Source organism: Juglans microcarpa x Juglans regia, chromosome 5D (assembly GCF_004785595.1).
Source record: "Juglans microcarpa x Juglans regia isolate MS1-56 chromosome 5D, Jm3101_v1.0, whole genome shotgun sequence".
Taxonomy (NCBI): Eukaryota; Viridiplantae; Streptophyta; class Magnoliopsida; order Fagales; family Juglandaceae; genus Juglans; species Juglans microcarpa x Juglans regia.
The window spans coordinates 28,168,642-28,312,820 of NC_054602.1; the positions used below are offsets into that span (position 1 = coordinate 28,168,642).

The window sequence follows — 144,179 nt, forward strand, 5'->3', positions numbered from 1 at the left end:
CCTATTCTCCACTATCAATGTTGTAATCCACTCAATTAAACTTCATCTCAACATATTGGAGGTACATTGAGCAAAATCTCAAGCATTCAATGTGAATATATGCTTTTGCTATTGAACCTTCTGGGCGTGTTTTATTCTTGACATACCGCTTGAGTTTGCTGAGATATCTCTCAAATGGGTAGATCCATCTATATTGTACTGGACCCCCAAGTATCGCCTCACAGGATAAATGAACAACTAGGTGGACCATGACACAAAATATATGGAGGTAATATCATCTCCAATTCACATAGAATGAGGACAATATCACTTTGAAGTTGGGATAGGCAATTTATATCAAGTGTTCATGCACACAACTCTTTGAAAAAACTATTGAGTTCTGTCAAAGCCAAGGCAATGTCAGTTCGTAAGAACCCCTCAACTGCGATAGGAAGTAGTCGTTGCAGAAAAACATGACAATCATGAGTTTTTAACCCTGATATTTTGCAATAAAGTACGGAAACACAGTGGGCGAGACTGGAAGCAAACCCATCGGGGAACTTCACCTCAGCCAGCCATTAACAAAATTTTTTCTGTTCTTCTCTGTGTGATGTGTACATTGCATGTGGCATCGTAAACCATTCACCTGCATGCCTCAAATGTAATTCCTTCTGCATACCCAAAATCTCCAGGTCATGCCGCGCATTGATGTTATCTTTGGTTTTGCCAGAAATGTTCACTAAATTACTAAAGATGTTATCAAAAATGTTCTTTTCAATATGCATAGCATCTAGATTATGCCTCAGCATAAGAGTTGACCAATAAGGTAACTTGAAGAATATGCTATTCTTCGTCCAGTTCAACTCTTCTGCAGTGCATTTTCTCTTCCTATGGGTTTTACCAAATTGCACATCCCCAAGCATCTGTAGTTGACTTACAATGTCTGATCCAGATAACACCCTTGGTGGAATGCAGTGATGTTCTTTACCATTGAACAACCGTTTTCTCAATCGCCAAATGTGGTCTGGTAGTAAGAATCGACGGTGTCCCATATAATATTGTTTATGGCCAAACTCCAACCAATTTGACTCTGTACCGACATTACAAGATGGACATGCCAATTTTCCTTCAGTGACCAGCCAATGTCATTCCCTGGTGATTTAGGACTTAGAATAATTAGGGATGTCAAGAAGAATTGGTCTTTCATGCATGACCAATGTGGCAAGCTATACGGCACGAGGATCACTGGCCAAATGCTATAAGGTTTTGCCAAATTGTTGAAGTGATTGAAACCGTCATTTGTCAGGCCAAGCCTAACATTGCGAGTGTCACTAGCAAACCAACTATGGTCTTGATCAAATGTCTTCCAAGACTCAGAATCTGCAGGATGCCTTATAATGGTATCAGCTATGGGTCGTTGGTCTTTACGCCATTGCATATTAGCAGATATCTTTACAGACATATATAACCATTGCATTCTTGGCACCAACGGGAAATGATGCAACACCTTTTGAGGTATAACTCATCTCCCATTTGTATTTGACATCCACCTTAAAGCATTGCAAACAAGGCAGTTAGTCTTATCAGCATTTTCCTTCCAGAATGATATACAATCGTTTGGGCATGCATAAATTTTGTGGTACTCAAACCCCAACCCTCACTCCAATATTCGTACCTCTTCATATGAAAGTGGCAAAGTAGCATCAGGAAAGGCAACCCGCAACAAGTTAAGCAACATATCAAATGACTTAATTAACCAACCATCAACGGATTTAATGTGTAGCAGCTTGACAACGAAGGAGAGTTCGCTAAATTTTGTACACTTGGTAAAAAGTGGACGTCGAGCATCCTCTAGTAGCTGATCAAAAGAAGGTAAACATGAAGTTTTAGGTACGGATGGGGGTGAAGGCATTGGAATAGTGTCGTGCTAGTGTTAGGAATTAGTTAACCCCCTTCGGCATATGCAGGTTCTCGAAATCTATGAGGCAAGTTCATCCAACTTTTGTCCATCTAAGAAAGGGTTATACGGCTAATTAGTTAATCGAAAACTTTCAACTTAAATAGAGAGGGGAAAGTGCAAAGCTGAGAACGTAGGCCATGCATAGACTAAACATAATGGTCGAAGTTAGTTGCAGGAGGATATATAATGAGTGAGTGGAAAGCATTGTTGGACCGGTGTTGGCATGCTATTTGTTTCCATGGAATCTAAAAAAAAATGTCAATCAAGACTGTAGTTCAGACAAGGCACAGAAACCAAGATTTTAAATCTGTGATCTCCATTAACATTGTGAAATATAAGATGAACCTTAGTACCCTCAATAAGGGGTAGTAAATTGATGCAGCAAAATACTTATCAAAGAGACATTAGTGTCTAAATTACAGTTCATATGTTGTAGTCGAATTGAAATTTTATACAGCTAGCCTGGAGTGCGCAAGACCATCTTTTGAATATGAGCATCACATCACCTACAGTCAAAAGTGTATAGTATGCAAACAGACTAAAACTTTATCTAAGGGGGAAGGCAATTGGATAACAGTGTTAGTTATTATGCTCTTGTACATAGAATAATTAGGGAGAAAGAACACAATATTAGACCATTCAAAGAAAAGAATAACAATGCAACTGCAAGAATAAAGGATTTCTATAGGGTTCCTCCTATCGTACCTAGATTGATAATATACACCAGTTTGAGGGGGTTAAAGATTTTCCCCTATTGTGTGTTCAGTGAGTGGGTGTGTGTTTCTTCACAATCTGGCATAAGTATTTAGAATTTTTTACAAAGCAAACAACAAAGACATGGAGTACATATAACCTTGTGCTTGATGGTAGCTAGTCCATGGGTAAATAGATGGTTTAGGTTCATAAGGCCAGGTAGATAATTTTGGATTCTCTATGATGGACTAGTAAACTATAAGCAATCTGAAGGGTAATCTATATGCTTATACAACTCAACATCCAATGCGTGTGGACTATATTGTACTGATATTGAGATACAATATTTTATAATATTGTACTATCCAATTGGCTACAGTGGGTATTATAAGTAATATACTTATCTAAAGAACACATTAACCTTAGTCGCAAAATACTTTTGTTTAAAAGAAAGTGTATCTTGGTTTGTAACAAACCAACGAACATAAACAAAGGGTTCTTATGGTGACGTTTTTATTACTTAACATATTTCACAAGTATGGCCTTTTAGACTTACAAAAACAAAAAACTTAAAATGGACAATGTTGCCTTGATGTCACTATGGAAAAAAAAAATAGATCAAATGGAGATATATCAGATTTGCATAAGTCGGATGGATGCTCACAGTGTTCATGTTTCATCCACAGGTCTGAATTGAAACCATTGTGTGTGCTTTAAGCATTATCATGCTCGAGATAAAATACCCACATCTTAGATCACCACACAAAGGGCAGATATATAAAAAACAAAAATAAATAATTATACAAGTTAAACACAAATTATGTTGAAAACAATTATTAAACTATCATACTGGCAGGAAAAAGTAAACAAAATAAATACCCCTTGGGATATATACCCATAAAGGACATGCCAAAGATTCACAATTCGAATAGACATGTACAATATAAGCCTAACTATTATTGGTAAACAACGGCAAGGGTGAAAGGGGAGATTTGTAACAGAAATGCAGAGGTAACTGTGTGCACAAAAGTGAGTCAATGTGAGGTCGATTGAGGATCTGTTCTGGACTGCCTGCTTGAGAATTAGAGTCCGGATTAGGTTAGGAAACCCCACTGGATTTCTTTCAAATCGGAAATGGAGAGTTTCGCAATAAGGGGGAGGAGGCATGTTGTGTAACTATGTAGTTTTGGGAACTGCCTGCTCTGTCAATAGAGTAAAACATACTCAAACGATGCGTCTATAGTTTTGAAAGTGGTAGAAGATGAATAGGAAATTGAAGGGAAAATGAGGAGACTGACCTGTTTAGAGTCGACAATGGCACGTCTAGTGTAGGACTATTTGATTCAGGGAGTTCTGTGGAGGAGGGAACATAGTAATTATCAAGCTCAAACATATATATAATGGCAGGAGTACTTGCGATTATTCGGATGGGGATTTTGTGCTTAAAACAAAAAAAAATGCAGAGGTGATTAATGGCAAATTATATTTTATTTTTTGAGTAGTGTTAATGATTTGTGAATCGTTTTGGGGCATTTTTGAAATATCGCCATAAAATGCATGTTTTGTTGTAGAGTAACTTGGATAACCTAGATATATTTTACAATATAAGTAGCTTTATAATCAACAAAATACCACATTAAGGCATCTCAGTTTATGAGCTGCACTTTTGTAAAATCTTTTTATGGTTAAATCATTTTTGTTTTTTAAATATATTGTGGGCAACATTAAGCCTACTTATACTATAGTAAACTAAACTTGCGTGATGTCTTATTATTCTAGATGGATCGACATCTTACGATAAATTTAACGTTAAAATGCAAGGAGAAATATGTTATAAATTAAACTAAGAAGAAACATACAAAGCAATGGAAAGTTATATTATTACTTATAAATCAATTAAAACACTAAATTAAGGTACACTAGGTCTTCCTTTTGTTTTTGTTTGCTCCACAGTTGCTTTAAATGTTATTCTCAACCATATTGTTTTATTCTGGCAAATTGGAACTCACACACGAGTACTCTTAATTACTTATGAAACTCTATAACATGAACCAACCAATAAGGCATTGGGAAGATCTCCATTGTAGTAGACCCTACAGCTTTTCCTAAATCCTTGAACTAGTTAATGTTGTCGTTGTTGTTAATATTACCATTAATTAGGGTTTATTATTATTTGTGAATAGACCAAATAAATTAGGTCGTGATGAAAAGTATGATTAGATCATCTATATCCTTAATACAATTTGCCAAATTATAAATTGATTTAAGATGGTAATATTTTGTTCAATCCCTAGTACTTCCCTGAACATATATCTTCACAATCTCCTAATCTTAAAAATCTTATTCATATTCATAAAATATATTGGTTATGCACATAGAAATATGTTCTATCATTAAATTTATATTAGTTTTTCTGAGTAGTGTTAATAATTTGTGAACGTGGAGGGCTAGGGTCATGTGAATTACTCAAATGTTTGTTTTCCCACTAATTAAGACTAGGTCACTTTGTTAGACCTGTCTGTTTGTGATCTGCTAATCACAAACCCAACTATACGGCAACCCAACTCTACAAACCTAGGCCTACCTCATTACATCACAATAATTTCACAACAGGTCTAATGACGTTATAGTTTGATGATTAACTCCACACAGGAAACAATTCATGGATGCAAGGTGAGTGTCGGCAATATATAGGATCTAAATATTCAATATTGAATTTCGAGACAAAAATACCTTAATGCAGGATCTAACTATCATATTCAGCTTTCTTTCTCCTCTCACAAATTGAGCTATTGGCTAATGGTGGGATCTTTCCTCCAAGTCAGGATTCTCACAATATTTGAAGGATAGTTGTGTCGAATAGAGTGTAATTAAGATAACAAAAACAATTTCGAGAAAATAACCCATAAACCCTAAGATTTTTTTACAGATTGAAGACAATGGAAGGAATGAGATAGGGCTCAAGATTTTCTTATGCCTACCTAATGATTCAAGGAACAAACCATCAGGATCTTGCTTGGTAGAAGGCTTCAATTTGGGAAGGGAACATCGAAAGGAAAATAACAGAGGGAGGAGGATGATGGTGGGAAGCAACAGGAGAATGAGCAGTACGGGAAACCGTGAGGAAATATATATATATATATATATTTATATATATATGTAAGATTTTTTGTGGCATTTTATCAAAAATCACTATAAAAAATCCTCTTTCATGAAGAAAATGGCCGACGGTATAAATGTTTATCTCTTATGACGAAAAAATCACCGTAATAACTACAAATGTCATCGCAACAAATGTATATCACTATTCACTCTCGCTATGTTCATGTCTGCGAGCTATTATTCAATGGCGACTTTGAATCTATAGTAAAAATGAACTTTTTGTGTCGCTTTTTTTTTTTCAACAAATGTAAAAATGCTGGAAAAGGCCAGTTTTGTTGTAGTGGTAGCCGGACACTCCACACCACTTGCTTCGCGTCTCTCCAAACCTTGCCACACCATTCACCCACAATGTTACACCACACCAAGTCTCATCGCACCTCATTGCTCCAGTAAGTATGTCTCTGCTCCTCTCTCTCTCTCTCTCTCTCTCTCTCTCTCTCTCTCACTCGATAGCACCACTGTGACCCGACATTGTCACTACTGGACCATAGCTAAGAGCGCACTAAACCATTGTCCCTTCCAAGCCCTATCCATTGTCTCTCTTCCTACTTAACCAAAAACTTATAAACAAGCACCCAAGGACCAGAATTAGGCTGATGTTATGCGTGCTGAATTTAATGCATTGTTGTCAAACAAAACTTGGACTTTATGTCCACATCCTTGTCATAAGAAGGTAGTGAGGAACAAATGGGTCTTCAAGGTTAAACAAACATTTGATGGGTCTTCAAGGTTAAACAAAAATTTGATGGTTCTCTTGATAGGTACAAAGCTAGACTTGTCGCCAAAGGATTTGATCAAACTAAGGGTTTTGAATTTACTAAGACCTTTAGCCCGGTCATCAAACCTGCCACCATTAGACTTGTTCTTGCTTTGGCAATTCATCAAGGTTGGTTTACACATCATCTGGATGTTTCTAATGCATTTCTTCATTGCTATCTTGAAGAAGAATGTTTATGGAACAACCTTAAGGCACAAGTACATCTATGTATTTAAAGAAGCCCCTCGGGCATGAGTTTTTAGACTCTCCCAAGCTCTCCTTGAACTTGGTCTTGTTGGCTCTACTGGGGACAATTCTCTCTTCATATTTCTTCATAACACAACTAGTATTTATGTGTTGATTTATATGGATGACAATATTGTTGCAAGTAGTTCCTCTATAGCTATCACGTCTCTTATTGATAATCTGAGTTACAACTTCACTATCAAGACCTAGGTCTTCTCTCCTTTTTCTTGGGCATCCAAGTTATTTGTACTAAAGTTGGATCCACCTCAATCAAGATATTCTACTGATCTGCTTCATCACACCAAAATGGTTGGTGCCAAACCTGCCCGAACTCCTTGCTCTTTAGGTGGGAAGCTATCCAGACACAGTGGTGATCCTCTTTTAGACCCCATAGAATATAGGGCTATAGTTGGCACCTTACAATATTTGACTCTCAGATGCCCAAACATTTCCTATAGTGTGAATCAACTTTGTCAATTCCTTCATAGTCCTACTTCTGTCCAATTTTTTGCTACCAAACTAGTGCTTTATTATATCAAAGGCACCTTCATTTTGGCTTAGATTACACAGGGGGTACCCTTACTCTCAATGGTCTCTGTGACTCAAATTGGGCAAGTTGTCCTGATGACAACAAATCTACCTCGAGCCATTGCATCTATCTTGGTTCATATCTCATATCAATGCACCAAATAAGCAAGTTGTTGTAGTTAGGTCTAGTATAGAAGTAGAGTACAGATCCATGGCACATACAATTGCGGAATTATAATGGCTAAGGATGCTTCTTAAGGAGCCTCAAATTCCTCTTTATTCTGCTCCATGCATATGGGTTGATAACCTTGGTGCTTTATCTTTATCTTCCAATCCAGTATCCCATGGAAGAACCAAATATATTGAAGTTGATTATCACTTCCTTCGTGAGAAAGATCTTTAATAGGAATATATATATAAGCTTGATACATCTCCACTGCTACTCAACCTTCTGACATCTTCACCAAGGGTCTATCATCTTCCCACTTCTTCTTGTTGCGTGACAAGTTGTTGGTTCGTGACCTCCCTATCAACTTGAAGAGGGTTGTTAGAGATAAAGCTAAAGTTGTCCAAACTTCACTTCAATATCAGAGTCTTTTTCACCACCACCTTTATAGTTGCAGATCATGATAAAGTCTCTGATAGATAAGTCTAAAGTCCAAATAACATTTGAATCTAAGATGCACACTACTCTTGTTTGTATTTATATAATTTTGTGGATATGTAACTTATCATTATCTCATTGTAACTTATACAATTATCTTCATCTTATCATCGTTTGTAATTCAAAACAACTAAATAACTGCTGCAATTTTAAATATAAATACACGATGAACACAAACAAACTAGTATCGACTGAATCATTATTCAGTCTCATTTTTTAACTAATAGATCATTAGCCATGTCAAAGTAAATAACTCACCATTCTCCCTATATTTATCAAACAACTCAATGAGAGAATGATGAATTCATTATGCGAAGGAACAAAAGCTCTCTTTATGGCATAGATAAATACTACTTATTATCCTCACACCACATATTAATATGTGATTTGTTATTCTATTTAAACACACAAATTCTACACATGAATATGTGTGTGTTAAAATAGAAGACAAAAAATGATAAACCACATGTTAGTGTATGGTATAGGAAATGATAATGGAAGGGATGTTTAGGTCTCATGGCAATAAGCTCACGCCTAGAGGACAGATTCAGCCTATGGGCTTAAGAATGGGACACTCATGGCCCAAGAGCTCATGGCACACACTGCATGATATGATAATGCTGATAGATTATGGTGGTTATCTTGTCCACTTATTAAAGGATTATTCATGATAAACTCTTGGATTTAATGGTTATCTACATACTCCAGCACCTTTATAAATAACACCTAAAGGTAACAGATAATTTATGATTACTTGCATGCTTATATTGAGACTACATCTCTCTGACTTAGGCATCAGAGCTCCTCTGGGCTCCCAGTGTCACCCTCTCGTCTGTTGCAGGTTATCTGAATAGTTGGTGATGTGAAACATCTCATTTACAGTGGCGTCATCTGTGGGATCTTTACAAACTTCAGTATGATTTTCACATGCGAACTAGTACACAATCAAGAGAAGAATGCGGCGAAAGTTGAAACAAGGCTAGCAGCGGTCGATAAGAAGTTGAAAAAGGCCATGACAGTGGTTAAGCAGTTATAGAATGAGAATGAGGATTTGAAGCAGCAGAATACCGCTACACCTCCTGTCCAAAATGGGCAAGTGGAATGAGATGCACACAGTGCAGGAGGCATGAACAATGAAAAGCTGGAAAATAAGAGGTTACACGACGAACTGCGTAGCATCATTGACAAATATAAGGCGAGAAGAATGGGAGGGTTCTCTTTCATGGAACAACTACTTAACCAAACCTACCTTTCTTACAGTGAGGAAGTAATGGCAGTGCCTCTCTCACCCAAGTTTAAAGTTCCTTAAATCGACATGTATGATGGGTCGCGAGACCCTGTAGATCACCTGGAGAACTTCAAAGCACACATGACTCTCCACGGCTTTCGTGGAGAGGTGGCTTGCCGAGCTTTCCCTTTTGCGTCCATAATATATTAGCAATTTTGAGAAATTGGCCAAGCAGTTCCTAACACAGTTCATGGAAAGTAGGTGGTGCTGAAGACCAACCACCTATCTGCTCACCATTAAACAAAGAGAATGAGAGAGCTTGAAAGCATATCTAACCCACTTCAACAAGGAGAAGTTAACCACGGATGATCAAGATGAAAAGATCAAGCTAGCCGCCCTCCTAAGGGGCATATGACCTCAAAGCCCGTTTATGGTTGAGTTGGCTAGGAAAACCCCTTCTACCTTGAGGGAGCTCACGGCTAGGGCATACGACTTCATTAATGCCGCGACAAATTGCAAGCTCTTCTGGAGCTCAGGAAGCAAGAAGTAAAGCCGGAGACTAGGAACTCGAACTGTGCTAAAGACAAGAAGACCAGGTAGGGTCATCAAGATGGGAGATGTGAAAGATATTCCAATCAACGAGAGTAGGGACACTGCCTTATCCACAATAATCTAAGTTTACAAGAAAATGATCGGGTGGTGAGGAAGGAAGCGCACTCACTGGCGAGAGGGCAGCTATTGCAACTACCACGAGTCGGACACTTACTGGACAAAAGACTATTCAACGTTGAAAAATAGGGTTGCCAGCCTGCTAGGAAGCTGGGAGCTTGAACGAATGTTGGCCGAGTATCTCAAGCCAATGAGAGAAGAAGGTCCTCAGTGTGAACCTAGACGGAGTAGAAGTCCCAAACGACAAAAATAGGAGAGCGAAAGGGGACACAACACCCCTCGGCAGCCATGTGATCAAGACGAAGCTCCTTTTGGGGGCAGGGGTGTAACAGTGTCCAACATAAAGGCTCACACCCGTAAAGCAATGTATCACGAGGTGTATATGGTGGATAAGCCTCCTAAACACCCTAGAATAAATACCACCCCTACCGTCTCATTCAGAGATGAAGACTGCCAAGGGGTCCTATACCCCCACGATGATGCCTTGGTCGTCACCCTTCTGATAGCCAACTACACGACCAGACGGATTCTAGTTGACAATGGGAGCTCAGCCAACATCTTATTTTAGGATGCTTTCATCAGAATGGGTGTTAGAACTGATAGGCTACACCCTTCACCATCTCCCCTAAAGGGATTTTTGGGAGAAGCTGTCCAACCCATGGGTGCCATTGCGCTACCAGTCATAGTTGGCAAAGGTACCCATATAGTTATCCCGATGACGAATTTCCTACTAGTCAAAACTCTATTGTCTTCCAACGCCATATTGGGGAGACCAACCCTGAACCACTTAAAGGTAGTCACCTCTACCTACCATTTAAAGATAAAATTCTCGACGAAAGTAGGCGTCGATGAGGTTCATGGAGAACAAATCCTAACACGAGAATGGTATGTTAAGGATCTGAAGGCCGGGGCGTCTAACGTGTGTATCACAGACAGTCTGGACAAAAGGCCGCCACCCCCACCCTTAGTCAAACTCAACCAGGACATAGAATAGAGAGATAAGAACAACTTGATGCAAGCTGAAGCAAATGAACACTAGAGATAGTAGCCTTACAACTAGAACGCCCCAAACACCATGACAAGGGTCGGGACGAGGCTCCCGCTATAACATAGAAAGGCTTTGAAACAGTTAATGATCGAACAACAACATGTGTTCACCTGGAGCCAGGAAAATATGCCAAGGATTGACAACGCTATCATAGAACACAAGTTGTGCGTCAACCCGGAGGCAAAAAAAGTGAGCCAAAAGAGAAGGAAGTTCAGTACGGAGAATTGCACAGCCATAGCTGAGGAGAAAGACCGTCTCTTGGCGGCAGGATTTATGAAAAGAAACATACTACCCAGAGTGGTTCTCCAACGTAGTACTAGTTAAGAAAGCTAATGGGAAGTGGAGAATGTGCTTATTTACTGACCTTAACAAAGCTTGCCCTAAAAACAGTTTCCCACTACCACAAATCAATGTCATTGTAGACGCCATGACAAGACACAAAGTTTTGAGCTTCATAGACACGTGTTCGAGGTACAATCAGATCTAAATGAATAAGGCAGATGAGGAGAAGACGACATTCATCATCGACAGAGGCCTATATTATTATCGAGTAATGCCCTTTGGGTTGAAGAACACCGAAGTGACCTATCAAAGACTGGTCAATCAGATGTTCAAACGTCAAATTGGCAAAATTATGGAAGTGTACGTCGATGACTTACTGGTGAAGAGTAAGGGAGGAAGAGCTCTCAAGAGTTATGTGGGCCTATAGGACAACCGTGACGACCCCAACAAGCGAGACGCCATTCACCTTGGCCTTTGGGAGAGAAGCAATCACTCCTATAGAAGTCAGCGTGCCCACATACTGGACCAGCCACTTCAACCAAGCTGAAAACAATAAGGCACTCGAGGAACACCTTGACTTATTAGAGGAAAAGAGGGAAGAAGCAAATATCCAAAACATCCTCAAGAAAAGAAAAGTCGAGTGCTACTTCAACAAGTGGGTCAAGCCCAGGTCCTTCAAAGTGGGTAACTTGGTGCTTAAGGAAATAGGAATGACAACCCAAGACGAGGGGAAGCTCAGCCCGTGATGGGAAGGACCTTACGTGGTCATTGCCAGCAATAGACCAGGTTCCTACAGCTTGAAGGATAGTCAGGGAAAGGAGTTACAGCACCCTTGGAATGTTGAGCATCTAAAGAGGTTTTACTCCTAGATATTTTTGCTTTTATGTTTGGTTGATGAGTGACAGGTCAATAAAGGTGAATAGTTGTTCGGATTATGCATTTGCTTACAGTTAGCCACCAGTGTTGAGTCCAAAGACTCGCAGTGCAACCCATGGACATGGAGGTCAGAAGACCCCACGGACCCTACAGTTAGCCACCAGTGTCGAGTCCAAAGACTCGCCGTACAACCCATGGGCCTGAAGATCAAAAGACCCCACGACCCTTACAATTAGCCACCAGTGTCGAATTCGAAGACTTGCGATGCAATGAATGGGCATGGAGGTCAGAAAACCCCACGACCCCCACAGTCAACTACCAGTGTCGAGTCTAAAGACTCGGGTTGCAACGAATGACTGTGGAGGTCAAAAAACCCCACGACCCCCACATTTAGCCACTCGTGTCAAGTCCAAAAACTCTTGGTGCAATGAAAGGGTGTAGAGGTCAACAGACCCCACGACCCCTACACTAAACCACCAGTGTCGAGTCAAAAGACTCACGGTACGACGTATGGGTGTAAAGGCTAGAATGCCCAACGACCCCTATTGAGTTCACAAGACTTGCATGAGAAAGGGCTAAACTGAGGGCCAACATTGTCAACCAAACAAAAATAATTAAAGTAAACAACATTAACGATGAAAAATTCATTTAGTAAGGAGATGTTATTTTTGCAACGACAAAGTCTTGGTAGGCTTGGAGGAAAAGGGCAAGGCAGGAAAGGTGTCTTGCATGGTATTGCACACCAGGGCATCCACAAATTGGCACGCGCCGCGTCAGGTTTGAAGGCACCCAGGTCCAGCCTCCTCAAGTCGGCCGTTTGCCAGCAAATGGGCTCATAAGCGAGCCATACCAGCCCCATAGCCATACCCGAAAGCCTGGTCTCTATCATCCCTAACAGCGGCCACCTGAGGATGCAAACGAATCAACTCACCATTGGCAGAAGCCAATTGGGACTCCAACTCTTGTAACTTCATGTTCTGTTCTTTGACTATGGAGTCCAAGCGTATCATGGTTTTGTTTGTCTTATCCAGTGCAGCGACAGCGTCCTCCTTGTTTTTCTCATAGGTGGCAAACCTCAACTCTAACATTTCATAATTCCCATGTATCTCGAACACTTGAAGGTTGACTGCCTACACTCCTCTACATGTGACGCTTTTACCTCTGACAGCAAAAGGGCAAGTCTTTTGCACTCCTCCTCAGAGGGAGACAATGACTGGGCAAACTCCCGACAGCACTGCTCAGCCTCTGCCTACGATTGCTGAGAGGAGGCCAGCACCTCACTCAAGCAGGATACTTGGGCCCTAGCAAATTCCCTTTCTGATTCCGCCAACTATAGAGAAAAACTGTCACAAGCTTGGAGGGACTGGGCGCGAAGCAATTCACCCTGTAGCTCACATGACTCATCACAGAGAAACTCAAGGTCGGCTTCTAAGGCACAAATGTGCCCGTCAGCTTGTTCCAAGTAGCACTCTACCTCAGTCTTCTTGGCCAGAAGTCAATTTATCTCCTTCTTGGGGAAGAACCCGTAAATTTGCCTCTCTCGCACCTCATCTTCCAAGTGGGCCGGATCATTCAAAATCCAAGCCGCCAATTCATCCACGCCCTGCACAACATAAAGGGCCAAATAAGATGGTCATTACAAGAAAGAACAGCCCACAATCAAATAAAAAGATCAGGTAGAAAGCAAGTCAATACTGAGGACAGAAGACTCTTTAGGCATTCTGACATCTCTGCCACTGGCTCGGAGGGAAGAGGGGGACACTTGAGCGCAAACCCCTCAACCCCACTTGCTCTGGCCACCATATGAGTTTCTCCTAATGAGGAATGCACCAAAGGCAAGAAAGGGGTGGTTGGACCCAACTCAAATACAAGCGTAGTTTGGTCTTCACCTTGGCCCCCTTCCCCATGGTCGCCATGACTCTCATCACCAACTTCATCCTAATCAGCTTCATCTTCCTCTTCCCTCACCTCTTCTAAGGATGAACCACCCCCGTCCCAAGGAGTCATGAAGTCCCCATCACTGCCAAAGGAAGAGGTAGAAGGGGAGGGAATAGAGACCCTCTCTTGATCTATCGGTGGGGTTTCACCCCCCCGAGATGGTCACAGGAAGGAAACTTGCCATGGAATCCTACCCCCCGCAAGTTTCAGTGTCATCACCTTCGACGTTGATTTGGGCGCCGCCAACTAGGGGATCAGCAGCTTTAGGCTTGGCCATCCCAAACATGCCCATAGAAAAGGCGTCATAAATGTCTACAGATACTTTGCGACCCCTAGAAGTCAAAGTTGGAGAGAGAAGGGAAGGAAGCTCAAAGGGTGGAGTACTCACTGAACCGAACCCCTTAAAGGGCAAGTCGAAGTCAAAGGCCATCGCCAGGTCAACAAGGGCTTGCCCCATGAAGCCATTGAGGTCGCCAAGACCTGGTGATGTTGGCAGCAACTCCTTCACAAGAGATGCTTTGGGCATCTCACTCCCAACAACAATGTTGGAATCAAAAGCCATGACCCTTTCTGATTCCACCTCCTCCTCCACAGCGGAGTTTGTAGTCTCACCCTCGTTGTCTTCAATATGACGGGGGCGCTTTTGGGGAGGTTCAGCAGATTGAGAAACATGCCTCTTTGTCGAAGGCACCACAACCTTAAGTTTAAGCCTCCTGACATGGGCACGGTTAGGCACCACGAGGAAACTGTCGATGTTGGCGGCGGTCAGGAGTTGCTTGGTCCCCAGGCCACTGCCATTCTCTTTAGCCCAGCTAAGGACTATATCAATGCGGGAGTGTTCTTTTTCGATTAGCTTAAGCAAGGACTTATGTCGTTGGGGACTTTGCCCCAATTCAAACGAAGGGGGAAATCTTGAAGGTGCATTTCAGAGGCAGGAAATTCTCAACCTCCACCAGAAATAAAGAAAAATTTCTTTGTCATCGTTTGGCAATAGAGTGGTGGGGCTCAAATGCCACCAAACGTTGTGAACGAACACGAAAACTACATATGTTATCTAGTAATCCCTTTACGGAGTAAAAAGATAGGAGTTCCTTAGCAGTCTAATCTGGGTACGTCTCCCCCAAAGGCTCCAAGGTCATATGGAAGACCACACATGAGCACACTAGAACACACCATGCATGTGAATGAAGTTGAGCAAGAGCAAACCCCAGGAAGTCCAAGACATCATAGACTGGGCGAATAAAGGGGAATCGCAAGTCGTGCGCTAGGGCACAAATTGGGAGAGCAACTGATCCCGCGTACCCTTTCTTATCGACGCATCCTCCCTCTAGAATGGAGAGCTCCATAAAATTTGGGATCCGATAGGTGGACCTCAACTTCGTCAGGTCTCGCTCTGTGAGGGTGGAATGCCAAGTGCATCCTTCAAAGAATGGAGGGGTTTGGTCGTCGGAAGGCTCTGAGGCGGATTGGGAAGGAGGCCCTCACAAGAGTCTGGGCCAAAAGTTGGTTAGGAGTACGTAAGGAGCCGTGATTAGCCATGAGAGAGAATGCGAGAAAGTAACAAGAAGAAATTGGAAGGGAAATTAGAAAGAACGTGAGAAAGTAACAACAAAAAACTGGGAAGGAAATGAGAGAAAACGTAAGAAAGTAAAAAGAAAAAGTGTAGCACGAATGGAAGAAATGAAATGAATCAAGAATATCAAAAAGGGGGAAAAGTAATGATGAGGAGTTTCTTGGGAAACCAAACGGGTGACAACGCGGTCGGTTACCATTCTTTTGAATAGGAGAGAACAAAAGCGCACGAACAGTTATGTGGGCCACTTTTTTGGGGTACGGTGAGGAGTTCAGACCCACACCTTAGTTAACATGGACCCTCAGCGGGGTCAGAGAAAAGAAAATCTGAGAGGTTGCCTACTTGTCTTAAGCAAGCAGGGTAAAGTGCTCTCACACGAATTAAAAGGATATAAAATAAATTAATTTCCTATGCGTTAACACAAAGAAAATTAACAAGGTAACTGGAATGGATGTTTAGGTCCCATGGCAATAAGCCCACGACTAGAGGACAGATTCGGCCTATGGACCCAAGATTGGGAGACTCACAGCCTAAGAGCCCATAGCACAAACCGCGTGATATGATAATGTCGATAAATCAGGATGATTATCTTGTCTACTTATTAAGGGATTATTAATGATGAGCTCTTGGATTTAATAGTTATTTACGTCATGAGCACCTCTATAAATAACACCTAAATGTAGTAGATAATTTATGATTACTTTCATACTTATATTGAGACTACATTTCTTTGACTTAAGCATCGGATTTCCTCTAGCCACCCAATGCCGCCCTCTCATCTATTACAAGTTATCCGAATAGTTAGCGGTGTGAAACATGTCGTTTACATATAAGTATAATTTTTTATGGCATAATCTACTTGTTCATTCATTTTTTTTTATTATCTAACATGGTATTTATCGTAAATGTGGATATAAAGTAACGTCAACTGACGGAATATTTCCGTTCAAAATGCAAAATTGTGGACAAAACTTGTTGCTTTCTTCAAATTCAGGGGCTTTTAGAAAAACAATAAAAAAAAAAAAAAACAAGTTGTATCACCCAATTCGCATAAAAAATAATAATAATAATAAAACTAAGCGACAAAACGTTACAAACCGGAAAACTATAATTTCAAAGTAACTGTACACGTGACTAGATCACAGCTGCCGCAGGCCGCCAAAATATGGATGGCCACGGACGGTAAATTGCCCAACAACTAACAAGACTAATCGAGGTGGCACGGACCGTATTCTTGTAAGTGCGTGACACGTGGCATCATTGCAGCCAAGAATGTCTTTTGTTGAATTTTCCTCGTCTTGGTCTCTGCCAAGGCCGAGAGTTTTCTCTATGGTAGGATAGCGATGATTGCCGACTAAAATAAATTGATTTATGGATGTGATACTTTATGAAAAAAAATCTCTTATTTTAAAATAATGGCAATAATAAATAAATAGATAAATGAAAATATAATTGGATTTAGAATTTGCATTATCGTTCTAAATTTTTAGTAAAACTTTATATGAGACAATCTTAATTATATTTATTTAATTAAAGGGATCAAAATTCAAATTAACTTGCTAATTTAAGGTTGGACTCATGCCAACTTTATGAGTTATGAAAACAATTTTTAATCTTAAATATTGTGATTTTGAGCTTTATATAAATCAACCTTAATACACTGATGCAAATAAGAATTGGTTTGAATTTACAGATGAAATAAGATAATTTTAGATTAAAGATTAAAGTTTAATATTATTAAAATATTATTTTTTAATATTATTATTGTTATAAGATTTGAGAAAGTTAAATTATTTATGATAATTTATATAAAATTTAAAAAAATTATAATAATAAAATAAAATATTTTTTAAATCCAAATGGTGGCAGCTTCTAAATTTTAAACACAATACTTTTTTTTTTTTATCATTTTGATTTTGTGTTCTCGCCAAAAGTATTAATTCTTTGAGCATTTTTTTTAAAATGAAATTATATACATAAAATATATATATATATATATATATATATATATATTGATGGGGCTGGCAGGTATAGAAAACGTGGCTGGACATGAGTGGTTGGTTGTGCTGAGCAAAGGAAAGAAAAAGGATGCAAGTTGGGGTCGGTGGTGGTGACGGAGGGAATGAATGAGACATGGTCGGTTGAGTCACGCCTCGCTATAATAAGTCACACTACTCATGTGATTTTGATGTCTGCCTCGCCTACAATCTCTTTATGCTGGCTGGGTCCCTCCCCCATTACTTGTCCACGCGTGTCATCTTATTCTCCACCATGTTCGTTGAACATAATTTTCTTTTTCTTTTTTTATTTTGAGAAATACGAGTAGTTGTATTTTTCTTTAAAAAAGGACGTAATTTATTATTAAATATAGATTTTATATTTATTTTTTAAAAAAAAAATACACGATATTTACATATTTTATAACTATAAATATTATTTTTTTATTTAGATTTTTTCCTTTATTTTCTTCAATATTATAATAAAGCTATACATTTTGAGAGCAAAAATTAACCAAGAAAACAAAGAAAAAAAAGATTGCACTTGTCAATCGAGCTATGTAATGATAAAGATTTATTGAGAGGGTTAAATTCTCATTAAAAACCTATTTTCAATCGTACTATTATATATTATCTTTAATCATTATCTTTTTATTATCTTTAATAAGAAATCAAATGATTAACAAATAAGTGATAGACGAAAAATAAATTCTCAATAATAATTTGACAAGACATTAGAAAAAGATAAAACAATATAATTAATTTTTAAGATGATGAATACATTGAATAGTGTCAGCCAATCAACTAAAAAGATAATTAGTTAGAGAAGAGTCACCCAAGTCTTTTATGTATTCAACAACATATCTCGCACGTTTGTTATTAGATTTGTAAAGCACACTCCAACGATTCCTTCCTCGTGATGATGACAGTTACGTATTTAAAAAACATATCGTCTCATCTTATTTTATTTTATTTTATTTTATTTAATTATTATAATTTTTTTAACTTCTAATACAAAATAAAATAAATAATCAAATTTTTTTAAATCTTAAAATAAAAATAATATTAAAAAATATATTTTAATAATATTTTATTTAACTTTTTAACTTTAATCTTAACTTATCACATCTCATCTCATTTGTAAAAACAAACGAACCCTAATACAACTTGTTAGATTGTTGAACTGTCAATCTATACTTCAATTAGCATTAAGTAAGACAAGCTCAAATCTTTTATGAAATTCGATATCACACCTCGCAAACTTGGTTTTAAAGCATGGGCAGGAAGTTGTATTATGGGCACATTTCGATTAATAAATAGAATTATTGTATTTTTTTTAATTTTAAGTTTAGAATGGAAGGGATATATATATAAAATTTAGGTACCGTTTGGATAATAAAATAAGATAAAATAGTACTTTTAGATGAAAATTAAAAATTAAATAAAATATTATTAATATATTAATTTTTAATATTATTATTATTTTGAGATTTAAAAAATTTAAATTATTTATTATATTTTATATAAAAATTTAAAAAAATTATAATAACAAGATGAGACGAGAGAAAATATTATTTTATATTAATTTATTGTGTTGTATGAAAAGGAAGTCTTGTCTACCTTTGTGAATCTCATAGGAAACCGAAGAAACTCGTTGTAGGGAAGAAAAACAAACGAAAATGAATAAAGAAAAAAACCCAACTGAAAGTGTGACATGATATATATATATATATATATTTTAGTAAGAAAATACGAGAGATTCTTGGAACTTACTGGAATCAGAAGAGGCCAGAGGAGGAAGACATTTACCAAATTGTGGGGTCAAAGAAAGTGGATGAAACGAAGCATGGTGAGGTGGGGGCGGCAAAGCTGAGTTTATTAATTAGCAACCTTACACTACTCCCAACACTCCTCTTCCTACTTGCATAAATACCCCCTCAACCTTTCTGCATTTTCTCATCAATCACCCTCTCACTCTCTCTCTCATCTTCTCTAACAGAGCTCTGTTTCCCTTTGATTACTCAGCTTCCTTAACGAGTGATATATACTATGGCCAAGGACATTGAAGCTGGCGGTCAAGGTGGGTTCTCCGCCAAGGACTACCACGACCCACCGCCGGCGCCATTGATCGATGCCGAAGAGTTCACCCAGTGGTCCTTCTACAGGGCTATCATTGCCGAGTTCATTGCCACGCTTTTGTTCTTGTACATCACTGTTTTGACCGTGATTGGATACAAGAGCCAGACCGACAGGACCAAGGGCGGCGACGATTGTGGCGGCGTTGGGATTCTCGGTATAGCTTGGGCCTTTGGTGGCATGATCTTCGTCCTCGTTTACTGTACAGCCGGCATTTCAGGTGGGTAATTGGGTTCTTTCAGGACTGTTTTTCTGTTTAGAATTTGTTGAAAAATGGCTCGGAATAAACTAAAACCAAGCTGTGCAGGAGGACACATTAACCCGGCGGTGACATTCGGACTGTTTCTTGCGAGGAAGGTGTCGCTGGTCCGAGCGGTTTTCTATATGGCAGCTCAATGCTTGGGAGCCGTGTGCGGATGTGGGCTGGTGAAGGCATTCCAGAAAGCTTACTACAGCAAGTACGGTGGTGGAGCAAACGAGCTTGCTGATGGGTACAGCAAGGGCACTGGATTGGCCGCTGAGATCATCGGCACCTTCGTCCTTGTCTACACCGTCTTCTCTGCCACCGATCCCAAGAGAAATGCCAGAGATTCCCATGTCCCTGTAAGTACAGCTCCATCTCCAACTTTGCTTAATTTGTCAGTAAAATTATGTTACAAGAAGTCTAAGCATGACAAATGATGGTATTTCGTCTTGAATTTTAATAGCTATTATATCATATTTTAAATCAGTTTATAAGTTGATTACTTAAATAAACAAATATTTAAAATGTTAATGGTTTAGCTGAAAATTAAGCTTATTTTAAACTAATTTGAAGGAATTGTTTCTATGTATGCAAATTATAGGTCTTGGCACCACTTCCAATTGGGTTTGCTGTGTTTATGGTTCATCTGGCTACCATTCCAATCACCGGAACTGGTATCAATCCGGCTCGAAGCTTCGGAGCTGCTGTCATCTACGGCAAGGACAAGGCATGGGATGACCAAGTATGCACCTAGTGCCATCTATATTTTCTTTTCTCTTGAATTATGGAAGATCGTTGCTAACTTAAATTTGGTTTTTTTTTTTTTTTTTTCAGTGGATTTTCTGGGTCGGACCATTCATTGGTGCTGCTATTGCTGCATTCTATCACCAGTACATCTTGAGAGCTGGCGCTGCTAAAGCTCTAGGATCCTTCAGAAGCTCTTCCACCATATAAATTAAGAAGGAAAAGTAAAAGTGTCTCTCACCAATTTCTGGAAAGAGAAGCAGCACTTTGATGTGGTTTGGGAGTGTTTAGAGCAGGCTGGAGTCCTGACTTTCTTCTTATGTTCTGGGCACTCGTTTTAAATGTGCCCTAATGTCCCATTTTCCTATGTAATTTTTGTCTTCTCCTTCTGTTCACTGTGTACTCGTGATGTTACGGGTGAATTTGTCGGCTAAGGCTAAGTGCTCTGTATTACCTCTGTCCATTCATGCTTGTTCCTATAATTTCTTTTTTAATTTGTTTTTCTAATTTATAAACAAATAATCATAATATATAAATACGAGTAAGCTTAAATACAAGCAACATGTAATCATTTTAAAAATTAGAAAGATTTATTATTAAAAGATTAATTTTTTATATAAATTTAATATTTATTCACTTTTATTAAAGTGATTGTATATTTTTTATATATTTATGATTGTAATTATTATTTTTTTAAAAATATATATTATTTAAGCTCAAAGTTTTTATATTGGTGCATTTTCTGGTCATGGGTGAATAGCAACAGCATGTTTGGATCATCATCTCCTCTCACGCGACCGTTCGTGATTGTGGTGTGCTTGGAACGATCATTTATAACTTACTCAATGATATCTGACTGAAAGAAAATAAGATAAGTATTTATATGATTCGGCACTCATGCTTTATCTTCAGCAACCTCTCTAAAATTACTTCCCATATCTTGATCTCTTTAACCTGCCGCAGCAGTTGATTTGCGCCTCTACAGGAAGCGGATCCAGAACCCCTTCTTTGTTGCTGCTTTTTTTTCTCTTCAAGTTTTTTCCTCTTATTTTTATGTCTTGTCCTCTAGTTTTATATCCTATTTTTACTTTAGAATAATGATGCATACATAACATATTTCACAATATATATTATAAAATAAAGATATTGTGATAAAATAATGTTATTTTTATAAAAATAACCTTCATTTTAAAATATTATTGTGTAAAATGTTAAAAAAAATAATATGTATTTATCATTTTTCTTTACTTTATGCCCGGTCAAGCCTTAGTAGACCCGTTTTATATGACCTTGCATGCCAATTAAGCTTTCAATCTTTCGTGAACTCTTAGGCTCAGTTTTGGATTGAAAAATTTTCTAATCTCATTTCATCTCATTATTATAATTTTCATAAATTTTTATATAAAATATAATAAATAATTTAAGTTTTTTAAATCTTAAAATAATAATAATATTAATAAATAATATTTTAATAATATTTTATTCAATTTCAACGCATCTCATCCAACTTAGTGTCAAACCTAACTTTACTGATTTTACATTTGCACTCATTTTACACTTAACATTACCAACTAGCCAGTACTATTTAATACAAGAGGTACATGTAATATTTATATTTTTGGATTGCAAAACTTTTCAAATGAGAAAATGGAAGAAAGTACCCCGTTTGAATTTTTTTATTAATCTGAACTTTAGATAGTGAATTGAGATGAGATAAGTTAAGATAAAAGTTAAATAAAATATTATTAAAATATTATTTTTTTAATATTATTATTATTTTAAAATTTAAAAAAATTAAATTATTTATTATATTTCATATAAAAATTTAAGAAAATTATAATAATGAAATGAGATAAAATAAAATATTTTCAATAGAATAATGATAAGGTTATTACTCTATTATTATCCATCTACTATTTTTTTTGTATTTAATTTTTTTTAATTTTTTATTTTATTTAATGATTAAAGAAGTTAGTATTAATAAAATTATTTATTTATTTTTTATTTTTTTTAATGACTAAGAATGTTAAAAATAAAAAGATCTATCAACAAGCATCCCTATCAATCACGCTTAAGAATTTTCTATATTAAGGAGCGGTCCATGAACCAGTCGGCAGTCACTACGACATGCATGAAGGGACGCTTGTGGTTTATAATTAAGATGATTATTATTATTATTATTTAGTTTTTGACAAGGAATCAAGGGAGTGATGTTCATTCCACGTACTCCTACGTAATGATTCTTTGGATGTAGGTATGCGGCGATTTAATAATATGAAAAAAAGTGACACAAGATCAATTGGATTTATTTGTGGTCCAACCTCTCGTCACTTTTTTCATTACCAACTCCCTCTTACTTTTACTTTTTTTTTTTTTTAATAATTTCATCTCATTTAATTTTTATAATTTTTTAAAATTTTTATATAAAATATAATAAATAATTTAATTTTTTCAAATCTCAAATATAATATTAAAAAATAATATTCTAATAATATTTTTTTCAACTTTCAACTTTCATTTCAACTCACTATCCAAACCTCTAAATTAATTTTTTTTAGGATAATATATTGATAAATTATATTCAAATCTTATTCCAAGCCTACTCTTAGTTTAATTAAATATTCCATATATTATTAACAACCGAATTAATTAAGATAATGATTATAATATGGTTGAATGATAAATACAATGATCCACTTTTATAAATTATCATATAAATTAGAGAATCAATGGGCTACTCATGGTAAATAATGTTGATAATGGTAACTCAAATATTGTTATATGAACATAAATGAAAAGAAAACACAGTTGATTAAATTACATCAACCTTGCACTAATCAAGAGATTTTATTACTGAGGATAATGATAGGGGCCGCCCAGCATGTACCTCCGGCCGGCATGCCATTAGTGCATTTGATTTTTTTTTAACTATTTTTTTAATATTCTTAACTATTAAGAAAAAAAATACATAATTTCACTAATAGTCATTTTGTTAATCATTAAAAAAAATTAAAATACCGAAACGGTAATTTTGAACGGTAATTTTGAGGAGAGCAAATATCATTTTCCTACTAATAATCCTTAAATAAGAAAAAAATAAAATAAAATAAAATGTATATGGCATGTCACCCCATTGGTCCTATTAATTTAGTATTTATAGACCTTTGAATCAGGAGTAATTATTTAGTACGATTAAGTGGTCTTCTCATCTTATCATAGGATGCGCATGCTGTGCATGATAGCTCTCCGGCCAATATCATTTTGCAGCATCAACTTTAATTAGGTTTTGGGCCGAGCATTAAAACTTTATATTAGGCATGAGAGTGGTAGCTCTTTAATATCATTTTACATGCATGCCACATCAACTTTAGAGATTGGACAGAGCATTAAAACTTTGAAAGATTTTAATGTAAACGTTATGATTTGTACATCTTCTGTTCACACATTTTAAAAAGTGCTTTTCCTTCATATGAAAGGTTTTGAAACAATTGGATGGAATGCATTATGCCAAGCACTTTCATATATAGGAAATACGAATAAACATATATAAATAGCACTATCCTCTAATTTTATTACATCCAACGCTTTATTGGATTGTATTTTTTTTTCCTTCTTACAAATTATATAGAAATTTAGATCTTTAGAGTTCGGAAGAAATATACATATAAAGGGGGTTTCACAACATTTGTTAAGCATTTGCACTGTCCGAAAAACTCATTCGAGAAACAATAGGGAACCCAAATTTTATAATAATAGTATATTATTCATCATTCATTTTACCATCATCTTTTTATCATCACATGATGTGATATTAAATGATTAGAAACTATTTATTATGTTTCACTCGTGGGTTTTATCATTTAATCCCACATCGATAAACGTTGAAGGTTAATGATAGAAAGCATACTGTAGTGCCACAGTAGCTACGTCACTGTTCATCAGGGCATTTTTGGAAAAAGTGACTTTATTTTTACTAGGATTTAATTATGTTTTACTTTAAATACTCTTTGTTACCTCATGTTAAGAAGTTTATAAATAGATTTTTCCTAATAATTGGGCTAAATCATATGAATCTAATTATAAGCTAACTAACTGATAAGTCTCTATCTTATAAGTTTGAATTCTTTAGGTTTGAAAATACAAAATCTTATATTATCAATACATCCCTTTCAGTCAAGATAACCTAATTCAAAGACAAAACCCACACGTATGTATAACCTTCGAAGACAAAACTCACATGCTATATTCATTTATTTGGAACGGAGAATTGTACAACTTTTTGAATTTACAAAATTAAGGAACATTTTAAATTGGGAAAAAGTCTATTATTTAGTCGAAGCTTTATCAGTTTGTGGGAGTTGGGTTAGTCTTGTCTTATTTTATATTTAATATTACTTGGGTTTGTGTTATCTTAGTAAAGTACTGTTCATCATTTTTTTTATTTTATTTTTTGTTTAGAGATTTGTAGCGATCATAATTAATTTGCAAACCAATCTGAATGTATTTATACATTTTATGAAACATAATGTTACTAAAAATTAATATATCACTACAACACAATTGCTTTTTAGTGACGGTTAGGAAATTGTGACAGTCCCTAGACCGTCACTAAAAGGCATTTTCTGTGACAGTTTCTGGAAACCGTCAATAAAATATAGAATGAGATTTTTTTTACGTTCCAACGTATGGGAAATATGCGTTCGAACGTTACATATACGTTCGAACATTATGTCTGTTTACGTTTGAACGTAAAATGTTTTGGCGCAACCGTTCGAATGTTATTAATTTTACGTTCGAACGTAAAATGTTTGCACCAATGTTCGAACGTTAAGTAATAACATTCGAACGTTCATTGTAAATTTAAATTAAATGACTTTAATTTAAAAATTATGTGGTTTTTATTGTGCATAATTTGTGAACAAGTCTAAAAAATTGAATTGTATATATTTATATATACACACTTTGTAATATATAAATATATATTATTGATTTATATATATTTGAAATGCAGTGATTTAGTATTAAAGTTGAAAAATATAACATCAAAGAAGATTAAAAATTGAAATTAAAAAACGATAGAAATATTCAATAATATTTTTCATTACAAATATTAAAAATAAAATATAAAATTTGATATTAACAGTCAGATGATAACGTTATCCGCAAAAGTCGAACTCCGTACCTCCTCAGTCAAGGTATCAACCTCGTCGTTGAGGATAGTTACATGATGGGTGAGTTCGGCAACAGATGCCGATATAGCCTCGAGCGATCGATCGATCTTATGATCGATATGCACAGTCAGCTGTGAGATGACCGCATCAACCCAAGCAGGCCGCACATCTCCTGCAGATGTACTCGGCGTATGCTGACTACTACTCCCGACATGACCTGGCTCAGGCTGCGTCGGAGGAACTAGATCCTCTACAGGGGGTGGCTGACGTCCCCTCGCCTGTCCAATGCTACGTCGATGCGTGGTCATGTCGAGGGGGCTCATCTGATCTTTGACCCGCTCCTCTGGCTGGGTCGGCACTCCCCGTGCAAGTAATAGTCGGCTGATGAGGACACCATATGAGAGATTATCCGTGGAGACGATGCTCGCCTCGTAACGGATCCTCTGAAAGATGTGCAATGGCAAATCTATAGGATCTCCACGTGCCACTCGTATAAAAAATTGTGCCCGAAGCCGACTAAATGTGGTTTTATGAGCCACAGGATCGACATTTGTTGCAACAATAAGGTGCAACATGCGGAAGAAATGCAGCAGATGGTTCTGGTTGAAGGTGTTCTTCCGCTCGATCTGCATGCGATCCCTCTCGGTGAGGATGTAGAAATCCTCGTCTCGGTCATCATCCCGAGCCTCGACGCCAGAATCCTCAGCCTCTGACTGGCCTGCATCTCTGGCTGATGCTGGCTCACATCCCCGACCAGTAGATGATGTAGAAGTGCCTCCATCCTCACGGGGTGTCGAGTGTGCAAATGTCTCCACTCCTCGACGAATCCCAAGGTGCTCGCCGATGACATCTGCTGATACCTCAATGGAAACTCCGCGTACAGTCACGGTGTGAGAGGATGCATCCTGAGGCATGTCACACATCCCGATATAGAATTCTTGAACCATTGAGGGGTATACCTTCCCCCTCAATGTGCAGATATTTCTCCAGCCTCTACTGAGGAAAACATCTCTCAGGTTCGTCTGCTGCCAACAGAGTTCGTCGAACTCATTAATTAAGACCTCTCGCTCTACCATAACAGCACGAGCTCCGATATGGGCAGTGTCCGACGTGGCTCCTTCCCTCCCTCGTTTCCTAGTATGCAGTGGAAGAGCCATATCCTGAAAATAGAAAAGGAAAAAAAAAATTATTTACAATAATGCATTTTTTTGTATTAATTTTAAGATGCTCTGCCGTAATGTTCGAACGTTTTATCTTTAACGTTCGAACGTTAAAGATAAAACGTTCGGATGTTTATTTATACGTTCGCACGTAAAATAATGTCAATATATTTACATTCGAACGTAAAACAAATACGTTCGAATGTAACAATGTACGTTCGAACATAAGCAGTAAATATATATTGGCTGACGTACGTTCGGACGTTAAAACAAATACGTTCGAACGTATTTGTTTTACGTGTGAACATAAATATGAACGTGCGAACGTCGAAGCATGAATAATGTAGAAAATCATTACGTTCGGATGTTATAATTAAAAGTTCGAACGTGGAAGCCGTAACGGCTGTGTAATTTAAACGTCGTACGTTCGAATGTCTTGGTCGAAACGTTCGAACGTTTCGACTCAGAATGGCTGAGTCGACTCAGCCATTATTGAAATCTCAAAAATTTCTCTACACTGTTCTAAATACCGAAATGTCACCATGGAAATGAAGTATACACTTCAAGAAACATTTCTACGGTGACTATTCGGCCAATGACTAGCCGTGGTGGCCGGAAAATGAAGTTGAAAATCCGGTAGCCACTTATCCGGTTTTAAACAAAACTCAATCCAAATCTCAATAAAATACATGTTACTTGAATAAAAGATGAATGCCTACCTTTAGTGACGGTTGTGGCGGAGTTGACGGCGGCGGTGAAGGAGGCGTGGCGGCGTGCAACGGAGTAGACGATGATACATATTGGAAATGTCGTTTCGACGTTCGGTTTTGGCCTTATATACACAGAACGTTCGAACGTACTTATTATTACGTTCGAACGTTTTTCAATTTAATATTATATTATAAATGGTTATGTTATATATTAGGATGTTATATAATATTATTGACAATTAGATTATTGGTTTTTTTGCGAGTGCTTGTTATATTTCTAAAGTTTAGCAATATATTTATACATGTTGTTGTGATTTTATGCTTACTCTTGAAATAATTGTGATTATTTTTTGTGAATTTTGTGAATAGTTTATGAGCTTATGGTGTTTATTGATTATTTAATAAGTAGTATATAGATATAAATAGATATATAAAATGTAGTATATATATTATATTATAAGTTAGTATATAATAAAGAATTTAATAAGTAACAATTTAATATATATTATTGATTTATATATATGGTATAATTTATATATTATATACATTTATGTTCTCATTTAAAGTATTATGCTATCATACTATACAATGTAGTATATAGTTATAAATAGATATATAAAATGTAGTATATATATTATAGTATAAGTTAGTATATAATAAAGAATTTAATAAGTAACAATTTAATATATATTATTGATTTATATATATGGTATAATTTATATATTATATACATTTATGTTCTTATCTAAAGTATTATGCTATCATACTATACAATGTAGTATATAGTTATAGATATATAAAATATAGTATACATATTATATTATAAGTTAGTATATAATAAAGAATTTAATAAGTAACAATTTAATATATATTATTGCTTTATATATATGGTATAATTTATATATTATATACATTTATGTTCTCATTTAAAGTATTATGCTATCATACTATACAATGTAGTATATAGTTATCTTTTCAGATATATAAAATGTAGTATATATATTATATTATAAGTTAGTATATAATAAAGAATTTAATAAGTAACAATTTAATATATATTATTGATTTATATATATGGTATAATTTATATATTATATACATTTATGTTCTCATTTAAAGTATTATGCTATCATACTATACAATGTAGTATATAGTTATAGATATATAAAATATAGTATACATATTATATTATAAGTTAGTATATAATAAAGAATTTAATAAGTAACAATTTAATATATATTATTGCTTTATATATATGGTATAATTTATATATTATATACATTTATGTTCTCATTTAAAGTATTATGCTATCATACTATACAATGTAGTATATAGTTATATTTTCAGATATATAAAATGTAGTATATATATTATATTATAAGTTAGTATATAATAAAGAATTTAATAAGTAACAATTTAATATATATTATTGATTTATATATATGGTATAATTTATATATTATATACATTTATGCTCTCATTTAAAGTATTATGCTATCATACTATACAATGTAGTATATAGTTATAAATAGATATATAAAATGTAGTATATATATTATAGTATAAGTTAGTATATAATAAAGAATTTAATAAGTAACAATTTAATATATATTATTGATTTATATATATGGTATAATTTATATATTATATACATTTATGTTCTCATTTAAAGTATTATGCTATCATACTATACAATGTAGTATATAGTTATAGATATATAAAATATAGTATACATATTATATTATAAGTTAGTATATAATAAAGAATTTAATAAGTAAAAATTTAATATATATTATTGCTTTATATATATGGTATAATTTATATATTATATACATTTATGTTCTCATTTAAAGTATTATGCTATCATACTATACAATGTAGTATATAGTTATATTTTCAGATATATAAAATGTAGTATATATATTATATTATAAGTTAGTATATAATAAAGAATTTAATAAGTAACAATTTAATATATATTATTGATTTATATATATGGTATAATTTATATATTATATACATTTATGTTCTCATTTAAAGTATCATGCTATCATACTATACAATGTAGTATATAGTTATAAATAGATATATAAAATGTAGTATATATATTATAGTATAAGTTAGTATATAATAAAGAATTTAATAAGTAACAATTTAATATATATTATTGATTTATATATATGGTATAATTTATATATTATATACATTTATGTTCTCATTTAAAGTATTATGCTATCATACTATACAATGTAGTATATAGTTATAGATATATAAAATATAGTATACATATTATATTATAAGTTAGTATATAATAAAGAATTTAATAAGTAACAATTTAATATATATTATTGCTTTATATATATGGTATAATTTATATATTATATACATTTATGTTCTCATTTAAAGTATTATGCTATCATACTATACAATGTAGTATATAGTTATCTTTTCAGATATATAAAATGTAGTATATATATTATATTATAAGTTAGTATAGTAGGAATCGTACGTTCGAACGTTTCAAGTTAACGTTCGAACGTTAAAATAAGAGCGGGAAATTTCCCGCTCGATTAAGGTATCTGTGTGATTATTCAGACGTTCGGACGTTTAGACTATACGTTCGAACGTTATTTGATTAAAATCACCTGAAAATTATGTACATCCGAACACCAAATATGTTAACGTTCGAACGTTAGTTAAATTAGTGCGGAAAATTTAACGCTCCAATATGGTAACACTTTGATGAAATGTACGTTCGGAAGTTTAAGTTAAATGTTCGAACGTTTATCTGTAAATTTACGAACGTTCGAACGAAAAATTGTGATACATTCGAACATATATGAGGAAAGTGCGAGAACTTTCCCGCTAGATTTTATGTTATTAATAAGAAGGGTACGTTCGAACGCGTACTGTAAACGTCCGAACGTTATGAGCGGGGGAAATTTTAGTTTATAACGTTCGGACGTACAACTTAAACGTTCGAACGTTTAAACTAATAATTTACGGTATTAATCAGTACGCGCACGGGAGGAAGCGGATCATTTCTTCTTCTCCCGTGCGCGCAATAGACAGAGAGAGAGAGAGAGAGGGTGTTAGTGTGAGAGAGAGTTGAGTTAGAGAGTTAGAGAGAATTGAGTTTTGGTAAGAAAAAATTTTTATTTCTTGTTTTTATTTGAATTTTATGATATTTATACAATATGTTTTTGTTATAGAATATTTCTAATAAGTTAGTGTTGTATTTTTTTGAAGGATTGCTTGTTTTGGGAAGTTGGAAGAATTTGATTTGTAAGAGGATATTGTGAGTGTTAGGTATATTTCTAAACTTTATCAATATATTGTTGTGATTTTATACTTACTCTTGAAATATTGTGGTTATTATTTGTATAATTTGTAAATAGTTTGTGAGTTTTTGTAAATATGTTTTGATATGAATTTGAGCGATTTGTTTCTTATTAGAAATATATTTTCATTAGACTTTGTTAATACATGTTTATTACTTACTCAACTTTAAAAATATGTTAATACATGTAGCATGTTATTTTATGAATATATTGTTAGTTATTATGAATATGTTGTGATATGGACTTTAAATATTTAAATTATTATTTGTGAATGACGTTTGAATATATTTACATTATTACAAATAAGCAATAAGTTAGTATAGTAGGAATCGTACGTTCAAACGTTTCAAGTTAACGTTCGAACGTTAAAATAAGAGCGGGAAATTTCCCGCTCGATTAAGGTATCTGTGTGATTATTCAGACGTTCGGACGTTTAGACTATACGTTCGAACGTTATTTGATTAAAATCACCAGAAAATTATGTACATCCGAACACCAAATATGTTAACGTTCGAACGTTAGTTAAATTAGTGCGGAAAATTTCCCGCTCAAATATGGTAACACTTTGATGAAATTTACGTTCGGACGTTTAAGTTAAATGTTCGAACGTTTATCTGTAAATTTACGAACGTTCAAACGAAAAATTGTGATACATTCGAACATATATGAGGAAAGTGCGGGAACTTTCCCGCTAGATTTTATGTTATAAATAAGAAGGGTACGTTCGAACGTGTACTGTAAACGTCCGAACGCTATGAGCGGGGGAAATTTTATCATATAACATTCGGACGTACAACTTAAACATTCGAACGTTTAAACAAATAATTTTAGCATATAACGTTCGGACGTACAACTTAAACGTTCGAACGTTTAAACTAATAATTTTAGAACTTAATCAGTACGCGCACGGGAGGTCCATTGAACATTTTTTCTTCTCCCGTGGCGCAACACAGAGAGAGAGAGAGTTGAGTTAGAGAGTTAGAGAGAGTTGAGTTTGGTAAGAAAAAATTTTTATTTCTTGTCTTTATTTAAATTTTATGGTATTTATACAATGTATTTTTGTGATATGGATTTGAAAATTTGTGATAATAATATTTCAAATTAAGTAATAACAAATAAAAGTAACTCTTTAAGAATTATAATAATTAAAATTATTGTATAACCATTGAAATTTAAGAATGATAATTAAATATTTATAATAGTATTTGAAATTAAGTAATAACAAATAAAACTAACTCTTTAAGAATTATAATATTTAAAATTATATTAAACTTCTTTTACAATTTAAGTATAACAATTAAAATTATAATATAACCTTTAAAATACTCTTCAATAAAAAAGTCTTGAAACTTCTAAATAAGTAGAGTTTGAATATGTAAATTTACTTATTTATTATAAACTAAAGAGAAAGGAAATAAGGATCAAATAGATTCTTATATAAAAATTATATACTTATTGTCTATATAAGTAAATAACTCACTAAATTAAGTATAACAATTAAGATTATAATTGTAGAATGATAATAATTAAAATTATATAATAACCTTTAAAATTATATATAACAATTATAATCTCTAAATTTTGGTCTAATTGCTTGACTGTCATAGTCTCTTCGGCCTTGAGAGGAGAGTCGAGGTCGGACAGTTTGTGACGGTTAAGTAATTAGACCAAAATTTAAACATTTCTTCAAGATCATTCTCCCTTGTTGTGTACAAGACACGAAACAGGGGGTCACATAATCTTCCATCCCTCTTTAGTTTAACAATATGGAGATATTGTTGTATGATTGTACACTTAGATGCGTGTGACATTGCATAAATACCCTTAGACCCGTTTGGGAATCAGTGTACATTTATGTGTCCACTGATTCCTGAATTGTCCAGTGTGGACAGTTTGAGATTATATTATCTGTATTGCACATTTTTGTTACTCGCTACTTTCCACGTTTAATATGAAGTTTCGGTGTCTTCTTCTATTGTTCTTCGGGTATACTGTTCGTAGGGTCACAATTCCGATATTTGAACATGTATACTTGGAGAATTATGGGGAGGTGCTGCCGAAATTTCTACTAACGTAGAAATTAGTAGAGTGACGAGATTTGTGCAATATGGAGAATATAATCTCGAATGGGATAGGACCAACTACCTTATCAAAAAAGTAATGAGAATTGGAGCATGACATGCATGTGAATTTTCAATGTACGTGTTATTAATATATAGATGTTTTTAGAAATGGACAAAAATTGGATGCATCTGGACGATAGACTTGGAAAGGATTACGTACCCTATGCATGTGGAGTAAGAACTTTCATTGATTTTGCACGGGCTTCTACTGATAGTCGTGGTTACATTAAGTGTCCATGTCGAGGGTGAAAAATTTGTGTGCGATAGGATTGGATGAAGTAGAGCGTCATATATTTGTGAACGGTATGGATCTGGGGTATACGCGATGGGTACTGCATGGTGAGCCGTATGAAGGGTCAGCAGATGTATTGGTCGATCATCACAATTATTTGCTGCACATGGATGATGATTATGAGCATGATGAGATGGAGGAGATGTTGGGTGACATTGGAGCTGGGATGTTTATGGATGAGGTTAACGACAATGCCTCAACTGGTGGATCAGGGACTGATTGTGAAAATTTCCCTTCACTGTGGGAAGATGCAAAGCGCGAGCTTTACCCAGGTTGTACAAAACATTCCAAAATGTCGTTTATTGTGCGGTTGCTTCACATTAAATCATTGTGTGGGATGTCGACGAAAGCAATAAACATGGTATTGGACTTATTTAACGAGGTGCTTCCCGAAGGGTCTGCATTGCCTAAGAACTTTTATGAAGCGAAGCAGTTGAGAAAGGGATTAGGATTTGAGTACAAGTCCATACATGCATGCAAGAATGATTGTGTATTGTTCTGGAAGGAGAACGAGGAGAAACAAGCATGTCCTGTATGTGGAGAGTCGAGGTGGAAAGGTAAGAAAAAGGTCCCGGTTAAGGTGTTGCGGTATTTTCCCTTGAAACCTAGGTTGCAAAGACTATATATGTGTAAGAAAACAGCTCATGATATGAGGTGGCACGAGGAGAAAAGAGTTAAGAATGACGGGTATATGAAGCATCCAGCTGATTCACTTGCGTGGCAGTCTTTCGATAATCAGTATCCAGAGTTCGGGTTAGAAGCTCGGAACGTGCGCCTGGGACTCACAACCGATGGATTCAACCCTTTTGGGAATATGAGTACAAGTTATAGCACTTGGCCCGTGGTATTGATTCCGTACAATCTTCCACCATGGAGGTGCATGAAGGCGCCAAACTTTTTGTTAACTTTACTCATCTCTGGCCCTAGATCACCTGGGAATGATATTGACGTATTCATGCAGCCGTTGATTGAAGAGCTGAAAGAGTTATGGGAAACAGGGGTTAGAACTTATGATGCATCTAAGTCGATATCTTTTCAGATGCATGCTGCGGTAATGTGGACCATAAATGATTTTCCGGCATATGGGAATCTTTCCTGCTGGAGTACAAAAGGGAAGTTAGCGTGTCTGACGTGTAATAAAAAACTGCTAGTGAGTGGCTAAAACTTTCTCAGAAGTTGTGTTTCATGGGTCATCGACGTTATTTACCAGCAAATCATGCATGGAGAAGAGAATGTGCCAAGTTTGATGGGAGAGTAGAGGATAGGATTGCACCAAAAGAGTTATCTGGAGAAGAGATAGTGGAACAACTGGAACATGTTAGAGCGAACAATTTTGGCAAAGGTCGGGGAAAGAACAAGAGAAAACAAGCCGTACCAGAATTGAATTGGACAAAGCGTAGTATTTTTTTTGACTTGCCGTATTGGTCGTTATGCAAGTTGCGACATAGTTTGGATGTAATGCATATAGAGAAGAATATTTGTGATAATATACTGGGTACATTGATGAGTATTAACAAAAAGACGAAAGACACGATCAAGACGAGGAAAGATCTTGAGAGAATGAGAATTAAACATAATCTGCATTTACGGATGGAAGGCAACATGGTGGTCATGACGCATGCATGTTTTACGATGACGAGGGAGGAGAGGATGGATTTCTGCAAATGGTTGCAAGGTGTGAAGTTGCCAGATGGTTATGCTTCAAATATTGGTAGATGCGTGAGTCCTGATGATTGGAAAATCAATGGATTGAAAAGTCATGATTGTCACGTATTTTTGCAGAAGTTATTACCTGTGGGAATTCGTGGGAAGCTTACATCTAATGTACGTGTGGCCATATCTGAACTATGTATGTTTTTCAAGGATTTGTGCGCTCGGATAGTAAATCGAGATGTGTTGTCAAAATTGGAAGAAGACATTGCTACTATACTATGTAAATTCGAGCAGATCTTTCCACCATCATTTTTTGATGTCATGGTCCATTTAGCAATACATTTACCGCGAGAGGTACTTCTGGGTGGACCAGTGTAGTTCCGTTGGATGTATCCAGTTGAAAGATATTTGGGTCGATTGAAGCGCACTGTTGGGAATAAAGCCAAAGCTGAGGGTTCAATAGCAGAGGCCTATATACACGATGAATGGTTAACATTTTGCTCTCTATATCTTCGCGGTGTCGAGACACGATTTAATCGTCAAGAGCGAAATGCTGATCTTGCTACTCCGCCTCCTCGTGAGCTATCAGTATTTTTCCAGAATGTACGACCCTTGGGTGCACAAACAGGTTACGATTTAATTGATGGAGAGTTTGGTAAAGTTCGGTGGTATGTGCTAAATAACTGCCGAGAGATTGATGATTATCTTAGGTATGTCATTTCATTTCTTTGAATAATTATAGTTTTCTTTAAATTAATTAGAATTGTTGTGCTCAAAATATACTTCTTTTGCAACATGTTATAACAGTGACCACATGGACAAACTTAGGACGGAAGGCGTAGAAAATATAGAGGCAAGACACGAGGAAGAATTTCCCGGATGGTTTGAAGAACGTGTATGAACTAAAATTATATATATGTTATATTGTGAAATTTTTAACTCTGGATAATGAAATAATAAATATATACTATTTCAATTTATAGATTTTGGAACAACGTGCTCGTGATCCCGGATCAATTTCTTCTGAATTGTATGCATTGGCCCGTGGTCCCTCAAATAGAGCACTTCGATATACTGCATGCACGGTTCGAGGTTATAGATTTCATACTTTGGACCGTGAACGTAATAGAAAGACTCAAAATTGTGGTGTGTTGGTCGAGGGGAGTCATGGAACAGATGATATTGACTATTATGGTGTCATACGTGATATTATCGGATTGAAATATCTGGGTGGGTCAGTAACATATGTCTTTAAATGTGATTGGTGGAATCTAGGCGGTGGTCGGGTTTCGATACATAGGGATAATCACTTTACGAGTGTCAATACTGCATCTAAATGGTACGAAGATGATCCATTCGTATTGGCTTGTCAAGCTACCCAAGTCTATTACTTGATTGATCCAATGAAAAGTGCTGATGAAGATAGTGGGGAGATAACTTGGCGAGTCGTACAAAAATTTGTTCCTCGAAATATATATGAAGCAGGAACGGGTGCAGATTACGAGAATAGTGAAGATGAAGATGACACTCCGATTGTTGAGGCTTACCAGGAAGATGGAGAGGGTATTAACTTGTTTGTTGACCTCGGTGCACTCGAGTTGCTCCCCTTGTGTAGAGATGATGTCTCACCCGTACATCTCGACCCGTCTGTATTAAATGATCATTCAATTCAAGTTAGTGAGGAGGAAGAAGAAGAAGACGAGTCAGAAGATGAAGACGAATCAGAATCTGGGCAGGAGGTGGATAAAGATGATGAAGAAGAGGTGCATGATGATGATGAAGATGTTATTGATGGAGATTCTGAAACAAGCATGGAAAATTCATCTGAAGAATAAAAGTACTAAATATTTTATTCATATAGGTGACTATAAAATATCTTGAATTTTCATAATTTCTTCTAATTAATTTTCTTTGATATAATTAATTATTTTCAAGAATGCCGCCAAAACGACAACGAAGAAATGTGCCTCCGCCAAGTCCAAGTCCTGAACCCATTGAGGACTTCCCACTCGAGGAATCCGTTCCTGAAGATCAAGCTAACACAGAAGAGAACAACAGCCAGTCGACACCTACCAGTAAGGAAATATTGTCGTTGATAATTATATATATAGTTAATACTTTTTTCTCAATAACTATATAATGATAATTATAGTATATCTATTATCATGTAGTTGATGCATCTGCACGTCGCGGTCGTGGCTATACACGTGGAATCTCTCTTGAAAAAAATAGAAGGCATGGTAAACTAAATATCACAATTCCTGATAATTCCACTGGAGGAGTGGATGATAGTGCATCAGCGCTTTCCTCCTATATTGGCACAGTAGTTCGAGCTTATGCTCCATTTTATGTGTGCTCATGGCGAGATGTTCCGAATGAGATTAAGGAGCACATTCGAAGTCGTGTGCTGGTGAGTTTACTTTTCAGTACATTTTTTTCACCTAGATTAATATATTATATTTTTTACCTGATTCCCTTATTAGGATGAATTCGACCTCGACTTTGGCCGTAGCGAGGATTTGAGAACCGTGAATGAGTTGATGGCTACACTATTCCGACGTCACAAAAGACGATGTCATGACCACTTCAAGAAGTTTGAGACGTTGGAAGAGGCTACGCAGTCTCCTTTTCAGCAGATGAAGTTAGATGATTGGAGAAAGTGTTGTGATCTTTTCGCATCTCCAAATTATCAGGTATTTTACATTTATATCTTTTAATTATTTACATTCATATTCGTTTTATATATTATATGTATACATATTACAATTAACATTTTTAATATATTTTGTAGCACTTGAGTTCTAAAAATGCACAGAATAGATCCGTTCTGACTTTCCACCATCGTGCCGGTTCAAGGTCATTCCACCGTCTTGCTGAAAAAATGGTAATTAAAAAATTAAAAAATTCATTTATTTTCCTGATATTATTTCTGATAAGTACTAATATTATCTTTTTAAAATTGCTAATATTCTCGCTTTGTTAGAAACGTGATGATCCTGAAAACTTTTCCCTCATTCATGTCTATGCTGCTGCTCACACTAATGAGCATAGTGAGTGGATGGATCCTGTCGCTGCAGATAATTATGTTTACAGTGTTAATTTTGTTAAATAAATTATTTATATAATATTTTAATAGTTTATTTCTTATTTCTATTTCTTTTAATACGTTACTAATTATTTACGATCATTACCTGTTAAATTGCAGAGCAAAATGTTGGAGGTGCAGTCGGCTTCTGAGGAATCCTCTCCTAGTGACATAGACATATTCACGCAAGTGCTCGGGCCGCAGTCTAGTATGGCAAGAGGTTTAGGACGATCTATCAAGCATAAATGTTCATCCTCCTCAACCTCATCAGCTTCACAAATTAATAATCTTACGGCAGATTTAGAAGCTGCACGGCGTGAGAATGAGTATATGAGGTCGAGACAACAAGAGTTAGAGTCTCTCTTAGAACGACAGTCTCATTTAGAGACGCGTTTGCAAGACCAACAGAGAGACCAGGAGGAAAGAATACGCAATGAAGTGCAAGAGCAAATGCAACGGGAGATGATGGTGCAAATAGAACGTGTTATGTCGTTGCAACAGAATCCCCGTGGGCGAGGGAAAAAGAAGAAATAAATTTTATCAATTTTTCTGACTAGTTTTAATATCTAATTTTGTACTTTTATAAGACATTGTTACTTGTTAATTGGGTATGTAATATGATACAATTGGTATTATGTTTTTAAATTTTATGAAATTAGTATTTCTCATCTGTACGTTCGAATGTAAATAAAAATCGTTCGAACGTTGGTTCACACTGTAACAAACGTTCGAACGTAAATACAATTGAATCGTTCGAACGTTAAACTATACGTTCGAACGTACTCACGCTAAAACGAACAAACCGTTCGAACGGTAAAGCGACTAACGTTCGAACAAAGAACTTGCATTCGGACGCTCCTTCGTTTACATTCGAAATAACGTCCAAACATTAAACGCGCTACGTTTGAACATTTACGTTTACGTTAGAACAAATATTCGAACGTTTAATGTAATTAACGTTCGGACGCATTAACATTCGAACGTAAATTTTATACGTTCGAACACGATATCCAACGAACGTCAACTTCTCTCATTCGAACGCCAATCGGTCGGGTATAACGTCCAAACGTTTGATTTTACGTCCGAACGTGATTTTCTGTGACAGTTCATAACCGTCACAAAAAAAGGAACGTTCGAACGTTGTACCCAACGGAACACTTCCAACCGTCACTAAAAATATTTTTTGTGACGGTTGAACAGTAAACCGTCACCAAATGTTTTCTGTGACGCACTTTAGGTGACGGTCAAGGTGACGGTTTCAAACCGTCACCAAATATGTTTAGTGACGGTTAGCCATTTTTTTGTGACAGTTTTCTCTGTCACAAAACACACATTCTGTTGTAGTGTATATGCTTCTTATAAAATATAATTTTATTAACAATCAATCATATATATTATATGCTTCCATATTTTTATTTATCAAATAATTATATAATTAAAAATTGTGAAAAGTAATGCTGTTGTTGCTTGCTTGTGTACGTAAGTTGGTTTGAATCACTTACATATGGTAATCTATAGCGACATTTAAGCCTTGTTTGAATGTTGAGTTAAGTTGAGATGAATTGAATTTTTTATGAATAATAGTGAGTTGAGATGGTGTAGTAAGTTTTGTGGGGCCGACCTAAGAAGAATTTAGATGTGTTTGGATGTTAAGATGAGTTTAAATGTATTTATAGGAAGTTGAAAAATGTTGTAGGTCTCGCGTGTAAAAAAATGTTGAGTTAAAAAAGATTGTAGGTTCTACGTGTAAAGATGTTTTGAATTGATATAAGTTTAGTGATTTAAGAGTTAGGTGTTTGGATGTTATATTCAACTTAAAATTAGATTAAACTGAGTCCAAGTCGAAACGAGGGCTTAGAAAGATGTTACTGGGCTTTATGTTTTTAAAGATGTTATTGGGCTTCAAATTGCAAGACAAGTAGGATCGAGGCACCAATGTTGTCGCATAAAAGAAGGGATAGGTGCTACATGTGGGAAGCAAAAGACCAAGTTCTCAGAGAAGGGACAACAACCTTAGTAATTCAGCAGTGGCATTGACAAGGGATTTGTACTTAAGTGCTTCATTTGGAGACAATGGGCTACTTTTTTTTGCTCCATGATAGTAGATTATGACCAAGGAATACATAGTAAGTAGCTAGAGATCATTGATTTCTTGTCAACTGATGTGTAATGGTGTGTTTCAAGTAGCGAAAAATGTTCTTCAAAGTAGTTGGAATTTGGAAGCTTTGTTGATTGCATAGGCAACGTCTAGTTTATGTTTAGGTGACAAGTATTGGAAGATGCCCACAATGCTACGATATGTAGTAGAATTGTAGGAGGATCAGCAAATCTGAGAGGCCAATTTATTGCAGGAGACTGGAAGTTTGAAGGAGGATAACGCACGACGAACTTATATGTTGAAGATGAGGCCATTGTGTGTGAGAAATATGCTCACTAATGAAAGCAAACACCAAATTAAAGGAGACTAGCCATGAGAGAAGACTATAAGGATAGAGGCCACATCTACACGAAAAAAAAGATGGAGGAAATTCAAAGAAGATCCACTCACTTGTTATCTCGAGTAAACTAATTAATATGCTTAAGTTTATGATTTTCCACTAATTGTTTTGATAGATTTTAATATAAATTGCTACTGAATTATGATTTAGAAGAATAGATAAGTACTAAAACATAATAGTTATTAAAAATTATTATTATCTACAATATTATGAGTTTAATTATTAAATGGAATGTTATGATACGATTCCTGGGATTTTTAGTGATGTATAGTATTTCTTTTAGGTAACAAGTTATAAAGAGAATATTAAGAATCAACATTTCAAAATAAGCAGATTGATCATAAATAAGGATTAACACATAGTTAGATTATTATTATTATTGAAGCCCATTTCTTGATAGCCACCTTTATGTACCACTTATGTCATGAGTTATGCAAACATGTCATTCATCATAGTCCATGATCATGTTAAATTCCACATCAAGTTTAATTCAACATTTATAATTATGTATGTAATATGTATATCATGCATTTCACGTTGCATAAGATACGAAAGATTTCTTAAGTTTAAATGCAAGATAAGTTCAAAATAGTTTAACAAGATGGCCATTCAGTTTCATGGGTGAATATACAAGCCACAGACTCAAGTGTGGTCCAATGTAATATGCCATAATACTACTCAGCGGCTTCCCTTGCGATTACAGGATATGGTGCTCGTGCACAACTTTGCACACAGGATTAAGTGTGTTGGCCAGTCAAATCACTTAGTTAATTTAGATAATTAAGACGTCATGCATAGCATGAGCATTAGTATGAAATGTCATGAACTTTTATTTTCTCAACATGAAAATTTTATGTTAAGTCTTACGTTTATTATGTTTACATTGTGATTGGTTTCTTAATGAGTCTTTGACTCATTTTAGTTTTATTTCATTTTTTAACCATCTAGGTGAGGAGGATGATGATTATGAGCAGGCGGGCCAAACTTAGAAGGTGCAGACTGATGAACCTTTGATTTTATTTTACGATTGTCTTTTCCATTTAGTTGGTTTGGGAACTTTGACATGATTATGTTTTAGATATGGTTTATTTTTAAATATTCTTTATGGGATAAATAATGTTTTATTTAATTATGCAAGTATCTTGTCTGGCTTTAATTACATATGTACATGACATTCCTAACCTAAAAGAATGGGATGTTACAGCATGACACGTTGAATAAGTTTATCTTGGTGAAACTAGGTTGTATAATCTAGATTGGTGACAAGGCTCTTGGAGTTGGAGCTACCAAAAGGAGCATGGAGAAATCGAGAGGGCATGTCAACGTGCCATCAACATAGCCAAAATGTTGTTGGCTTTCATATAACAACCCACTATAAATTCAATGGTGGAATTTCTATAGAGTTTAAGAATCTCGTGAAAACTCCGTAAGTTTTCACGAATCAACCAGTCGCGAAGGTTTTAGTCTGTTAACATAGTCAGTGTTACCACTTACTGTGGTGCCAGAAGGGCGATCGTATTTATTTGAAATATAGTTAGAAGTATCAGAATATGATATGGTTTGCTTCATTAGACTTAGAGGAGTATTTAGGATTTTAAGACGTAATAATCTCATTTTCAGTTTTCGGACGAAACGCTTGTTTGAAAATGCGTTTTGTTTATTTCGAGACACTTCAGAGTTGAATTTCGATAAATAAATTGCACAGTTAGTTTAGTATGTATATTTAGGATTTTTCAGTCCAAAGTATTTTTGCACTTTCCCGAAGTGAATAATAACGTCAATAGTAGTACCTAGTGCAATATTTTCAAAATCACAGTGTGAAATGTCCAAATTAGGTTAGAGAAGTTTTGTTTGGACACTTGACAAGATATTAGCCACACTTGGTTAATAGTATTGGACACTTGGTATCAAGAGGAGCCATGAGATGGAAATGTGAAGGAAATCAAAATGTGAGATCATGTCACCTAAGCAAAACCCTATTCCATCCAATCATCCATTTTGTGTCAAATCAAAGAGGGTTTCAACTAATACTTAGAATCCAATTGAAACCCCAAAAGTTTGGTAGAAACTGAAACCCAAAACATGTACCCCAAACCCCAAACATGATTTCAAAACCCTATTGGATCGGATTTCTAGCATTGTGTTTAATCACTTAATTAAATCACTTCCACATGTTATTAATTCCTCAAATTCATCTTATGACATCATTATCCAACCTTTTAAATCTTGGAAATTTTATTGGGCCAAGAAGAATTAGATTTGAGCTTGATAGCATCTCAAACCTTAACCAAACACTCTTTAAACCCAAATGAAAACCATTTGTTTAAAGCCCATTAAGGCCCACAAATTTTGGCCACTTTAGCAAAGCTTCTTGTAGAAGTTTCCACCTACCCATGGCAGGCCATCCACTGCTCCTAATAGCTCCGAAGTCATATATGATGTGAAGGCCAAAGGCCACCTTACCACCACCCTTCTCTTAGAAGTTTCCTTGGCTGAAAGCCACTCACTATTTGCACATTTTTATGACCTAATCTTCCTTCATCAAGATGTCACTCAAGGCCATACCTCCATTTTCAGAAGTACTTGAGGTGTCCAGGTCACTACTTCCCTCACTTAAGCACTTTTCATCCCATTCTTGGAAAGAAACCCTTGGGAGCTTTCTTAGGCAAATTCCAGAGATTTTTTGCGTGCCATTTTGGAAACCCTTGTATGTATATTCTCACAATACTTCCTTCATGAACGTTGTTCTTCCTTGAGTCTAGTTTCCTTGGATATCTTTTTTGTTTGATTTCATTGTAATTTTTTTTGGTCAAAAGTTATTTTAACTATGGAGATGTCAATCTAGGCAATAAACTGGATAATATGTTGTAGTTTGGAGTTTTTGACCAAGCTAATGGGCAAATCTTAGTCCAAAATTTTTATGTAGTTTTTTCAACATGTTTATATGAATTTATTGTGGAGATTAGTTGTATGATTAAAACTTTTGATGAAAGATTATCTTAAATCTAAAGGGTTAAAAACTGGAAAAGGAAAAATAATTTTTGTTTTAAGAAAGTTTGGATCTTTTGTGGTTTAATCTTACTCCAATAAATTTGATATTTTTATTTGATGATTATTAGCCTTGTATCTACATGTTAGGATGTTCGTTTGAAGATTTTTTGTGATAGTTTCAAATATATGAATTTTATGCAAGAGAATACTCGGTTGGGTCAAAAGTTTGATATTTTTGGCTAGATCCATGTTTTGGTTTATTTTTATCCATTTGATTTTAAGTTTAATGCTTGGATCTACTTTAGGACACATTTTAAACCACTTAATATTTTGGTTTGAAGATTATGCCTTGGATCAAGTGTTTGATCAAAGCAAGTTGAGAAAAGATTTTTGTTTTTGGCTAAGTATTGGAGCCGAGTACTTCAAGTGAGATTTTGTGATTTTTGGTGACTTTTATATGTTGATTCAAAGCATGTTAGTTCTTAAGAATGTATTATAAAAATGTTAGAAGGAAGTTTTAGATCTTTGGAGTTCTTGGAGATGTTTTGAAAAAAGGTCAAACCATGAGCTTCAAGGGTTTGTATTTTAGTTAAAAAGTTCGAATGTTTTAAACATGTTTTTAAACTTAGGATATAAGGATCTTTGTTGCAATATTTCAATTTGATCATGAGTTTTGGTGTTGGAAGAAATTGCAACAAAAATCAAGAGATATGGCCTTTGGAAGTTTCGGCCCTATGATGTTTTTTATAGTTGTGTTTGGTTTTAAATTTTTCTAAGTTGATATTTGAGTTTGAGACAAAATTGACACGTTTAGTTCATGTTTAGCATTTCCAGTTCAGTCAATGTTTAGTTTAGTTCAATTCGTCTTCAGTCTCAGTTTAGTTCACGTTTAGTTCAAGTTCAATTCATGTTCAGTTTCTTGCTAGCTTTATGTCATGTTTAGTTCACGTCAGTTAAGTTCTTCTCATGTTAGCTCAAGTCATGTCTGTACACGTCTTGTTAAATCTCAAGTCATGCCAAGCTTATTTATGATCATGTATGCATTTATGCTTCTTTTTGTCATGCATGCATCTTTAACCTATATATTAAGTTATCTGCTAACTTGCTGAGAGTTGTAATTAAATCTCACTTGGTAGTCCCAACTACCATTCCCTCCCGAATGGTAGACGATGTGTCATGATCTGGAGAACCCATACATGAGAGATTGGATGAGGTCGAATAGAATGTGGAGCAGATAAATAGTTGATGGAGCCTAACCCCCATTTTCTGGACGTCAGTTTGGATATCATAGTTGAGCTATGTGAATGGTTTAACGAATTAATACAATAATTTTTATTTCCAGACTGCAGTTTACATATCCCAACGCTTCAAGTTCAATCAAATCCCAAGTAGAATTTGAGGGCATCACACTTGGTCTAGCATATCTTTGGTGCCATATCAAATAAATGTCGAAAAGATAATTTCCCTACTTTGGGGGTAGGCTACACAACTTGTCTTGGAAAGGGAATGACAACGCCAAATCTCTAGAAATTAAGAGCATCCACATTGAGATAACCAACATCTCCCTAAACTTTAGTCAAAAATCATATTTTACTATTTCAACTACTCATCTTTCCAAAACATCATAAATCATATTTTCTCTCGTTTCTCTATTCTATTAAAATAATCTTTTTTTTAAATATTTCTTTATTATTTTTTCTTACTTCCCTTTATAATCTTAACTACTTATTATTTTGTCATTTTCCTTCTTTTTTGAACTACTAGCCCCTAGCGAATATTTTAAATAAAAATTTAAATTATTTTTTGAGGGCACGATAATAATTTCAAGAGGATTACGTTTTTAAAAGGAATAATTGTTTTTTTCAAAATTCTTTTTCTCCAACTATAATATTTTGTAACATTTAAATTCTCAATTGTAATACTTATTGTCCTTCTTCTAACGGTAATATTTTTGTCGTTTTCCTAATGATCATATTTTCAATGGGTGATATTTGGGTGTATAAATAAGAGCACTTACTCTTTCATTGACATCGAGAGCAACCTAAGTTGCATTTGAAATTAAGAGAATATTTTCATTTCGACCTCATTCTTCACTTTTGTCAAATGGCTTGTTCTTTCTTTCTTTCGCAAATTGGTTCTTCACTTAGATTCAAAAGATGAGTTGGAGATAGTTCTCAATGAAGATAGAGGATCATCATCTACTCATAGTGGTACTCATCAACGCCATAAGTACAAGGCGTGATCATAGACAAGGGCATGAATGGCTATTTCAAGACTATTTTGTAGAATCACCAATATATCCCTTGAACATATTTTGAAGAAGATTCTGTGTGGATCGGTATCTTTTTTTTTTTTCATATTCAACAAGAGGTAGAGGCTTACGAGTCCTACTTCATCCAAATAAGTGATAATGCTGGAAGACTCGGTCTTACAATGCTTGCGTATGAAGTAACCGCTGATTTTATGGATGAATACATATGGATTAGAGAAAGCATCACAATAGAGAGGTTGAAACAATTTGTGGAAGTGGTCGTAAATGTTTTTCTAATGAATTTTTGAGATCTCAAAATGCTAATGATATTGCTCTTTTACTCGCTGTTGGTCAACAAAGTACATTTCCAGGGATGCTAGGAAGTATTGATTGCAGGTATTGGAAGTGGAAAGATTTAATGTTTGTGTGTAAATGTATGTACTTTGGTCATAGTCATGAACCACCTATTATATTAGAATTAGTGGCATCATATCATCTTTGGATATGATATGTCTTTTTTGAATTATCCAGTTCTCATAATGATAACAATATGCTAGAGAGATCTATTATTTTCATTAAGCTCGCCCAAAGACGTGCTCCTCCAGTCAATTACTCAATTACTGATAGTGACTACATTATGGGGTACTACCTTGCTGATGGCATTTATCCAAAATGATCAACAAACATTTGTGAAAACGATCTCATCTCCATAGGAGAACAAGAAGAAATATTTTGCAGCAGCACATGAATCAACAAGAAATGATGTAGAGCGTGTATTTGGGCTCCTTCAAAAACTCTCTTTAATCATTCATAAACCAGCTCGAATGTTCAAAATTAGTGATATGAACATATAATGAACGCATACGTAATTTTACATAACATGATTATAGAAGACGAGCGAGATTATAATGGTGTTCCTGACTTCGAGTACGAACAAGTTGATAATAATCCTCCTGAACTGTCGTGTAATCTTACAACTGAACTTATGGCATTCATTCAATGTCTTCATCAAACTAGAGACACTTTGGCTCATGATCAGCTCCAATTGGACCTAATTAAGCATCAATGCAATTATATAGCCAGATTTAGAAAATCAACCAGCTAGTTTAATATCTATTGTCAGTTTGGTTTTTCCATTCCTATGTACGATTTCAGTTCCCTAATAAATGTTATCACAACAAGATTTGGGCTAATATTTCAAAATGAATATTTGTAGTATCTTTTAACCATATTTCCATCTAAAATCAAGTTTTTCATATTTTAATCGAACTTATGACCTCTGCTATAATAGCATGTTAAATCAAACTTATCCCAAAAGTTTAAATTGATGGGAAATGGTAGATTTTATTATTTATTTTATATCTTAACAACAGATGATGTCCTCAAATCTAACACTTGTGAATTAAAACAGTTAAGGAGATACAAATAAACCAATGCTTGCGATTGTTAAAAATTGTTAGGATGATTAAATCAATTTCACAAAATTGTCACTCTCAACTATCACTGCTTATCTGCATTACGTTTTGCCATAATTTTCATTTAATGTTGTTGAAAATATATAAATTGCATTTCAAGTAAGGCAGTAACATCCATCAACATGATCCGTTCTTCCCTTTCTAATCGCTCCCTCTCCACTTTAAACCAGGCATATTCAAGTCTGTCCACTTCCAACCTTAGCCTCTCATCATTCTTTTGTATTCTATGCTCTTCCCTTTCTCGATCATAATGCATTTTTTGCTCATTCATCCTGTTGATCTTGACAATGTTCTCAGCTGGCCTAGTTGGGGCCTTCCGTTTTGCTTTCTCCGCTTTCCTTCCCAATGGCCTCTCCAATTCAATAACATCATTCTGCTCCCCATCATTTACTGAATCTAGAGCAATAGAGGTACGAGTTGGGGTCGGTGACATTATAGATCTTTGCTTTGGACCATCCTTGGAGCAACACTGAATCCATTTTGATTGATCTTTCAACATGTGCCAACAATGCTTAAATGAGAATTGGTTTTTCTGTAGTGATTGGTACATAAGTTTCATTTTGTTAAACTTGTAAAATACAAACAAACATAAAACAATTAGCATGTATTTATCCAAAAATCTAATAAACAGTATGTACAAGAGCTTGAAAGTAATGGATGGATATACCTTATCTTGCTTGGTCTTGCCACTTTGATATAACTCTTCGACTTGGGCTAACTTCGGACTAAATTGTTGGTTTCTTTTTTAATCGCAGACCACCGATGCATTAAAGACCCAATAGTCCAGTCTGTTGTAATTTGCTTATACTGATTGAAGTATTAAAAAAAACTTTCTTCCAAAGTTGAGCATGTTTTTATCGATCAATTAGATTGCATCTAAGATAGTATTTAACCATGCCGAAACAAGTAGTTTATCTTCCTCTTGTGTGAAGTTGGCACCCCTTTGTGATTTTTTTGTGATAAGAACCTCTACTCGAGGTGGGGATAGAGAGTGTTTCACCAATACTGGATTGTCTTGAGTTTGGCCCAAGAAGGTATTGGCAATATTAAGGTCCTGATTTAGGAGGTTTCTGAAGAACATATTTACATACTCGTTTGAGTCCATCTTTATAAAATGGTAGAAAATAAAAGAATCTAGACATGTTAGATACCAAATATCAATGGTGAAAGTATTTTGCAAACCGACTTAAGAAAAGAATGGTGACATAGAGTAAGGGGCAATAACTTATGGCTGTAACAATCGGTTACCAATATTCTAAGTCTTCACACAGATATTGGACATCCGAGTACCTTGCCATGGAGTTTGTGCCCATTTCTCTTGTCCCCACTCAAGTTTGAAATTATCACAGTCGAAAGGGAAACAAAACCTAGCAAGCCAACTAAGCAACGCAAGGAGTCAATGAAACTATCCAAAGCACAAAACAAAGTCCAAAACAGATTATTAAGGCATAGACACACCCACCCAACATGTCAAAGCACAACACAACCGAGATCAACCAACATGGGCCATGCCCCCTTGCACACCGACCCAACATCTCAATAAAGCACAAAACATATCACAAAAAAAAAATTATAAGGCAAAACAATGTAAAAAAAAAAAAAAAAAGTTATAGGAATCAACAAAGTTACTGCCAACAAGGGTTGATGGGCCCCCCACATCAACCAACAAGGACCAAGCCCCATTGCACACCTACCCAACATCTCAACCTATACAGCCCCAACGACAGCCTATGCATATCAACCCCAAAAGCGACAAAGAGAATGCACTAATTCAAGAGCAAAGTAGTCAACAATAAAGCGATTGACAGAAATCACAAAGCACAAATCTCAGAAATCACAAAGCACCGAGCACAAATCACAACCTGTTATTACAAACCACAAAGCACGAATCTTAGAAATCACAACTAATCAACAATCAAGATCAAAACATTACATAAAGCACAAATCACAGAATCTGTACAATGGAAAACAAAGACAATGAAAATTTGTCAAAGTCCCAAAACAGAAACATAGAAGTTATAAAAATCAAAGATGGAATAATCGAGTCAGAGCCCAATAAAGCAGAAATCACAACTAGTTATCACAAACCACAAAACACGAATCTCATAAAATCATGGCCAACCAACAACCAAGATCACCATATTACTCAAAGCACAAATCACAGAATCTGTACAATGAAAATTTGTCAAAGCCCCAAAATAGGAGCATAGAAGCTATACAAATCAAAGATGGAATAATCGAATTAGAGACCCAATGGTACAAATCAGAGCCCTAATGCTGCCACAATCGAATGGTAACAAATGGAATAACAGAGCATTGAACCAATACAAGTTCCAATACAATGGGCCTACAACATTCCCATGAAAGAGAGACAGACAGGCAGAGAGAGATAGAAATAGAGACAAAGAGTGTATGTGTGTGTGCGCGTGTTGGAGGTGTAGATACATACCAAAGAAGATGATCGGAGGGATTGCCGGATTGCCGAGGGGGGGGGACACAAAGGAGACTTGGTAACAAGTAGTACGCGAAAAGAGAAAATACGCAGAGTGAGGAACCGAAATGAGGAAATGGGATGTATAGTAGCTCTCCAAATATGGGGATCTACTATAGCATCCCCTATTACAAACCCTATTTTGGGGAGCTAGATGGAGGGTGCATTTGGGATTTTCCCAAAAAAATGTTGGAGAGAAGACAGGTATAGAGAGCCGGATGTGAATGCTATTGGGGTATGTTTGGTCTTTTTATATTATAGTGTAAGGATGTTTATAATAATTAGCTCATACTATTATTGAATTTAACTAATTTTATAAGTTATAGATATATAAAATATATATGATGAATGTATAAAAATATACATATATCTTTATAACATATGTACGATATCATAATCGAATTTAGAATCGGAGCAGAGTCGGAGCTGGTCCGACTCAGACTTTTAGGAGTAAAAAACTCCAACTCCGGAGTGGGCAAGAGCAGAGTTGGAGCAAAACTGAATTTGGAGTCGGATTTTGAAATTTTTTATCAGCCCTACAAGAAATTGTTATTTTGTCAAAAAACCTAAAAAAAATAAGTAGTGCCGCAAGGACTCACACGAAGGACACCAGTTTTCATAGATTTTAATCGAGAAGCATACGAAAACCCTCTATTCTTTTTCAAACTAGGAGACAATCCATAGCTCGGAGATCCAAACGCAGGTATGAAATCTCAACTACGGAATGTGCAGTTCATGACTTTATTTTGAAACTTGAGATGCAGCGTTTATTTAGCTTTTTATCGAACGGATTTCGTAGATTTATACCCTTTCTTTTTTCGTTTTATTTCTGTCCATTCCGTCATATATGCCCTCTCTTGCCCAAGTTTTATGCCCATTTCTTGGACTTCCTAGGTGATCTGATCTATGCTCATTTAGCCCGATAGATGATCGTGGTTGAAGCTGCAATGTAGAGACCTGCCTCAAACAATTTGCTTAAAATCTGTTGTTTTCATTTAGTCTGGTTTTTTGAATTTGACTTGTGTTTTTTATTTTCTGTCACCAAGCAGTCATTAGTTTGGTTGTTTGTGGTCTTTCTTTTTCTAGGTTTTAAATAATTTGATTGATCTGAAACTATTGAATTTTCCGTTGTGAGTATCTGTAATGTTCATCAGATTGATCATTTCACGAGCTCAATATGTTATATTTGTGTGTATGGTTTATATTTCAGTAAATTGATATAGTATGTGATTTTCTTTACAAATTCAAACGGATATATATAATGTGTAGAATTCTCCATCAATGTATTTAGAGTTGTCCTTAACTTGTCAGAATAATAGTATCTTTGCAGATTTTGAGCTGTTAGTAATGTTATAACTATATAGTGGATGCTGGTAGAATTACCTTGAAGTCCGTGGCCTAATGCTTTTTCTGATTTTGGTTGAAGAGGTTTTGGTTTTCCATTCTCTATGTTTGTACCGAGATATGGAAATATACTCCAAAGATGATATAATCGACTGGATTTGTTCAGGTTCATGCAGAATATTTTCTCACTAGAACTTGTATCTTGTGGGCGCTTGTTTTAATATTGTTTGTCCTGTGGCATTCTCCTTTTTGGTTGGGGGTGTTCATGGAATTGCAGATGCCAACTAAATCATTTGTGCTACACCATGCTGATCAGTCTTAATCTGTTTTTGATGATCTGATGGTGCAATGTGAAACCAACACCCTCAGTTTGGCATTTGGTTTTGAAGTTCCATTCCCCAACAAAATTCACACCAACCTAAGTTTGTCCCCATGCTCTAAGCCAGTTGGATTTTGAGATACTGTTTATAATTTTGCCCCCATGCCTTCAGTTTCCTCAATTTGGCATTTGGTTTTGAAGTTCCATTCCCCAACAAAATTCACACCAACCTAAGTTTTCCCCCATGCTCTAAGCCAGTTGGATTTTGAGATTCTGTTTATAAGTTTGCCCCCATGCCTTCAGTTTCCTTTATTTCTTTTTGTGTGGTTGATTTCTATGTATTTTCTGACAATGTAGACACTATAAACTATTCTCTTTTCACCATATATTTGGCACTGGTGAATTTTCATGACAAAAGTCCATCTCGTTGATTTAATAACCAGTTGGTTTGATACACTTGGCAGCAACTTGTTTATGGGAAAATTACATTTTGTATCCTTGAATTGTCACTCAGTTTACATCCTAAACTACCAAATTTAACAAATTTGTGCGCTGAAGTACCAAATTTTGACAATGTGAGCCATTGGTTAAGATTTGACCATTAAGATGGATAAAAAATATGGTGAGGGTTAGATCTTAACCAATGATGCAAATTGCCTTAATTTGGTAGTTTGGAGTGGATATTGTCGTGTTTTGGACTGTAGGGTGCAAATTACAAAACTGTTTGTAGTTTGGAGTTGTAAAGTGAGTTGCATGCTATGGGTGAGATATTATATTTATTTTTTGGTGCTTGATCCCATCTGTCAATCTGATACTTAGAGCAGTGTATTGTTTTTAGGAAAGCATGGCAGCCAATAGGGTTCAAGGTGGAATTCAACAGTTGCTGACTGCAGAACAAGAAGCTCAACACATAGTCAACTCTGCCAAAAGTGGTAATCTTGCAATTCTTTATCTAGATATATGCACTCTTTGATGTTATCCATGTCTTGTTCCGTGGGTATATCCTTATCATCAAGTTTTATTTATATACACCTGTACATAAGTTTGATCGTTACATAATGCTTAATTTTTTACCTAAAGAAGCAAGAACTTTTCTGTTGGGTGAACTGTCTTTTAACCTCATGTGGAATGATGAACTTATAGTTTAAAAGTGCATCAATGGTTATTTGCTTTCACATGTAAGAAAAACTTCTCTTAATCAAAATCAGCCATGTATTTCTGAAGATAGATTCCTGATTGCTTTGGGACTTTGTTTTTATGCTGTTAGCAAAAACGGCTAGACTAAAACAAGCCCAAGAAGAGGCTGAAAAGGAGAGAGCTGAATATAGGTCCCAAACGGAGCTTGAGTTCCAGGGGAAAGTTGCACAGGTATGATGTTTGGTTGAAACTTATTTATATTGTTAACACGGTCAAGATCCTTGGCAGGAACTGAAGACTTTAAACGGTGAATTAGCATGATTATTGTAGTGTCAGCTACTTCTACTTATAAACCGTTTTTCCTCACCTCTCTCCCCCACTTTCTCTATCTAACAGAGCAGTGGAGATTCAGGTGCAAATGTTAAGCGGCTCGAGCAAGAGACAGAGGCGAAGATTTATCACTTGAAAGTAGAAGCTGCAAGAATATCACAAGACGTTGTTAACATGCTTCTGAAGCATGTGACAACTGTGAAAAAGTAGGTCTGTAGGTGGTAAAGGTGATATTGCAAACTCCTAAATCTTGTTAATTTTTGACTGGTTTTACTGTGTGCTGTGAGTAGGATTCCTGGACTTGTAATTGTGATGTTGTGCACTGCACTTTATTTAACTAATAACTTATGTTTTCGTTGTTAGAAAGAATAACATCCCAGAAATTGTAGGTTTCTCCTGTTTGGTCAATTGAATGAGTATAAACGACATCCTGTTTGGTCGAAGAAGTTTGTGCAAGAATGAAATACTTGATTGCCCCGAAATATATGCTCATGCAAGCCATGAGGCTGACCCCACATACATAAAGTGCTGTCAAACATGTCTGTACGTCTTTGTATTGCTTCCACTCCAACTCTCTCCCAGGGCTGTTAAATGTCCAATGTGGCACGCCAGTTTGGGCTGGATGAACATGTCATCAGAACACCAAAAGATCACGTAGGCACCGTTACCTATTTTATGGACCTTATATGATGGTCACGTACAGGCAGTGTTACCTATTCTTTTTTTTTTTTAGAAAATGATAATATCATTAATCAACAGGAAAAAACGATTACAGATAATTATCAAGCCATAAGACTTGAGAAATACAATCTGGAATAATCCCACCAAATATCCATACTTCCAACCTTGAAAACATTTCTACCCAACTTATGAGATACCATATTTCCTTTCCTATATACATATGAAAACATACAAGTAGCAAAACATGTAGCAAGCTTCTTTATCTCATAATATAGCACACCTAATAGGGAGTTAGTCATGCTATCATTAGTGAGAGCTTTAGTACTTAACAAATTGTCACTCTCCACAAGAATATTCGAGACGCCCATAGTGGCACATTGTTGCAAACAGCTGAAGATGGCAAGTAGCTCTATACCTTCTGAACCCTCCATCGAAATTTCTACTTTACTAAGTGCCATAAGGACTCTACCAGTAGCATCCCTTAACACTGCCGCAACACCTGCCTTATCCCATTCAAGAAAAACTGCAGCATCAACATTTAGTTTAAGCCAATCAGATTGAGGGGGTTACCACTTATAGTGTCTCAGAATCTGAACTCTTGTCTTCTGCTTGACTTGATCATGACTTCTCAGTAGAACATAGGCATTCTTGGCAACTGTCTTAAGAATTAGTAGTTCTTGTTCATGCACATACTTGTTTCTTCGATACCAGAAACCCCAAGCCAAAGCAAATGAAACATATAATTTCTCATACATATTCCTTTCACAGAGTTGCAAAGCCATCTCAAATAAGGACATTTGTTTATCAAGTATTAACTCAGGTAGTTAAAAATGCTACATACCTTGAACAACCTCACAATTGAACACTGCATGAGTGATATCTTCCTTTGCTGTTAAACAAAATCTACAAGTATCATCTGTCAGCACATGTTTCTTCACTAGGTTTACAGCAGTAGGAATTCCATCTTTGCGTGCACGTCATGCAAAAATTTTAATCTTATTTGGCACTTTCATTTTCTACAAATGTTTCCAGAATACTTGTTGAGCCTGCATATTTGATGATTCAGCACACTAGTGACCAAGCTAAGCATAGAAGAATCTATAGCAACTTCATACACTGAACAATCCATTATGCTCATGAGCCCAAACCCTTCTATCTTCTATATCATCAGAACATGAAGGATCTTTGAGTATATCTGAGACTATATTTGGATTGAAGAGAGTTTTCAACTTTTGAACATCCCACATACTTTCATTGCAAACAAATAAAGAATCAACAAAATCAGAGTTGGAACCATCCCTTCCAACTACCCCTTCCGATATCAAGGAGAGATGCCCTGGAATCCACTGGTCTTGCCATATATTAACAGATCTCTCATTTCCTATTCTTCACCTACAACCTGCCTCTAGCAATTTCTGTGCCTCCCAAATGCCCCTCCAAGTATAGGATGGATATTTGCCTAAACCTGCCTTCAAAAAACTGGTGTGAGGGTAGTATTTAGCCTTTAGTAATTTGTGCAGTAAAGAGCTTTCATTTGGAGATAATCTTCATCCTTGCTTTGCTAGTAAAGCAATGTTAAAACTTCTTAAATTTTTAAATCCCAACCCTCCATAATTTTTTTTCTGACACAATTTGGTCCAACTCAACCAATAAATTTTCTTCTTATTTCCTTTTTGACCCCACCAAAACCTTGACATCATATCTTCTAACTCAGTACAAAAACTAGAAGGTAGATGAAGCAACTTATTGTATATGTTGGGACGGATAGGGCAATAGCTTTCAAAAGAATCTCCTTGCCACCTTGTGACAACAACTTCTCTTTCCAAGCTTGAAGCTTTTGCCATACGCTTTGTTTTATAGACTGAAAAGCACGATATTTGGACCTCCCAATAACAGGTGGAAGTCCCAAATATTTCTCATATTATTGTATTTCACAATTACTCCAAAGATTCTAATCTCATTCTGAGTATCCACACTCACATTGCCACTAAACACAATAGTAGTTTTCTCTTTATTAATTCTTTGGTCTGAGACAACTTCATATCTCTCCAACAACATTTGTACCCTTTTGTTTTCTTCCACATCTGCATGACAAAAGACAACACCATCATCTGCAAAGAGTAGATGATTTATGTTTGGTGTCCCTGTACAAATCTTTATACCAAAAATATCTTTCCTCAGCCCAGTATTTCTTAACAATGAAATTAGCTCTTCAGTACAAATGAGAAACAAATAAGGGTACAATGGGTCCCCTTGCCTTAATCCTCTAGTTGGCATAATGGGACCTCTTGGCTCTCCGTTGATCAACACAGAAAAGGAAACAGACCCAATACAGTACATAATCAGCTCAATAAACCTCGGATGAAACCCCATTACTTCCATAACAGACTTTATAAAACCACACTCAACACGATCGTAAGCCTTATTCATATCCAATTTCAAGGACATGAAGCCCTTTTTACCTTTCTTTTTGTGCTTTAAGAAATTAACAAACTCATAAACAATCAATATATTATCAAAAATGAGACGCTCTGGGACAAAAACACTTTGACTCTCACTTATAATACTAGGCAATACAGATTTGAGTCTATTAGAAATGACCTTTGCAATAAGTTTATAGATCACATTATACAAACTAATGGGCCTATAGTCTCCCATTCTAACAATACACTTCTCCTTAAGAATAAGAGTAATATGAGTATGATTCAATGTAGATGGAAAAAAACCTGAGTTGAGAGCTTGAAGCACTGCTGAAGTAATGTTGTCACCAACAACATGCCAATATTTTTGGAAAAATATTGGAGACATGCCATCAAGACTAGGGGCCTTTGTAGGATTCATTTGATTCAAAGCTTCATTCACTTCATCAGTTGTGAACTCTTTCATCAAATTTAGATTCATTTATTCAGAAATTTTCCCAGGCAACGATTCTAAAAATGCCAAAGAATCATCATCAACAGACGGAGAAGAACTTGTGAAAAGGTTTTGGAAATAATCAAGTATAACCCTATCCCTCTGAAATCCTTCTTGCCAATATCCGTTATCATGTAGATCTTTAAGATCTAATTTTTTCTTTTTCATTGAGATGCCTTTATATGAAAATACTTAGTATTATTATCACCCTCTTTGAGCCACAAAGCCTTTGAATGTTGTCTCCACATGGTCTCCTTTCTCTCCAACCAAAGCTGCACCTCATCCCTTGCAAAGTTCATATCTTCCATAGGAACTGTTTCTGGTCCCATCTCATGTAAACTGTGTAGAGCTCTTTGTGCTTTACTGAGCTGAGTTTGAACATGCCCAAAACAATGTTTATTCCACCCTTGTAACTGAGTTCCACAATCTTTTATCAAAACAAAAACAACATCCATAGTAGTTGGGCTAGCACTCCTCCCCCAAACACATTTGATAATATCCTCACAATCTTTCTCACCAACCCACATGGCCTCAAATTTGAAGGACTTTTTAATATGATAGGAAGAAGTTGCACCCTCCAAATTTACCCAAATAGGTAAATGATTTGAATAAGCTACCACACCATGAGTTACTCGAGCATTAGGAAAACTGTCCCACTAAACAGACTTGACCAAAAAATGATCAATCCTTTCACTACTGCATTGATCCCTAGCTCTCGTATTAGACCATGTAAACTTTGGACCTGAAAAATCCAAATCCCTCAAATTACAATCTTCAATAACCTCTCTAAAAGCATAAAGTTGTCTTTCAGACCTGGGTCTACCCCCTTTTTTCTCATGAGTATACATCAATTCATTAAAATCTCCTATCACTAACCAAGGTTCATCATTAGCTCTACATAGAGATCTAAGCAAATTCCAAGTATTATGCTTCAGGTGAGTCTCAGGAAAACCATATATAGCAGTTAAGAACCAGTGCACCATACTCAAATTTGAATCTTTAATAACAACACCAATATGATTAGCAGAGTAATTAATGACAGGCAAATCAACATCAGCTCCCCATAGCAACGCAATGCCCCCTTTTCTACCATAAGAACTAATAGCCAACCGTTTTGAAAACCTAATTTGTAATTACAGGATTCAAATTCACGAGTGGAGAGTCTGGTCTCCTGCAAGAACACTACTTCGGTTCTTTCCCTTTGAATTAAGTCACAAAGGGTGCGAATGCCATGTGGGTTTGGCCATGTGGGTTCCCAAGCCCACAAACATTCCAACTGAAAAGTTTCATGGCTCCCGGAGGTGCTGATCCACAACCACCACCGATTTCCTAGAGTCTGTAACACAATTCGCATCATCATCAAGAAACTGTGCCACTTGAATACGCTTAGATGACATGACCTCTCTTTGAGAAAACCTTCCTCCAAAGCCCTATTTCATTTTTTGGAAACCCTTTGCAACGAATCTCACCCAGGAAGCACTTCCAAAGAAGAAAAGGATGTCATTTCATGAAGCATAGACGTGCATTTCCACTTCTTGCTACTAAGCCCATCAGGTTTTTTCATAGTAGCCCTCTCCTGACCATCCACCTTATCATTGATTATCACCCGTTGTGGCCCACCAGGCCCATTAACAAGAGGATTGCAAGCCTTGACTTTATACTAGATTCTTTCAGAAAGTCCATCTCATTAGCAGCCACCCCAAACTTCTCGGCCACCTCATACTTCCCATAATTGTCGAAACTGCCATATTCCAGTGAATCCGCACCCATACCTACCGTAACTACCATCGAAACAAGTTGGATTTTTTATGGAACAGACTCGCCTCCTTCCACCACTGTATCAGACCTAATCTCGATCACTTCCTTGCCCTTAAAATCCTTAGACCCAGGTACATGTTGATCTCCAGAGATAGAAACTAAAGTGTGTTTTAGTGGACCAATTCCTCTGTTCTTCCCTATAGATGGGCGATCACCAAAACCACTACCTGCACGAAGCCACATCCTAGAAGGAAAATCCTTCACTGCATGCATCTCAAATCCCCGAATAGCACTTGCACAATCTTTCTCACCATGTCCCAACATCTACACCAGTAGCAGAAATTTGGGAGTCTATCATAAGAGAAATGAACCCATAATAGTTCTCCACCCACATTGGTTATCAACCGGCAAAGTAACATGTACCCGTAAATATTCAGCCCATTCCATCTCCCTTGCCTCCACATATACTTCCTCAACAATTCCAGTTTTCTCACCCAGTAAACGATCCACATATTCAGTACGTGCCATTAAAGGTAAGTCATGAAGCCTTACACAAAATGTAGCCAACGTCAACTGAATATATTAAACTTGTCTCCGACTGTCAACTTCAGACATTAAGACCAAATGTTTATCGAAAGACCAAGGACCCTCTCGGAGAACCTTTTCCTTATCCTTTATATCTTCAAATTCGGCGAGCATGTGAGTGGAATTCAGATCTCTAAACTTCACCCCTATCACCAGGTGCCAAGCTTTCCTCATCATACTCTTGAAAACATCTTTATTATAGTGTCTCGCAATGAATAACTTCATAATTAGACACTTACCACCACTTAGAAGAGCATTTGCCAACTTCTCACGTCCATCAGCATCTCCACATTTTCCTTCTCGGTCAATGAAAGACGCTGATAGAAATCGTGGAGAGAATCCTCCATTAACACCAAGAACCTAAGCCAAAGAAATAGAAACTGCACGGACAGCAGTGGAAAAGGGCCTTTACGTAGATAACCCTTAGAAACCTAGTGTAACACACATGATGCGTAGTGTTTGGATAACTAGAAAATATAAGAGAAAATGTAAAGAAAATTGTCAGATTCAAGGTTGACTTAGCCTCCAAGAGAAAGAGAGAAAAGAGAATAGGAAAATATTTTCATTAATGATTCTGGATAGTTTCTCTGGAGCAGTAAGGCTCGTACATATAGCTAGAAGAAAGATGGCTTATCCCTAACTTGGGCTTGGGCCGACTACCAAGCAACTAGAACAGAACAAAACATACCAAAGATGTATGCCTACTCTATGGGCTTAGCCCATTACTACATTCAAGTCCAACAAATTACAAACAGGCTAAGAAAAATAACATAGCAAAACAACAATAAGACCCACGAGCCCAAGACCCTGTTACATATCTTTTCACATGTTGGACTGTTACAAATCCTCCCCCATCAGAGCATTTTGCCCACAAGCTGTAGGTAAGTTTTCTTGATCTTGGAAGAGCATATTGCCTTCGGCCAGCATTCCATCTCAGATTTAGCATCATCGCCACTTTGACAAACAATGGATACAATCTCAATTTTAACTAGTGGATGCAACTCATCTTTTAGGGCGTCTTAATATCTACATCATTTTCAGTCTTCTTCGCTTCCAAATAAAAGTAATTACTCTTTTTGAGAAAAATTGGTCTAAGTGCTTCGTGGAGTTCACAGTGAGCAAGAAAATTCAAAGATGTGTCACTTATGTCCAGGTGACTCACTTTCTGGATAACACTTAAGTCGAGAATTTTCAACCCATTCTGAATGTCAATGATAGACTTGTGACCAGTACAGTCCATTGTTGTTCCCACAAGATTCATTTCTCTTCCTCTATCAAAAGGCCAAAAACCAACTTGAAGGGGCAAAACAACAAGCAGTTGAGGGGCAAGTTTTGTATCTATTGAAACTTGCAACTCCATACAAGTTCTCCATTCCCTTCCACCAGAGCTTACAAACGAAGTATACAAGACCTTATATATCTCAAAATTACCTTCCATAGTATGTTGTGCACATGAATTTCGACAAAAATTGAAAATGGTGACATGAGGAATGTGCTTACCAGTCGTTTCAACTTGTGCCTCTGCTTCAATAATAGCATCAATGATGTTCATTTTACCCCTACTTTAGGCCTCATCCACTGGAGTCTTCTCATAGCTGTTTAATACACTCACATTTGCTCCTGCCAATATCAGTTTCTTAACCACCTCAAGATGCCCATTAAGGCAAGCCCAATGAAGAGGTGTATTCTTCTCCTCATTAAAAGCATTAAGATCCTACTCAGACAAAAGTCCCAAGCATTCATAGAACACTCCTCTGATGATAAGATATTCTATGATGGTAAGATGTCCATTAGCTGTAGCCATATGAAGTGCAGTTAGGCTCAAGTGCCTGTTGTCAGCGATATAGCCACTGATGGTGGACTTTTAAGTAATCCAAAATCAAAGCAACCAGTGCAGCCATCGTTGTGTGAGACGTGAAAATGACAATCACTATATCATCAAACCATTCAGAGTGGGTGTGAATGTGTAGCGAACTTGGATCTATATGATAATATTCTCTGAAGTATTGTGGTACTGAAATGCCCATGAAGAAAGAAGAGCCCAAAATAAATTTTGTTCTGAAACTGTTCAGATTACAAAATTGGAGAAAACCAAGACTTGCAGAAGAAACATAGCTGAAGAACACAAAGTACAAAGCTGCTATGATTGGTACGGGTATCGAAGCAAAAAACGCTTCAAGTTTTCCAAATACAAAGAAGAAAATCATAAAAACTACTGATATTTGAATGACTCTTCGACTTCCAACTCTTGTTGACGCCAATAAACCAACATTTTCCACTGATGTAGAAGCACCAGTTATAGAGCCAAACACGCCATTGAGCAAAACTCCTATTCTTAGCCAGCCAACACCATAGCTAGTAACAGAAGGTGATACCACTTGCTCCTCCTCCTCCTGCGGCTGGAACCACTCCTGTTTGAACTGAATGGCACTACTTGCATTGGGAACCTCCACCAGCAATAGCTTGATCGCTGTACCCCAGGCGTCAGTGACAGGGCCATTAGCAGCTCCTTTGTTATGGACCTTCTGCTGCGCCATCGAGTCCCCGAGGAATAGAAAATGAGAACTAAGCTCATGGCCCTTACAAAGGCAGCATTGACCACCTCCTTCACCATGGTCTCTTTCGCATTCCAAATATGGCATGGGTCGAGCCAGTTCTTCCTTGGGTCCAAAATTTTCTGCCCTAACGAAGAAATGCTTTCGTGGAAGTGAAGGGAATAGATCAGTCCGTGAAGGCAGTGCGGACTCTTTGTACACAATGCGAGTAGCTCTGGAAGGATTCGTAGGTGGCATTGAGGAACCCATGGTTTGAGAACGAGAGGGATAGTGGCGGATTATGAGAATTGTTAGGGTTCCACTTTTTGCGATTTGTGTAGGTTTCCATGAAGCTTGGAGTCTTTGGATGATGGGGAGGGATTAAAGTTTAAAGGCACTGACTGGTACTTGGGGGATCCGTTCCATAACACGATTTTGCCAATAGTGGCAATGGGAGGTGGGTGGATGAAGGTTCAGTGCAGACGTGGTGCATTTTGGCCATGGTGGATGCCATACGAGTCGTGGCCATTTGTTTGGTACATTTTCCAAGCAGATGGTTGCTTCTCTTTTGAATTGAAAATAGATTACATGATTTTCGAAGGGATTTATGAGAATAGGGGAAAGAGTGATCTTGTTTGGATCAGCCTCTTTAGCAAGTTCTTCTTCTTTCTGCAATGCAGCAAATTCTTCCTCTTCTTGTAATGCACAAAGTTGGTGTTCCAGATCGTTGAACTCTCATTGAAGTTGTTCTTGCATTCTTCAAAATTGTTTTTCATATCTTTCAATGTCTGTAAAATGACTTCATAATGTTATTGTGATTGTTCAACTAACTCCTTGATGTTGAGTAAGGATGAGAGATTTTTTTTTCTATTTCCATTGATTGATGAAGCCGATGCCAAGGAAAGGCTAGCTCTAGATACCATTTGTAACACACTTGATGGGTAGTGTTTGGATAACTAGAAAATATGAGAGAAAATGTAAAGAAAATGGTCACATTCAAGATTGACTTAACCTCTAAGAGAAAGAGAGAAAAGAAAATAATATTTTCATTAATGATTCTGAATAGTTTCTTTATAGCACTAAGGCTCATACGTATAGCTACAAGAAAGATGGCTTATCCCTAACTTGGGCTTGGGCTGACTACCAAGCAAACTAGAACAAAACTAAACAGACCAAGGACGTATGCCTATTCTATGGGCTCAACCCATTACTACATTCAAGTCCAACAAATTACAAGCAGGCTAAGAAAAATAACATAGCAAAACAACAACAAAGCTCACGAGCCCAAGACCCTGTTGCATATCATTTTACATGTTGAACTGTTACACCTAGGGGGGAAATAAAGTTATATCAATGATCATATATTATTATATATGCTTCCATGAGGTGGGCAGGAATTACAGTGTTACCTATTCCTGATTTAGCCTATCTGCTCCCATTTTGATGGACCCCATCTGGTGGTCCATACTATTAGCAGTATTTAATAAGGATCTGATAATGGTTGTGGACCCTACCATGGGTTATCAGGGTCACTTGTAGGGTCCATCACAGTCCTTTATAAGAAGGATAGCTATAATGAAATAATTTGAAAATTATCATCCTCTTGACCTTTTATAAAGATACTTTTATAGTTTTGAAACGGATAACTACCTTGCCAAATTAAGAAAAATTAAGAATCATTTAAAGATAGTAGACGTTTGTATGATAAAAAAAACTAAACAATTTCATTTCAAACTAACGTTATAGGAACTGCAAAATCTTGCCAATATTGCTGTCCAGGGCTGCTTTGAGCGCAGGCAAGGTGTTTTAATTAAAATGATATCTTTTTGGCACGTGTAAATGATAGATACAGTCCTAGTCTTAAGGTGTACAAGTTTTGCATACTCTTTTTAAAAAAAAAGTAAGATCTATCAATAAAAAAATAATTTTTTGATCTTATATTTATCCAAATTTTTTTTAAAGTCTTGGAACAAGCACTAAAGTTTAAGGCCCTGTTTGGATTGCAACATCATCTCATCTAATCTCAATATCTAAACATCACAAATACAAACACTTTTCAATTTCAAATATTTAATTTTTTGATCTAATCATTACCTAATTATTACAACTTTCTCAAACTTCAAAACAAACACACAAAAAATAATTCAACTTTTTTCGAATCTAAATATAAAAATAATATTAAAAAATAATATCTTAACAATATTTTAATTTTACAATATTTGTATTCAATTTTTTCTCTCATCTCACAAAATTATATAAAAAATATTAACTCAAGTTATTTAATTACTATTTATAAATTTATTTTATTACTATTTACATATCATCTCATCCTAACACTGCACGTATGATTTGACCAAACCCATTGTGGACAGCATCGAGTTCCTTCTTCCTTGCTCCACCTGGTTTGTGTCGTACTACTCTTGGTGGACATCATGTTCAATTTCTGCGTCTGTCCCCTAAGCATCAGCAAAGTTGCCCACATGATTGTACTCTATCAGAGAGGGAGAAACAATGCACAACACTGTGTTTGATCACGCACAATGGCCTAGAGGATGCTAGAATATGCCAATCCATGGAACCTGCCGTCTATATTCTTTTTGCACTAATTTAGCTATCGACCCAACCCTAATAAGCTGCCAACAAGAACAGCTAGAATTGTTCCCATGCGTGGGGGATTTAGCCATTTAGGGCAGCAGAGGGCAAAGGCTACCTTGAGCTTTTATATTGTGATGCCCTGGATTCTCTCAAATTCTTGCCTTAAGGAGAAAAGACAGTGACACGTAAAATGGGTTATATAACATATTGTTCATGAGATCTGGTTTATTGGTGAAATTGAGAGTGCAACTGTTAAAAGCAGAGAAATGCCATATATACAACTTTAGTAACAGGGCAGTGCAATGCAAGAGTTACTGTAACTCTCTGCTTGCCCCCTCTTCATCTATATCGCTATCTATTGCTTTAAACAAAAACGCCAAAGTAAACATGCTTGGCACGTCAGGAAGCTGGTGTGTACCGCACTGTTTCTAAATGCATCCAAACCAAAATGAATAATATATGTGTGTGTGTGTGTTCTGTTGTGGAGATGGTGGAAACATGGAAAATCCAAGGTTGGTTTCAAGCTGAATCTTCATTCACGACAGCTCACGTGCAAGAAGAGTGTCGTTTAAAGGTTTGGCCCCGGCTGGCGAACAACATCATTATCTATTGCCAATAGAGGCTCCCCCATGCAGTGTACTCACTCAAAAATTTCCCTCGTGTCCTGGATCTGGCTGGCTCATATATGTTGGAGAAAAGGGACATAGCTGGTGGCTTCAAATTAGGATAACATTGTCTACTTAAAAGAGTATAAACTTCTTTTTTTAATCAAATTATTGAAATTTCATCATTTTAATAAAAATTAGGATAACATTGTCTACTTAAAAGAGTATAAACTTCTTTTTTTAATCAAATTATTGAAATTTCATCATTTTAATATTTCTTATTTTAGGACGATCCCGTTTGGATAGTGAGATGAGATGAGATAGTTTTATATGAAAGTGAAAGTTAAATAAAATATTATTATAATATTATTTTTTAATATTATTATTATTATTTTAAAATTTGAAAAAGTTGAATTGTTTATTATATTTTATATGGAAATTTGAGACAATTATAATGATGATATGAGATGAGATAAAACTGTTTCTATATCTAAACGGGACTAATGACCCGTTTAGATAATGAGATGAGTTGAGATAGTTTGTAAATAATAAAGAGATTATTTATTAAAATTAGATAAGATGAGATGAGATCTCACTTCTGTATCCAAACGGATCCTAAATTTCTATTTATTACACTTCAATACGAATAATATCAAATTTACCTTTAAAAAATTGATATGGTTTAAGTATTCATAATAATTAATAATTCATGAACTCTACCAACTGTTTCCCATCTCAAGACACTCCAAATCTGGAAAGGGGACCTTACAACAAGGAACCCATATCTAATACTTGAGTTTTCTGTATTTTTAAACAGCTGGATCAGGTTTTCTGCAACTTTGATTCGCGTGTGCATCCATATAAGGTCAATAGATCCAAAATCTTACCCAGGGTCCGAACAAAATATGATGAACAAGATGATGTGATACAGAGAGACAGGAACCATAACTTTTATCCGAAAATGTGCATATCTTGTAACGAGATAAGTGCTTTCACTATAAAACATATTCCATAAAAATAAATACATAAACTGGCGATCTTTTTTTATATAATATACTAGATTTATTTTACAATAAAATTAATAATTTTATAATCTAACGTATTATATCAAACCACATCAGTTTGTATGTTTACTTTTATGAAATTTCTTTAGTGAACACTAAAATATTTCTCATATAACAAAACCAAAAGGAAGACTTCAAATTTAGAAGGTAATAATGGCCATAGACTTATAGTAGAAAATTTGCATGATTGCCCATGCAATAATAGACATGTTAATGAACACAGGAGGGTGGAGTTGGACTCCATCATTAAACATACATGCATTTATTTTAAGATACACTGGATTTGGATTCCTACCTTTCTCTTCAATCGTATCTTGCAAAAGGTCCCACCATTTTTTATGCACAAACAGACCATAGATTTTTTTGGCTTTGGGAAGATTAGGGCGGTCCCAATAAGCTCAGGTTTTGACTGAGAACAGAGAGAGCCAAAAAGACTTGCCTTGCGGTGCAGGAGAGTGGTGATTCTGACCAGGGTCATCGACTCAATCATTCAGAAAAACAAAAGGCCGAAAGTGCAGAGAGACAGCTCCAGAGTCAGCCACGTGATGCCATTCATGCATGCATTCGCCGGTTTCAAATTTCTAGGACTCTAACAGTACCACCATAAATTAAGCCACTTAACATAAAATACCTTTTTTTTTTTTTTTTTTTTTACTTGAAAAGTTACAATTGCAGGTTTGAAAATATTTCATTGACAATCTTTCTGTTATTAATTTTATTTTTAATATAATTTTTAATTTTAATTTTTCAATGTGACATTACTCTATTAGGAATTGTAGTAGTAAATATATAAGATATAAAGAAAGAAAATGAAGTGTGATAGAGAAAAGACTATGAAGTGTCAAAACTTCTAAATTCAAATATTTTAACTTGAATAATTCAAAAATTCGAGATTTTTTTATAATTTTATGCTCTAAACACTTTTTATAACTCGAAAAGAGATAGACACAACACGTGGATATTATCGTATTTAATTTTTTGTGGGCAGCATTTAATATAACATCTAATGTTATGAGGCTGCATGCTAAATCTATCTCTCTTCAAATTATAGAAAGTGTTTAGTTCAAATAATAGTATCGTCTGAAGAATCTTTATAGACAATAATATTTATAGAGCTTACTCTGTCTGATTACTTCTCTCTTATTTTAAAATTCTAAATTCAAATAAAAATTAGAGGCATCTCGATTAGTTAATTAATGGATGAATATAGGAACTATCTGCATGGCAAGTGGGCCACTATCAATACTTTAATGGGCATGTAAAAAGTACATGGGATTAAAAACACTGCACTGTCCATTCAAAGTCAAGGTGATGTCCAAAACCTAACCCATTATTAATTTCTTTTACTAATCTATTTGAGATCTTTGACAGATCATTCTTCATTATTTCTTATTGTTTGTGAATAGACACGCAGTTGGCTTTTACAAATGCACAATCCACTTTCTTAGCAATTCTAATTGCCCATTGGTCCAATTTATGATTGATTAAAAAAACAATATCTTATTGAAAGTGGAATGTATTAACCATGATTTTGACTTTGGGAAGAAAGATCTCACAAAAGCTACAAAATTACCATCTTTTACCCAAATCTACTTATCAAGTACGAGGTCTCATTTCTTTAATCATTTATATTTTATAAAGGAAATTAGGTGTTTTAAAAGGAAATAAATAAATATTATTAGACTAATGAGCTCTTCTATTTATAAGTGTATGCTTAGAAAATATCATTTTTCATACCAAATTACAAGCGTTTTGTTATGTAATTTTACTAGACTATAATATAATTAAAGAGAAATTTGAATTTTCATTTGAATTTTTGTTATTAAAAATTATTTATTATTTGATATATCATCCAAATAATTGAAATATGAAATAAATATGATGGAGATGATGAAATGGTGGCTCTTACTGAGGATAGCATTCATTAAAGTGTAAAGTAAAGCAAGAAACCAAATATATTTAATAGAGTTCCACAGTTATTACTTCAGTATTTCCAGATTCTGCCTGTCCAAACCACAACTGTAAAAATGGCAACGCCCACGTTCTATCGTCGTCACCATCATCATTCCAGGTCTAGATTCAGCAAACAACGGCTCAAACCCCAAGCACCATCACATTCACTCCAGTTCATGATAACACCGATCCAAACCCACCATCAAAACCTCCTCCAACCATGCAAATTCTTCCCACCCTTTCTGGGCTTTCTCAATCTCTACCCCTTTTCCCACTTCTTCTGCTTCTTTGCTCCATTACTGCATCTGGGTTCGGATCAATGGGACCCATCTCCGCCTCATTCGGCGACGGTGGTTTCTTTTGCGCCATTGACGCCAGCGGCAAGCAGAACGTTATTTGTTGGGGAAAGAACGGTTCTTTTTCATCACCATCATCGTCTTCAACCTCTCCCTACTTCAACAGTATTCCCGCAATGGCAGCTCTGTCCGGTGGTGAAGGTTATCTATGTGGCATTTTAGCTAACACTTCCCAAGTGTATTGTTGGAGCCCAACCAGTTCAGGTATAGATCTCGTACCTGCGGTATATCGAACCACTGCTTATTCGCATATAGCCGCGGGCAAGAATCATGTTTGTGCTATTAGGGGCTCTTATTACTCTGTTCACGATTCGGGTACAGTTGACTGTTGGGAAATTGCGAAAAACACCAATAATAGTTTGACTTCTAAACAGAGTACCCTGTTCTACGACCAGTCTATTAGCAGCCTTGTTTTTAACAAAGTTGTTTCCGGTGAAGGATTCAGTTGCGGTGGGGTTAGAGAAGGAGGGATTGTTTGTTGGGGGCCAAACTCAGCAAGTGTGGGCATTTCTGGTGTATCGGAGAATTTCCTACTCTTAGCTTCAGGGAGACGTTCTCTTTGTGGGATTTTGGAAATGTCTAATGAGGTGAAATGTTGGGCTGATAATGATTCACATGTTTCTCCTCCCGTCGGGATCCAGTTTGTGTCTTTGACTGCTGGTGCTAACCATTTTTGCGGTATTCGTGGTGACAATCATGGGGTGGAGTGTTGGGGAATCTTTAATTCGTCTTCGGTGCCAAAGGGTTCTGGGTTTATGACAATAGCTTCGTCTGATTTCCTTACTTGTGGTATTAGAGAGGATGATTTGGTTCTTGATTGCTGGTTTGTTAATTCCCCCTCGCCCCTTGATCACGATCCTCCATTGGAATTGTGCAGTCCAGGTATTTGTACTCCCGGTCCTTGTAGTGAAGGGCAATTTGCTTACAATGCAAGCGTTCTTAATGAGCTCGACTTGACAAGCTTATGTGTTCGGAAAGATCTAATGATTTGTTCACCTTGTGCATCGAATTGTTCTGAGGGTTTCTTCTTGTCTAGTTCATGTACTGAGAATGCTGACAGAGTATGTGCTGCTTGCTCTCTTTGCCAGAATAGCTCTTGTTGGGATATTTGCCAACTTCAATCATCTCGTGAGATGCAGCAAAAAGGTTGGCATCACTTGCGTAAATTAGTGCTCATCATTGGGTCTTCTGTTTCAGGTTTGTTATTCATATCAGTTGGCTTGTGCCTTCTTCCCTGTGTGATTGCCACCCGGAAAGAAGAGGGAACAAAACGACAGTTTAAATCTTGCATGGGCAAACCCGAATTCGAAACTGACGCTATTGATGATTCGCAGCCTCTTCCTGTGGTTCCCTGTCCAGGGATGGCTCAAGTTTTCCGGCTCTCAGAGCTAAAAGATGCAACTAATGGGTTCAAGGAGTTTAATGAGCTAGGCAGGGGAAGTTATGGTTTTGTTTATAAAGCTGTTCTAGCAGATGGGCGTCAAGTTGCGGTCAAGAGGGCAAATGCTGCCACAATAATTCACTCAAACAACCGTGACTTTGACATGGAGCTGGAAATACTTTGCAAAATCCGGCATTGTAATATTGTGAACTTGTTAGGTTATTGTTCAGAGATGGGAGAGAGGCTGCTCGTATACGAGTATATGCCACATGGGACACTTCATGACCATCTCCATGGTGGGCTCTCTCCTCTGAATTGGAGTCTCCGTTTGAAGATTTTAATGCAAGCTGCAAAGGGACTTGAGTACCTGCACAAGGAACTTGTGCCTCCAAATGCCCACCGGGATGTCAAGACTTCAAACATTCTTTTAGATTCCGAATGGGGGGCGAGGATTTCGGACTTTGGGCTTATTACCTCAAATGATAAGGATCTCAGTGGAGATTTAGGAAGTGATGTTTACAACTTTGGGATTGTACTGCTAGAAGTTCTCAGCGGAAGGAAAGCATATGACAGGGACTGCACACCTCCAAGTATAGTTGAGTGGGCTGTGCCCTTAATTAGACAGGGCAAAGCAGCTGCCATATTTGATCGGTATGTGACGCTTCCAAGAAATATTGAGTCTCTGCTTAAACTCGCTGACATGGCTGAGCTCGCTGTGAGGGAAAATCCTAGTGAGCGTCCTTCCATGTCAGATTTGGCATCTTGGCTGGAGCAAATTGTCAAAGATGGATTGACCTTGTAGTACTGAGTCCTTCAAGTTTTGCACAAACTAGAATTGATCTCTATGTATGTGACTTCAGCTTCAGTGAGTACTGCTCTTATGCAATTGTACATTTCTTAAGAGCTTCTTTTACATGGGGTTGCTCCCACTTTAGTCTTTTTCTCCATTGTGCTTATTTCCCTTTGTCACTACAAAGCAAAGAAGATGCAATTGTTACACCATTTTACATTTTTTTCTGTTCTATGGAAGTTCACTCCACAATATTCCTCTTTCATGTAAACATGTGAAAGCTATTATTTTTAGAGTCCTACTTCAAACCAGTGTGGAAGACACACACCCTTCGTACTGTTGGCATAACATGATTTAATTTGCCAGAGAAGTATAAAATCAAATTCTTTCTCAAATTAAGTCCTGTGTCATATCAGTGGAGAGGTTTATCCTCCCCACCAACTTGCAAATATAAGATTTGGGGATAATCTTGGAGTTCTATAATGAAAAGCATTTCCTGATCACTTCAAATCTTCATGAATGCTTATGCAGGGCTCAGTCCCAGTTTATCAACCGGCATCATAGTGCAATTTTTATAGTGCAGTATTGCTTTGATTTTAGACTATCAGCAGAATCCTATTAGTTTTGATTTTTTGTACTGATGGTTCAGTTGGTCGTCCTCTAGTCCAATCTCGAGCACTGAATATTTGGTTTTCAAGAGAAAACAACATGCAAGAGAGGAAGTAGAGTGACCCCTTTGGAGTTCATGGAGGTGTCCTTTCATTGTAAAGTCAATAGTTGAGTGAGGGAAGGTTTTCTTTGAAAATGCTTGCTTTGGTATATATATAGAGACGTTGGTTAGAGAGTGCATTCTTTAGGTCACATGTCACCATTCAATTGGTGGGACTCTTGATAGGCTACCAATTTACTGTCTTTTAGCATCATATTCCATGGCGCATGATTCTGTCTGTCATTAGCCTCTGTCAAGGATGCGTCCATGGAGGTTATAGAGTCCATGAGATGGTTAAAACTTAGCTGGGTGGAGGGGAGGAATCCCCTTCATCACTATTGGGCTTGAGAAATTAAAGGCTATGACTTTTAATACTCATTCATGCGGCTGATGTTGAAAGAGTAGAAAGGATTCCACTTTAGTTGCTGTTATCTTGAAGGGAAATCAATGTCTGGAAGGTTATGATAAAGAATGAATATTTATTTCATTCGCCAACCATTAAATTAGCTCTTATGTTATAAAATAATAAATTCGACAATGTCACATCAACACAATAAGATGAACGACTTTTCAAGATTACTATTTTTTTCTAGTCTTTTCGTCCTTTTGGAGCACCTGTTCAAGGTCTTTTATCTTACCATTTCCTCCAATAGTTATGACACAGAACTTAGAAATGGGGCCTTTTTTTTTTTTTTTTTTTTTTTAAATAATCTCATATTGTCTGTAGACAAAGTCTTGGACATATTTATAAGTAATGAACAATCATCTCTTATAGAACCAGTTTTATGAGATAATTAGGCCCATGAATTTCTTCATGGTATCAGAGTCTACCATAGGATGAATAGAAGCCCACACTACTTATCTTATAACAAGGACCAAAAAAAAAAAAAAAAATACCGGCCTGTACGTGAGGGGGAGTATTGAGGAATAATCTTACATTACTTGTGGATAAGATTTTAGGTATGTTTATAAGAAATGAACAATCATATCTTGTAAAACCGATTTTATGAGATAGTTAGGCTCATAATTTTCTTCATTTAGGATGGCAATGACACAGCTTTGCATAAAGCATACATACTGGGATACCTATAAAGTTTTTGTTTTTGTGAGATTAGATTAGATATTCTGGATCACTGCTACTATTTGTTGTATTAGGCGGCATGATATTGGACGCCTTTTATATGATGAAATGTATCATTGGATGCTTGAATTCTTTAATTTATCTATATTCAAATATATATAGTTCCAGTTGGGGGAGTGGTGGTGGCTCTATGCAAACCAGAATGAGAATCAAATGGTTGGCTAATTTATGAATGAATCACTAGAACTGAACTCAAGGATATCAGATGATGAAGACGAGACTATTTCTAGGAGTCGAAATAGTTCTTCTTTATCATTGCTATCAATATTCAACTGGTTAAGCTTCTTTTTAAATTTCTTATCTTTTTTGGCTTTCTGGGGACATTTATTGGCGAAATGTCCTGGATTGCCACAGATATAACATTTTCCTTGAGAAGAATCTTTAGATTTCTTTTTCTTAGAAAATGACTTAGAAAATAGTTTTTTATAAGTTTTCTTATAAAATTCATCATGGGAGTAACAAAGGCTGTCTTATACCTATCTGACTCGGCTATCTGGATTTGCCAAAACCCAGATTTGAGATCAAATTTGGAAAAGACTACAGCATCGCTCAACCTATGAATTAAGTCATTTTTGTTGGGAATAGGGTACCTGATCCACTGTAAGACTTTATTCAAAGGTTTATAATTAATAACTAGACGAGGGGTACCTCTCTCTAGTTCGGCTTTCTTCCTGACATAAAAGGCTGGACAAGACCAAGGGGACTTGCTTTCCCTAATTATGCCTTTGTCTTCTAGGTCTGCAATTTCTTTTTTGCAGAATTCTAAAGTCTGGCTATTCATTTGAATTGGCCTGGCTTTAGTGGTGATTGTTTTTTCATTAAAATTTTTGATATAGGGTAAAGAAACGATATGTTTCTTTCTATACCAAAAAGCATTTGGTAAATCAGAACAAACATAAAAAACAAGACGCTTGTTAAAATTATCAATTTTTGAAATCAAAATGGACGAAGATAATTGTTCAGAAATCTTTTTGTATCTTATTTCCTGTTGAAGGAAATTAAGATGCTTTTGTTTTGCAAAAAGTAAAGATTTCAGGCTTTTATCTTGATCAATCTCTTGACGAGATGCAAATTTAAATTTGACCTTTTGACCAAAAGGATCGGTAGTAATACCGTCTTTTTCAGTTAAAAAAGGGTATAAAGCAGAAATAAAAGGAATGCCTAAAATCACTTTGTCAGACATATTTTTGACTAAAACAGAAGGGATTTTAAAGCAGACATTATTTTGACAAACATGAGCTTTGTTAAGCTCATAAGTAATTTTCATCTGAGATCCATTTGCAGAAAACAATCTCTCAGAAGATTTTTCAAAATATTTGCTAGGAATGAGTCCTTCCTGAATACAATTCAGGTCTGATCCGGAATCAATCATAGCAACAACAGAAAATTGAAAATCATGGGCAACCACAATGGTAACCTTTGAAAACCATTTTGGAGGAATGGTATGATGGATTAAACATATCTGGTTATCAGCAGCTAACTCATGTTGGCTAGAACCAGAGTCATTCGTTTGCTCATTATCAGAAGGGATGTCCTGATACCAAGACAGTGGAACAAGGAAAAGCCGGAGCTGACTGAAGAAGAAGAGAAGGAAGGGGAATGGAAGAAACAATAATATATTGCACAATAATTAAATTATGCAAGCATAAATAAACAGGCGGTTGAACCGACCATATGCATATATGCGTATGCAAGATAAATTGTAATAAACATATAAGCTTTATTGAAATTAACAAGCTTAAAGTAATTACAGGCACAAGGTAGTGCAGATTTGCACTTACACAAAATCAAGTTAAATAAGGAGAGTCAAGAACAGGGTAGAGTCAGAAGATTTCTCTCAAATGAGTTCTGGTATGAGCTCTGATTTAGCTTAGAGCGAGGTTCTCCTTTTATAGAATAAGGAGTTCCTGTTTACAATCAAAACAGTAAATCAACCCGTGAGTGAACAGTGGGAACTGTTTAGGCACGGGGCTCATGGTGTCATCATTATGTCCTCCAGCTGTCTCTGTGGGCGGCTGCTTTGGGCATAAGACGACAAATTAGGATTCGGTCGACTCTGTGTCTTCCAGCTGTCTCTGTGGGTGGCTGCTTTTAGACGCAGAGTGTCAATTATCTCAAAGAGGACTGCAGTTGGTCTTCTTTGAACTCAAGTAATAGTCAATCATCTTCCAGCTTCGGGATGCCTTCTGAATCATGACTAAAAATATTACTGTATGAAGCTTCAGAGAATGCTTCTGAATTTTCTTCAGAATTATCACTCGTAGATTTAGACAGTTGTTGTTCCAACAATTTTATCAAATCTTTTTTCCCGAGTCTGTTGAGGATATTATCTTTGGCAGACTTGGAAGATTTCTTCGAGGATGAGCTGGTGGCTTTTCCTCTTGATGAAATAGTTGGTGAATCAGGGGCCTGAATTATCAAAGGATATTCAGGAATTACTGAACCAGATTTGATTGCAGGGAATTCCTTCTTGTCTTGTAGATCAGGGGCGACTTGGGGGAAATCTTTAATCATCTGGTTAATCACTTTTTCAGTATATATATACATTCGTACTCGGGGGATCTAACATAGCTCACCAAATTGTATATCCTTGTTGTTGGATCATCACAGAGCCACCATTCATAGTTAGGTTCATAATATGTAACACACCCAATTGTAAAAGGAAATCACAAAGAACTCCAGAGAAAAAGAAGGATGATAGAAGAGAAAAAACAGGAAAATTTTATTCCATTCATATACAGTTACAAATTTCCCTAGCAGTACAAGTACTCTCAAACCCTTCATCGCTCTCAGGCCATGAGCAGCTACAAACAAATAAACAGACCACGGGCCCAAACAAGCATTATGACACAATCCAACTAATAAGCCCAATGACCACTACAAGACCCACAGACCCATGTCACAAATATTTCGCTATAGTCGATAGTAGGAGTGAAAAAAAAAAAAAAAAAAAAAAAAATTGGAAAACCGGTTGAACCGACCAAACTGGTGGGTTTGGTTCAGTTCGTAATTGGTTCGATTTGTCTTTGATTCTTAATACCCAAAACGGAATCTAAACCGGATCGATCTTGATTTTCATATTTTGAAAACCAGATTGGATTGAACCAAACCGAAATATATAGATATTTTAATTTTTTGTATAATATATAAAATATTTTTTTATAAATTTTTTATGTTATATATATATTATATGCTAATTAATACAACATGAAATCTTAATCTTAAAAATGAATATTAATATTAAGTTATTAATATAAACTTACTTTGGATAAATAAATCAAGAATAAATACATTTTTACACATTAGATCATATGTACTCGTATAAAAAGTCTAGAACTTATATAGACTATAGGAAAATTCAATAATATACTAGCATGTGTTAAGTATTTTAAAATAATTTACTTATACTATAACATAAATAGACTCATAGTTTAGTTTATGTAAACATTATAGTGTTACTACAAAACATAATCAAGTATAGAAATAAGTTAGACACTAATATAATAATATGTAATTAGATACTATAGTTTAAGTCTAGTGTAGAATTAAATTAGACATTAGTAATGGGTGAAAAAAAAAAATTGAAAGACTGGTTAAACCAAACCGGATCAGGCCAAAACCAAAAAATCGTAAGTTCCAGGTTCGGTGATGAATCGATATGTATCGGCTCTCAGATTTCTAAAATCGGTTTATATCGGTGCAGTTCCAAAATGTCAAAAACCAGACTGAACCGGACCCATTACACCTCTAGTCGCCGGCATATACTTATTAGTAGACTCATGACATTTTTCTCCCCTTCAAAGCATCTTGTCAACAAGGTGCAGTTTAAACTGTGGGTTGAAAGCTCATTTACCTTGACCATATGCATCTTGTACTTTTGTTGTCTTGGGAGTTGTTGTCCACAATCCACATTTAGGCCTAAAAATGGGGAGGCTTGGTGTGTGGCTGGAGACTTTAATGATACTGCTCCAGTCAGAGAAAGAAGGGGGAAGACAGCGTAAGGAGAGGTTGATGGCGCAACTTAGAGAAGCATTAGAGGAAAATAGCTTGTCTGATCTGAGATTTGTGGGGAGCCCCTTTACATGGAGTATCAGGCACACTGATCATACTTTCACTCAGGAGAGACTTGATAGGTGTGTTGCAAATCAAATATAGAGAGAAAAGTTTAAAGATGTGAAGGTGGAGGGGCTCAGTGGTAGAAGTTTTGACCACAGACCAATTTTGCTATCCATTGTGGAAGTTTTGAGCAAAAATGTGAGTAGAGCAAAGAAGTTTAATTTCGAAGCCAACTGGTTGAAAGATGAAAGAGTGTGAATTATTAGTGAGGAGGTTGGTCAGTTCTAGAGTCTAGTACTGTTCCTATGAAAAATGTTCAACAGTTGTTACATTCTTGCAGTAGGATCTTGAAGAAGTGGGCTAAAAATAAAAATAGTAATAGAGGGAAAGAGATAGAGAGATTTGCTGTGAAGATCCAAAAGTTACAAGATAATGAAGGACCAGAAAATGTTGAAGAAATTAGAGAGTTACAGAAGGAGGTAGGGGTTCTATTGGTGCAAGAAGATGTCAAATGGAGGCAGAGGGCTAAGAGGAACTGGTATAGACTAGGTGATAAGAATACCAAGTTTTTTCATGCCTGTGCAACCCAGAGAAGAAGGAGAAATTAGATTCAAGCAGTGATGTCAAACCAGATTGTATGAGGATCAAGAAGGCATAGTAGGGACTTTTAGTAATCACTACTCAAAAGTATATAGAACAACTGCACTATCGACAACAATTATTGAAACCTGCCAGCAATCTATGGAACCTTGAGTGACAAAGGCTATGAATGAAGCACTGCAAAAACAGTTTACTTAAGAGGGAGTGGAAGCTGCTCTAAACCAAATTGGCCATTTGAAGTCTCTAGGACTAGATGTTTATAGGGCCTGCTTTTATCAAACATATTGGAAGATTGTGGGAGAGGATGTGTGTGATGCTGCTCTTAATTTTCTGAGAGGTGGAGGTATGTTGAACTTTGTTAATCATACATTTGTTGCACTGATACCCAAAGTTAAGGAGCCTAGAATAGTGGGAGATTATAGGCCAATTAGTTTATACAGCGTGTTGTACAAAATTATTACTAAGACTTTAGCTAATAGACTAAAATGTCCAATGTGTGGTCTGGAAGATGTGTCTGTCTGTCATGTATAATGAAGTTGTAGTGCAACTACAGATGTGTGGGCTGAGAATTCCAGTCCTATACAAAAGTGGCATCAAGATGAAGAGAATTTCATTTGTCTGTGGCAATTGATGGCGGAAAAGTTACAAAGTGAAGAGTTACATGTTGTGGCAACAGTTATGAGAAATATTTGGCTAAGAAGAAATATTTATGTGTTTAAGGGTAAAGTCAAATGGCCTACTGAGTTGTTTATACAAGCTCAAGAAAACCTCTCAGAGTTCAAACAAGAGCAGGTTGATAGTAGTAGGGAGAGAAATGACATGACAGTAGAAAGAGGAGAGGCTAGTTGGAAGGTGCTAGAAGTTGGTTTTGTGAAAATAAACTAGGATGCGGCTTTGGATCCAGAAAAGAAGAGAATGAGTATGGTAGTAGTGGTGAGGGATGAAGAAGGAGAAGTGTTGGTATTCCTGTGCAAGGCAATAGAAAGTATCAGTAACCCAACTCTTGCAGAATTACCTACTTTGTGAAGGGCTCTAAAGTTGTGTGCTGAGTTGAACTAGACAAATGTCATATTTGAAGGAGATGCATTGACAGTGATTAAATATGTAAATAGCTCAAGAAGCAACTGAGAATGGAATAGACGTATAGTTGAAGATATAAAATAGATTTTATACAATAGACGGGATTGGAAAATACAACATACTAGAAAGTAACAAAGTAGCTCACACACTAGCTAAGATAGCACTTACTATTAGGGAAGAGAAGATTTGGATAGAAGAAGGCCTTTGGGCATATATACTTTTGTATTGCAGGACAAACTGTGTAATGGCTATTTTTTGATGAAATATAGAATTGAGGATTCTGTTTTTTAAGAGAGAGAGAGAGAGAGAGAGAGAGTTTGCTTAAATGTGTGGGGTTATGTTGGCTAAAATGTATGGAAAAATTTGTTGAAATTGATGCTTTTCTGTAGAGGAATAATAAGCAGTTATGGGCAATCTATATCAAAGAGGAATTATTTAAGGGTCTTTGGGTAGTTTTTACCTTTTCTAATGATGAGTTTGACAAGTGTTCCTGTTAGAAACTATGGGATCATATTTGGAAAAACTATTTTTCATCTGTATCATTCAGGTAAGAGTTCTTTTATTCAATAGCTCTGCACTAGACATCTGTTAAAAAAAAAAACAGGTATGTGGTTCAAGGCTGCTAATCAGTAGAATCTTTCTTCAGATAAATAAGAAATCAAAAATTTTTTTGTTAGAAGTAAGCTGGACAAATACCCATATGGTTATGTTGTAGATTCTCATCCAAAAGGGATGTACACAAGACATGCATACTTTGGGCGTCCAGATGGTCGAGTATCAACAATTTTTATAAGAAAAGTATTACAACTACAAATAAATTTTACAAAAATAAACTCACAAACTGACGTATATTCACGTAATACTAATTATCTTTTTGTAAATGTTGATTTTGATCGTAACCAATGTGGATATGCATTTCTACATTTATCTAGATAATTTAGAGCGCTCTCGTCTCTCTCTCTCTCTCTAACTCGTCTCTCTCTAAACTCTCGTTACAGATCTTACTCAAGGGGGTGGGAGCTTCGGCTCCTTTGCCCCTCCCTCCCTCTCTCTCCCCACCCTTGTCCCTTCTGTGTTGTGCTCTGTTTTTGTGTTTGTTGTGTTTTTACAGGCTAAATAAGGGAGAATCACAAATCTGGAACTTCCGGCGACCATAGACCAATACGCACCCCTCCATGGCATTGTCCAGCCGCCGATCTTGAATATCACCAAAGGCGGCACCAAATGGAGCGGCGAGTAGCTCGCACGTGAGGCCTAAAGTTATCTGAGACGTTCGGCGAGTGGCTATCTCGCGTCACCGGGAGGCCCTCTGCCGTCGCCACATGAGGCGCCACTAGGGTTTGTGAGTCTGGAACCTCCAAGATCGATTGACGGTTTTCCTCCCAGAGTGGCGCATGTACTGCACGCGCCACTGCAACCTCTTGGAGCACTGTCCTTTCCCGTTTTCACAGTAGTTTTCCCATTGTATTTTATTTCGTGTATTGTCTTTCATTTTTTAAAAAATAAAAATCCAAAAATTTTGTTCTTTTGGACCTTGGTCTGAACGGTGTGTTCCCCCCTCTCCGCTTAGGCGATGTATGAGGTTGGTGTACCCTACTCCGCGTAGTCAGGATATAGATTTTGTCACCTGGTTACTGTTACTCTATCGGGGACAGAGATGTGCACGACAGATCTCTTAAACTTAGGTCTTTAGAGATCTGTCGTCTCAACTAGACCATGCCAACCACGAAAGTGTGCTGGGAAGCTATTAACATATGTAACTGATTTGTTTTAAGTCAAATTTATATATCCTATTATGAATGAAATGTGATCATTTATTATAAAAAAAATCAGATAATTTATTTAAATAAAATATCAATAACCAATAAACAATTAATACAAATATGGAGGATTACATTCAAATTTGTCACACTCAATAAATTCAAGCCAACTCAAGGTCACAGCATTGTAATTTGAATTGACCTCCTACCCTGGTCTCACATGGAATCTCTCCACTACGGCAAATACGTACATGGGCGGGCTCGCATGACATTAAATATATATATATATATATATATATATATATGTATATATATAGTTTAAAAGCAGGAAGACTGTTGACGCGCGCTGTAATTTCTTTGCCTCATAAATAATGAAGAAATTACAGGTTCAACATCCCTATCCGTGCACAAATCAAACATGATCTATTTTATTTTATTTTTTATAAGTATTTCTATTCAAGAATGACTACTACTTTGTGTTATTACAAGATGATTTCAATTGAAAATTATTGAATATTAATTAAATCACTAATTACACAGAAAAGAAAAAGATAAATACATCAATTGAATCTCAGAATATTTATTGAGTATTTAATACTACCCAACAAATTTTATGTGATTCTTCAAAAAAAAAAAAAAAAAAAAGGAATTCTAAAAAATCTCAAAGTAGCCTTCCAAACCCACCCGTATTCCAGGGAATTCAAGGACTGGTCTTTCGTGAACAAATTAAATAACACGCGCGCAAGAACGAGTGTGATGGCGGTCCAAAAAAGCATGTTCGTAGATTACCGGATGATGCTTATTGAGGGCTTAATCTTAATTGGAGTTTGACCAAATGATCTGATCGCCCTAAAAAACATACCCATTAATATTTTCTTTGTTCCCTATCGATCGAAATGCCCTCCATAAGAACATTTGCTTTCATCTGCCAAGATTTACCGAACTCCACATATTGGACATCCCAGAAGAGGTACTTGACCCCTCCGACAATGGCGTTTGCTGCGTTCTGATATTCATGAAATCTGAAACTTTCCCAGGTTCTGAAATCTGAACATCTTGGAGATCCGTCTCACTTGTCAACATCTTGACTACCGCCGACATCAGTGGCCGGAGCCTTACGTTTTCTTGCGCACAAAGCAGTCCCACCTTTAAGAATCTGACGGCTTCTTCCTCCGGAAAGTTCGTTTCAAGTTTCGGATCCGCCAAGTTTATAAGTTCTTTAGCCTCGTAGGCTTCCCATGCCTGCAAAATTCACGTACATATATATAGATAGCAGAAATTTGAGAAAATTAAGGGATTCATTCAGAAATTTGAAAATGATGCATTAAAAAGCTCTGAACTTTTTACCTTCTGAACTAGCAGCTGATCCTTATAGTCAACGCGAAAATCCACGGCAGGCCGCCCGCTGACAATCTCTAAGAGCAGCACTCCGAAGCTGTAAACATCTGATTTTCGTGTCAAATGTCCGCTGATGGCATATTCTGGAGCAAGATACCCTCTGTGTTTTTTTTTTTTTTTTGGGTATTTTGTGATTACAAGAAACCCCATTAGCAACAGCATTTCAACAAGGTAAAATCCATAGAGATTTTCAGCTTTTTTTTTTATGAGATTCCAAACTTACAATGTCCCTGCAACACGAGTACTAACATGGGTATGGTTATCTCTGAGTAGCTTTGATAAACCAAAATCCGAGACTTTTGGTGTGAAGTTCTTGTCAAGAAGTATATTGCTGGCCTTAATATCTCTGTGGATAATGTGGGGTTCAACCTCCTCAAGTAGAAAGGATAGTGCTCGAGCCACTCCTAACGAAATATCCCTCCTTGCTTCCCAACTAAAGCTCAACCTCTTCTGCTGATCTCCACCTTTCAATCAAGATCAATACATAACAATTACACAACTTCTCTAAAAATTCCAACCATAATGGTACAAGAAAGATGAATATGCTCACCATGTAAGATGTGGGCAAGGCTGTTGTTTTCCATGTAGTCGTAGACAACATATCTTTTAGCTCCATCAACACAACATCCTCGAAGGGTAACGAGATTTTCATGTTTGATGTCGGAAAGTGATGCTATTTCAGCTATAAACTCTCTCTCACCTCGCATCGAGTCGAGTTCGATTGAGAGCACTTTTACAGCCACGAATGAGCCATCTCGCAGCCGGCCCTATAAAAGTCCAACCAAACAGCCTTAGGCTCAAATGCTAAAAGTCTTATGCTCTATATTTCTATCTATGGAATGAAAGAAAAAGGTATTGACCTTGTAAACAGACCCAAAGCCGCCTTCTCCAATCTTCTTCGAGTGATGGAAGTCGGTAGTGGCAGATTTTAGTTCGTTGTAAGAGAACACCCGGAAATTACCTTGATCTTGTTCTGCTGGATTTGTTGGGTATGTGCAGAAAGCAAACAAGAAGCCAATCAAAATCGAGAAAGATAAAATAAATAGATAAAAGGAACAGGAATCGACATGTTTGGTTCTCGATCGTAATCGAGGAAAAGAAAACAAACAGCCTGTGTAAAACGTTGAAAACATGAAAACAAAGAAGATGATGATGAAAAGGCAGTATCAGATGTTTACCGTGCCTGCTCACGTCCGTTCCTGATGATGAAGAGAAGCAACTTGTGCAGGCCGAGAGCTTCATGCCGTGTAAACTCCACTAAGTTCTGGTTGAAGCCCTGAAAGATGGCCTAATGATCTTCAAACATTGCGGAGAAAGAACAAAAATTTGGAAGGAAGTGAAATTAAGCACAGATGGGAGGGACACGGCAGGCTGCAGCCCAATGTTTTAACATCCCGAATCCTGATACCTCTCTCTCTCTCTCTCTCTCTCTCTCTCTAAACGACTTCCCAAGTGTGACTTTGAAACTTTCTACTTTTCTGCTTTATACGTTTTAAAAAACAGCCAACTTGTCTAAAATGTTAATCATAACATAAATAAATAATAGGGATGAGTTTAATTCATGACATCGAAGCAATACGTAATCAAATATTAAGATATAAAATAAATAATAGGGATGAGTTCATCAACTTAAGTTTTTAGAATAAGTGGTAATTTCATATGATATCAGAGTAGAATTTTTAAGTTTTAATCCTGACTCTACATTCCATCATATTTAATTAAATATTATACATGCTGGACCACCCATTGAGAGAGAGTATGACTCACATGTGAGGGAGAATATTAAAATATAAAATAAATAATAAAATCTACTTCTTTCCATCAGTTTAACTTTTTGAGACAAGTGATAATTTCACATGTAATTAGTTGTTCAGCATAAACTACAACTGAAGTCCATAAAATAATGTTTATGATTACATATATATCATAACAATAATCTGTGCTCTATTTGATATGAAGACAGTATTTTCATTTCATTGATCCAGCAATAACTTTTTTTTTGGTAAGAATATTCCATAATGACATAAATTAATGGTTCTAGAAAGAAACTTCAAGCAATCAAGATAATCGTATTATTTATATCTATTAATGCTTATTCCAAAAAAATAAAAAAAATAGTCAACCATGCATCCAACATGAAAAATGTGCACAATTAACACATGATGTCTAGAAATGATATAAAGAAAAGCAATCCTACTCTTCAATTTGGGTATCAAATTTTGGGAAGGTTGATGGATGCAGCAGCAGAAGCAGCCCAGAAGACGACCCCGTCAAATGATTAATTAAGCAAACCCCACCCAAAAAAAAAAAAAGTCTAAATATTCCATGTTAATTTCTTCTGCTGCATGTCTGCCCTTTGACTGAGTCAAATCAAAGTTTCTAGACTTAGCTGGATCAAGGTGTCTTAGATTATGAAATATGGTCAAGGATCAGGACTCCTTCTTAGTAGATGTTTTGAAAGACATGAATCTATAGGTCTTAAGAAAATGAAGCTTCGAATTTCGATGCCCACAGAAGAAGGCAAACTTCCTAGCTAGGCCAAACAGAAAAAGTCCCTACCCTTTTCTGTTCATTTCCAAGTCATTTTCCTAGAAAACCCAGTAGCTGGATCTCTTTGTTAGATCAGTCAAATTCAAGTTGAAATTGATTGGAATTGAATTCATTGGATTGGTCTCAATTAGTATTTCATCCGTTTCTTTCTTTTTTTAATTGTTCGTACGTATATATAATTGCACCACATGCAACACCACATGCAACAGAAAGTAACAACTCTAATTATAAAGTGGTTATTAAAAAGAAAAAACTCTGCAAATTATCCCCTACACAACACCTCAATATACGATTTGTCATTTTTATCATTCTATATAAATATATACATATTGATATATAAATATGTATATTTAAATAGAAAAATAAAAATAACAAATCATATATTAATGTGTGATGTAAAAATGATAAATAGCATTTCCCGACACATACAAGAGGCAAGCAAAACAGGGCCAAGTTTAGAGATTTAAAGGTCCATATATATATAATAGGACCAAGAACGACCCAGGAGTGCTAGGTGGGCCTGTTTAAACATATGACCTTTCAGCAGGGTATTTTCAGGTAAAATCCCATTATTGGATTAAAGAATAAAAGTTGATTAATTTGTTCATTTTATAAGAATATCGAGGATTAATGTAGGAGGAGATCAGCTTTCGACTCCTAATAATTTTGTCTGCAAGTATTGTAATCTAAAGTTCTCTCTTTTGTTCGGCAATTTGTTGGTGTCGTTTTCATGGGAATCAAAGATAATCTATATTCCCATATATTATAGCAATATCAATACTACACGACAACTTTAAATGATATTTGTTGAAGGATATTATTAACATATTCATCACATGATGTAACATGCAAAAACTGAAAATTAAGGAAGATACTTAAAATATCTCAATATATATCTCATGCATAAATAATAATAAAATTATTTAATTTAAGATATTTTTTTAAGATTTTAAGAAATAAGAGAGGAAAAATTAAATAAAAATATTATAAATTTAAAATATTGTTTGAATATAATTTTTTTTAATTTTTAAAAAAATAGTATTATTTTTTATGTTTTATTTAAAAATTTGAAAAAATTATAATAATTAAATAAAAAAATTAAATATTTAAATTAAATACTCGATAGTGAAGAGTTAATTGGGGAATCTTCTTGGATTAGGCTCAAAAGCGGCACGACATTAATATAAAGGTTAGATAAGTTTATAGCCAACAATAAAAAGCTGCGAAATGCGAAAAGCCAACTTTATTAATAATTGCAAACTTTATCTCTTCTTCCTTTTGAGCTCTTCTATTTGTTATCTAGCGAAGTTAATTTCCTCACCTATGACATTCCCTAGCTTCAAATTTTCTATCTATTGTCCAAGGGGTCACGTTGTCCATTGTCTTGCTACTCACATCCTCTAGATCTTTGATTTTTCTACCGTAAATATTGTTTTATCCGTTAGTCTCTAATAATTAAGATTGTTCATTCCGTCCCATTTTTTTCTTTATCCAGTCCAAAATTCTAGAAGTTAGATTTCGGACCGGAATCCGGATTGTAAAATCCGGCACATTCTGTCCAGATACCGAATTTTAAATTTGGATTTTTTTTTTTCAATGTTTTGATTTTTTTATTTTTTGTTCCTTTCTTTGAGTTCAATCTACTGAGAGCACTGCCATCAATTGAGTTCCAGGAGTAATAACATTTGAGTCAGAAGTTTCAGGCGTTTCTTGAGGGGTCAAATTTCTTCCCTCAGCTTCATATTCTTTCCTTAACCTTTCCTCCTCAGCTTCCTAGCATTTCAGATTTAGAAGAACAATAAATTCAATACTCATTTACATATTTTTTTAATAATTAAATTCATGACTCATTTACTAGGAGCCATTCATATAACATGAGAATCTTACTGCCTCAGCCGCATCTTTTGCTGCTCTAGCGCCGAGAACTACGTTGTTGATTCATTTTAGCCCTTGGTGCAACCCCATCTACAATAGTCATATTAACCAAACCTGACTTTAGTGCAATGAAAGAGGACATATTTACGAAAAGTGCAACCGGGTTAAAATAAATAAATAAAAACTGGGTTCAATCCGAAACTCGGAATCAAAATCCGGATTCATCCGGGTTCTAGCCCGGGTCTGACCTGGGCTAACCCTGTTCGGGTAAACCAGAGTTCTCGGACCAGAACCCGGATGAACAGTCCTACTCTATATAGCATATTAAGACTATAAATGAATTAGTACTCCATAACCCGCTCAACATTCACTCGTTTAAACTCAAATCAAACTCGACTCGTAAGAGAAAAAGCCCTCCCATGAAAGTAAATTTTCGCTCGATTGTTAAATAGCAAATACCCGATTAAACTCAATTCAACTCAGTTAAAAGTCATTAAGGCCTGCTTGTTCATGTTTGACTCAACTCATTAGCTCGACTAAATTAAAATTCTTTCATGCATCGATGAATGTAAATACATTAGTTAATAATATAAGCAGGGCAACTTTTATAATCAAATATATAGTATGTAACCTAATTACTTATGCCTAGTCACTTATGCCTACATATTAAATATACTTCATAGTTATACGTTATTTACTTTAATCATTAAATTATAGTAACTAGTTTATAATTTATACAATAGTTAGTCGGAAGGACTAAATAATTTTACATATTAGTATGTAGAAACCATATATAAAATTTTGATATATATTATCATATTATGTGTATCATATTAGTAATTTATATAGACATATAATATATGGTTATTACAGATAATATAAACTAGTTACATAATAGTCATTTTTAAATTTTTGCAATTTTCTAATTCAACATATGGTCTATTTCATGTTAGTCATAAAAATTCTATTAAATTTAGAATTTTTTTGCAATTTCTCTCATTTTTAATTATTAATTTTTATTAAAAATAAATAAATAAATAAACAACTTGAATCGACAAGTCAAATCAGCTCAAATTAGGAGCTCAACTTACTTCAATTACAATTCTAGTATAGCTTAGTTTAATTACTTTTACACATAGAAATAATTTTTAAATCAAATAAATGTAGTATTTTTTTTAAGTGAAAATAGGCGGGGCAAATTGGGAATCCGCCCCGCACCCCGCCCCCACATCCCGGGGGCGGGAGACGGGGGGTGAAAACCCCGCCCCCCACCCCATGCGGGCCGGGGTGCGGGGAAGGGGGCGGGGGCACCCCTAATACAAAGGCCATGGATTCATCATCAACCTCTTTGATCCCACCTGCGGATAAGCAGCTTGCATCCCTTGATTTTTTCCAATCCAAATCTAATTTCTTAGATATCTCCATTTAACTAGCCTTCATGAAAAATAGTACCGTGGCTTGTAATCATCCTTCTTGCATGCATGGAGCAAGCCATATATATATATATATATATGGCTTATTCCATGAGGAAAGATGGGAGTACTGATGAGGCTTGAGATCTTCAAAATTCTCATCAACTTTATTTGTATATATATTTCCCAAAAATCGTTACTTATAAAATAAGTTTACTTGCAAATCTACTTATTGATACCCTCAACTTATCACTGATATGGAAGGCATAGCTTTCTTTCCAAGCTGGCTGCTGCATGTACGTTCATCTATTCGTGGTTACAGTGCATGTTGATGGCTGTAGGGACAGCCGATCATGTACATGTTAAGTGTATTCTATACGGTGCATGTTATCATCTCACACTCTCACCCACCCAACAAAACCTAGCCACCCACTTCATTATATATATCAGCTTAAGATCACCCAATTAAAGACATCGATGGTTTTCAAGAAAAAAGAAAGACACAAATTAAAGATTCAAAACTCCTCAATTATTTTGCATCCAACTTGTGCAATGGCAAAATATTCAACCCTTGGTTTATTGTAATGCGGGGGCCATGCATGATCACAATATATAGTTGCAGCCTGATCTCCAATTGTATGTGGATGGGAGCCACAATATCCCCACCCTTTTTTTTTTTTTAATGTAATGTCACGCCCTCGACCCCAAAAAATATATGTTATGTCATGAAAATATTAATTATGGTAAGTTGGAAAAATAAATGGTAGCTAGCTAGGAGTTACTTTCACTTTAAGTACTATTTAAGATTTCTTATTGGAATATATTTGTTAAGAGTCATTTTGTCTCATTGATTCATACGACAAAAGGAAAGATTAGAATCTTCTTTGAATCGTTAGTACAATTAATTTTTCTAAGATATAAGTTCGAGTTTATAATCCAATCGTCATGTTTCTACTAGTATTTTCTTCGCGTAGTTTGTCTTCGTCTATCTTAACACTATATCTTAATTAACTTTTTTTTGATAAACACTTGAGGACTTATTTCCCGTTAGGATTCAAAGATGAGATGAGATAGTTTGTAAATAATAGTGAGATTTATGAGTTGAAATTTATGAATTGTAGTCAATAATAGTGAGAAACTCTCAATCCAAACTGCTGTAGTCAAAATTAGATATTCGAGATAGACATTACAAAATGGAATTGTGATTACCTTTTATTTTCCTCATGAAAATTTGTGTATTTTATGGAATTAGGATAATCAAATCCCACATTTATTCTTTTTTTTAAATAGAAAATTGACTTTATTCATTAATCAGAGAAAAGTTACATCCATGACCGGATACATATATGGAAATTCCCAGATCACAAGTCAACTACTGCATTTGAAACTCTACCAATATACAAATTCCTTTGTAACTGGTATAGTCTTAACTACTGCTATATCTCTCTACAGACAAATCGTCTAAGAAACAGCATTCTGCTTAAAACAGAGATTCATACCTCACCTTCCATAGGAGGAGAGGACTTAACCTCTACATACAAAATGTCTATGAGATTATCTCTTTTTATCTTTATTTTTTAACTAAACAAAAGGAAACAACAATGAAAACAAAAAGATGAATATGAAAATGACGAATTACAGTTTAGATATACTCTGGTAGACATCGAAATCACCATAAAAGTCTGATCTAAAGGATCTTATCAGGTGATCTGCCATTATCTTCCCAACGATTTCTCTAGGAAGCATTTTGTGCTGCTCATGCCTCATAAGAGGTGTTGAAGAACTGTATATCTATCTTTTAAGCCTTCAAGGAAATAAAATAAATTAAGAAGAGAAATGAAATAAAGGAATGAGAGGGAGAAAATGAGGGAATGAGGGATGAAGGGAGAGGAGAGAAAGAGAGAGAAAGGAAGAGAAATGAGGGAAGAAGAAAGGAGAGGAGAAGCTCCTGCTACTCCTCCTCCAGTGAACGAGGGAGTTCAGGAGTAAATCCGACATTAATTCAAGTCCCTTCAAGCATAGATGTATGAATCTATGATGTACGTATATATGCTTGTTTGTGTATGGCCGACCTATATCAAGATTGATATCACGAGGATTTTTGTAAGATATGTTGCACTAAAAGAAATTAATTAATCATTTTTTTAACCTATTATCCTTTTTAGGATTCATCACCCTAAAAAAGTGATTATTTTCCTAATAAATATACTAAAAAAAATAAATAAATAAAGTTATAAACTATTAACGTATAAAAGAATATTTTTAAGCAAAGATTGGAAACTTAAATTAAAAATAAATAAATAAATAAAGCAAAGAGAAAAGGGAAAATAATAATAATTTAAAAAAAATAAAGAAAAAAGAAAATGGAGATAGCACTTTTTTGGCAAAATAATCAATACATACTCATGAATGGTGCTTTGGGTGGAGCTCTACGCAATCCCATTATACCAACCATCAAAAAGATTTCTGTTCCGCGGCCCACCCTCCCCTACCTCTTCCTCTCCGCCTCTCCTTTCTCTCTTTCTGTGATCCTCTCTTCCGCATTCTATGGCTTTTTCTGCCTTCGCATCTCATTTTTCTCTTTAAGCTCTTCCCCGTCTTCGGCTCAGAATCGCTGAATTCATTTCCTTTCCTTTGGACACGCACCCCAAAGTTTTTTGCCCGCAACGGTCGCAGGAAGAACGCAAAAGAATAGAGCTGAGTGTGCAATTTACTTTCTCAACCAATTCATGCATCTCGTATGACATGCGGATCCACTTCGTTTCCTATAAGTGAAAGCAGAGTGATTATATTTTGGAATTTCTCTCAGTTTGGTTCCTCGGAATTCGGGAAGGGAAATTCCATGGGAAACATCTGTAGTTGCTGCCTGAAAGGCCGTCGCAGACCCGGGAGTAGGCGGACACACCCGCCCCCTCCTCCTCAGGCCCCGCCGCAGCCGGAGATCTCCGCCAACCGGTATGTGTTCGCCGCCGCTACGCCATACCCCTCCCAGTACCCGAACCCTTCAAATCCTCCCCACCCGTACTACCAGTACCCTGGCTACTATGCCCCTCCACCGCCGGCTATGCTACCGGCCCCCTACGACCACCACCACCGCGGTACCGGTGGTCCTCATTCTCATCCCCATCCCCCCGTGGACCCTGCCCAGGCGCATGCCAATTGGGTCGGCGGGAGGTACCCCTGTGGGCCCGTCATGCCTCCTACCCCCTATATCGAGCACCAGAAGGCAGTTACTATACGGAACGATGTTAATCTCAAGAAAGAGACTTTGAGGATCGAACCGGACGAGGAAAACCCTGGGCAGTTCCTCGTATCCTTCACGTTCGATGCCACGGTTGCCGGCAGGTATATGAGTTCTTTTTTTTTTTTTTTTTTTTTTTTTTTTTTTTTTTTTTTTTTTTTTTTTTTTTTTTAAGGAGAAATTGAAATATTGCTGCTTGCGTATATAGTGTCTGAGATTTATGGAAAGCTAGAGGTTGGGATTCGTCTGTATAATATTTTGAAATATTTTTCACCTTAATTTTTTCTTTGTTTAAAGGGTTGCTTTAGGATCGCTGCTACTTTTAATATATTACCGTAATGACGATGATAGTTTATATTGACTAGCTATGCATGAGATATCTATATTATATTCTGTTGTCTGATTCTTAACTATAAAATATATAGGTTGCTTTCAATTTGTGTCTTGTTTGATGTTGTGAAGATCTTCATTTCATGCTTCACTGACTTCAATTAAGTGTTCTGTTGATGGGGAGAGATGGTATGGGCCATTGTTATTGCTTTCTGTGCAGAGATTTGTGGGTTTCTGAGTGTTTTTAAGAACTTTGTGATTTACCACTACTAGGCAAGTCTAGAGATTTTTAGAACACTCTTGCTCAGTCTTCATTTGCTGCCATACACTATAAGTTCTTATAAGAGATTCATGGGCTCCGTCTGTTTTGAGGATCAAATGGTATCTATAGTGCCTTTTCCCCTTTTCTGCAGATTTGCACTGAAATTGGATTTAATCTCAATTAAATTAGGCACAGTGAAATATACAAGTGAAAAGGAAGCTCTACGCTCTATGTTGCCTAGGTTTTGCTTAGTTTAGACCAGTCCTCAAAACATTGTCACTTTTTCTTTTCCGTTGTAATATATTTTCTAAGATTTAAGGTTCAATTTTTTATTTTTTTTATTAATGCTGTTTTGTACCAGCTGAAGTTATTTTTCAGAGGTATGCTATTGATAAGAGAGCTTTTATCCAGTTTGCTTTAGCTTTAAACTCATTATATGCTTTTTTGAAGATATCTGAATTACGAATCTGGTTTTCAAAACCTTATTTCTTTGGGCTCCAGCTATAGATTTTTAATGGAGTTAGTTTTTATGATTTCCTTGTATCAATCTCTAATTCCTAACTAGGTGTCTTCTCTTGTATAAATCCTTTGTACTTAGGCTACTCTCTTTCTAAGTTTTAATATTTTTTTTTTTACTTAAAAAAAAAAGGGAATCTCATTGCACAAGAGGACGATAGGTTTTTGTGTGAAGAGGAGAGCAATTCTGCAAGTAGCATTGAGAGAAGAGTGGATGGGCTGAATGTTGCTTTAAAAAGGAGGAAAAGGTTACAGATGTCTGAATCAGAAACACGTTAGTTCCAATGTAAATGGTCCATGTTTCACCTCGTGTAGAAGACCATTGTTTGTTATTTTAGTTCAATCCCTGAATGGCCATCAATATATGTATATGTATATATATACATATAGATATAGATATTCTTGGATCTAGAATGAAAATTTCCATTTCCTTAAAAATTACTTAAACAGATTCCAATTTTGAAGTTTCACCAAGACCAATTGGAGAATTGCACCACTGGAATCTTGCAAGCATCCTGTGGAGGCCTCTACTATTCTGCTATTCTGCACTATGAAGATGTGTATAGAAACTAATTTTACATGGATGAATGTTTCAATCTTATGTTAGTCATACCTTACTGTTATTATTTTCATAGATTCGATGCCTGAGTTTTAACTCATCTTAAATTCAAGATCCAATCCACCCGTAGGTAGCCCAAGTGGTGAGGGCGAACTTGTCTGCATGATAAGTGGGAGGCCATGGCGGTGGGTTGCTATGCTAGTCTCCTACGGGTTTAGGTTCTATGGGTGAGTCCTAAGGGCTCTGCCGTGGGATGTTTCCCCTGTCATAAAAAAAAAGGTTCAAGATCCATATCACCATGTCCGTTCAAATGCGTTTGGAGAATTACTGCTTATTCCCCTCCTAGTGCCCTCGAAATCGTTGAGGGAAACCACTATAAGGGGGATCCCCACCTTGGAGTGGGAGTTGCCCCTTCTCTGTGTTGCACAGGGTGAATACCTTTCTGTGTAGGATGGATCCTTAGAGCATTCGCATTGGTCTATGCATATGTATATGTAAAGTCATATTTGCATAATATGACTCTAAAATCTTCTACATTGGCTTATGCATATCCAAATATTTACCTAGTTATGAACAGTGCTTATCTAAATTTGGATAACTACTATTCATTTCACAAAACATATTTTAATCATTATCTCTCTACTTCCACTCTCTCTCTCTCAATCATTTCCTTTCTCCCTCATTCACCAACACAACAAATCTTCATCTGCACATTCATTTTATTATTATAATATATATATATTTTTATTTTATTATATTTTTAATAAATATATAAAAAAAATTATATTTTTTTATTATTGCATTTGTATTATTAATGTCAAATGAATGTATTGGATGCTAATTGCAAAATATATATATATCAAAATTGATTTTAGCAAAAAATTAATAATAATAAAATAATAATATTTTATTATTATTTTGTCTCAAATATGCATAAGCCAATGTGGAAATTTTGCTTGAATGGCAAAGTGGTTATGCAAAAGAGGTGATTTTGCATATGCATATGCATAGACCAATGCTAATGCTCTAATTACTTGTGTTGATAGGGTGGTGATGCGGAATATATGGATACAAGAAAAAAACTGAGTTTTAGTTTGTTTAGGTTATTCATAATTGCTTTTTATCTTTTATTTGAAGTGCTATTGGTTTGAACAGTTAAGAGTCCAATTCGGTGGTTAAGTCAAAGTTAAGTTAGGATTAGGAGTTTTATTCGGACTTTCATTTAAGTTATTTAAAATAAAGTCCTAATTGTATCAAAACCTCCATTAGTGTATTTAAGAGTTTTTGACACTCCAATGGAGATAGAATAGTTTTAATGGAAAAAATTTTAAGAAAAATGATCCTTCCGCTATCATCCCCTTCTCGAGCTTCTTTCTTCACTGCCCCTTTTCTTGTGCTTCTTTCTTTTTCTCCTTTGGCTTCTACCCTCTTCTTTTTTGCTTCTTATTTTCCTTCTCCTTGCTTCTGCTTAGCTTTTTCTCTGCTTTATCTTCTATTCTCTTATCTGTTTAAGCATTCCGCTTAATTCTTTGTTGTCCTAATTCAAATTGGTATCCATGCACCATGCGATTGTTTTCTATCTGCAATCATGAGTTCCCATCTCTTCATCATACCTTACTTCACAACACCAATTGAAACAAAAAGGAAAAAGAAAAAAGAAAAATACTACTCATCATCATTTTAACCATCATCTCTTGTCTATTTTCTGCTTTCTAGAGTGTAGTAGGTATTTCCTTTGTGTACATCTTGTGTACTTGGGCTTTGCCTATTCTTGGTAATAAAATTCTTATTAATTATAAAAAAAAAAAAAAAAAAAAAAAAACCTTCATCTCTTGATGGGTATTAAATGATTGGCAGGTTAAAAGGTTGATGAATAGCATTACTAAAAAAAATGCCAAAATAGTCACCCACCCGAATTCACCCCTACTGGAGTGATTAGATTCCATGTGGTGAGGAAAATTGAAAGAGACTACAATAAAGCTTAAATAAGAAGCGAGCTGATTGAGATTTTTTGGCACTCTTTGCAGTTTGGAAAAAAGTTAAACTGTGTCCCTTGGCCCATGGAGAAATTTTGAAATCAAGCCCATCATTGATTATACTTTTTTTTTTCCATAAACTCAATTGCAAAACATGTCGACAACAGAGATACGATGAAGGTTTGGATAATATGACAACGAGGAGTTTGTTTCTGTATTATTCAATGATACTCTTTTTAATTAGTTATAAGTGATTGACATGGCTTATTTGGACCTAAAAATCTCTAAGGCAATACAAAATGCTCATGTGAAGATCCTTGGCTGTATTTGGCAAGTAGAAAACAAGACTCAAGATATAGTCACAGTGTATGCATGGTTCCATTATCTTCTATCATTTTTGTGGTTTATGTTGCTGCTTATCAAAACTAAAAAGATGAATGTTATTTAAATTAGATTTGACAGTCTTAATATTGAGATTAAAATCATTTCCTTATTTATTGTCTGTTTAGGATTGCGGTAGAAAATAGAGCTTTTAATTGTAGAGCTTTACTAAAAAGCTCTACTATTGAAATTTTTGTTGTTGTTTGGTATACATACATGTGCCTAAAGCGCTTTTAAGTTACTTGCAGTGGTTTTAAAAAGTGTTTCGTTGTCTGCAGGCGCTTTGAACAAAATCTTCCATTTGGTGCTTTTTAAAAAAGTGGATTTTCAGCTGTTTTTTTTTTAGGTGCATAAAGCACTTTTTATAAATTTACCAAATATTACCATTATTCTTTAATAGAGCTTTTAGACTCTTTAAAGCACTTTTTAAGCTTCCAAACTTAAATCAACCAGGCACTTAGTCTAGAAGTACAGTACTAAGCTATCATATGCATCATTGTTATTCTTATTTTTCAATGTGATATTACCAATTAGCATATTTGATGGTGGTGCTCTTTTCAAATTTCAACTGTATCCAATCTGCAGTTTCGTATGCTAGCAGGCAGCACTTTTGTTGTTTATATATTTTCTTCTTTGGTGTGAAACATTTTGTTTTATTGTATGATCGGATTTTTAATTCTTGTTTTTTTCAAATTTATCAAGATCTTCAAATGTTGTCTATGTTTGTTCTAGGGTTCCACCTTTCTGATCTTATGTTGTTGTTGTTATATCATATTATTCTCACTTATTATTACTATTATTATTATTATTATTATTTCTGTCTCAATTGAGGTTTTGTTTGCTATGCTCAACAGCATTACGGTTATTTTCTTTGCAAAAGAAGGTGAAGACTGTAACCTGACACCAATGAAGGAAAACCTACTTGCGTCTGTGACAGTACATTTCCAACAAGGTCTGGGCCAGAAGTTCAGGCAGCCCTCTGGAACTGGGATTGACTTCTCCATATTTGAAGAGACAGAGTTATTGAAAGTGGGTGACATGGAGATCTATCCTTTAGCAGTTAAAGCAGAGGCAACTCCTGTTAACGATGATGGAACTGGTACAGATGGAAACACAATACCTCCAACCACCAACTCACAGATAACTCAGGCAGTCCTTGAGAAGGAGAAAGGTGAATACCAGGTGAGGGTAGTAAAGCAGATCTTGTGGGTCAATGGAATGAGGTATGAGCTGCAGGAGATATATGGGATTGGGAATTCTGTGGAGAGTGACTTGGATGGGAATGACCCAGGAAAAGAATGTGTCATCTGCCTGTCAGAACCACGGGACACAACCGTCCTACCCTGCCGACATATGGTAATAAAACCTCTATTGTCTTTAATTTGAAGCTCTGTGATTTGATTGGAAGCGGATAGCTGTAGTTATAGTTCAGAGTCAGTCGCCCAGTTGAGTTTCTACTTTCTTGTACACAGGTTGCAATTCCCAGCCAAAGCACCTTATACCATGGTTGTAGGGGTAGTTATCATTTTTAAGTCTGGGACCTGCTTTAGAAAGTCAACTTTCTACATCCTCCCTATCCACCACCACAACAAAATAAATAAACTATTACCAGAAAAACAAAACAAAAATATTTTTTGAGCAGGAATTAACTGTAACCCTGGTTTGCTTTAAGTTTCCAAGTTTCTCATAAATAACTAGGTAAATATGAGTAAATGGGCTGACACACTAGATGTATCCATCCTCTTTCTGTTCCAGCAGTCACTCATTTACAAAGCCGGAATGTAGATAATTTATATAATAAATTGGTCTTGATGTAATAATGGTTGGGTGTTTTTCCATGTTGCAGTGTATGTGCAGTGAATGTGCAAAGGTTTTAAGGTTCCAGACAAACCGGTGCCCGATATGCAGACAACCAGTTGAGAGGCTTCTGGAGATAAAGGTTAACAATGGATCTGAAGAATGAAACAAGAGGATGAATTCCGCCACTAGAGTGCCATATGGCCATGTTTCTTTTCTTATTTTCTTCTTTTACACATTTTCTGGTTTTCGAGTTACTGGAAACAATATGTTTGATAAGTAATTTGTGGCAGTAGCATGGTGTCAATACATTTTGTGTGGGCGGATGGAGTGTTTAGTGGTAATTCCTCTGGAATATATATAGTACATGTTTGCTGAATTTGTGTCTTTTATTTTATTTTTTTTTATTTCCAGGGGGTTTTCATTTTCATTGATGAGTTTCTGAAGGTCAGTTTCCAGGGGGTTCTCTCAAAATACTACGCTTGATTAAGCTAAGGATTTTTTTTTTTTTTTGTTTTGTTTAGTAAAACTAAGTAGTTTTCTAAAAACATTTGGTTTCTCAGGAGAAATCAGAGATCCATGGCAATATACTTTTGTCTCGTTCGTATCATATATCTTAATGCATTAATGTTACGTATCATATTATCAACTTACTTCAATCTAGCTACATAAAATGTTATTCTTCTATCATCATATGATTTTTTTTTTTTTTCCAAAGAAAAATGTCTAAGATTTATGAATAATATTAATATAAGTGCGATAGGGAGTGTTGGTCATGAAATTTCACGTATTCGTGGTCATGAATTAAATATTATTTGTTCAGCATACGTGTGAAGTGTGGTCTTTAAAAGCTCATCAGATTATCTTCTTATAGCCGTTAAACTTCACATCATTCCAGGTTCTTCGACACCTTAATTTAAGTGCCAATAGAAAAGCAATGAAGGCGACAGCATGAACAAACACGACAACTTTTCAATCGAAAACATGTGGTTGCTTATTTTTAGTTTTAAGTGCCCAACCACAAAGCAAGTTACTCGAACTTTCAAACATCCTAAACGACGACAAACTTAGACATTACCATATAAGTTGCTTATTTAGCTTAAATGCCCAACCACAAAGCATTTGGATGTTCATACACACCCTAAACTCGGCCAACATAACACACATCATAACTAAAGTCTCAACACAACAGTTCAAACGACACGGAATTTCAGTTTAGTCTCCCCACCATTGATGGACAAAGACACCACGGCTTCTAAGCCCCTTGAAGAGGTCCATGCAGTCTCCCTTTAACGCACCTCCACCATCTGCTCCCTCCGAGCAGTGAAGGAACATCTCATCAACAAAGCATATTGCACCACTTTCAAATAACTCAGAGAGGAATTTCCTTTCCACATTGCCTGAGTTCATCTTCAGGACCACAAAATCTGCATGCTGAACTGTTTCTTTAAACCAAGAAAGGAAATTAAACGATTCATTTTGCAAAGGCGGATCGACATCTTCATCGGAAGCAAGGTTGGCCGGAGCCCAGTTTCCTGCCAAACCCGGATGATATACAAAAGTTATTCCAGGCTTTTTGACATAGGATAGCAGAACTGAAGTGTTATGGTCAACAAAGTAAACATTGAATGCTTTGCTATCCACCGGATAAAAGGGCAAAAACCAGTTCATAACATTGGAGTTCAGATGCATCCCTGCCCCAATATCAATATAGACCAACCGCTTTTTAGTATCAACATCCATAAGCTTGGGCAGATAAGAAAACCAGTTCTCAAACCCCATTGATTTTTCCTCCGCAAGGGGCTCAATTTGGTCCATGAAAGGCTTGTTATTTGTGACAGACGGGCAGTCGGCCGGAAGGCGATACTGCTCAAAACAACTGGCATCTTGGAATCTTTTCTTGAAGACAACCAGAGTAAAGTTGTGCACATAACCAACATGCACAACATCGGAACTTTTCAGTAAAGATGAAACTGGGGTTGCAGATCTGATCAATCCATTTGGGACGATGCTGCTAATACCCACAAGCACGGCGCCGATTCCACCTGGGATAAGAATGCGTTCCATTTCGAGAACGAGCAATGCAGGAGTAGAAACCTGGTCATTATACCTTGACAGCACGAAATCAAATGAATTGTCCATGTAATCAAGCTCATGTTTCCGATTAAGAGACAGAAACCGGTGCTTCTTAGAAACACCGTAGACATTGGAGAACCCCAGATCTCGCAGTGCCATCACGCCGAAGACCCATCCTTCTCCAACAAAGAGAGCTTTCCCATTGAAATTCAAGAACTTCTTATCCACAAGCTCTCTGACCACATTAACGGTCAAACTCGCAGTTTCCTTGCACTGCACCGGTTGAAATGAGCCCCAGAGTGGATTCAGGAACCTGGAACGAAACAAATACGCGGCCGGAACCATAGCAGTTGTTGAAAAGCCTGAATTGAATGCACAGTCGCTGGTGGCCATAGAAGCAAATATTCCCGAATCGGAACCAGATAAGACGTGCAGCAAGGGAATTATCGAAACAGCCGAGGCGATTACGAAAGTGCGATAAAGCACGCGCCTGGCTATAGACCCATGTAGGATCTGATATCTCACGGCCTTCAGATCCATGAATTGCACGGATTTCGTTTTTCAGATCACGAGTGAAATCGGAGAGCAAGTGTTGAAGATTTAACTAAATCTAAGGGATTTTGGTGAAACTTTGAGAGGAAATAAGCCAAAACGAGATTAATAGAAAGAACTAGCGAGTGCAAAACCTGGAGGAGGTGTGATTTCCACCCACGAGGACACCCATTGATTTTTGGAACCCTAACCAGACCCTCCTCGGAACCCTAGGCCGCATTGGCTCGAACCAGGTCTGACCCATACTGAATCGGAGCATTGGACGGAGAAATCTACATTATATTACATAAAATTACATTCTGCGCGATGTGAGCTGGGGACTTTCAGAAAACCTAGATCTACAGCCAACTGTTGGATCGGAAATTTAGGAATGGAAGCCGAAGTGAAGCTGGGGGGAGTGCAGTGGAGAGTGTGAAAAAGCGAAGCTCAAAGTCTATAGCCTTACAATATCATCTACGAAGCAAAGGTAGATTCCTTGAAAGCTTCGTCGGTGGAGGTGATTGGCTGGTAGCTAAGTTCCTTTTAAGAAAAATCGGCTGTACACGTGTCGTATGCTTAACGGAGGAGTCTCAATTATTTTTCTGATTCAAAGGCGCGTGGATCTCGAAAAACACGACGGGATAATCTTTTGTCATTTCATTCATATCAGATTAATATTATATATGAAAAATAATACACTTTCCGCTGAGGGTTACTCTCGCTCTCATTTTATTTTAATATTTTTTTTACTTAACTATTAAAGATGTATTTTTAAATAATATTATAATTTTTTTTATTTTTTTAAAAAATATTTTAAAATGTTAAAAAATACATATATTAAAAAGCGAAAAAAAAATAATAATCTGAAGACTAAAGGTAGCTCTCAAGTGGGAGCGGTAGCTGTAAAGCCATCCTATTATTTAAAATTATAATTATTGTGTATTTTTTTAAATAAAAAATTCAGATTTATTATTAAAAAATTAATTTTTTTAAAAAATCTCTTTTTTTAATCAACAAAAAACTTATTCTAGTTCATCATTGAAATGAAAATTAATCAATAAATGGCTTTGCTAGTTCATGTGTCACACTATTTTATTCTCTATAATTGAACTTGACTTCACAATCAGATTTGTGATGGAGAATGAATTTGATTTCTTCCTCTTATTGCCTCATACATGCACTTGTAGCCTCCTACTTGTTGATATCATTGATAACTTTTTTGGGCATCCCTTTCAAAAGATACTTTCTATAAATTCATATCACTACATATCTTCATAGCCCTCCACAAAGCACATGTTTCAGCTAGTTCAGTACTTCTAGCAAAATTCTTAGCAGCACACAAAGAGAACATGATCTCTCCTCTATAGTCTCTTGCTGTCACTCATATTCCCATTTTCTACTCTTCCTTGTTCATTGATGCATCAAAGTTAATTTTTGTAACATCTTCAATGGGCGGCAAGCATTTCGTTTCCATACTCCTCCTACTAACTTGATTTTATTGCTCTCCTTTATCATCATCAAATTTTTGAAAGACTTTAAGATTAAATAAGGCAGTTTGAACAACCTTATTTAGACTATCAAATTTCTCTTCAGACACTACTTTATTTCTTCTAGACCAAGTACCTGCAAAAGTTACAAATATTTCTTCTAGCTTTTTCTAGTTAAAACTCTGTAGCAACTTGCCCCATAGATGGAAAAAATATACATCCTCACAACTCCACTTCTGCAATGTACTTTATCTCTCAACCCACACATCACTTGCAGTTGGGCATGTCCAAAGCATATGTTGAATAGTCTGATCTTGTAACAGCTCGATAGAAATTCAATGGTGGAATTTCCATAGGTTTTAGAAATCTGGTGAAAACTCAGTAAGTTTTCATGAATCAACCAATTGTGTAGGTTTTAGTCTGTCAGCATTGTTAGTGTTACCACTCACTATGGTACTAGAAGTACCATTTTATTTATTTGAGATAGTTAAAAAGTGTTAGAATGTCATGTGGTGTACGTCATTAGACTCAGTTGTTTATTTAGAATTTTATGACATAATAATTTCATTTTTAGTTTTCAGACGAAAAGTTTGTTCGAAAATGCATTTTGTTTATTCTGGGGCACTTTGGGGTTGAGTCTCGATAAACAAATTGCACATATAGTTTAGTGTTTATGTTTTGGACTTTTCAATGCAAAATTTTTTTTTCGCTTTTCTGGAGTGAATAGTAGCACATAGTACAGTGTTTTCAAAATCATAGTGTGGAATGTACAAATTAGGTTAGAGAAGTTTTGTTTGGATACTAGGTGATAGCTTAGCCACACTTGGTGAATAGAATAGGACACTTGGCACAAAGAAGAACCTAAGTAAAACATTATTCCATCCAATCATCCATATTGTGCCAGACCAAAAAGGGTTTCAATCCTAATGAAACTCTAAATACATAGAATTCAATTGAAATCCCAAAAACTTGGTAGAAACTGAAACCCTAAACGGTTACTCCAAACCCCAAACTTGATTTCAAAACCCTATTAGATCCGATTTCTAGCATTGTGTTTAATCACTTGATTAAATCACTTTCACATGCTATTAATTCCTCAAATTCATGTTATGATATCATCATCCAATTCTTTAAATCTTAAAAATTTGATTGGGCCAAGAAAATTAGATTTGGACTTGATAGTATCTCAAACCTTAACCAAACATTTTTTAAACAATGAAGTCCACTTGTTTAAAGCCCAATAAGGCCCATGAATTTCGGCCACCTTGGCAAAACTTCTTGAGGAAGTTTTCACCTACCCATGGCAGGCCATCCACTACTCCAAACATCCCCAAAGTCGTGCATGATGTGAAGGCCAAATGCCACCTCACCACCACTTTTCTCTTGGGAGTTTCCTTGGTTGAAAACACTCATTATTTGCACATTTTTATGACCTAACCACTATCTATCAAGGTGTCACTCAAGATTATACCTCCATTTTCAGAATTACTTTAGGTGTGCAGATCACCACTTCCCTCACTTCACCACTTTTTACTCTCATTCCTGGAAAGAAACCCTTAGGAGCTCTTTATGGTAGATTCCAAAGGCTTTTTGCGTGCCATTTTTGGAACCTTTGTAAGTAGCTTTCCATAATTATTTCTTGATTGAAGTTGTTTTTCTTTGAGTCTAGTTTTCATGGATATCTCATTTGTTTGACTTGATAGTCATTTGGCTAGGCAAAAGTTATTTTAACCATGGAGAGGTCAATCGGGGCAATAAACCGGATAGTAATGGACAAATCTTGGTCTGAAATTTTTGTGGAGTGTCATCAACATGTTTATATGAATGTTTGTTGGAGATTAGTTGCATGATTAAAGTTTTTGATGAAATATTTTCTTAGATCTATAAACCTAGAAATTGAAGAGGAAAAACAGTTTTTGTTTTAAGAAAGTTTGGATATTTTGTGGTCTATTCTTATTTCAATGGCTTTGATATATTTAATTGATGATACTAAGCCTTTTATCTATATGTTAGGATGTTGGTTTGAAGATTTTAGGTGGTTTTTTGTGAAGATATTCCCAGCACGCCCATACAACATACACCACTGACCGTAGGGTCAACGCCCGGCATACAAGTAGATGGGCAAGAGGCTTGCCGATCTTGCCCACAGTTCCTTACCACCGCCACCATCGCTTGCCACAAGAGCTATGCCCAACTTAGATGAGGCAATTATGGACTACCACAACCATGTGTGAAAGAAATAATTAAGTTGGATGGGAATCAACTGGTCATCCACGTCTTGACCTCCACCTCATGAGAAGCGAAGCTGTGAGACCCATGGTGCATTGCGTGGGCCATGCAACGTACATATGCAAAAACTGCCCATATGTCAAAATGAGCAGCAGAACATGTTAGTTGATAATAACGGGCAATTACATAAGTGCGTACGTTGCGTAGAGACGATGCAACGTACACTATCGATCCTGGCACATAACAACATAGATAGACACTTGAGACCTCACCAACTATATACTCAGAACGGCAGCATGGGGACACGAACCACCAATGAAGCCCGTCAAGAGAGGCGATAGGGACCACCAACGGTTGTTTCTTTTTGGGCAAGCAAACACAAAACTTGTCCCTGGGCATACGGTGGAGCATCTCTAATTGAGGAAAAGAGGGGGCAAAATTTGGGCACAGTGTTACGTCACACCATGCACAAATGTGGACAGCGGGCACGAAACGTTCCTCTCCCGCCATTCCATCTCCCGAGCAAGCTCAGAGTGCGGTCGAAGCCTACCTCCCACCATGACAGCGCGATCGAGCCTTGCCTCCCGCCATAGCAATAGCGTCATGGAGCCTTGCCACCCACTACAATAGCGTAGTTGAGCCTCGTGTGCCACCACGATAATGCAATCGAGCCTTGCCTCCTAGCACAACAGCGTGGTCGAGCCTTGCCTCCCACAATAGCAACACGATCGAGCCTTGCCCTCCACCACAACAGCAGCTTGACGAACAATGGGCGATGACAATCCCCTAATTGCTTTGACCCTCGCCCATGAAGTCAAATCCCTTGACTCGCGGTGAACGATGGGTGATGACAGTCTCTTGACTACTCAACCCTCTCCCTCAAAGTCGAGTCTATGGGTGCAATCGGTCCGGTCCAGGGAGTTTACAGACCGAAAATTTTGTTCCATCATTTTTGCCGTTAACTATATGTTTGGTTGGTCTATTAACATTTTTTTCCTCTTTTTTCTTTTTTTGATAGAAAAATTAATAGAAAAAATTAATTAAATTAATAAAATTAATATTAAGTGATCTCTTTAACATTTTATATATGTTTAATAAATATTAAATAATTTCATTGTATATATGGTCAACGATGATCACTTGGATGAAAATTACATAATTAACTTTTATAACTACTATATATAAAATAATATATTATATATCTAAAAAAGATCTAAACATATATATATACACATTCGGTTGGTATCGGTCCAGTCCGATTGGTTTTTTCGGTCCGAACCGATAATCATACACCCCTAGTCGAATCCCTTGACTCGCGGTGAATTATGTGTGATGACAGTCCCTTGATTGCTCGACCCTGGCCCTCGAAGTCAAGTCCCTTGACTCGCAGCAAATTATGGGCAATGACAGTCCTTTCACTTCTTCAACTCTCACCCTTAAGGTTGAGTCCCTCGACTACTTCGATCCTCGCCCACAAAGCGGTGAACAATAGGTGATAAAAATCTCTTGATTGCTCCAACCCTCGCCCACAAAGCCAAGTGCCATTGCACTCATGCCACAATCGCCGCAAGCAGGTTATCTTTGGGAATGAGCCCCCAAACTCCACAACCGCCTCGCACAAGTTAACTTTGAGATAGAGTCAATGAGCTCAACAACTGCCTAATATGGACTTAAGGGGTCAATGGGCTCCCTAACCATTTAGCGCAAGTTACAATAAACAAACTTTAACATCAATACCAACAGAAAATCGTCTCATGGGCAAAAATCCGCAAACGCCATCAAAAATAAAAACAACACTATCAACGAGAATACATGCTCATTACTCGCAATAAACAATCACGTGCAACCATTTGAACACTCAATTATCTGAAAAACGTTCACGCAAACAAGCTTTTTAGAATTTATTTTCTCTGAAAATTATTGACTTGAAAATTCTTAAAGCATTCTTATTGAGCAAATCGACTTTAAGAATCGCAGGCATCTGTTATGGATAAAATTGATTGGGTCTAACCCATTGAAAACCTACCACTAATAATAGGGGAAGAGATTTGACAAGAAGAGATAAGACAAATTGACTTAGACTCCTAAAACAAGTAGGACTCAATCACTACAAAGAAAGAAAGAGACCTTTATAAAAGAATGAGATCTCTACAAAGAGAAGTACTATATACAGTCCTCTAAAGAGGATTGTATTGCAGTCCCTGTGTAAAATGACTAGATTATCCCCATTTTTAGATGAGAAATGACTACATTACTCCTCTTTACAACCTAAAGCCAAACAAACGAAAACATTTGAATTTATCTTTTGTAATACACCTATGTCGCACCCCCGACCAAATCTCCACCATCATCGACCACCACAACCCAATCTCCTCCACCATCGACGGAACAACCACCTCCACCATCGACAAAGTCACATACTCAAGGTTTGTTTTCTTTCCCTTTTCCTCCACCATCAACACCATCCAACAACTAGTTGGTCGTTTGCAGTTCTGGTAGTTTATTGCAGAACCCATCATTCCTAGACTTCAACATCAGTGGTGTATTTGCTGTATCAATAAAGACTCTTGCAAATAGATTTATCCATCTGCTTATGGGAGCTAGTGCTGAGTGATTTACCATGTTTAGGGCGAGATTAAAAGATAGTCAAACAATTTAAAATGTAATTTTAAAATTGTTATGCCAATGGATTTTAGTTTAATTTAGTTTTGATACGAACAACAAAAAAACTTATTTCAACTAAAAGTAAAAGAATAGATCAATACTTTGTCAATTTTAATTTTGGTGTGAAGCATCACAGTAAAAAGAAAGGATAATTTAGTATCTCGTGATTAGAAATTTTGAAAGACTTACTTCATATTATTGTGATATTTCACATAATGATCCTCAACTCATTTGCTACAAGACCATTTATTCCGAAGCGTAAACAAAAAGGCTAGTTTACCTCGTTGACATAATTCAATATCTGATTTTCTGTCTGATTCCATTTTAGCTAATTTCCCATCCAAATCACTGCATATTAAACTGTCATAAGGAGAAAAAAAAAAGGCACTTGGGATAATTTTTTTTATCTTTTAATTTGTAAACTGGTTTGCATATCAAACTGTTTAAATATATTATTTTTCTATTTTTTCCTTGCCTAACTTGAGAATTTATTTATTTATTTATTTATTATTATTTTTTTTTTTACTTTACTTTCATGTTGTTCTTAAATATATCAAGATTGTTCTTGATGGACAAAGGAGAAGAAAGCACATCTGCAATTAGGCGATCACTTTTTTTTTTTTTTTTTTTAGAAAGTAGTAACCTAAATGTTAGAGATGATTAGAAAATAACTTATTATCATAGTGTAGTGTTGGAGAATGATGATGATGATGTGGTTTTAGAGCCAATGTCGGGAAATGATAATGATGCGGTTTCAGAGCCAACGCCGGGAAATGATAATGATGGGGTGTCAGAGCCAACACTGGAAAATGATGATGATGGGGTGTCAGAGCCAATGTCGGGGATGTTTTTCAAAATTGAGCAAGAACTAATTTCCTACTACAAGCAATATGGAAAACAGACTGGATTTGACATAATGACCCAAATAAGTAAAAGGGAAGATGATGAGAGTGTTAGATATGTAACACTTGGTTGTGCTCATGGTGGTAAAGCAAGGAAACTTATTACCAACATTTCTAAACCCCGCCCGACAACAAAGACTGATTGTAAAGCGAAAATTAATGCAATTTTGGTTGATGATGTATTATGCATAACTATTGTCTATAATGCACACAAACCATGAGTTAAGTCTATAAAATGCAAGATTTTTTAGATGTAATCAAGTAATTGATGATTCCGTGAAGAGACAGTTAGATATAAACGACAAGGCAAGTATAGGTATGGCCAAAAGTTTTAACGCATTGGTTGTTGAGGTTGGTGGCTTTGAGAAACTTCTATTTATTGAGAAAGATGCAATGAATTATATTGACAAGGCTCAACACCTTAAACTTGGCAAAGATGGTGCTGATGTACTTCGTGGTTATTTTGAGATGATGCAGTATAAGAAAGATGGGTCTTAATCATCGATGGATTTGGATGATGGTCAATTAAAAAATATCTTTTGGGCCGATGCACGCAGTAGAGCGGCATATGGGTATTTTGGGGATGTTGTGACATTCGATACAATATACCTAACTAATAGATATGACATGCCATTTTTCCCTTTTGTTGGTGTTAACCACCATGGACAGTCAATACTTTTGGGAGCATGTTTGATATCAAATGAAAATACTAAAATATTTGTTTGGTTATTTGACACTTGGTTGAAATGTATGGATGAGAGCGCATCAAAAGCTCTCATCATTAATCAAGACAAGGCCATGAAAAATACTATTGCAATAGTCTTTCCAAACACCCGTCATATTATTTATGGCACATAATGAGAAAATTGTCAGAAAAGTTAGGTTCACATGCTGAATTTAAGTGTGATTTGAAAAGTGCATTACATAGATGTGTTTATGATTCTTAGACTACTGTCGAGTTTGAGAAGTCTTGGGAGGTATTTATTAACACTTACAATTTGCATAAAAATGCATGGCTTCAAAGTTTCTATAGTGAGCGAATGTTCTGGGTTCCTGTATACCTGAAAAATACATTTTGAGCTTGGATAAGTACAACTCAGAGGAGTGAGAGTATGAATGCTTTTTTTTTTTATAGATATGTACATTCAGGGACTACGTTGAAAGAATTCGACGATCAATTTGACAATGCACTAAGGAAGAAAGTATAGAATGAGATGGCAGTGGATTTCCACTTATTCAATTGCATAGTCTCTTATATATCTCATTTACCCGTGGAGAAAAAATTTCAAGAAGTGTACACGACTTCTAAATTTAAGGAAATGCAATCAGAAGTAATGGAGATTATCTATTTTTACTGTATTATCATAAAAACAGAAGGGGCGATATCATCAACAACTTACAATTTCATTTCTAATGTACTATGGGTTTGCTTTCAAATCTCAGCATTTATCTTAATCAATTATTTTATTTTCTTGAATCAAAACACCAAACAGAACAGCAAATGAAAAAAAAAAAAATAGAGAAGACAAGGGTGTTAGAATCGTTCCAATTCCTGCTACCTGAACCATATTCCACTTACACTTGTTCAGAATCGTTTCTCGAGCAGGGCTAACAAAAAAAACACAAAACGTGAGAGTGTGTTTTATATGAGGGCTAAAGAAGGGGATGAAGTGGACGACGGAATCGAGCAGAGGACGAATCTTAGGGCAAAAGAAAGGGATGGACTCTAGGGACAACGGGTTAGATTGATCTTCAGAAGGGATAGTGACTCCAAAAGATCTTTTTTTAAGGGAGGCGTCATCTTCAACCTTCCAAAACCCTAAATCCCTCTGTTGTATTGAGAGATATATGAGGTTATGATAGATTGTAAAATCGCCTATTATTGTGGATTTTACCCCCAAACACCCTGTGCGCATAGGCTTTTATGTTAAACCAAGTAAATTTTTGTATCTCTCTATATATCCTTTATTTTCTTATTCATTATTTATTTCATAGATGAACACAAATATCACAGTATCGACGCCCAAATCATCATCGTGAATTAGGGATAATTCTTTCCTCTATTTCAACCTATTGTGTGAATTAACATGTTCCTCCATTTCTAACCAGTAAGAGTAGCCATAGTCAAGCCCATAAAAAGACCAACATAAATAGATGAACAAAAGCAGTGTAAATGAGTCTAGTTTAAGTGAGTGGTGACTGCGCAAAGCTTGTTCATCTAACTTTTATTTTGAAGATAAGTCGAGTTTGAGTCTATCATCAAGCGACATTTTATGTTCAAGAGCTATTTAATAACAAAATAGATTCTTTATATAATGTACATTACCACAATTAATTATTTCACCCACCACTAGACACAAAATTAAAAAAAAAAAAAAAATCTAAAAAGCATGAGACCATCAACTTATAACTTAAATCTAGAAAAAAGTCCATTTCAACTTTTCATGGAATTATTATCTAAATGCAAATCATCAATATAACTTAAATGATGCTAAATATAACTTTAAGGTGTCAACTTCAGCATATTTTATTTAAAAATAAATAAGATTTATTATTAAAAAATAAATTTTTTATCTAGATCTCATAATTATTTATTTTTTACAAATGAAGTACGATAGTTATACACTTTAGGACTGAAAATATAATTTCTCATATAATTGTTACAAATCCTAAAATAAAACACTTACAAAATTATATTCAAATAACTTTTCAACTTTATCTATCAGCTTTCATAAACTCTAATATACTATATTTTCAAAAATAAATTTTTTCAAGACTCTCTCTTTGCCAAAATCCAATTTTAAAAAATTCTCAAAACACAAACAGTTTTTCATAACCAAATATAGACTTAATTTATTTCATTTATTGAAAAGAGCTGAAGAGATTCCTATGGAAAGGAAAATGCTTTGACTACCGAGAGAGCAGTGCATTTTGGACTACTATATATAGGTACAGTCAATTTCATGTACACCTGCGCACTCCAACGGTTGTTTCAGATTAAAAATAAAAAAATGGACGATGCTACTGTAACCTCTCTCTTTTCTCGATTTTACTTTCCGCTTACGTGGTTTCCTATTTTTTTTTTTAATAATATAAGACAGAAGTTATTATAACAGTATATACTTTATATTTACTGTATAGTTACTTTTAATTAATTATTCTCAAGATTCAAGACGTGTGATTTAAATGATTTCATATTATATTATTATCTATATTTATTTATTTATTTATTTTTATTTTTTTCTCCAGCGTCGTCTTTCAGAATCTCCATTCCATTTCGTGTCTTTGCATTTTTTTTCCTTCAGTTTTGTTTTCCATTTTTTTTCCTTCCCAATGCCTTTACTGGTCATCACCCCCAACGCGTTTATTGGTCTTCCACGGTTCCACCCCCGACAGAGACCCATTTCATCCTCCCTCTTCTCTCTTTCGCCTGGTTCGTCTTCACACGCCAAAACGACAAAACAAAACCACTTGTCGACGTCAGTTCTTCGTAAGAGGTTTATTTTTCCTCAAAGAAAAGTTTGCTTTTCAATTCCTAGAAAAAATCTATATGTTGACGACGATGATGGGCCAAGAGGTCGGTGGTGGAATTGGATGGTGGGACATAGAAACAACATGGGCTGGGAAAAAAATTGTAAAAGAATTTTTAGAGTATCAGTAATACTAGCAGTAGCAGTAGCGAAGTAACGGTACTGTCGAAGGAGGAGAGACTGAAAGTGAGAGAAGAACGATGGATCCTATTTTCTCTTATTTTTTTTCTTTCGATTTTCTCATCGTTGGCGAAGGAAGATAGTCAGAGAAAAAGAAAAGGAAAAAAGAAAAGAAAAAGGAAAGAAAATAGAAAAAAGTAAGACCTACTTATGTCTTCGAGATTTCCAAAAAAAAATATTAAAGAAGATAACTGGAGGAAACGTCAAACAGAGAGAAAACGGAATCCCACAGCGATCCCTAGCATTTTTCATAAAAAATTGCAGAAAGAAGTCAACGACGGAAAAGCCATTTGAGCCGCCCCACCAGATCCATCTTCCCGTTCCTCCGTGAAACCATTTGAGCGACCCCCCCCCGGTCCATCTTCTCATTCCTCCATCGTCGCCCCATTTCGACTCCCATTTTGTGGGTTGCTCACGTCTCTCTCTTGTTTGTTTAGGGAAGCAAATCGGGTTCTCAACATCTCCGCCACCTAACTCAACCTCTGTCAGATCCCGCTGCTCTCAAAATAACAAATGGGTTTTAAGCATGAATCAATGGGTTTTAAGCATGAACTACTTATAGAAATGGGTTTTAATTTCTTTATATCCCTTGTACTACTGAATCAGGGGATAGATCTACAACCTAAACTACTACAAGATATGAACCCAAAATAACAATATACGGGATGAGCTCAATAAACCAAGCTGGGATTAATAAGCAAAGAAAATCTTACCAATGCAAAATGGGTTCGTTTCAAACATCCAAACTATAGAGAGACACCTATCGAAAGGCCGACAACAAGGGAGAAACGGCGGCAAAAACTCGAAGGCCAGGATTTCTCCGTTGGACATTTGGAGGAGCCGGAGAATAACTTTTCGGGTGAAGAAAATGTTACGGTCGATGATAAGTTTCTTTCCGCAAAGGATTTCATTACTTTAGCTTCTGACTTGGAGGATTCTGTTTGCTCAAGTTCGTTAATGAGTCAATTAGGGGCTTCGACCAGCGATTTATATTTGTCAAAGAAGGATTTCGAGGGTACAAATGAAGGAAAGGATGTAGAATTAACGTCTGAGGAAGACTTGGAGTCAAAGGATAGAGATTCGCAGAACTTGGATATTGGTTATGAGCAAGAAGATTTTGATGGTGAAGATAGTGATATTCTGGAAGAACTTCAAAAGCTGGAAGAGTCTGATATGCCGAAATCAGATCGTCAAAACTCAAAGAAGTTTTACAAGGATGGTTTTCTTGGTGATAGAAACTCTAAAGACGAAGGGTTTGGTGGAAATGATGAAAAACAAATGGACGGAAAACCCAATTTGTCTCCCAAATTGGGTTAACCCAGCTCTGCCATGTCATTTTCGTGCGGGATGCGCGAAATCGACTTCATGTAGAGAATTTCTTTATACTATTGGTACAATACAAGGGTGGCCCTAGCATTGTCCGTGTGAAAAAATAAATAAAAATTGAGCGTATGTTTTTCGGCGTGAGAGAGATGGCTCTTTTCGTGAGGGTGACAACTCTCGATCAATGTCTTGTTCAACATGCCATAGATGAACTGCTGCATCGTCTTTGATACTATCTTCCTAGGTTACTGCAATGCCCATTTTGAATCAGATGGGCTGTTTCTTTGCCAGAATGAATATATATCAAGGGCATCCTTCAATGGACAAATATGTCCAATGTCAAGCCTCATGTCTTCAGGCTTCTAATCTTGCACTTTTTGAGGGTGATCCATTTCATGATCTTAGATTTTTATCTTTTCTAATAAATCATGTCTGTCAAATTATCGAACGCCTTCCTTCCTTTTCCGAGCTTTACTCGAATGCAAATAAGAGCACTAGTATAGGTTTTAGTCAAGATTTTAGACAAAGATTTTTTTACTTTTGGCTTATTGGATTATTCATCTCACTTTCTATAATAAAAAAAATATTATTATTATTTTAGTTTTTTATCTACTTTTTTCTAATACATTTTATTTTTAAATACGTTTTTTATTTTTATTTTCATAATTTCCTACTATCTATACATCAAAACTACCAAAACCCTAAAAAAAGAAAAAAAAAATGAAATTAATGTTCAAGAATCAAAAACAAAAAGAGAAAATAAGAATATTATATCATTTGCCTAAGAGACACTTCTCAATAAATATGTTGAACCACTGTGGTTAAAGTCAAGTTAGGCCTCGTTTGTTTTCAAGAAACATCTCATCTCATGATCTCATCTTATCTTATCTCGTCTCACTTCATCATTACAACTTTCTCAAATTCCCATACAAAATAAAATAAATAATTCAACTTTTTCAAATCCCAAAATAAAAATAATATTAAAAAATATATTCTAACAATATTTTATTCAACTTTTTAACTTTAATCTCATCTCATCTCTGAAAACAAACGAGCCCTTAATTGCCTATTCCAACGTGGATGAATAGCAAAAATCAACCCGCAAACATTTTCACCAACAGTACTCCAAAACTCTCATGTATGTGTACGCCAAGCTCACTGTCTGTGCATCTGATCTGATGAGTTTGAGGGGGGCGTAATCGCTCATATCCTGCACTTAACGGATCATGATCATGGCAGTAGAAGCTCTTCATTGAATGCTAAGATCAGCACCCCAATATCAGGCATCAGCTCTAAAGAATCATAGCTCCACAAACCTGAGGGCAACTCCCATAAATCATGCATCTCCATAGTGATAAGACAACATTTCCATTTGTACATTGTATAGTGATATAGTCACTCCCATTCTTGATGTAAAAATAATATCTTTATAGTTCTTAACTGAAAAGGCCAATTGTACTATTTAGGGATACAATAGCTCTTTAATTATCTTATTTAAGAGAGAACTTCATGAGCACCTATTGAATCCTTAGTACTCTTTCCTTGATTATTTTTTTATACCAACCACAAAAAGGCCTACAATCACTGGAGGCGAACGGGTTGTTTGCGGGGGTTGCGAGTACGGATCTTTTGGAGGTACACAAGGTTTGTATGTAAGAACTATTTGTAGCAAAAGTTTTCTATAGTGGATACCTTTGGGTTGGTTAGTACCCGTGTGGTTTAGATTTTGAAGAGATTCTACATATGAGTTTCTACTTTGTTATCAAAATTTTTATATTGATCTTTTTTAATGTTTTTTAGGTTTAGGGTTTGATATATGTGGTAATATCTATGATTGTTTATATTGAGTTTGGCTTAATTTTCTGTTGAAGATGTCATTCCACAAGCTTGGCTTAATTGTTGCTCAACCCTGGCTTGACTGTGGCTCGAAACTTCGCTCGACAGTCTGCTCAAGTTAAGCTTTAGACAGAGAGTTCACTTGACATCCGCTCAACAATCAGCTCAAGTGGGAGGCCAACCCATGTGTTCGCTCGACACTCGCTCGATAGTCAGTTCGAGCGAATGTCTACTCTAAACCACTGCTCGACACGTCGCTAGAGCGAATTTTCAGTTTTAGGGCTTCTCGCACCATGGACTATATATACATGATTTTCTTCATGTATTTGACACTATCAGTAGCCGTATACGAGAGAGAGAGAGAGAGAGAGAGAGAGAATCCTTTTGTGAAGAGTCCTGAGTGTTCATTGGATATATTAGCGCTTTGAGATTAAGGATTTTGTAATTAATCTCTTGTATTCCACTTTTGTTGATAGGGAATTCGTTGAGGCCAGTCCCGCCTATGAACATAAGCTTACATTAAGCCGAACCACTTATATCTTAGTGTTTTTTGTGTGATTGTCGTTATTTATTTTGTTTGATTATACTATTATACTTCAAATTAGTCTTTGATAATCAGTTTATCCCAACAGTTTAGATATTTAGATCTATATCTATTGAATATTGGTATATTTTGTTAATTAATTCCTCCTTCGCCTGGTTTTTCAAATGAGAAATGCTACAAGGAAGTCATGCACCATACATGACTTCCATCTAACCAACATGTTATTTGTCATTTTTATTATTCTATTTAAACACACACATATTTAAGCATTAAGATAGCGCGTCAAAAATAATAAATTACATATTAATTAGATAGAAGTGTGTAGTGTAAAATTTCTATATAAAATTTCTCTTTGCAAATAGTATCATAGCCAGGTTTCGATCGTGGACCATGACTTCAACTTCAACATATATCTCGTGACCTTAATTACTTTTGTGTATTCAAGTGTTGTGCTGCATATGAATATTGTACTTGTGAGCTGTAATAATACAAAAAACTTCTTCATACTCTTTTGGGCCGTCTTTATCAGTTAGTGCGTGGGTGAAGAGAAGATGGTTTTTTGTGTTATGTCATGTTGTCATGTCTCAACAATATTTGGTTCATGTTTTATTCCGTTGGTGTTATGATATCTAATATACTTTGTTTGGATGTTAAGAGTATTTCAAATCACATGTAAATAATAATGAAATAATTTGTAAATAATAGTGAACTGTTTGTAAATAATAGTGAAATAGTATGAGAAATTTCCAAACAAATCCTTACGGACAAGATCTTATTCACCTAATCCATTGATCATGCAATCCTTAGATTTTCTAAATGGAGAAGAGGCAGCATATAGTAGTTCAAATGGGTATAATTATCATGATCATGTTGACCTAATCCATCAATCATTGAAATAAAACTAATCTCAAAAGTGGTTTCCACCAATACATGATTTCAGCATTTCACCGAGGATAAATATAAGTACTACAACATCTAAATGGTAACTTGCTTTTCGTCTTGCTCCGAATGGAGCTTTGTCTTTACCCTTTTCTCGCCATGAGTGGTGGCTTGCCCACCATCTTTTTGTGGGTGATGGATTGCCTGCCAAGTTGCCAACTAGCTCCATTTGTGTCTTGTATCCATCTTGGGCTAGTTCAGGCTGAACCTAGGGAATTCATGGGCTTTGGCGGCCCATATACAACACAATATGGCTTATAGACCGGTCATAAAATGTATCTCTTGATGAGACATCGAAACATCAACTATTGCATTTCTTGTTAAAAGAATGCAAACACTATTTATTATAAATAGATGAAGGGTCCCTCAGCGAACATGATACTATTATAAATTGAATATCAAATTGATAGTGTATCTAGGGGTAGCAATATGTGACACGACCCATAAACTCAACACGAACACGACACGAAATTAGCGGGTTTGAGTTTGAGTTTGATGTTAATGGGTTTATGTCAAAATGGGTTGACCCGTCGATTTATAAATGGATCAACCTGCTTAACACGAAATCAACTTGTTTTGACCCATTTAGAGTTTATTTCAAAATTAAAATTTTATTATTGTTAAGTTATAATATTGATATTTCTCAATATACTTATGTTTTTATTTTTTTATTGTTGGGAGTGTAATTTTAAACCTATGATCATATAATTTATTATTGTATGGTTTGTAATATTGGTTTTATTATATGTTAAAATTTAAAAAATATTGATATATATTTTTTAAGATATTGTGGTTATTAATAAATATAGATTTTAACTTTTATGTAAAATTATATTAATCAGGTCAAATGAGTTATACATTTTAGTTTAACTCATTTACATGAAATAAGCAGGTTTAAATGAGTCGTGTCGTATTAACATATTTTTAATTAATTATTAAAGGGGTCAAAACAGGTGACACGACTCGACCCATTATCTAAATGGGTTGGGTTAGGGTTTGGAAGTTTGACACGTTTAGGTTAACGGGTTGGGTTCAGGTTGATCTATATAATCAAATGTTCATGACTTGACACGACACAAACACAATCCGAAAAGACGATTTGCCACTCCTAAGTGTACCTACTCACTTTTTTTTTTTCCCATAAAACTTGCATTGAATTAAAAAAGAGAATACAAGAAGAGAGGGTGGGGGACCCTGACAAAAACTCATTCATAGAAATTATAGTACATACAACAGAAAATAAAATAAAAATGGATGATGGGACCAGACATGTCTATTTCACCGAGTCTCTCTCCGAGACAGTGCCCAAACTGTTATGCCTTTCGTGCGGGTCGGAACTTATCCGACAAGGAATTTCGCTGCCCTTGAACTGTTATAGTTAAGACTTCCGTTCACCGGGACTTCGATCACCGACTCCCCTATCATCATGTCACCAACTTCCTTGACCTTCTGACACTGTGCAGCATCAGCCAACATACATGGTTTTAAGACTTTGTGGAGACTTGTGTTTTGACCAAACCCAATAAAGTGTACCTGCTTACTTGTTTGCTTTTATAACACTTTCTTTGACTTTTGCCCCCTTTTTGTATTAATTTCAACCCTTTTTCATTCATTTAATTAAAGATCCAGCAACTTAAATTATGAAAACAACTTGCAGATTTGGCGATGTGTAATCATAGTTACATTTTTTTATATGAAAAACATTTTATCTAACAAAGTTAATTAGTTATATAGGTTGAATCAATATTATACATTAATAGAAGGAAAAGGAATTCAAAATAATGTCAAGATTAATAAATTGGTCTCTAATATTTGGTTGGGGAACATGGTAATCTTCTCGTGGCCTCTTATTCTCTTTTATTTGTTGGTTGATAATGAAAAGTCTCACCAACTTTACTTGTGGAAAGAGAGAATTTAATAAACTCCGTGAATCCGTCCCATATAAAAACTCAAAAGATAACCTAATGGAGGAGTGGATGACAAATCCTCATGTAAACGACGTCTTCCACCATCGGCTGTGACCTTCTACCTGCAACCAATAATGTCGGCAACACTGTATGCCTGAGACATCTCCGATGCCTAAGTCAACAACAAATAAGAGATAATAATTTAGGAATACTTAATCAGATGTACTGGACTGTTACCTGTTATCTCTATATATAGGCGTGGAGAATATTAGATGTGTACTATTAATTGATCAACATCGCATAATACTTAGCCACAATAATACTTATCCCTAATATGACAGAATTATCTTATCACTTGTCTATATTAATCCACAACGTAAGGGTCTATCCGTCCTAATAATTAGGTTGGTTAGAGTCCACGATTCACAACTCTTCTGAGCGACTATCCTTTCCAGAAGATGGGACTTGGGCCCCTTACTTAGGTCATACTCATATAGGTTGACATTGCCTTAGATCAATATTGACTCCACCTCACATCCATAAAAAGGATTTATGAGTTTTGCCATATGTAAGTTTGTGTATTAACACACCACTTATATTTTATTGTGAGATCCATTATAATTTTAAAAAAGTAATACTCTAATATTTTTTTAGCATAGTTGATGCAGAAAGTTTTCATATCAACACTAGGGCAGCTTAATATAAATTGAGGCCTAAGGTAAAATTTTATTTATTTTTGAGTTATTAATATAATAATAGGATGCATATTGTATTAAATATATAGTTTTGAAGTTTATTTAAAAATCATTATTCTAATTTTTGAGATGCAAAACATGGTAACAAAATAAAAATCTACTAAAGAATGAAAAAGAAAATGAGATAAATTAATTGTATAAAGTGAGAGAATGGGGATGGTGATATATGAAAAACTAAAAATAAAAAAGAGGCAACAATAACTAAAAGGTTAAAAGGTTATATATAAATAAATAAAAGAAAAGAAAAAAGAAAAGTAAATGAAAATGGTTGAGCGAAGGATGAAACAAGTTGGATTACTACTTGAGCGGCTGGCAGTGAGGGAGACAATGACTAGAGAGTTTCGATAATTTTTCTTATTGTTTTCACGTTTTGTTGCTTCCAATGTCATCTCTTTTTTCGGAAGAGTAATTCTACGGGTCCTGTATTTGAGATTCAAAAAGTATCTCGAATAGTATAAATTTTTTTCTGTATTTTTTTAATTATTATAAATATTTTTTAAAAAAATAAAAAATTTATAACATTATTAAAAGATATTTTTTTAATCATTCGGTTAAAAAAAAAATTTCCATTCGATATACTTTTTGGATCCCAAATTCAGAATCCAAAACATTTCTCTTTTTTAAAAAACAGTTTTGAGTCATCTACTTTTTTTTTTATTATTATTTTGCCACTTTTTTTTTAAAAAAAATAATAAATATATATATATATATATATATATATATATATAAAGAAATTAATTTGTGGGCTTGATGAGGGGTGGGGGCGTTAGGCAATTGCCAAGTCGCTTACCCCTTGAGCCTGCCTGTATAACATTGTGCTGAATATGTAAAAAAAATAAAATTTATAAGTAAATTCTCAAGATTATTTATTTTTCGAACAATGATATATACAGTTTTTAAATAGAGATTATATATATAAGTTTAGTTAATTTTATTTTTAAAATTTTTTAAAATTATAATAATATCATTCTTAAAATGATATTTTTTTTTTCTATCTAACGAAAGATTTGTACATATAATTCCTATTTAAGGACTGCAAATATAATTTTTGTTATTTTCCCTATACACTCGTCCACTAACGCTAAAGCCACGGGAGGGAGGGACACACGGAAAATAAAATAAAAAAGAGGGACACGACCCTTATCTTACCATGCGTGTCTTCCCTATGCAGCTCAATTCTGTACATTTTTATGTGAAAGCTATATGACCTGTGAGAATTATATAAATATATATTTATATATGTATATATATACATATGTGTGTGAAAAGAAGTGTACTATTTCTGTAAAAGATTTCATAAAAATAAATTTATAGATTAACAAAACTTAATGTGATATATTATATTTATTATAAAATTAAATGTCAATTTGAAATTGTACATAAAATTACGTCAATTTGTAAATTTATTTTTGTCAATTTTTTGTTGTGATTAAAATATTATACATATATATATATAGAAATACTCTGGACATAAAGAGATTACATAAAAATAATTTTATAAACTGACGTGACTTAATATGATTCATCAGATTATAAAATTATTTTTATTATAAAATATATATGATAATTATATAAAATCACGTCAATTTATAGAATTATTTTTATGTAATTTTTGTAGCTATATCAAACCTATATTATATATGTATATATCTACTTATACGCGTTTCAAGGGGTCCCTCTCAAACGAGTCAAACAAGATGGAAAGTGTTTTTTATCTTAAACTTGAGGCTCTGTTTGTGTAGTGAGACCACTCTGCTATTACTTTTTATTTATATTTTATTATTTTTTATTATTTTATTATTACTATTCATAAAATACTTAATATCACCTCGCTACTGAAAGGTTTGAGTAAGGGAATACGGGGTTAAGTGCTGCCTGCTTCATGCTGCACACTAAAAAAACTAATATATAACTTAAACTTACGTGTAGACTTGACGCTCTTTCTTCCCAATTCTCAGCTGAATGGTTTACGAGTATTAAACTTGATAATATCATATTTGGGTAATGAGATATTATCATATATTCTCAAAATTTTTCAGAAATTCTTTCCTAACATCATTCGAAGATAAAATACTTTTAATTTCAAATTTTTAAATTTTTTAATCTAATCATTACCTAATTATAATTCAAACACAAAATTCAATATAATTTTTCCAAACTTCTAAATAAAACATAAAAAACAATATCATTTTTTTAAACTTCAAAAAAAAAATTATATTCAAAAAATTATTTAACTTTATAATATTTTTATTCAATTCTTTCTCTATCCTCTTCCAAAATCCGACAAAACATCTTATTTAAAATCATTTTACTATTATTTACAAACTATTTAACTATTATTCATAGAATTTTGAGTATAAAAACGAGCCATTAGTATCTCCTTATAAATTCAACCTAGATAAAACACGTATAATATATCTATACTTAATCATATTCATATGTCAAGTATAATTTGGAAAGACTCATACCGCATCTAAATCTATATTCTACAAGATTAGTCGATGTTATAATCAGAATTTATTAAAAACATTGTAAAGGGTAGAAAATTCTCATTCTCGAGTAATATATAATCTCATTTACTATATTCTTATATCATAGGAACAGTAGATATTATAATGGAATCTCTTGAAATGAATACCAATAATACAAACTTTTGCTTCCTAAATGATATAGAAACTCATTCACTTCATTCTTATACTGCATTCAAATACTACGAATTTTTCTCTTTGTATCTCTATATAGAGATATATTTGATGTTTTGTATGAAACCTTTGGCTTATGAGGTGTAATAAGCATTATAAAAATTTAAACCCAAGAACCCGGCTCGGGTATACCCGGATTTTCGAGTTAAAATCCGGATGAACATCCCTGTGTGATGGTGGATGGTAATGATTCTGCTATAGAATTCAGAGTCACATAATGAGAAGTAACCATTTTCTATGACTACATATATTGCGTTTGTGTGCTTAAAGCACTAATTATAAGTTGAAGATCATGCATTATTACAAACACAAGTCACTCTTCCACTGGGAAGTGACATCTAAACAGATAGAGCCAAAAGGCCAAAAAAAAAAAAAAAAAAAAAATCAAAGATATATGGCAATATTGGAGCGGGTCAGAACTCCTAAGATCAGGTTTTCAGATCATAGGCTACGTAAGCACTTGGCCAATTGAAAATTCTACTTATTATTTATATACAAAACATCACACATGATTATTTTATTTTATTTTTATTTTTTTCCTTATCAAATATGTAGTATATGTATAATGAGTAGAAAAATTTTTCTAATTTAACAAGAATAAAATAAAATAAAATAAAAAAATTAAATATGATGTGTAGTGTAGAGATAATGAGTATAAAAGCTTTGGGCAAATACAATATGGATAACAATCCCAAAGGGGCAAGGGGTGGCATAGCGATCATTAAGGTTGGTTTGGTTATACAAAATTAAAATATCTCATCTTATTTCATCTCATCTCATCTCATCTCATTTTATCATTATAATTTTTTCAAACTCTCATATAAAATATAATAAATAATTTAATTTTTTTAAATCTTAAAATAAAAATAATATTAAAAGGTTATATTATAATAATATTTTATTTAATTTTTAATAAAATATCTCATCTCATTTAAATTACGTAACCAAACGTCAGCCATATAAATTAAATATTCTAAGTTTAAAATTTCGCATTCACGCATTAAAGTCAATAGATTATTTTTGTTTAATCGGTACACTTGCAAGAAATCTCTTATCAAGGATGACTTGTGCACCCCCTAAACTTTGTTTTCAGATACCGATAGCAATTAAAAAAAGAAAAAAAATGCAACATGGGTCACCCTTACCTTCCATCACATCATTTATCATAACTCTCTACACTAAAGATTTTGACAAACATTCTTTAAATATTTAAGAAATTTTAATGTACCATATTTCTCTTTAAAAAAGGCTATACCTAATAATCCCTTTTTTTTTTTTTTTTTTGTTATCTTCCCTAATAATGTTTAAAATGACTCGGATGTGGTTTAAATTAAAAGGAAAATATGTATATATATATATATATTAAAAATAGAAAAAGTGACCCAAAAGATAAAATAATTATTTTCTTTTATTTCTTTCTTTATTTTTGTAATTTGTAATAAAAGAGATATGTGCTCACTTTTTTATATAGGGGTATATTGAAACTTTTTTTTTTTTTTTTTTTTTATGTCGTTTGGAGTGGTAGTTTGATGGGGTTATTTATATTTTTCCCATAAACACTTACCTTGTTAGAAATAATATAGCCCATTTAATTTATATATTAATACTAATTAACGATTTTAGTAATTTAGAACATAAATTGAAAAAAATATATGATAGTTTAGAATACAAAGTCTACTTTTTCAAAAATAAAACAATAAAACCCTTAACATATTCCTTCTTTTAATTAATTGGAGTTCTATTCAATTTAAGGTCTCGTTTATTTTCATAACTATTCTCATCTTATCAGATCTAATAATTACAACTTTCTTAAATTATCATATAAATAAAATAAAAAATTTAATTTTTTCAAATTTAAAAATAAAAATAATATTAAAAAATATTTTATAATAATATTTTATTCAACTTTTAATTTTTATCTTAACTTATCTCATTTACAAAAACAAACGAGGATAAGAGAATCGCTAAGGCACTCATTTAACAAATATATGATCTTATCTTTTCAATTTGTGGGCCACAAATATATTATCTTACCAATTTAATTAAAAAGAAAAGAAAAAAGAAAAGCATGCCTAAAATATATTGGGCAATTGCTTCAATTATTTTTCCAAAACTAATTCAATGGCCATTATATTTGCAATGATGAGAATGGTGGAATTTAGTACACATCACGATGATTACAAACTCAATAATAATTCATATTAAACTGCTGAAGAGGACATTTCCATTAATACACGTACAAAGTATTTTGAAAAAGAACAATAATTTCATTTCTGAATCATATTCTTTTTAATTTGTACTTTAAATAATTAGAACTGCCATTATACCATTTAAAATGGTCACCTTTTTATCTTCTATCATACTTTTTTTTCACTTTTCATCATTTTCTACCCACTTCCTCGTCATTTTGTAACTATTTTCTTATTCATATAAAACTCAAAAAATGAAAAAAAAAAAAAAACAATTTTAGTACAAATTCTTAAAATGTGATAGTTTGAAATATTAATTGAAAATTTTGATAATTTAGTATCTTAATTATCTAAATGTTACTTAAAATGTATCTAAATTAAAAAATGATGAAAATTTATAGGGTAATGCTACTGAGACTGATGATGGACCGATGAAATTTGATCGATGAGATTGAAATTAAAAAATACCAATTCACTAATAGTCATTTTCTTAATCCTTAAGTAAAAATAAATAAATAAATAAATAATTCAATCGATTATTTTTATCGATTTAAGTAGCATTTTTCAAATTTATAATATAGGGTATACTTTTGTCAACACATTTAGAGCCAAATATGTAAGATCATTATTACAAAGCAATTTAATTTATATCTCTCTTAATTCATTATTTACCAACAACTAATTCTTTAAAAGACAGCATCCCCCTCACGTTTTGTTTTATGATAGTGCATCGATCCCCCATTTCACCCAAAGAAATTAGAACACACAAAGGGCGTTAACCCAAAAATAATATTCCTTAATTATAATTTTTTTTATTCATATTTCCTTAGTCACAATAATATCCTTAGTCACAATAATACTATCAATATGGCCCAATCTAACATGGAATATTATTAATTTCTAAAACCGACCCTTAAATATTAATCATTTAATTGCAATGTTTATTATAATTTAAGTAATTTTATATGATAGATCAATACAATTGATTATCACCAACCATATAAAATTGAAGCAAATTTCTAATATCTAGCCGTCCATTGAATATTCGATATATATTAGGAACATTAGTTACAATATTTGAGAAATATTATTTTTCATTTTTAAGTTATCGTACTAATCACATCAATCGAAATTATGCTTTTTAAGTAATCTTTTTATTTAAATAATTAACACAAATAATTACTTAAAATAAGTCATATCAGTATATATAATTAAAGATGATATATTTTAGATGGATAATATTAGTAGAGTAATACTAGATATAATCATAGATCGTGTAAGCGTTTTTTTTTTTTTTTGACATCAAACAATAATTTGCATTAATCACGTCGCACACTCCTTTTTTGAAAAATAGTGGAGTTCGTTATTAAAAAATTAAATTTTTTATGTGTGTCTTATATTTATTTATTTATTTTTTTTAAAAAAGTACGCGACATTTATACATTCCATGACTAGAAATATTATTTTTCGTAATAATATTGTCGTGTTTGATCATCTAATCAAGTTTATAGGCCAAGAATAACATTGGTTGACATTGTGCATTTTAAGTGACTTTTATTTAAGTGATTAGCATAAATATATAGTTATGGTTATTTAAAATAAGTCACATCAATCGGTATAAATAATATATAGAAAGAATGGTATTGATTAAATATTTATTGATTAAATATTCTGTACGAAGTGCCCGCCTCAGGCCCTCCCCAGCCTTCGGTGTCATTTTCATGTCTGTCGGAAGCCGGGGGCCCATTTAGAAGGAAAGAAACTCGTATATAGATAGAATATCAGTTTCACTTCCATCTGGCTCCATCCGACTCTGAGGTGCCATTTGTCTTCCTTGTATCTCCTCTAATTTCCAAGCCATTTTTGTCAGATTCTTTCATTATATTTCACTGTTTTGGTTTTCGGCTCTCGCTGTTGCTCAAAGTTGTGGCCTCCTGCAGTTACTTTTTTTTTTTTTTTTTCTTTATCAGAAATTCTTCACTGGATATGGAAAATGATAAGGAACCCTTTGCTAAGCAGAATGACCAAAGCGCTTCCGCTACCAGCAAAGATGATCCTTCCACTCGACGGGTACTTTGTTTTGGTTCCTCCGCTTACACTTCTGTGCTGTGTCTGCCTTTTCTTTAGCATTTCTAGTGAAATTCATAGACTTGTGTCACCAAGTTGGAACTTGGAAATGGGGTTTGCTTTTTATTCGCAAAATATGTGATTGGTACCCGTACACAGAGTCCTTCTCTCTCTCTTTTTTTTATTTTTTTGGCTCTCTGATATGAAGTATAATCTCTCTCTCTCTGACTTATGCGTTTTGTGTAGTTTTTACCAATTTTCCAGTTGAAACTAGCTTAACAACACATTTAGCGGGCCCTCTTGTAATTCTCTGATATAATGGTTTCTAAGGATCGATTTTATAGACGATTCAAGATTACGGGATTGGGAAAAATTGGTTTTAACACAACATCCGGACAGAAGCCCTGGAAGAAATTCTGTCTTAATTCCATTGTCAACTGACTTGCACAGTAATCTTCAGTTGTATCTGTGACACTCAGCAAATCCCGAGTTGCACTTTCTAGAATTGGATTTTAAAGCACCGATTTGTAAGTGTGCAGGCTTGTACCAAGCATACACAATTAATCTAAAACCGTTTTAACGCTCATACATTTCAACTCAAGAGTTCTGAGTAAGTTTTTCTCATTGAAATTATAGGGTCACCGATGAATTTCAATGAGAAAAACAGAAAAATAGAGCCATGAATTTCGCATACATGAATTTTATATAGAGCCATGAATTTTAAACAGAAAAATTTTACTGTCAATATGTCATTTCGTATTTTGCATGACCTTAATTCATGGCCCTTTTAGTTGTGCCTCAATGCTGTGTGGCACTGTCAATTTGACATATTAGTCAATTTAAATTGTTGGATGCTAATTCTCAATAGTCAGTTTTTGTAATTTCTCCATGTAGGATTGATATTCACATATCACTATTAGGTTGATTACAAAAAATTAATGAGTGTTTTTCTTTCATGCTGACTCAAGGCAGTCTTTGTTCTATTTATCCTTCATAGGTTGAAGAATTGAGCGAAATTGTTGAAGAAACCTCACCTGGTCAACACCAGAGTCCAAAAAATCTTGTATCGGAGGAAGAATCGATGGTTATTGAGGACACCAGAGAGGATTATTTGAGAATAAGCATGCCCCAAACACCAAGTCGTACTCCTAAAAGAGTAAATTTTTCTCCATTACCGAGCCCTAGCTCTGCGAAAGTTAATTGGTCCCCAGGGCCCTCACCATCAAAAAATAAACTAATCATAAAAACCCTTCTACCAAAACTAAGTTTCAAACGTCAAAGTAATACTTCAGACATCGAGAAGGCAGCCATTATACAACTAGGAGATTCACCTGCAAGGATATGGGAAAAGCGTCCAATTTCAAGGACATTGTCTCTTACAAAGCTATTTACGTCAAAAATGAATACAGCATCATCCTTACCTGTAAGCCCAACCGCTCACTCAAATCCAGAGTCTATGCATGGAGGGAACGTGATGAGTCCATTAAGTTCTGTTGTAAGTATTAACCGCTTCGCTTTCGAACTGATTATTTCGTTTTTGAGTGCCTTAAATGATCATGTTGTGTTATGGAATTCTTTAACATTATAGATGGTGATCATCATTGTGACAGAATCTTCCTTTTTTTATGGTTCCAATTTATGCATCTTATAACTAGTTTATTCTGTAGATGAAGAAATTCAGTTGATTAATCACAAAAAAAAAGGTAGCAAAATCACATTTAAATTCTTTACTATTTGAAAATTTCGTGATTTAAGGACATTGGTGCTGCTGCAATCCTATTGTATGTTTCTTTTGTTTTTCTGTACATAGTGGACTTGACTTTCTTGCTGATGCTTTATGATATCTAGGTTGATACCAATGTCTGTGTTATTCAGAATTCTTTTGTCAAAATCTTGTATGATTGGCAACGCATAGCATGCAAAGCATTTCTTGACTTTCCATCTTCTTTGGTACTATATATTTCACCCCTCAGATCAATACAGAACATGTTCATTACATAGAAAATGTTTTTTGATAAGATAACATTTTATTAAGATGAAAAAAAGGTTGTTACCTAGAACACATTTTCCCATACGAAAGGTTGTTATCAAAGTTATGATTACAGTGGTTTTAGGCATAGTTTGACCAGGGATGATTTTAGTAGGTTCACCAGTCCAATGGTGCATCGCACAAGTTTCATTGGCAGAGCCTAGCAAGGGTACCTAGAATTTAGTTGTATCCATTCGATCTTTCTTTCTTTTCTTTTTTTTAAAAATAAGAAAAAATTTCTTCTGCGTTTGTGGTCTATAGCTCACTGCTTTGTTAATCCCTCTCTACAGTTAATGTGTCTCTTAAATTCATTAAGCAGTCAAAGTGCACAGCATCCAGAGTGGCGCATGACCTCATAGTACTTTGTTGTCAACTTTCAATCCTATTTTTGTTAAGATTTATCCATATATTGTATTTTAGTTAACTAATTTATTTATCATGCATTGTAATTTGGCATGTCGAAATACCTATCAAAAAAATTTGGCATGTTGAAATCCGTCCAATATACATATCGTCCGCTTCTCTACTTGATTCTTACATAATTCCTCGCTATACAGAAAGGAGGGGGCTGGCAATCTATTCACCGTTCTCGTTCAGTCCCTGAGCTTAGCAAAGAAGGTAGCTTGTCTGTACGTGGTGGTTTTCGTGTAATTCTCACCACACCACGGAGGGCTGAAGGGGCTGTCACAACAACAACAAAGACATCCCTAGAAGATGATACGGGTAAATTTACTCTCACACACTCTCTCTCCCCCTCCATTGAGAAGTGTTATGTTTGAAAATTAATTCTTGCAATTATTCTTGCTTGTTATCAATATAATTCAAAATCAATAGAAGGCCTTTGTGGGTTGATTGGCTGCATCAACTTAAAAATTGTGGTGAACTGCACTTAGCTCGTTACAAAGATCTTCATATCCTAGAAATGGTAGCAAGACATTAGTGCCAACGTGGTTCACCAAAAAGCACAGTATAAATGTGAAAGTAAAGAAAATATCACTTCTTTGCTGCCTTTCTGGATTCATGGCTCCTATTGGCGGAGCCGTCTCTGTTATAGAAGCTCCTACTATAAAAAAGTAACAAAAAGCTCCTACTGTATGTAAATAGAATAATGCTAGATACAGTCATGAGTTGTGCAAGTGCCGCACTCTTCTTTTGAAAAAGAGTGGGGTCCACCATTAAAAAATTGAATTTTTTATGTGGGTGCCATGTTTACTCATTTTTTTCAAAAGGAGTGTACAGCGCTTGCGCACTCTATGATTGCAAATATCATTTCTCATGTAAATATATGGTCTTATGAAGGGCCCATTAAATGTACCTGTTTATTCGCATATTTTAATTATATTTTTTGCAGTATATCCCCTATCATTTGTCAAGAGGATACTTATAAAAAAAAAAAGAAAAAAATTGTCAAGATGACAATCATCATGGCAATAACCTGCACAACGCTAGTTAGGATATATGCTAATTGCCTGCAGTTTCAGATTTCAGTTTTTAGTCTGACCCAGTTTTGTACCGCACGATAACCAACCTATGCCTTATCTTAGTCTTGTGGTTCAGATGGGAATGGTGATAAGGGTGAAGATATTCCTGAAGAAGATGCTGTTTGTAGAATCTGCTATGTTGAGCTGGGTGAGGGTGCTGACACCTTCAAGATGGAATGTAGTTGCAAAGGTGAACTTGCTTTGGCCCACAAAGAATGCGCTGTAAAATGGTTTAGTATTAAAGGTAATAAAATATGTGATGTGTGCAAGCAAGAAGTTCAGAACCTACCTGTCACGCTTCTACGAATTCAAAACTGTCAGGTCCTTAACTTGCAAGAGAGTGGTCAACAAGCTGATGTTCCTAGATATAGGCAAGTAAAAGTTCTCCATGCTGCATAGTAGTGGGCAACGGTATCGTGATTTGTCTTTATTTCTTTCATTGTTTTCCTGCCAAAGTCTCCAAACAAAGGCTTACAATTAAACTAAATCAAGTTTGATGTCTTTTTCATTGTCTTATACATAGATTTGAAGACTAAAGACTGTAAGTTAAAAATGTTGGTTGACATTTAGTTTAATTCTAGTTGACAATTACAATTTGAAAAGACATGACATTGGTTTTTCCGGTAGTCATCGGTAATTTTACTTGCCAAATTAAATAGTCTCGAACTTATGTCTGAAGTTTGTTTAATATCATCTTCTAACATTCTAACATTATATAATTGGAAGTTAATGCCATACTTTGTCAGGATATGGCAGGATGTTCCAGTTCTAGTCATTGTCAGCATGCTTGCTTACTTTTCATTTCTGGAGCAGCTTCTGGTAAGTTCGTTGACTTCCAAATGCTATATTCCAAGCCTATGGTTCCTAATATTATGAGGTGAACAGATTTCAACAATGGGATCTGGTGCAATAGCCATATCTCTCCCATTTTCCTGCATATTAGGTCTTCTTGCATCCATGACAGCCACAACAATGGGTAGGCTGACTTTGTATTCTGTATGGACAATGCTCTGCGTGAATGGATCCTGCCATGACAATGTTATACTGACTCTGACTTTCATGTTTAGTACGCAGAAAATATGTCTGGGTTTATGCGGCCATTCAATTTGGTCTGGTGGTTCTCTTCGGACATCTTTTTTACTCATTTGTAAGGAAGTCTTCAATCGCTAACATTATGTCATGGCTTGTTAATCTCTCTCTCTCTCTCTCTCTCTCACACACACACACACACACACAGAGGATAACCAATTATGAGTTCTAGGTTTGATCATTGTTGGATCCATTCCTAATATGTAAAGTTAGGTGATCCTTTTGAAGTGTTACATTTGTTTTTCTGGGATCTACAGGTTCATATCCAGGCCGTTCTATCTGTTCTCGTTGCCACCCTTGCTGGGTTTGGAGTTACAATGTGTGGACATTCTATCCTTGTTGAGGTTTGTAAGTGGAGGAGGTCTTTGTCTCAATCAAATCAACAGCAGGGTTCTCAGGAGGTGACGCAGCCAGATCAATTGCTTGAAACTGCAGATCAATTTCAGGCGGATACTCATCACCATGTAAGTGGAAGGGGAGATGTAGAAGCTATCCATAGAAGCTGATGGCGGGTATTTTAGAACTCATTAATGCCACAAGTAGTGCAGCGTTAAGGAGGGTGGGTTTAGTCGTACAAAAAAAAAACAATAAACAAAACGCTACATGATTTGATGGTTTTGAATTCTGTAGCTTCGTGTTGGCTATCGGGTCTAGTGCATTCAATATAAAAAGACTTCCAAATCCCAACTCTCTTCTCTGAAGAAAGGGGGAGGGGATGTGCAACTGATTGTAATATTCTTGTGAATTAATAAAGATGCATGAAAATTCTACAATATTGTTTCCGAGTGCAGCTTTTTATTCAGTTATTGGCTCCAGGATTGCTTTGCTATTATGAAATTATAAGATTGATCCTAAGTAATACGGGTGACTAGGTGCATGCAACAATTCTTCCAATTGTAATTCATGTCAAATATTAGCAATATTTCTTAGATATCGAATCAGCCCATATGAATCAAATCGCAATATGGAATAAACCTAAATATAAATGATAAAGCAAAACAAGCCAACCACAAGAGAATGGTTTTTTATAATGAAGGTAAAACCACTTTGGAGCAGCCTACCCATGTTAAGAGTCCCAAATTAGAAATGCAATGTAAATTGTAAACAAAGAACACTTTGATTTTTTGAGAAAATCAGCACCTCCAAATTGGCGTTAAGCCTCGTATTCTTTTCTCTGTGTAAAACCAGAACCTTATGTCCAAACAAGTAGCCAAAATCAAAACAGAAAATAAGCAAATGATAGGGGTGCCCTTGAACATGCCAATTGGCCCCAATTGATACAATGTAAACAAGTTAACTAATACTACACTAAGATAATTCCATATTCACTAGGATAACCCACGACAACATAGGCCCACGATCCCTGCCCATTAGGCTAAGTTCTCTCTCAACATCCCTGTCGACTACAACTCTGTCCCCATGAGATGGGCTTGAACCCTGAAGTCTTTAACATCTGCGCCCCTTCTCAGAAGACCTTGCCCATAAGGTTGGGGTATTGCTGATAAAGCTGTTCTACCAGAACCTAGGTGGAGTCATATTCAAGAGTGCTACTCCACTTGGCCAAAAGTTCGATAAAGGGACGGTTCTGGAATCATGTCATCTGCCGTTGTAAGACTCGTTCTGGTTCTATGCGAAAAACTTTGTGGGGATCAAGAAGTGGCAGTTTTGGAGAAGGCATGACTAAAGGTCCCAAGTGTTTCTTGATGCAAGACACGCGAAACACCGAGCCGGGGGTAGCTCCAACTTGTAAGCCACTTCACTGATCTGTTGCAAAACAATGAAGGGACCAAAATATTGAGGGCAAAGTTTGGAACTTTAGCGCCTAGCAACACTCTATTTTTGGAGTATACTAGATCTCCAACTTTGAACTCATGGTTTGTCGTATTGCTTCTTCATGGAGTCTTGCACTACTTGTAAGTTCTTTTTTAGTAGGGCCAAGATCTCTTCCTATGGCCTCAGATGTGAGTCCACCTCTACATTTTGGGTTGTTCTCGAAACATACTACAGGAGGGTCGGTGGGAGAACTCCATACAAGGCTTCGAATAGGGTGAGTTAGGTGGATGAATGGAGGTTGGTATTGTACCATCACTCCCCCCCCCCCTCCCCCAAGACAGCCAAGTAGTGACTCATTCCCTAGGTCGGTGGTGCACAAAACACCTTAGAAACTGTTGAATGCAATGGTTCACCACATTTGTTTGACTGTCGAACTAGGGGTAGTACACCGAGCTGTAAGATAGTTTGGTGCCCTATAGTTTAAACAACTCCTTCTAGAAAGAGCTTGTGAAAATCACATCTCGGTCTGTGATTATTGTTAAGGGCATCCCATATAGTTTAAAAACCTGGGATATGAAGAGGTATGCCATGGTAGAGGCAATATCAGGCTGGGAGAGAGGGAGGAAGTGAGCATATTTTGTAACGAGAATATCTCCCTGTAGGTACCATTGCTCTCACTTCAAAAAAGGCATTCAATAAAATTGTGACACGTAGGCATTCCATTTACCAACGGTGTAGTCACACTGCAGCGGATTGAGTAAACAATTTACCCTTCCGTATCTCATTTTCCCTTCCTTCCTCCCACTCTCTCTCTCCTTTTCCTCAGTAATTGGATTGAGTAAACCATGTGTGATGGACGGTCTATCGAAACAGAAAATCACCACCCCCTTTCTCTCTCTCTCTCTATCTCTCTGAGCGTGCAAAACCATGATGCTGCACTTGGGTGTTCTCATAGTTCTAGATTTCAATTTTTTTTTACACTGCATACAAATTTTCTCATAGTTGTTCTGATGCTGCAATTGGATGTTGTATTTTTCCTCTGAACTTGCTTCTTCTAATTTTATCTGTGATGTTGGACCTGGGTGTTCTCATAGTTCCAGATTTTAATTTTTTTTTTTTTACACCATTCATATATCTGGAAGCTTGCAACTAAACTAAGCTCAACTATTATCCCCATAGTCTATGGTAGTGCAATATATTGGGAAAAAAAAAAAGCAAGAGCCTCGAGAGAGGGAAAGAGTTGGCCAGCCTGAAGGTGCGTTGGTCTGGAGCTTGTGCGGCAGTATGAAGTTCTTACCGTATGCATTGGTGTGGGTGGGTGCAAAAGTTTGCTATGGAGGTGCGGCGGTATGGATAGTGGGGACTAGGGAGGGAGTGTAGAGGGGGAAAAGAAATTTGCAGTGTATTTGATTTTGCTATCCTATAATGTGGCTCATGGAATTTACATGAAGATTACTGACGTCTAGGAATTTCATTTGTTGCCGTTGAGGGCCTGAAAACGACTTACCCTTTGAGAAGAGAGACTCTTTTGTAAAATGATCCACCACCACTAGGATTACATAAAACCCTTTGGATAGGGGCACAAGGTCTCAATGAAATCTATTGAAATGTCTGTCCAGCTTCTAGAATAGATTGGTAGGGGTTGGAGTAGACCAAAATGGTGAAAATTCTAAAATTTGCATATCTGACATGTGGAAATTTCCTTGATATAGAGCTTTAATTCCTTTTTCATGCGAGACTAATAGAAGTCAGCCTTGGTCTTATGTAGTATTTTTGGTACCCATCATGCCCCCATATGGGCTATCATAATGCAGAACTTGGGCCTTAAAGGAAGAATTCTTAGATAGATAGATCCTTACTTTTTTCAGCAACTATCCATTCACTAGGGTAAACCCCTTATCATAAATATGGTCTTGTTGTAACTTTTGGCACAATTATGAGAGCTCTAAGTAAGTCTTATAGGAAACCTTAAGGTTTTGCAACCACATAAGGCCTGGAATTGTAATCTCTACCAAGGACAATTCCTCAGTGCTGTTAGGTTTCCTGAACAATACATCAACCACCTTGTTCTCCCTCCCCTTCTTTTACTCAATCAAAAAATCATATCCCATTAACTTGATGATCCGTCTTTGTTGAGATGTGGTTCCTATTTTCTGCTCCAAAATGAACTTTAAATTCTGTTGCTTTGTTTTAATGATGAAGGGTCTCCATTTCTTGACTGCATACACTAGGGCTAGAATTTTCTTCTTATAAGTAGATAAGTCCAAAGGCTTTCCCTTAAGAGTATGGCTAAGGTAGGCTAAGGACCTGACCTCTTGCATCAATACAACACCTATGCTGACCCCTGAGGCATCACATTCTATAAGAAATGATGTTTAGAGAAATTAGGTAGGGGCAAAACTGGGAATTTAGTCATGGCTGTTTTTAACACTTCAAAAGCCTTTGAAGTTGCCACAATCCATTGGAAGCAATTCTTCTTTAGTAGAGCAGTGAGGAGTGCAGCCAATAATCCATAATACTGAATACATTTTCTGAAGTATCCCATGAGGCCTAGGATCCTCTCGAGGATTTAAGGGATTTTGGTTGGAGCCAATCCACTATGGACTAAATTTTAGAAGGGTTTAAAATTACCCAAGTACCCTTGTAATGTAGTGGAAATATCTACCAATCTACTCAACAAATTGGTTAGTATTCAAGCAAGCAATTAATTTAATAATTAAACAATAACATAAAATAAATAAATTGCATAACATTAAGATTGGTATCGAAGGAAAACCCTTTAAAAAACCCTTTAAAGGTAAAACCCTACGGGGCAAACAAACACAGGAAAGTCAATCTTATTATTTGAAAATCAATTACAAGTACTCATCAATTACAAAATTTTTGTAACTTGACTCTCTTACTTGACCAAACAAACAACCCATTTGTCTTCTACAGCGATAGCAGCTAGAACCTCTAGCGATCTTCAAATATTGCATTTCCTCCTAGAACTCTAGGGGCTGAAATCCAATCACACGATCCTCCACGGACGAAGCACAATCACACTCAAAGAGAGATCACAAATATGAAAATTCACTAAGGAATTTTCTCACCAAAACAATGCACTAGAAGGTGCTCTAGAAAATATGTAGATTTGAATCTCTCTGGATCCTAACCAGTAGGATCCTTTAAATAAACAATCTGAAAAGAGTCCTAGTTGAAGTAGAATTCTGCTGACGGGCAGAATCACTCGCGAAGACGTCTCCTGATGGATTGCTGACATGTCGCGATAACTCTTCTCTGTAGTTATTGAACTGTATTCAACTTCTGTTCTGGATAATTGCAGATCTTTTTGAATTCGAATTTCATGTTGCTGACTTATCTAACCAACCTTAAAGACTCCTAGATAAACTTAATGTTGTTTAAAATAAAATCAACAATTATTTTAGATTCATTCAAATTCAAACTTATTGATAAGATAAACTCTATCATTTTAGTCACCTAATCCTCCACAAACTCATCAACTTAGTCACTTAGTCCTAGCCAAACTTTACATCTACAATCTCCCCCTTTGGCGGATTGGTAACAAAGTCAACTTGAGGAATGTCTTGCATCTACAGGATCAACCTTCACCCCTTCACCCAAGACCAAGTGACCCAAGTACTCTATTTTTTTGCATCCAAATTTACATTTACTTCTCTTAGCAAATAAAGTATCTTCTGATAAGGTTTCCAACACCAATGTCAAATGCAATAAATGCTCCTCCTTAGTTTTACTATAAACCAAAATGTCATATTAAAAAAAAAAAAAAAAACAATGACAACCTCCTTAGTAGGGCTGGAACACTTCATTCATTAATCCTTAGAATGTGATTGGGACATTGGTCAACCCAAAAGGCATAACTAGAAATTCATAGTGTCCTTGGTGGATTCTAAAAGTTGTTTTTGGGACATCCTCCTCTCTTACTCTTATCTGATGGTACCCCAACCTTAAATCCATTTTAGAAAAAATGGTAGCTCAATGTAACTCATCAAGTAGCTCATCGATGACTGGAATATGAAACTTTATTGTTTAGCGCATAGTAGTCCACACATATTTGCCAACTATCATCTACCTTCCTGACAGTAGTGAAGGAAGGAAAATGGTGATTGGCTAACTCTAATAATCCCAACAGGTAACAGTTCTTGAACTATTTTTTCAATCTCTGATTTCTAGTAGAATGGGTATCATAATAATGGGGGCAATTCCGTCTTTGAGCTTGATGTGGTGATCATGTGTTCTATTTGGTGGCAACCCCTTGGTCTCACCAAAAACTCCCTTGAACCTTTGTAATACCTTTTCTAAGTTAGGGGGTGTTGGTGTTTCCTCTTTTTATGGTCCCACTTCAAGACTTCAAGAACCTGTAGGAATATCCCTCTCCATTTTACTTTAGTCAATTAAGACAGATCCACTCTCTCCACCTACTCTGAGTGGTTAGGGTTCAGACCCGTAAGAGTGATTATTTGCTTCCCAAGGTGAATGTAATTGTTAGGGCAGAAAAATCCCATAGCACTAGACCCAGTGTTCTCAACCACTACATTCCCAACATTATGTCACATCCTCTAATAGGTAGTAGAAAGAAATCTGTAGCAAAATGATGCCCTTGCACCAAGAATTCTATCCCCTCCAGCTTACCTTCACTCCAGAATCTCTCTCCATTTGCTATCTTAACTTCTATTTGTTCTACTAAGCTTTATGGGTCAAGGAAGTTGTGGGTATTTCTTGTGTTGATCAAAATTATCACAATTTTTTCCTTCACCTTGCCCAACATTCTCATAGTCCTTAGATTAAGGAAACCATGAACGACATGTAAAGAGACCAGGTGCCTCCCTTCCAGGATTTTGCACCACAATTTCCCCATCTTCCAACTCCTATTTCACATTCTCCTCTTCCCCCACATCTCCTTCTTGGGAAAACTCCATTCCCTCCATGATGAATAGTCTAACCTTCTTGCACTTATGGTTGGGGTTCCATTTTTTCATCACAAAAGTAACAAATACCCTTCTCCCTTCTATCCTTTATCTCAGCCACACTTACCTTTTGGATGGGGTGAGTCCCATTGAGAGGGAATCCTTTGGAAGCTAGAGAATCCCTCATAGGCCTAGAAGATGATGAAACTGAGCCCCCCTTCCCCACTATAGGGACTTGAGGAAGGTGTATTGTAGTAGTTCATAGCTTTACTCCCTCTCCTTGAACTATTAATATATTTTTCCTAAATTTTCGCTAACCCAAAAGTAGAATTTAGGTTATGTGGCTAGAGCATCATTATGGGAAGTCTATTTTCATTCTTAAGCCCACTTAGGAATCAACTAAGCTTATTACTCTTAGAAAGCCCTCTAAGGTGATTAGAAAGTAACTCAAATTGTGTCATGTAGGCTGTAGTAGTGTAGGTTTGCCTCAATCTTGTAATAGCATCCATGGGATTATCATAGGATAAGCTCCTAAACCAAATTTATAAAACTTGGGTGAAAGAGTCCCAAGTGTGGATGTTGTCAGATTTCTTAGCATCTTGGAACCACAAAAGTGCATTATTGTGATACTTATATGATGTGTAAGGTAGATGGTGTATGAGACCCACATTGCTTGAGAATTATAAGTTCTTGCCCTTTATAATGTTCCAATGAGACTCCAATCGTATCATTGACTAGTCCTTTTGGAGTCTAGGGCATGTGGTTTGGACCTTCCATTGGAGCGTTACAAATAGTATCAGAGTCTATTCCAACCATAAATTTGGGACTTAAGCCATACCACCTACGAAGGACGGGCCCAACGAGGATGTTGAGAATTTAAGGGGGGAGATTATGATACCCCATATGATGTGTAAGGATAGGTGATGTACGAGATCCAACGTTGCTTAGGAATGATAAATTCTTACTCCTTATAATATTCCAATAGAGTTCTAATTGTATCATTGACTAACTCTTTTAGAGTATAGACCATGTAGTTTGGGCCTTCCATTGAGGTGTTACAATCATCCTCCATGGAGGACATCAAGATCTTCTGGTGGTCTGGCATTGGATGCATGGCAAATAATGATTAACCTTGCAAAACCAAGTAGTTGGATTTTTCCTTTCAAACCTTGGGAAATCCAACTTAATGGAGCGGAATTGCACTCCCCTTAAAGCTCTAGAACTAAATGGTGTTCTCTACCCTTTGCTTTTGTAGATCTTGATGTTGTTTCATCCATAACACCAAACTCTCAAGCTCCTTAAACATGGTACCTTCCGCCATTCTTAAGTGCTTCAGACACCAAAATCGATGGCTCTGATACCAAATTGTTAAGAGCCCTAAATCAGAAATGCAATGTTGATTTTAAAGAAATAAGAATACTTAGATTTTTTTAGGAAATCAGCACCTCCAAATTGGCATCAAGCCTTGTATTCCCTTCTCCGTGTAAAACCCAAAACCTTTTGTCCAAACAAGTAGCCAAAATTAAAACATAAAATAAGAAAATGAAAAGGGTGCCCTTGAACATGCTGCTGGGCCCCAACTGATACAATGTAAAGTTAACTATACTAAGATAAGTCCATATTCACTAAAGCAACCCATGACAACATCAGCCCATGGTCCCTGCCCATTAGGCTAAGTTTTCTCTCGTTGTCCCTGTCGACTACAGCTCTGTCCTCGTGAGATGGGTTTGAACCCCAAATCCTGTAACAACCTAGTACAAACCAATTCCCCTATTAGAAGATTAAAAGCTCATTTGGATGCACAGAGCAGCTGAGAGCACTTCAGCTGCTTTCAACATCCAAACACATATGGGTCGTCAAGTGAGTGTAGTTCAAGTTTGAACCCATTGGTTGGGCCCTACAATTGGCAAACCCACTTTCACCTAAACCCATGAATTGTGAATAGCGCCGGCAACTCAAACCGAAAGGGACTGTATGGGTTCCTTGCGCACAACTGACATTGGCTGGGCCCACAAGTGAGTGCATTTCAAGTTTACACGTGTTGGTTGGGCCCCATAACTCAAACCTATAACTAACATTTGTTCCTTGCGCCAGAATGAAGTGCAAGCTTGTAGAAACATTTTTTACTTTTGCAGGTTTGGTGCACTCGAAGGGAGATAACAATGTCAAGTGAAAAGTAGAGATTCATGGTGGGATCCAATTATTTTACAACTTCCTATAAATATATCTAAACTCATCTTAACATCCAAACACACATAAACTCATTTTAAGTGAACCCCACAAAACTCACCAACCATCTCAACTTACTACTATTCATAAAAAACTCAACTCAGCTTAACTCAGCATAACATCTAAACGCAACCTAATACAAATTCTTACAAACCCTTTGTAATAAGGACCTTTTATTAGCCAAGACAAAATGATATGTTTTGTTTCTAGTGTAATAGTAGCAAGAACATATGATAATCTTTAAACTTGGCTTCTTCTCTTGAAACCTCTAATGGCTGAATTAACCAAATCACAAGTATCACTATTTTTTTATTTTGTGTCGTTTACAAAAACTCCAAGATATATAGTTCATATAAAAGTCTCAAAACTCTTTTTCTCTCTTGGCGCACTTAGAGTTGTAATCGAGTCAAGTTGAGGTAGTCTTTGATTGTTGAGCTCTGCTTGACTCAAAAAATTAGAGCTCAAGATTTTGATCTAATCTTTGTTTGAGCACGACTTGTGGGCTAAGCTCTCAGTTCAAGCTTGAGCTTGAGCTCGACCCAAAAACAAACCAACTCGATTCAGCTTGGCTCAAGTTGTTTATTTTTTATTTTTTGAATAGAATTTAATAATTATAAAATTAGAGAAAATGTAAAAAAATTCTAAATTTAATGAGATTTTTACAACTAACAAGTAGATCTTATATGGAATTAGAAAATTGCAAAATCTTATAAATAATTAATATGTAATTAGTTTATATTTATCCTTAATAACTATATATTATGTAGACACAAATTACTACTACTATAAATAAATTTCACATATGGTTTATACATACTAGTATATGAAATTAACAAATCTTATCAACTAATTATTATACAAAATATAAAATAATTACTATAATTTAATGTCTTAAGTACTTAAGTAAATAACATATAGTTATGAAATATATTCAATATATAGATATAAGTGACAACGCATATGTAATCATGTTACATGCTACATATTTAATTATAAAAGGTTCTATGCTTATATTATTAACTAATATATCTGTGTGTGTACAAAGATGTATGTATGTATATAATAATGTACAAACGAGTTTTAATTGAGTCGAACTAACGAGTTGAGTAAGGTATATAAACAAGCGGGCTTTAACGAGTCTTAACTGAGTCGAGTTTAGTTTAGTAGGGCATGTGTTATGTATTAATCAAGTATGTATCTATTTTCATGAGTAAGTTTTTTTTTTCCTCATGAGTCGAGCTCAATTTGATTTTAACCATATAAGTATCGAGTGAGCTATCGAACATATTAATTGATTTATAACCTTATACACAGTTGAATACCATATCAATATTTGATTGGGTAACTTTATAGGTCAATTTCATGCACCTTGAATAGTCCTTAAGTTGATCAAACTCTTTTTAAATTTCAACGTTGTATTCCTGATAATATGTTGGTAACTAGTTGTGATAGATTCCAGTACACAAATTCTTCTTCAAAATTTCAAATAACATGGTCTTTATCCAAACTTTAAATTTTGAGATCTTCAAACTTCTATCCTTATCCACTCAAATTTATTTAATCAAATAGATTATTTGTTGGTAATTTTGATTTCTTATTTCAAAATTACAATCTTTTAAATTTGGAAATAACGACAAGTTCATAATGGGACATTAATGCTTCTTCAGATTTTGTGCAAACTTTGAATTATCCTGAAACCACTGGTTCATCTTCTACACAAGTTTATCTAATCAAATAGAGCATTTACAAATACATTCGAATTCTTATCGACCCATATCCATTCTAGATAAATTTTATTTATCAACCCAAACCAAATAACAAGTGTTACCCATTGTTTTGAAATCAAATTTGGCCAATATTGAAAAGAGCAATGATAAAATGAAAACCAAACTATAATTTATTTACAACTTATCAATAGAAGAATATTTTCTAAAAATTTAAATACATCAAATCAAGATCCAAATTAAACTAGATATTAAAAAAATATATATTTTAATAAAAAATTGTAGAAAAATTGTAAAGGAGTTGTGATGATGCCTTCAATGCACATAAGGAACAAGTAGGGTAACAAATGATCACATTGCTTTAATCCTCTAGAGGGAGTAATAGGGCATTTAGTATCCCCATTTATCATAATGGAGAAAGATACATTTTTAACACATATCATGATCAAACTCACCCACTTTGCATGGAATCCCATCTTCTGCATTGTTGTTTCAAGGAAGTCCCACTCTATTCTGTTATAAGTATATCTCAAGTCTAACTTACGAGAAATATAAGTTCTCCCCACTCTCTTTTGTCTTAGGAAATAAACAATCTCATGGGCCACTAAAATATTATCTGATATTAATCTTACTAGGACAAAAGCACTTTGGGAGCTAGATATAATTTGTGGGAGAACTAGCTTAAGTCTATTGGCCAGCAACTTTGCCATAAACTTATAAACCACATTGTAGAGGTTTATTGGCAATCTGATACTTTCTCAAGCCTTTTCTTCTTTGGAATTAAAGTAACATAAGTATGGTTTAAGGAGCTAGAAAACATACCAGTGTTCAAAGCCTTCAGAATTGTAGAAGTAGCTTCCTTACCAACAATCTTCCAATATTTATAATAGAAAATAGGCTCCATTCCATTATGGTCAGAGGGTTTTATGGGGTTTATTTGGTGCAAGGCTCTATAAACTTCTTCCTTAGTGAAAACCTAGCTCAAAACTTAGTTCATATCCTCATTTATTCTGCCTTCTAACCCTTCCAAGAAATTCATATCCCCAAGTTGGTTGGAAGCTGTATAAAGTTCCTAAAAGTAATCAAGAATAACTTTGTCTCTACTATCCTTTATGTGCCATACCTTTGTTGCATCAGTCATTCCAACAATGGTGTCATTCCTCTTTCTTTAAAATGCTTTATGGTGGAAATATTTGGTGTTCTGATCATCCTCTCTCAACCATAGGATTTTTTTTTTCTTTTTTCTTTCTTCTTTTTCTTCTTTATTTTTTTTAATCTTTGTCTCTACATAATTTCTTCCCTCTCAAGCCAGCATTGTAGACTTGCTTGAGCTTCATGTTGTTCTCCAATTCTAGTACTATTTGGGTCACTTGTCTGTAATTGTTGGAGTTTGGATTTGGCTTGTTTGATATTTGTGTGAATCCTTTCAAAAACTTGATGGTTCCAGCTGTCAATTTTTTACTGCAACAATCTATTTTGTTCATAACTGTTTCAAAGTCAACATTCATTGTATCTAGCTTCCAAGATTCTGCTTGGATTTTCTCACAATCCTCGGGCTCCACTCGCATTGCCTTAAACTTGAATAACTTTGTCGCCCTCCTACTATGTTTTTCACCATTCAGTTGTAAGATGATGAGGATGTGGTTAGAATTAGCTGTTTTCCCATGAATGACAATAGCAGATGGGAAGAGATTATACCCATTTAGCTAGGTATCGGTCTAGTCTTTCACTTATACCATCCCGAGTTCCTCTTCTATTGCACCAAGTAAACGGGACACCAGTATAACCCAAATCCTTTAAATTGCCTTATTATCTGCCTCTTTTAGGGATCTCAGGAGTCTCCATGTCTTTTCTCTCTTTGATGTATCCGGATGTCCATACATCCTAGTTAAAAGCCACTAATTTGTACTCTCTCCATCTTCTTTTATATAGGCACCGATATAATTTTTTGAATAGCTTTTAACCGTTAGGTTGAGCTCATCTTGCCACATTATGGCAAGTCCTCCACTTCTGCCCTCACCTTCTACTACCAAACAACAATCAAACCCCATTTTAAATTCTAGAACTTCTGTTTTTCTAACTGACAGTCTAGTCTCTTGTAGAAACAGAAGATCGAGAATTTCATTAAATCATGAAGTTTCTCCCTTACCATTGGGATAACTTTCGTTTAATGTAGTTGATTTTTTCTTTATTTAGGATATGTTCATATCACAACCCTTGCCATCCCACCTTGGATAACTGCTCTATCAACAAGATTTTTTTCCTCTCCATATTCTCCCGCCATCGAGTTTGTCGTCTCAGCCACGGTCGTCGAAGATCAAACCGGTGGTGAATTTCAATCTTCTTTGTACTTCTACTCACGTTTTTCTCCCCACCTTCCCACATTCTATCCAACTCTCATCCACTGTCCGAACAGAAAACCCTCTTTTTCAAAATGTTATTCATTCACCTTCCATAGTGCACAATCTTTGTGACCATGTCCTAACATTCCACAAGTATAACAGAAGTTTGACATCCTTTCATATACACATCTAACCCAGCTGATATCATGATTTCCCAGATTGATCTTTTTTCCACGTAACAGGGGCTTTGTGATATTGATTCTAACCTTGATTACGAGATATTCCCCTCATGCCGCTTCAACCTCCTCTGCATCTACCTCCTCCACCTCTCCAATGGCTTTTCCTATCAATCTCCCCACTTTCTCATTCATCGCACGCAACGATAAATCATATAACAAATCCAGAATATGGCGTCTGAGAGATTTATCTAGTTTATTTGTAAATCAACTTCCAGTTCCTTCATCAAGATCAAGTTATTATCAAAAGACTATTATCCTTCTATTTAGATTATTTCTCTATCTCTACAATTCTCAAACTCCACCAAAATCATTTTAGGCCCCAAAAATTTTGAAGGAAATGCTTTTTACCAATCTCCAAATTTTCTGGTTGTTTGCTTCAATGCTTCCTTATTATAATGGCGATCAGTAAGAAGTGAGATAATCAGATATTTTTCACCTCTTATAATGGTCTCTTCCAGTATCTCAATCTCCATTATACTTTCCTCTTGTTCATTCTCTGATAGTGATAACCATTTATAAAGATCTTCTAGACCTTCCTCCATATCCAAATCAGTGATCGTTATGATTTGAGATAGAAGATCTAAAGAAACGAAAGAAAAACAACCCTGTACTAGGACAAGAGAGGACCTCTATGGAAAAGGACCCGACTTTTAGCCACTTGTGGCTTTTGAGGGCTAGTGAAAGAATTGAGTATGAAAAAATTTGTTAAGGTTGTTGTTTCGATATTTTTATATGAGTATTTGAGGAAACTGAATGGCGGAGACATTGCTGCTGGTCCATGAATGTCATGAACTTCTAATGTTGGAAAATATTTACTGCATGCATTAGAAATGAAAGAATTGTCCAACTGCATGGACATGCATCTTTTAAAGTCATATCCATGAACCAACAATCATGGATATGACTAGAAAAGATAAATTTTCTTGTTAGATAATGCATCTTGGAAGCTATGGCATTATATAATCTTGACTAATTCTATTTGAAGGATTTTATATCACACACAATCCATGTGGCATAATTTGATTTTAAAGATAAATTTTAAAATTTGAATCTTACAAATCAAATTATGCTATGTGGATTGTGTGTGGTGTAAATGTCTTCAAATAACACTATTCTATAATCATTTAATATGGCACTCAATTTTTGGATTTATCGTGTTCTTGCAATGACAACAATGTACTAAACCAATCTTCAGTGTTTATTGAGCTCATTGAAAGGCATGCTCCTCGGATCAACTACTATGTAAATGAGAATGATTTATAGAAAAATATAAAAGAATAGAAAATGAGATGGAGAAAGAATGAGACAGGATAATGAGGGTGAGAAATTTTGAGGACCACATCTTTCTTATTTTCAAATATGATTTAATACAAAATATAGGTTCATATTTATGGAGATAAGATATAGATAAATATCTTAATTATTATGAAAACCAAATCTCTTGATTTTATAATGTGAATATCAGATTAGGATAAGAGTCAGATCAAATTCTTAATTTAATATTATCTTTATGTCCAACATCCCCTCAAATTCAAGATGGAGAAGTTTGAATTTTGAAATATTGAGTTTAAAATTTGAGTGTAGCTTTCATATCGTTAATTGATCGCTAGTGAAATGATAAAAGTGGTCCTGATGATGAAATGACTGGTAGGTGGAACATCAAATCTGAAGTTGTGACCAACAGTGGGTTCATAATAGGCCAAAGCCAACAGAAGACTAATAATAGACAGAAAAATTGAGATGAAAATTGGTGATATATAGATAGCCTTGGTCAACTATAGGACCAAAATCAAAAGGCCGAACATGGGTCTAGGGATTTAAACAATGTCCAAAACATACCAAAATCCAATAAAAAAAAGGCTTACGGCTAATAAAAATACTCTAAATGCATGGATTTGAGATGAAATATGGTTGAACGACAGATGAGATTTTGTGGGAGGTAAGACTATAGTCTACAAGATTGAGTTTTGCGTTTGCCAAAGTTTATGATGATATAAATGAAATATAATAGAAATTGAGATGCAAAGGAGAGAATGAGGAGAATGAGAGAGAAACTTTGAAGGTTATTCTAAATTGTGATTGAATATAAATCATAGGTCTCTACTATAGAGAAATTACATGGAGATGAGATGTGATAAATATATTTACCACTATGAAAATAAAATATCTTGATTTAATAACACTATGAAAATAAAATCATGATAATAACTAAATTAAATTCTTGATTTGATATTATCTTCAACAATCATTATACAATAAGGTATTATTACCTTGTTGATGATATACATCTTTCATGAGCATCATTCGTCTAAATGATGATTCTAACACCACAAGGAAATAAGAAGAAACATTTTACAGCCGCTCAAGTGGTAGAGAAGAAAGATGAGGAATGTGCATTTGGAATGCTTCAAGGTTGTTTTGCAATTTTTCAAGGATATGCTCAGCTTTTCCATGGGAAACTCTTGAAGACATTCTAATGGATTGCATAATATTACACAACATGATTGTTGAACACAAGCAAAACTTATACA

General features: G+C 35.4%; 7 protein-coding genes across 10 annotated transcripts; 5 read left to right on the forward strand and 2 right to left on the reverse strand.

The window, feature by feature from the left end:
* Positions 1 to 19,505: 19,505 nt before the first annotated feature.
* On the forward strand, positions 19,506 to 21,177 carry LOC121264132 (aquaporin PIP2-4-like). Its single transcript, XM_041167204.1, has 4 exons — positions 19,506 to 19,956; positions 20,044 to 20,339; positions 20,582 to 20,722; positions 20,815 to 21,177. The coding sequence occupies exons 1-4, from the start codon at positions 19,650 to 19,652 to the stop codon at positions 20,932 to 20,934; spliced, it is 864 nt and encodes a 287-aa protein (XP_041023138.1). The 5' UTR covers positions 19,506 to 19,649; the 3' UTR covers positions 20,935 to 21,177.
* A 29,341-nt stretch (positions 21,178 to 50,518) lies between these two features.
* On the forward strand, positions 50,519 to 53,402 carry LOC121264136 (V-type proton ATPase subunit G-like). Of its 2 annotated transcripts, none has more exons than XM_041167209.1 (4): positions 50,519 to 50,668; positions 52,467 to 52,560; positions 52,896 to 52,996; positions 53,162 to 53,402. In XM_041167209.1, exons 2-4 carry the CDS (start codon positions 52,473 to 52,475, stop codon positions 53,303 to 53,305), a joined length of 333 nt encoding a protein of 110 aa, XP_041023143.1. In that variant the 5' UTR covers positions 50,519 to 50,668; positions 52,467 to 52,472; the 3' UTR covers positions 53,306 to 53,402. The 2 variants fall into 2 exon arrangements, with proteins under 2 accessions (XP_041023143.1, XP_041023144.1); XM_041167210.1 differs by having other exon boundaries at positions 50,587 to 50,668; positions 52,453 to 52,560.
* A 14,425-nt stretch (positions 53,403 to 67,827) lies between these two features.
* On the forward strand, positions 67,828 to 70,460 carry LOC121264119 (serine/threonine-protein kinase-like protein CCR1). The gene has a single exon (XM_041167179.1). The coding sequence runs from the start codon at positions 68,004 to 68,006 to the stop codon at positions 70,320 to 70,322; it is 2,319 nt and encodes a 772-aa protein (XP_041023113.1). The 5' UTR covers positions 67,828 to 68,003; the 3' UTR covers positions 70,323 to 70,460.
* Positions 70,461 to 80,369: 9,909 nt separating this feature from the next.
* LOC121264130 (putative serine/threonine-protein kinase) lies at positions 80,370 to 82,517 on the reverse strand. Of its 3 annotated transcripts, none has more exons than XM_041167201.1 (6): positions 82,233 to 82,517; positions 81,915 to 82,027; positions 81,605 to 81,821; positions 81,278 to 81,518; positions 81,004 to 81,154; positions 80,370 to 80,898 (listed from the first exon to the last, which is right to left on the reverse strand). In XM_041167201.1, exons 1-6 carry the CDS (start codon positions 82,294 to 82,296, stop codon positions 80,578 to 80,580), a joined length of 1,107 nt encoding a protein of 368 aa, XP_041023135.1. In that variant the 5' UTR covers positions 82,297 to 82,517; the 3' UTR covers positions 80,370 to 80,577. The 3 variants fall into 3 exon arrangements, with proteins under 3 accessions (XP_041023135.1, XP_041023134.1, XP_041023136.1); XM_041167200.1 differs by having other exon boundaries at positions 81,915 to 82,030; XM_041167202.1 differs by having other exon boundaries at positions 81,278 to 81,512; positions 81,915 to 82,030; positions 82,233 to 82,516.
* Positions 82,518 to 89,314: 6,797 nt separating this feature from the next.
* LOC121264128 (probable E3 ubiquitin-protein ligase LOG2) lies at positions 89,315 to 96,332 on the forward strand. Its single transcript, XM_041167197.1, has 3 exons — positions 89,315 to 90,236; positions 95,011 to 95,512; positions 96,003 to 96,332. The coding sequence occupies exons 1-3, from the start codon at positions 89,632 to 89,634 to the stop codon at positions 96,117 to 96,119; spliced, it is 1,224 nt and encodes a 407-aa protein (XP_041023131.1). The 5' UTR covers positions 89,315 to 89,631; the 3' UTR covers positions 96,120 to 96,332.
* Positions 96,333 to 96,905: 573 nt separating this feature from the next.
* Positions 96,906 to 99,071, reverse strand: LOC121264127. Its single transcript, XM_041167196.1, has one exon. It carries the CDS (start codon positions 98,567 to 98,569, stop codon positions 97,169 to 97,171), a length of 1,401 nt encoding a protein of 466 aa, XP_041023130.1. The 5' UTR covers positions 98,570 to 99,071; the 3' UTR covers positions 96,906 to 97,168.
* A 24,475-nt stretch (positions 99,072 to 123,546) lies between these two features.
* On the forward strand, positions 123,547 to 129,186 carry LOC121264124. The gene is made up of 9 exons (XM_041167194.1): positions 123,547 to 123,565; positions 123,718 to 123,817; positions 124,812 to 125,309; positions 126,401 to 126,566; positions 127,401 to 127,695; positions 128,071 to 128,143; positions 128,210 to 128,300; positions 128,392 to 128,471; positions 128,671 to 129,186. Exons 2-9 carry the CDS (start codon positions 123,734 to 123,736, stop codon positions 128,917 to 128,919), a joined length of 1,536 nt encoding a protein of 511 aa, XP_041023128.1. The 5' UTR covers positions 123,547 to 123,565; positions 123,718 to 123,733; the 3' UTR covers positions 128,920 to 129,186.
* The last annotated feature ends 14,993 nt before the right edge of the window (positions 129,187 to 144,179 follow it).

Excerpts from the sequence above, each read along its gene's own strand:
- LOC121264132 (XM_041167204.1), top strand. The coding sequence starts at position 19,650 with ATGGCCAAGGACATTGAAGCTGGCGGTCAAGGTGGGTTCTCCGCCAAG. Across the intron at positions 19,957-20,043 it reads CTGTACAGCCGGCATTTCAG|GAGGACACATTAACCCGGCG; the intron begins GTGGGTAATTGG and ends CAAGCTGTGCAG. Across the intron at positions 20,723-20,814 it reads ACAAGGCATGGGATGACCAA|TGGATTTTCTGGGTCGGACC; the intron begins GTATGCACCTAG and ends TTTTTTTTTCAG.
- LOC121264124 (XM_041167194.1), top strand. The coding sequence starts at position 123,734 with ATGGAAAATGATAAGGAACCCTTTGCTAAGCAGAATGACCAAAGCGCT. Across the intron at positions 128,144-128,209 it reads CATTTCTGGAGCAGCTTCTG|ATTTCAACAATGGGATCTGG; the intron begins GTAAGTTCGTTG and ends TGAGGTGAACAG. Across the intron at positions 128,472-128,670 it reads GACATCTTTTTTACTCATTT|GTTCATATCCAGGCCGTTCT; the intron begins GTAAGGAAGTCT and ends TGGGATCTACAG.
- LOC121264127 (XM_041167196.1), bottom strand. The coding sequence starts at position 98,569 with ATGGATCTGAAGGCCGTGAGATATCAGATCCTACATGGGTCTATAGCC.
- LOC121264136 (XM_041167209.1), top strand. The coding sequence starts at position 52,473 with ATGGCAGCCAATAGGGTTCAAGGTGGAATTCAACAGTTGCTGACTGCA. Across the intron at positions 52,561-52,895 it reads AGTCAACTCTGCCAAAAGTG|CAAAAACGGCTAGACTAAAA; the intron begins GTAATCTTGCAA and ends TTATGCTGTTAG. Across the intron at positions 52,997-53,161 it reads TCCAGGGGAAAGTTGCACAG|AGCAGTGGAGATTCAGGTGC; the intron begins GTATGATGTTTG and ends TCTATCTAACAG.
- LOC121264119 (XM_041167179.1), top strand. The coding sequence starts at position 68,004 with ATGCAAATTCTTCCCACCCTTTCTGGGCTTTCTCAATCTCTACCCCTT.
- LOC121264128 (XM_041167197.1), top strand. The coding sequence starts at position 89,632 with ATGACATGCGGATCCACTTCGTTTCCTATAAGTGAAAGCAGAGTGATT. Across the intron at positions 90,237-95,010 it reads GATGCCACGGTTGCCGGCAG|CATTACGGTTATTTTCTTTG; the intron begins GTATATGAGTTC and ends TATGCTCAACAG. Across the intron at positions 95,513-96,002 it reads TCCTACCCTGCCGACATATG|TGTATGTGCAGTGAATGTGC; the intron begins GTAATAAAACCT and ends TCCATGTTGCAG.
- LOC121264130 (XM_041167200.1), bottom strand. The coding sequence starts at position 82,296 with ATGAAGCTCTCGGCCTGCACAAGTTGCTTCTCTTCATCATCAGGAACG. Across the intron at positions 82,031-82,232 it reads AACGGACGTGAGCAGGCACG|CAGAACAAGATCAAGGTAAT; the intron begins GTAAACATCTGA and ends CAACAAATCCAG. Across the intron at positions 80,899-81,003 it reads ATCAGCTGCTAGTTCAGAAG|GCATGGGAAGCCTACGAGGC; the intron begins GTAAAAAGTTCA and ends TGAATTTTGCAG.